This window comes from Electrona antarctica, assembly GCF_951216825.1.
Source record: "Electrona antarctica genome assembly, chromosome: 2".
NCBI lineage: Eukaryota > Metazoa > Chordata > Actinopteri > Myctophiformes > Myctophidae > Electrona > Electrona antarctica.
Window position 1 is genome coordinate 36,886,647 of NC_136807.1, and position 144,179 is coordinate 37,030,825.

Below are 144,179 nucleotides of genomic sequence, written 5' to 3' on the forward strand. Positions count from 1 at the left end.
TGGTCTATTTCATGGAGTCCATGACCTACAGTAGTCAAGTCAATTTGACAGCATTATGGAAAGGTTTTAAAAAACGTGATGTGGAATTTATTTCATGAGCCTGAATAACGCCTGATATAAATAGATCTGAATAATAGAGGATAAATCCTCGTTAAATAATACAAAACACTGATGAGATAATGACACTGGCCCACCAAGTAAGGTAAGGTCCGAGCCGTCCGACCCCCTCGCCAGCGACATAGATCACACATCGATAGGGTTGGCGTACCACCCCCTCCCAAATAGTCGAGTCGAGGGTCCCCAATCTGTCGTTTTCTTTGAAGAGGGCGCCGTTTTCTCCGCAAAATATGGCCATGCTGACGTTCTGTTCTGTGTAATCATGTGATGAAACGCTCTCTCTCTCTCTCGGTCCTTCCCATGAGCGTTGTAGGCTATGCTATGCCCCACCCCGTCTCTTCAACGCTGTCTGTCTCAATATACTATTCCCGGAGAGAAAAAGAAAAGGGGGAAAATAATACCTTGAAGAATTGATGATTCCTATCTTGAACCTTCCACGACCAGCCCGGGAGGAAGCGGCCTTCTTCGCGGTGGAATGTGCTGTTACAACCTGTGTCCTATTTGTGAATGTAAATGCACATGTAGTCACAGCCTGCTGCCATTCGGATTCCAGAGGAATATAAAACTGAGCCTGCTAGCGGGGCTTTACTCGCAAGAAACGTGGGAAAATTCGAAGGATTTTCACATCGCTGTCGTGTTTAGACGGATCGGAACCGACCCAGGAATGAGTGGGGGACTATCGGTGCGCAATTCGGAGCCTTGGTGTTGGTGATGTCAAGAGAGGATACACGTTCGGTAACAAAAAGCGAGGGCAGAGAAGGCCTTTTGGAAGGGGGGAAAGCCAGGAACAGCCATCACAAATAAGGAAGAAAATCGGCAAACGGAATTATTCTGGGAACCATACTAAAAACCACAGGCAAATTAGAGATATTTGGGTTGTTTGATGTATAGAAAGAAGGAGTTGAATGAAGACGGAAGCGACGAAAAATATTACACATGTAGTTGGTTTAAGTGCAAATACTTTTCTTTCTGCTGCCCGTCTTTGCGAGAACAAAAGAGAGACTTCAGGGAAATACGTAGAAAATAGAAGTGTTTATTGTGGAAATGCTTGTTACAAAACGTGCCAAAAAGATACGTGCCATTGTACAGGCGAGTTTTTCTGACATGCCGAGTTTGGGTCCCTGTCACGGGCAACAGTGAGACGCAAGACCCGGGCCGCGCATTGGAGATGCAAAATAGGCTGTTTGTGCTCCCTCCAATTGGAAGCCAAAGAGGTAAAATCCTCTTTTAGCCATTAAATTGTTGATTACAGTTCGTATCGGTATCAAATACTGCATGGGAAGAAGGAAAAAGCCGAACAGAAATTTAGCAAACTGAGAAGGCGGCCTCGGTGTCGTCATCAACAGTATCCTGCCCTTTTTTTCTGACAGCAAGATCTACTGAAAATACGCGTTATGTTCACATAATTTATAACGCGGAGATAGTCTTACGGAACGGACAGTATTTCGATCAAACGACAAACGTAAAACTGTGTAGATGTCGTTGATATTGCTCCCGAATTCGCGGGCCAAACGAGGGATCTAGAATAGTTTTGTTTATTTATTTATTTTTTTCCACGTCCCCCCTCCCCTGGACCCCTTTTTTTCTTGCGGGAAGATGGGTTGTTTGGGCAACAGTAAGACCGAAGACCAGAGAAATGAGGAGAAAGCACAAAGAGAAGCAAACAAAAAGATAGAGAAGCAACTGCAAAAAGACAAACAGATATACAGAGCAACGCACAGGCTACTACTTTTAGGTAAGTTAAGAGTTTTTTTTCTTTTTTTTTTCTTCTTTTCTTTTTTTTACAGGAGGCAAGGCCTCTCACTCTCCACACCACAGCTCCGTTCTCCTGCACTACATTCAGTTGTTACGTGCAACATTTTAACATTGCCAATGCTAAAGGCTACAAGGTGGCACTATCCTGATTTCTGACATGTTGCTGTGAACTGACAGTCAGTCAGCTGCACACCAAAACAAGCTAGAAGACATGGCAAATTCCGGCTAAACAGAAACAACGTTGCGTAATTTTCATTTTGTATAATGTGTTTTCCACATTGCTTTTATTCCACAACACACACACACACACACACACACACACACTCTGATCTCTGTCTTAACCCATTACACATTAAATGTCTATAAGACTCAACGTGTGTGTGTGTGTGTGACACTGTGTGTGTGTGTGTGTGTGTGTGTGTGTGTGTGTGTGTGTGTGTGTGTGTGTGTGTGTGTGTGTGTGTGTGTGTGTGTGTGTAAATGAGACACCGTGGGCCTTAAGAAAGAGTATGATAGTTAAACTTTACCCACTGTCTTCTATTATGGACAATACTGCCCTCGTATTGCCTTGGGTTATCATGCCCAAGAAGTCACAATGTACTTTCTGAAAATCATAATATTTGATTAGAGAAATGCCTGAGACCTGGCCTATTGAATGACAAGCCAGTATTTATGCTTGGCAGGAAGTTGTGATGACTTTAGGAAAGTAGAAGGACAAAACTCGCCTGAAAACAAAAAAGCAAAGATGTCTGCCATAAAGTTAAGCTTTCTGTTATATAATTTGACAGTTTTAACTTTGTCATTCAACTTTGGACCTAGCCATCTGTAATTTGTGATTTTGTATGTTTTGGGGAGATATGTTTGAACAACGAACAATTCCACAACAAGGATGTTCACGAGTAACCTACTAAAATTCCTATACTTTCTAATTCTCAACCGTCTTATCAGTTTAATAACAGTGATGGTCCTCTGTTGACAGTGATGACTGTCAATTGGTGTACTATATAAGTACAATAGTACAATTAATCAAATTTAGACTTTTTTTTAATGGTTAGTAAGTGAGTCCCTTTAGTTAATTGTAGCATTTCACACTTTGGATCCTCTAATATAATTCAGATGTATTGAATATTGAGCTTAGATGATAATGTTTCCAAAATGGATATGTAGAGTTAGGACATAAACAATTTATTAGTGGTTGGTTCCTCACTGAGACAGTGTTGTAGACCCACAGGACTAGAGCACTGCACAAATGTGGGTCACACTAGAGTATGTTCTGATGGGATCACTCACAGACAACTTCAGTAGAAATATAAAGTGTTGTTTAATATACTGGGGCAGTGGGGCCTCACTTCTGTCCCAGTTAAGAACTGGTTAAGAACAACTGGACTAGATGGATGTTCCTTTCAGTTAATTGTTGATAATTTATCTTACGCCTTTTACAAACTATTTATCTCACGACCCATATTGACATAGAAAATTGCCCTTTATTTCTATTTTGTCCATTCTTTGTGTTTCTGGAATTCTCATAATAGATTTCGTGGACAAGCATTAGCCTGGCATGCCCATATGGTCTAAGGCTGCCCATTACATCAACCTGATTCATGGTTTATTAAGTCAAGATCGCTATTTTGCTGTAAACACAGCAAACAAGGCCAATGGCACAGTCATAGCCACTGATGGTAATGGCCAAAAACCAGGAAGTAAGGGTTACAGTTTTCACATTCATGGATTGTACCCCAGTTACATCACTGGGGTAAACATTTAAGACATAAATTTGGCGGCAAGATACACACCTGATATAGGCCTACTATCTGGAGAGCCATTAAAGCTAAAAGCCACACTATGTAGCTAATATTATTAATACATACTGTATGTTATTTATTTATATACCACAATATATATTATTAACTTACAGTGGTTGTATTTGGTCTCCCTGCGCTTCTATTGAGACATTTGTATCGTCTTGTCTGGTGTGACCACTGGTACTGGTGGTACTGCCTGAATGTCAAAATTCAATCTCTCTCCTGAGCAATCTGACATTAGCTCAGTAGTTTAAAAAACAGAAAATCAGCACTTTGCACGGCGACCCAGGTTCGAATCCCGGGGTATGACATTTGACATAATTACGTATGACATTTTTTCCACAATAATCTGAAGACTCACCTCTTCAGACCTCACCCCCTAGCACTTCACTCTCCTGCCACCTCCTGCTCGATTGACGCTAGTGGCTGACCAAGATATGACTACCATGCAGACATACCGTGGTCATTCGTGCTCATGTTTTGTTAGGCTTAGGCTTATTTTTCTAGACTAAGATAAGATAAATTAGATATAACTAGCCCTTACCCGTTGTGAGATATTGCCCCCCCCCCCTTGGCCGCAGGGGGTACTGCGCCCTGGGTGTGTTTTCACACTAATAAATTCATTATTAATCATTAATGTGTAAAATCGAAAAAAGGGCTTCGTTAAGACCTCCATATTATTATGGTCAATGCCTGTGTGAAAAGTGGGAGTGATTGGTGCAGGCAGTGAGGAGATATGGCGGTGTTTCTGACAGACACACACACACACACATTCAGACATTCAGACATTGTCAGAATTATAGTATGATGATGATTATAGTATGATGATGATTAGATATAATTAGATAAATAGACTAAGATAAATTAGATAAGCAACTAATTTAGCATGTTGTTTAATCAGACAATAGGTCAAAATGGTCCTGGTCCTGGTATCCTATAGTTTCTGATTATTATTTTGATAGTATATTGTTTAAACTGATGCTATGGGCTCTTGGTTTACCTGTGTACTATACTGTATCTTTGCATTCTATGCGTATTATTTTATATTTATCTGGATAAGAGCATCTACTAGATTCCTAAATGGTTGACATGAAAGTGTAGCTTTAAAGTGGCTTTATAGTTACTAAACATAGCCTTATAGTCTTTATTATACATTTGTATTTTACCAATGTACTTTTATTGTCTTTTGACAAACACTTTGAACAGTGAAATTGGCTTCAAACAGTAAAAGCGTCAATCATAGCCTTTATAAAAGCTTTGGTATCTCACACTCGTGAACATGTTACTAATTAGATTCCATGACTTTGCTCTTAATATTCTGTGACATATTGTGCCAATTCTATGACCATTCAGGTCAGTGTTTATATCAAAATGGTACGTCTTTCTAGGTGATTAGAGTGTCCTAGTTTTTATTTTTTATTTTATTATCTTTTCTGCATTCTCACAAGATAATCTCTTGTGCAATCAGGAAATATGCTATATATTGGGTTTCATTCAAAGGTGGCCAATACCAGTAGCCAAGCTGGATATGAAACACTGCACTATTTTAAGGACCACTTTTTAACCTATCTTCATATAATTGGTCCTCACTAATGTTCATGATAAAATGGCACAATTCTTTCTACTTGGTCTGTGTCTCATAGGAGGGCTGTGGGCAGTTCAGAAACCTGTCTACCAATGACATCATCAATGGGGAATCCAAGCTACAGTAATATAAATTGCGGGCTTTCTATTCCTGAAAAGTTGCAATGTGATAATGGAAGCCATCGTTATCACGATAAAAAAAATCTAAATATTTCTTTAAACAAAAAAAGAATCTGCCTAACGATGAAGTCACTGGTGGATGGGTTTCTGAAGTGCCCACAGCCCTCCTATGAGACACAGACTGAGTAGGAAAATGTGTGGTATTTTATCATTAACATTAGTGAGGACAAATTATATGAAGATAGGTTGAAAAGTGGTGAAGTGGTCCTTTAAGGACTTACGGTATTTATTTGGCAACTGAAAATCACGTTCTTTCAATGATAGTGGTACTAGTGGATGGAGAGAGAGGAGTTTTGACCAAGCAATGATAATAATTTCGTCCCCAGTCCCCACTCCTTGGGGTGTTTTTTGTCACTGTATATTTCCACATACCGGCATGTGAAATTTGTCCTGCATTTTACTTATCCTAGCGCTTGAGGAACAGTTATATGGGTTAAGTTAGGGCACTTGGAACACATTGCATAGGCCTTGAATCGAACCTGGGACCTTTGGCTTCCTAGGCGGGCTCTAACCATTCAGCTATGGCTGCCCACAAGCAACAGCACCATGGGCGGGATAAAGGGTACGTTGATTTATTATATGTAAAATACCCGAGCGAACCGAGTTAACACTTATGGTGCTGCCTAGGATTTTTTTCAGAATAAAGACGCTATAGTGCCAAGCAGATGAGGGAGATTTTACTCTGAAAACCCCTGCCTTCCATTTCCCCCCCAAAACCGGAAGGTGAAATGTTCCATTACTACATCGCCTGCGTAAAACTGATCTCTCTTTAGAAGCATTACTTAATATTCTAACCGAGATGCATGATGAAGTCAGAAATTAGGACAGAACATCGCCGTTATGATCTATCTGCACGGAGGCAGCGTAGATTCAGAGAAAATAAGTACGTTTGTCGGCCAGTAATCCAGGAAGTGAATGGCTGCACCCACTGGTCTGGGAGTGCTGAGCTGGGAGTGCTGCCTATCACCTATCACCCTTAATGGGGGCACGGTGGCACAGTCGGTAGTGCTGTCGCCTCACAGCTAGAAGGTCAATTTACAATTTAGGCATTTAGCAGACGTTCTTAATCCAGAGCGATTTACAATAAGCAAGAACAAAAAGTATGGCAATACATCACATCCATAAAAGTAGTTATCCTGAAACATGCGTAAGCTAAGAACGTAACAGTGGAATATCTATATAATGAAACTATACATATAAAATATATATACTATAGTAAAGTGCTATGACTACATAAAAAGCAATTCTAGTGCTGTCTACAGTAACATGCTATAAGTCTGTATAAAATGCTATCTAAGTCTACATAAGTTTGCTTGTTTTCCCCGTGTCCCCTAGGGTAGGTACCCTCACAAAAACATGCAGTAATATCTAAATCTCTAAAACTACCTCCCCCTGGACAGCCGGGGCGCCTGATGGAAGGGAAAGGAACTGGTCGGAATAACGTGTTCCTTCCACGCGCTGTGTCCGGCCAGGGAAATTCCCCCCTGTCAGGTAAAAAGAAGCAGCTTGGACTCCTCATGCATAGAAATGAGGTCAGTCCGCTGCCCCCCCCAGGTTGGCAGAGGAAGTGTAGCGCCCAGGATTACATTAGATAATTGGCACTGGGTAAAAAAATTGGGTTGCAAAATCGTGGGATTAAAAAGAAAAAAAGTCCTTAAGACGTGTCCACACGTCCCAGGCACCCCACGGTTTTATTTGATAGGACGTGTGTGGACAATGTAAGTGTTAATCAGTAATACAATAGAGCACCGAAGTCCCGACATCACTCAATAACAAACAAAAGCCCCAAAGTTCTTACCCCCCGCCTGGGTGAGTCACCCAGGCGGATATGTTGATCTAACCCCCCATTCCAAAGCGCCAGCGCTCGCCCACCAGTCTGCTGTCACCCAGGCGGATGCATGTATGCGATGTCGCCCTTTAGTCGCTTCTAGCCCTCAGGCGTCTAAGCTTACTGGTGATATTGAGTTACATTTGAGTTGACAACGTCTATGTTTGGAGAAAGAAAACAAATCTTCACCTATACCATTAGTACTTTTTCACTGTCAGCTGATGCTTCATAAGAATAACATCATCCGGCTGATTTGTTTATTTCTGGAAGGCAGTTCTTCTATAACTATATGATGCAATCTAAGATTGAATACAATAAAATCACACCTGTGTGACATGAGGGGTGCTCTTATCATTAAACATCCATCTCATGAACAACTGAATTTATGTGATTGGTTGGTTCAAATTACGTCATATTTGGCGGACATTTTATGTAATTTCTCCTTTTCATTGTCCATGGCAAATATGAGACGTGTGGGGACAATATTTAGTGGACAGTTGACCTAATTTCTCCTTTCATCGTCAATGGCAAATATTGAGACGTGTGGGGACAAAAGCTGTATATAGGCGCCCCTCAACAATCCAACACAAAAATACGCTGTGAGCCTGTGACCCATGTGGATGGCGCCCTGTCTAACGGCAGTGATGTCGGACTTCTGTGCTCTAGCAGTAACCGATCATTTCTCTATACATCAGAGGCTGAGTTATACTTTTTTATTTTATTATCAAGGGCAAATACAAGGTGCGTTCTGCTGGCTTGGATGGTTTAAAAAGTACATCTGGGCCTCGTGGGCCAGCGAGTCGTTTAAAATGCAGACTTCTGCTGATTATTTAGTGATCTAGGATTGGGTAACTGCAGCGCAACTAGGCAGCAGGCCCTTGGAAATTAAGCCACACTGTGCAATGTGCATGACTGTAGGAAAACCTTCACTGTGCCTTCATTGAATTATTTGTACTGTATATTGTATGAATGAAGCCTTTGCCACAAAACTAAAGAACGGTTTCTATTTACTGTTCAGTGCTCGGATCCAGTCTAAAGCCCGCCTACTATAGGTGATTTCCACACACATACATGCGAACACCGAGACCGATTCCACAGCCGCTCTAGAGGCCAACAGCGTCTACCAGACAACTGGAGATTAGCTTCCCCGCTAGTCGAATCTGGACATCTTTTTCTTTCTTATTTTCAGCTTCAAAGACACGGGTGTAAATATGAAAAACAAAACACACAGATAAACAGATTGAAGAATATTTCATGGTTGGTCAGAGATGTCAGAGATGGAAAATAATCAACGGCGTTAAAACATCATGAGCATAAGTAATACAATAAAAGTCTAGACTCTTGCACACAACAATACATGTCCGACAGTCATGTACATTACATTTTCAAAAAGACAAACAAGATAGCGGATTGGATCTCAGCAGAGGCTATTGTTTCAGTAGGAGCATGAGTGAAGAGGAGACAAAATAATAAATATAATAATATATATGGCAATTGGAGAAAAATGTTTGTTTGAAAGCCTAAAGCCTAAAACAAAGGCCCGCTGTGATTATATTGTATTGTGCTGTGCTTTTTTCTTTGGCAACGTAAACGTATGTTTTCTCATGCCAATAAAGCCGTTTGAATTGAATTGAATTGATTGCTCAGTAGCCTCCCCAATTGTAACATATACATTGGGAGCAAATTAAATGCCCTGTTCAGGTGTCTCAGAATTGTCTAAAAACACACATCAGTCACGTGGAAGTGTTTCAAGACTCGTGGAGGCATTAACCAATAAATCCCCGGCCTCTTTTGTCTGGTACTCAAGACCGTCGGCACATAATTGAAATTATAAAATATTGGGTGGTTGCCACCCCCACTAATAGAATATTAATTTTCCACCACATTCAACGGATATTCGAGATTAGAATATTTATTTCCCAACTCTACTGCACTCCCATGGGTTATTTTCTTGGCGATACATATCCCAAGTCTGAAGTCGATTGGTTGGACGGTTCTCAAGATATGTGGGGGAAGCAGAGACGGACACACACAGATTCTGTACATTTATAGAATAGATTATGGTGGCTTAAGTCGCTCTTGTCTCTTGTCTTCATGCTCTATTCTTGTACTCTGTCTCTGCACTTAACAACTTTGTGGGGGGGGGGGGAGAACATAAGTAATGAGTTGCTTACTGTCTTTTACTTGTCTGTGGACTCATTCAGTAAAAACGAAAACAGACATTGTATCACATCTGAGAGAGGGGGAGAGAGGGACTAAATAACCAGGCAGAAAGTGTAATGGAATAGAAGGATGGAAAAGAGGGACCGACATTTGCTTTGGTGTTGTTTTTGTTTTTACGTTTCAAGCATGATTTATACTGTTTAACGCTGTGAAAATAGCCAAACTAGTGGCCCTTAACTAATGATATACTAAGCGCTACGAGCTTGTAGATCTGCTATTTTTGAAATCTTGAAAATGTGGTGCAAATCTTTCAATATATAACGTTTTTAACTCAAATCTTTGCTTCTGGAGGGTCCCTGGAACAACTTCTTTTCAGATGGTGGTCGGTGGCCAATATTACATATAATTCTGGAAGTCCTTGACACTCATAGTTTGAGTACCACTAACATAGAAACATAGGTTTTTCAGAAAACTGTCATGATTTGTAGAATCTGGTCTCAGTCCTAAATGGGTTAATATCAAAAGTCCCTAAAAAGCCAATCTTAATGATGTATGTACTGTGTGATAACATACGTAGATATTGCTCATTTTTTAAACTTAATCAGCACACTAAAATATGTATTTGAAAACAATTTAGGTTAGAAATAAGCATCGTAGTAATAAACATGCTTCACACTGAGGAGCATGAGTGGCTGGCTACAAACACTAGCCTTCTGCTGCACACACAGCTGCAGTGGACCTGAAGGGATGCAACCCTCTGATTGGTTGAGACGATGTTTCAGACTGAACCTTCATGACAGAAAAAGCCATTTAAGCACAACTTTAAATGGTAAGACCACATTTGTAGAAGTTTGTGTTGTGTAGTTAGTTGCCTTGAAGAAAAAATTAAACGGTATGAGTTTTGGTGATGCTCTACGGTATATTGTCTGAATCAACTTTGTTTGTGTTGGTTTTCGTACTAAAAGAGTGACTTTGAGAGCTGTTTCAGTGTACAATGTAAGGCAATGAAGAGCGTATTTTGAATTATCAATTTCTAATCACTGGAACAATTTATTTTTTCTTGTCCACATTTGGAGTTACATCATGGCAACGTAACTAACAATACACAACCCAAACCTCTACAAAAGTGGTCTTACCCTTTAAGTGCAGTGGTACTTACATGTTGGTGTTTTGAAGAGTTCTCTGCGTATAACTTTTGTGAAAGGTTTTACCAAGACTTCCATCACTGTACCTTAGAGTATATATTAATAGAGACGGCACCCGGAGGAAACCCTGTGGCGAAATGGACATAGTGGCCGAATTTGGTATTGCAGTTTTGACCCAAACACATGAACGCGCTGGTCCATTGACTATCATTGCACACGTTCATGATGACACGTGAACGCTGTTTCATACGTGAACGCGTGCAATGATAGTCAATGGCAGTGCGCTCATGTGTTTGGGTCCAATCCATCCCAGAATGCACTCTGTTCCTACCCGGAAGGAGGAGTGAAATCGCCTCATGCGCTTTTGAGCAAAAGTGGATGGGAGGAGAAATCCGGTGCCGTCTCTATTAATATATATTCTAAGGTGTAGCCCAGTTGGATCTACAGGTATTCTGATTACAGCTTTCTGTGTCCTCTGTCCTCTCTACATGCCAACTATGCCTTTCTGTATCGATCATGTTTCTGTAGTGTTGTATGTAATTGGCATAAATATAGAATGATGGAATACCATCACACAGCATACAGTAAAGTATGTGTACAGACAGCTGGATATATATACACACAGACATGGGTACACTCACCCAGGTGACTTGTCAGAAACAAGGAAAGGTATTGCAGATACCGGCTGTCTTTAGACCGTTGTGTATTATTGAGCTTATCAATGAAGTCGAACTTGGACTATAGTTGTATCGGCAAGTAGGCAACATCTCTGATATTTTTGATGCAGGCATCTTACCTCATCCCAACACACCTTTTGTATGTAGTCTTATTCCCAAGGACTCACTCCTCACATGTGTCTGTTACTGTCCTACAGACACAATCCACGTGAAACGATTTTACATCGCATTGGTGATGTTACAGTAAATTATATGAATGGGGCGGGCAGCATAACCTCAACCAGGAAGTCGAGTAGTTCTGTTCTCATTCTCTCTCTCTCTCTCTCTCTCTCTCTCAGGAGCTGGAGAGTCAGGAAAGAGCACCATAGTCAAACAGATGAGGATTCTGCATGTCAACGGATTCAATGCAGAGTAAGTATGATCAATTTGCAATCAGGTGTGTCTCCCACCGATTAACACCAGTAAGCCTTGCCAAGCCATGTGGCAACCTATGTCTCCTGTTTCTGGTGTGCGTGAGAAACATCCCACAGTCATGATGTACAAGTTCAGTACACCCCTGAACATGATGCCAGTACTGTATGTCGCAGAGATCTACGCCAAATCCCTTCCCCTCCCTGCCTCCCTTGATGCTGAGTGCCAAGCAGGGAGGCATTGGGTCCCATTTTTATAGTCTTTGGTGTGACCCAGAATCAAACCCCAACCTCCCAATCTTAGGGCAGATATTCTAACCACATGGCCACTGAGCAGGTCAATTAATACCAAGAAGGTTGTGTTGAATTTAGGGATTTTGCAATGCTATCTTGGCCTATTTGCACAACCCATACTGGACTGTTACATATAGTCCTGTATCTATCATATCTCCTCTACAGTACTCTTTTGCTCTCTCTCTCTCTCTCTCTCTCTCTCTCTCTCTCTCTCTCTCTCTCTCTCTCTCATCTTCACTCCCTACCTGACACAGTAAAGATGTATTGTATTCAGATTAGAAACTTTTTCATGCTGGTTTGGATGGAATTTGGTAAGAAATTCATGCAGATTTGACTTGGGAGTCGGGACAAGTCAAGTGCTGGGCCAAATAGTATTTGCAAACAGTAACATAAGGTATTAGAAGGTTATTTTAGGTAGGTTTGTCTGCGGCCATTTTCTTCTCTGTTTTAGCCAATACATAGAATTTAAATGTCACCAGACGTATCGATATATAGGCCGAGATCTCATTCAAGGTATTTATCTCCACTTGGTCCAGTGTAACTGCTCAGTGGAAAAAAAGTTTCAACTGGCTCTCAAAATATGTTTGCCATGTTTTAATTTACAGTATCCTTGTGTAGCAAACGACCCCGCCCCAACCAGTGCCACCCATCTCCAGGAAGATTCAAATGTATACCAGGAATTGTACACTCTTACTTAACTGTAGGATGCTACATGCTTTTGTTTAAGCAGGGTTTCCCAACCTGGGGGTCTCTCTGGGCCTGTAGTCCAACATCTTTCCTTAATCTGCAACTGTGCCCATACATAGTTAACTGACATAATTAATAATGGACATATTTTTTATGGCTCGTGGGTGTGGGTATGGGTGGTGTGTCTGTGTCTGTCTGTCTATGCACGTCTTTGTGTCTGCGTCTGTGTGCTTCTTTGTCTGTTTGTGTTTAGTGGATATGATTCAAACGGAAGCATCTTGGTTAGACTAGAACATCGGCACCTAAGGCATACAGCGGCGTGTGACACAGCTCGTGACTTCTGCTTGTGTGTGGAGTGTTTCTTCATTAACCTATTCAGGACGGGGAACCCCTTTTGTTGTTTTTAAGCATTATGTTATACCTTAGCCATTTAAAAATAGCAGATCTACAAGCTCATAGCCCGGCACAGAGTGCCGCACTACAAGCTCGTAGATCTGTTATTTTTGAATAATCGTGAAAATGTGGCGCAAATCTTTGAATAAATATTCTTTCACAGTGAACGTTTTTCACTTAAATATATTAGCTTCTGGAGGGGTCCCTGGAAAACATATTTCTAGATGGGGGGGGGGGGGTCCGCAGCCAAATACAGATAATTCTGGGGGTTCTTGACATGAAAGAAGTTGAGCACCAGCACCACTGACATTTTTTTTTTCAGGAAACTGTTAGGATTTAGAAGCAATTTCTTTTAGAATAGGCCTCAGGTCTAAATGGGTTAACAAGACACACAAATGCATAACTGTATCATCACTTCCAGTTAGATTTGTGTTGTAATTGTTGTTTCTTGTTTACTAAGCTATGCATAATTCCTGCATGTTATACTGTATGTGTAGTAAAATTATTCCTGTGCAATGTATGTTACGATGGGTCCATTGCAAGCGTATGCACGTTTATATGGGAGTGTGTGCTAGTACTGTATGTGTAAGATAGTGTCTGATCCCTTCTTTAGAGGGACAGGTGCTCACAATTCAGAAGGGGCCCAAAAGTTGAACAACATTTTAAAACATCATACACCAAAATAATCTATGCATAACCTGTTGAATTATATATAAAACCTATTCAAAGTCAAGCAGAATGTAATATGGATTTTTGTTAATTATTATGAGTTATTCTAATAATAATAATAATCTGGACTAGTCCTTCCCCATTCGAAGATATGAACACCAAATTAGTAGTGTGGGTGATGCGCTTTAATATATCTCATTATTGATGCATGTATTTTGAGGCAGGTGGTCCGCGGACCCCCAAGTGGTCCGCGAAGCACTGTCTTTGTCTTTCTCTCTCTCGCTAATAAACAGCATTCAATTTGGTGAGGTGAAAAAACGGCTTCTTGAAGCCCTACATAAGCTGTGCAAATTCAGATCAATTTGTTAAGCCAGTAAGGATCAGCAGGGTTATGACAGAAAGACAGACAGACATGTCTTCCTTTTATAGGAAGATGGTAGAGTGTAGTGTCAGGAAATGGGAAGAGTGACATCCAGCAATGGTCATCGTGCTTGGGAATCGAACCCACGACTTGTGTGTGTGCGTGCGTGCGTGAATCAAAAATCAAGGACTTATTTGTCACTAAATTTGAACGTTATAGCTCCCACTGTATGAAACGATACTGAGATGAATCGTGTGTCGATGTTAAGTGCATAAATATTGTGTTGTCATTCTAATGTTTATACGTAAGGGCTCAGACCACACATGGGCATACACACACAGGACTCGGGACCAAGATGCACTGAGAAGGCACACACACAACTTTGTAATGAGTTGACCCATGTGATTTTTAATGACTATCAGGTTGAAAATGTAAACGGGGCCTTCTCGTTCTCCTTCCCAACACAATAAACAAGAGGGTGAATCTGACTGGCCAATGCTGGACCTCTCTCTTTTTCTCTCTCCGTCTCGGTGTCTGGGTCTCTCCTTTTCTCCTTGTCTCTCTCTAGTGGGGGCTATTCTCCGTCCTCCGAGTCACCATGGACCTTTCCTCACCCCCCCCCCCCATATCTTTCTAGAAGGCTCTCTATCTACTGTAGTGTGCTTGCTGTCTCCTTCAGCTTCTCGTAGTTGAAGGTTGTCACACTGAATGTGAATTAGAAAAAGTATTTTAGAGCTGGTGGAGGGGAAAAGAACTGGTCGGAATAACGTGTTCCTTCCACACGCTACGTCCGGCCGGGGAAACTCTCCCCTGTCAGGTGAAAAGAAGCAGCCTGGACTCCTCATGCATAGATGGAAGCATGAGGTCAGTCCGCTGAAAATTGGCAGAGGAAGTGTAGCGCCAAGGATTACATTAGATAATTGACACTGGGTGAAAAATGGGTTGCAAAATCGTGGGATAAAATTTGAGTCAATTTGATCCTAACATTTAAACTGTTAACAGTTGTAGTTCTACAAGCTTGTTTACTAGTAGTGATTGTTTACTAGTAGTGATTGATTGAACATTTTCTTCACAGTTTGGGTACAGTTCAAACGAATACAAAAACTGCTATGAGGATAAAACCAGAAAAAGACTTGTTTACATCGGAGTCCTCCATTTTCCATTCATCAGCCCATTTAAAGACATACAAATATACACTATTATGACATCATCATATATACAGTTAAAGAAAGTAAAAATCACACTTCCGGATTGAAACAGGGCAGCAAGGTGCATGACGAACCCTCTTAACCAGCACACCATTCATGCTGTTGCTGATTCATATTGTAATCTGGGGACTAAACACTTTTCTTGAAACACGTTTTAAACATTCAGACAGTTAATTAGGTGGATTTTGTTTTTAGACTGGTTCTTGTCTAGTCCGACTCCGTAGTTAACCCATTTTGAGCGGGAACCCCTTTTGGTGTTACATACATTATGTTATAATTTAGCTATTGAAAAATAGCAGATCTACAAGCTTGTAGGTCTGCTATTTTTGAATTTTAAAATGTTGACGTCAGGCCTGAATGGGTTAACACGGTAAATATGAAAATCATAGAAATATTATCCATTGTGTTGAAATCTCATATTTGTGCATTTATCAGTACATTATTGTTGGTCTGATTGCTGAGACATAGTATATCTGTGAAAGACCAGCATTGACCAACGTGTGTGTGTGTGTGTGTGTGTGTGTGTGTGTGTGTGTGTGTGTGTGTTCAGCTGTCTAGCTCTATTGTGTGTTAAAAAATCACACCCGTGTGAAGTGAGTGGTGCAACTCCGTGTGGGGGTTCCCGGGGGGGGGGGGGGGGGGGGGGGGGGGACCCAGACCCACAGGAGCCGCCCCGCGTCCGCAACGGTTGAGAAATGACAGAGTTACTGTGTGCCGGTCCCTCTACTGTACCCTCTACTGTACTGTACTGTCACTGTACTGTACTGGCACACCTGTACAGTTAATATGTGCGTTTGTGTGTGTGTGTTAGGTTGCGCACAGGTGGTGAAAAACAACCATGCTGAGTGTTTTCGTGCTCATACCCACCCACCCAGCCAGCCACCCACCCACCCACCCAGCCAGCCAGCCAGCCACCCACCCAGCCAGCCAGCCAGCCACCCACCCACCCACACACATAACTCTGTAAGGGAGTGGTTGCACCACTCAAAAAATAGGACGGGGCATTCTTGTTTTTACATAAATGCTGACCAGCAGTATAGTTTACTGCAGTGTTTCCGAGTCGGTTCTAAAGATTCTAATGCACTTTATATATTAATTAACAATTTAATCACAACAAGACCATAGTTTACTAGAGGAATACTGTTATTTAATACAGTGTGTTCTTTCTTCATCGACATGACAAACTTCAGGTTGACCAGACAGTGGCCTTGTGGTTAGAGTGTCCGCCCTGAAACTGGGAGGTCGGGGTTCGATCCCCGGCCAGGTCATACCAAAGACTGTAAAAAATGGGACCCAATGCCTCCCTGCTTGGCACTCTGCATCAAAGGGTTGGATTGGGGGTCAAATCTACTAATCAAATGATTCCCGAGCGCGGCGCACGCTGCAGCTCACCGCTCCTTGGCTGCGGCTCAACCGCTCCAAGAGATGGGTCAAATGCGGAGAACAAATTTCACTGCGGTAACGGTGTGACAAATCGTATGACTTTGACTTTGACTTTGAAATCACTCAGTCAAAAAAAAAAAACTACTGGTCTAGGGCGGCTGTGGCTCAGGAGGTAGAGCAGGTCGTCCAATGATCCATGGGTCGGCGGTTCGAATCCAGGCTCTTCCTGTCTACATGTCGAAATGTCTTTGGGCAAGACACTGAACCCCACATTGCCTCCAGTGGTTGCCACCATTGGTGTGTGAATGTGGGAACTCCTGGGAAGTGAGGACGATGGCGTCGACTGTTCGCCGCTTCACCTCCCAATGTATGAATGAATGAACCATTGTAAGCGCTTTGAGTAGGCACGTAGTGCATAGAAAAGCGCTATAAAAATGCAATTCGTTATTATTATAGGTGTTGCATAAGAACATTATGAAAATCCCATTTTCATCACTTTTACAAAACCTTTAAACAGTGAGTGATGGCCTATCCTCAGCTCAATGTAAAATGATATATTAACTGCTATTACTTTAGAAATGTTTCTGCCACAAATATACCAAATATGTTGTATAAACACCTATCATTTAGTTGAGAGATCATTTTCTGCACATGGCATGTCGGTGAAGGTCTGCTTATACTTCCCAAATCAAAAGCAAATTCTGTGTAATGTGCTGTATTTGACTCTCACGTGCCATCAATCAACACATGGATGGAACTCACTTCTCGTACAAAAACGGAAACCGTAAAGTCCATTATAAGATGAGGTAAAAGCCAAATGTGTCAATTTGGCCATTTTATTGGACAAAAAGCAGCGAAGAGAAGTAGACTATTACAAAATAAAATAAAACATCTCAGCACTTTAAACATGAGATAAACGACTGTATCTCCTAACTCTATATACGTAGCTCTCCTAAGCAATACTTCTTTAGAATAGGATATGATACAATCTAAAGCTTATCATCCACACGTGGAAATTTGCCTATTTGTGGTTGCTGTAACATTGCAGCTGGCAGTTTAGCAAGAGTGTAAAATATAATAAAGTCTCTGATACACTGTAAAATTGGGAGTGTTAAGTAAAGTTTTAACCCATTTAGACTTGAGGACGATTCCAAAAAATGTCTTCTAAATCATGATTTTCTGAAAAACCTTATGTTTCTATGTCCGTGGTTCTCAAACATTTTCATGTCAAGGACCCCCAAAAATATATGTTATTGGCCGCAGACCCCCATGATGCCCATCTGAAAATACGTTGTTCCAGGGACCCCCCAGAAGCAAAGATTTGAGTTTAAAACTTTTGCTATTCAAAGATTTGCACACATTTTCAGTTTCTTTAAAAAAATAGCAGATTTACAAGCTTGTAGCACGGCACTCGGTGCCACGCTATCAGCTTGTAGATATGCTATTTTTCAATGGCTAAAGTATACCATGAGGCTTAAAACATGCAAAAGGGGTTCCCGTCCTGAATGGGTTAAGCAAATGGAACCATACAAATGTATGGTATGTACTAGAAGGTCCAGTGCTCTGACCACAGAATTTAATCATAGAAAAGTATTGGTACTATTTTTACCAGCTTTGATAACAACTTGGCTGGAATTGTTATCACCTTGTAATAATAATAATAATTATTATTATTATTTATATAGTGCTTTTCTAAGTACTCAAAGTTGCTATTCATTGGGGGGAAGAAGAAAGAAGTTAGAGTTGTGTACCGGTTTTAAGGCCCCCCCTCCCCGTAAACCTTCTGCTGGTTTGTGACTGAGTTGTGAGGGTGCATTTTACCGGTAATTGAACCTAGAGATCGTATGCTAAAAAGAATCAAGCGTCTTTATGGCAGTGGAAGCGGAACCTAATGCAAATGCAAAATCACCTTTATTTAGTATCTTATCTGTGTTAAGCTTCTTATGTTTTGCTCGGTGTGTTCCAAAATACACAGAACTTTGTATGCAATGTGTGCATCTGTACATGTCTTGGCCATTAAAACTGTTTGTGCTTTGGTACTGATTCAATTCAACCCTGGTTCCCAGGAGACCCATTGTTGTACTGATGGTTTTGTATCCTACCGGGAAGTTAATTGCATTCACCTGGCCTACTGGGTCCCTAATTAGACAGCTAAGATGACATGGGTGGTGAATACAATCTTCTCCCTGGTGGGATGTGAAACGATGCGCTTGTTGAATAACCTGATTGTCGGTTTCTAATGATAGTGGCGTAAAGAGAGAGCGGAATCCCAAAATATTTGATCGTCACTTCGCTCAATCATTTCCCAGAAGTCCTCTGGTGGGCTATTTGAATGCATTATACAGAAAGACAGAACTCTGTTCAACTGTGATTTTTGGTGATTAGAAGTCATTAAATGCATTTATGACGGAGCTGTTGTCACCACTCTGGTTCTGCTGTATTAATGCCATATTGTGTGAACGTCTCTGAGCATCTGTTTGTGTCTCTTTGTCAGGGAGAAGAAGCAAAAAATTCACGACATCAAGAATAATATTAAAGAGGCCATAGAGGTGAGTGACTGGCAACTAGATCAAATTCAAAAAGTTGAATTATGTAAATGTTGTTGACTAAGACTAAGGTTTTTGATATTTAGTCGACTAAGACTAAACCATTTCAGTAGACTAAAGGACTAAGACTAAATGGTGTCTTAATCAAAAGACTAAGACTAAATATCTTCTGGCTAAATTAACATTGCATTAAGACTTAACGGCCAAGCTACACCATGCTTTTCGTGCGCGTTTATGCGCACACGCAAGCCCCATGTACGCGCACTTAAAATAGGACTGGACCTAAAAGCACGTGTGTGCGTAAACACGCACAAAATCGCCCGGTGTAGCTTGGCCGTAAGACTAAAAGACTTTTGATGGAGGTGGAGACTAGATGAATTTTTCTGCCCGACGATGTGCTTGTGTGTGTCTCTTATATGAATGTATGTGTGTGTGCGTGTGTGTTCTTGCGCGTGTGCGTGTGTTGATCAGACCATCATTACGGCTATGAGTACACTCACCCCACCAGTGCAGTTGGCCTGCCCTGACAACCAGTATCGGATTGAATATGTCCTCAACCTTGTCAACCAGAAAGACTTTGAGTTCCCATCGGTGAGTACAGTAGCACACACACACACACACACACACACACACACACACACACACACACACACACACACACACAGTGACACACTAGCAGTAGTATTACCAGAAAATATGTGATAACACGCTCAAGTATAATGTAGTAATAACACATAAGTAATAATACTTAATAGCAGCAACAAATCATGGTATTAGCAATAGTAACAGTAGTAGTGATATCAACATTTAGTAGTAACAGTAGTTGAAGTAGTGATAGTAAGATGTAACAATAGTAGTACAATACTGTACAAAAGTACAGTAGCAGTAAAAATAGCAGCATTGTAGTGGTAGTAAAAGTAATACTTTTTTATTGAGACATTTTATTTCATGTCCTTCCCCATCTCATTCTCCCAGTCACCTAAATTATCTAAATGATAGTAGTCGACGTAGCAGGCTGCAGCAGTAGGTTTGTCAGCAGAAAGTCCCATCGTCCCAGGTCTTAACCCCATGACAATGGTAGAGTTGAGGTTTGTCAGCAGAAAGTCCCATCGTCCCAGGTCTTAACCCCATGACAATGGTAGAGGCATACTAATGACCTGCTATACTCTGGCTCTAGGGTTAGGCTGAGGGATTTATTTGGCTCCCTGTGGAGTGTTCTCATTAATCTAATAATTGACTTAATAAACTATGAGGTTGGAGTGCCTCTGTTCATTTACAGTTACCGCTTTGGCTGCTTGAATTCTCACTTTGTTCACTCATTTCCAACACAGAAGTTGTTTATAGTATACAGTGGAAGGTGTTTCTCTCTTAATAAGTAATGTTTTGCTTTTTACTTTTTTTTTTATATAATATTTTGCTGAAAGTGAGCTAAACTCAACCCTGTCCAGTCTTAATTCTAATATTTTATCCATTTGAGAAAAGTCACATTTTGCACATTGTGCTGTTCTAAGAAAGACCAATTCATATATATATATATTTTTTTTACATTAACTCTGGTCCTGGTAAAGAGTGGGACATTTCCAGTCCACTCCTCATATGCATTTTTAGCTAGAGGGACAGTAGCAACGCTGAGAGGCAGCCAGGGTGTCCCACCACCCCCAATTATTATGTGAGAGTGTCTAGAGGGACAGTAGCAACGCTGAGAGGCAGCCAGGGTGTCCCACCCCCAGTAGCAACGCTGAGAGGCAGCCAGGGTGTCCCACCCCCAGTAGCAACGCTGAGAGTCAGCCAGGGTGTCCCACCCCCAGTAGCAACGCTGAGGCAGCCAGGGTGTCCCACCCCCAGTAGCAACGCTGAGAGGTAGCCAGGGTGTCCCACCCCCAGTAGCAACGCTGAGAGGCAGCCAGGGTGTCCCACCCCCAGTAGCAACGCTGAGAGGCAGCCAGGGTGTCCCACCCCCAGTAGCAACGCTGAGAGGTAGCCAGGGTGTCCCACCCCCAGTAGCAACGCTGAGAGGTAGCCAGGGTGTCCCACCCCCAGTAGCAACGCTGAGAGGTAGCCAGGGTGTCCCACCCCCAGTAGCAACGCTGAGAGGTAGCCAGGGTGTCCCACCCCCAGTAGCAACGCTGAGAGGTAGCCAGGGTGTCCCACCCCCAGTAGCAACGCTGAGAGGTAGCCAGGGTGTCCCCCCAGTAGCAACGCTGAGAGGTAGCCAGGGTGTCCCACCCCCAGTAGCAACGCTGAGAGGTAGCCAGGGTGTCCCACCCCCAGTAGCAACGCTGAGAGGCAGCCAGGGTGTCCCACCCCCAGTAGCAACGCTGAGAGGTAGCCAGGGTGTCCCACCCCCAGTAGCAACGCTGAGAGGCAGCCAGGGTGTCCCACCCCCAGTAGCAACGCTGAGAGGTAGCCAGGGTGTCCCACCCCCAGTAGCAACGCTGAGAGGCAGCCAGGGTGTCCCACCACCCCCAATTATTATGTGAGAGTGTCCCGCCAGTTCCGGGCGGCTGGCGTAGTGGTCTGGGCACCTAGGCTGCTAATTCACATATAGCTAAGCCCTGCCCCCTCTCCCACTTAGACACTCCCACTCAGACTCTTTCCAGCAGTATCATGGATTTTACACATTAAATACTGGTTCATTTTTGGAACCAGACCTGTCGACAAGGCCTGCCATATGCACTGGAAAAATATGTGCCTGACATTTATTTTTTTAAAACAATGTTTTATCATATAGGAAAACCATTGGTGGAGAAGTTTGTCTAACCCATGTTATGCTTAGCTGTGATTGGACCATAGCGGTTTGGGGAGGGGCTTAGCTATAGGTCAATTCAGCAGCATGTTTGATTGATTGATTGATTGAAGAATTTATTAACAGTTTGCAGAATTACAGTACATTTCAAGCACAAACTCAATACAAAGGCTGTTAACTGTGAGTGGACGACCCAATTAAGCATTACACTTGTTTCCAACAGGGTCCACCATGTTCAAATCATCAAAACATTTAGAGACGTACAAATAGACACTTCTATAGACAGAACAGGAATTCATCAAAATTCATCAGGAATTCAATCAAAATCAAAATCAAAATGTCACGGTTTCGAGTCCCAATGCTGACAACCTTTGCTGCATGTCTCCCTATTTCCTGTCAGACTACGGTTCATCTATCAATGAATACAGGCAGTCGGTGCCGCCGTGCTATGAGCTTGTAGATCTGCTATTTTTCAATAGCTAAAGTATAACACAATGCTTTAAAACACCAAAAGGGGTTCCCGTCCTGAATGGGCTAGGCAAGCAGAAGATAATGCAAGGGTATGTGATGATATAGAGGCAAGCACGTATGTATGCATTGTCTGTGATCGTGTTTTACACTATAAGCTCAATGAGCATCTTCATTCATTTATTTATATACATCATGACATGCTGCTGACACCGCAGCTTTTTTACAGTACAGCGAGCAAAGCATCCAGCAGTCTTGCTCAAGACACATATCTGTGGTGAGCATCAAACCTGTGTCTTTTCACCAACGCCAAGTCTCCCTGCTGCCCGAGAACATTCCACATATGCCTAGTTGTTGGGAAACCATTTACTGGTTTATTTGGCTGCATTTGTTTGTTTGGTCGACTTGTTTGTCAAATGCAAAGGCCCCCGTTGTAAATCAGCAGGATGGAGAATTGGGTTTTTTGTCCTTTTTGCTAGGAAAAGGAAGCTGTGTGTGTGTGTGTGTGTGTGTGTGTGTGTGTGTGTGTGTGTGTGTGTGTGTGTGTGTGTGTGTGTGTGTGTGTGTGTGTGTGTGTGTGTGTGTGTGTGTGTGTGTGTGTGTGTGTGTGTGTGTGTGTGTGTGTGTGTGTGTGTGTGTGTGTGTGTGTGTGTGTGTGTGTGTGTGTGTGTGTGTGTGTGTGTGTGTGTGTGTGTGTGTGTGTGTCCTCACTTCCAGTCAGATCATCATGTGTAACATTATTGTCAACATTATTGACAATTATGTGGTTTCCTTTTTTTGTTGACCAAGCTATGTATCTCATTCATATTCTACATACTTTGTATGTCATAAATCAGTGTACAGAGAGGGAATGAGAGAGCGGGTGAGAGTGTAACACTGAAATGCAAATAGATATATCCACTCTGAAACCAGGAAGTATCTTGCGTTTAGCCTGGATTAGGTCCTGTGCATGGCCATTAACTACCACAAGTTCCTGTTGCTTAACTGAAACAGGTAATAGACACTCATGGTGAGACAATAGCCTACTACACACTTTTTTTTATTTCAGTAATCCATGAATTGTTACAGGACAACTGACTTGAACCAGAAATGGGAAGAGCAAAAAACAGTCAACACTATGAACTGTTCATAGACTGTATCGCTCTCGGACTCCGTAGAATATAGTAATTTATTATATCAGGACTGATTATTATTATGATTAATAATTCTTATGACACCTACCAGCAAATTCACCAGGGATTACCTTTTAAGCCATTCTGAGCCATACTCATCATCCCCCATCTGCTCGCTTGTTGTATAAATCACCCTAGATGCGATTATGAGCAAAATTAGTCATATTTTGGTGTTAAGCGTACAAATGATGTGCAGCTCAGTTGGTTTAAAGTGAGCTGTTCCAGTGAGTTTCCTCTGCCCTACTGGTATGCGTCTCTGTCTCCCTCCACCACTATTTACCTTCTCAGACATGTACACAGGCCCCGACCAGGCACAACGCACACTGCATGTGGTGTCAACAGAGCTGCAGTACTAGTAGGCCACTAGGCCCTCAGACGCATTTTACGGACGACAGACAAACTCCATATGCTGCTTTCTTATAATCAGAAGGGAATTTGCTATGACAAATTATGTCTGCATACTGTATACACTATTATTTGTATTGTGCACCTTGAAGGCTTCGACGGTGCTGCATAGTCAACGGTTAGAATAAAGGAACTAGAGTGCTAAGCAGATGAGGCAGATTTTCCTCTGAAAAGCCCCGCCTTCCATTTCACCCCAAAACCGGGACGAGAAATCTTCCATTACTACCTTGCGCTAATAAGTCTGATCTCTCTTTAGAAGTGTTAATATTCATCGCCGTTCTGATCAAAACCACGGACAGCGCCGTAGATTCAGAGTAAATATGGAAGGACCGTAAACCAGGAAGTGAATGGCTGCGTGCGCGGAAAAACAGCTCCGGGGCGACGAGCAAGGCGTTGGCCTAGAAACGGCCTGCTGTCAAAAAAAATGACCTAAAGATGTGTCCACACGTCCTGGGCCTCCTACGGGTGTAATTATGAAGACGTGGACACGCCCTGGACATAAGTGTTAATATGTGCACAAAAATATTTTGCAGGCATGCACTGCACTGGTATAGCTCACAGCCTCACACATACACATTCACACATACACATTCCCTGCTTTTTCTTTTTACTCCTTTGATGTGGCTAATGTACTGTAAGTCACTGTCATTGAAGTAAGCAGCAGTCACAAATATTTATACCTAAATGTTATACACCTTCTCGGCCACCTCTCTCTCTCTGTATGCCTCTATTGCTAGCTTACCCACACCCATGCTTTCTTCCCTATGTACCTCTCTTTCACTCATCTCACTACCTCTCTCCGTCCCTCCTTCCCAGGAGTTCTATGACCATGCGAAGACACTGTGGCAGGATGAGGGGGTCAAGGCTTGCTATGAGAGGTCCAATGAGTACCAGCTCATCGACTGTGCGCAGTAGTAAGTAACCCTCATAGCTGCATGACATCTACACCCGCAAGACGTCTTGTGGAAGTTCCTTCCTTTTTAGTCAGGTGGACAGATCTAGCTCATTAGCACGCTGGGCAAGACCTTACGTTGTTGATTGTCTAAACTCTAAACGGAAGTGCTGGAATTTGGCGGAAGGGGAAAAATGACATCTTCCAGGAGAAGTTCAAATGCTGGAAGCCCCGCTTCCCGGGTGCAGTACTTAGTTTAGACAGTTTTTGGTTTAGACTAGTCATTGGTTAGACCAGTCATTAGTCCTACAACTACAACCTATCTCAAACCCTCACCCTAACCCTAACCTCCCACGGAGCAGCACACCTAAACCTAACCTTCCCGCTAGACACTCTCTGCCTTAGGTCGTGACCAGGCTTTTGTCTTCACAGATGAGTAAGGCTGGGGACCAAGGCTAGCTCATTAGGCAGTGAACTCCATTCCCCAGGGAGTCACATATTTTCTAGGGTGTCCTAATGCCAAATGACTAGAACTTATATCTCCCTAGAGAACAACCTGTCTTTGCTCACTATCCTCACTGACTAGAAGTTACAACTACAATTCCGCTAGTGGGTACACTTAACATTGTAACAGTGTGAGCTAATGCACCCACACTTGATGAATGTAAAAGGCCAAAATGAATGTACAAATTAAATATTATTACAGCTACATGTTAAAACAGGTTATCCATTGTATTCTCTATTTTTCAAGGTACTATACTATACCCAACTTAAGAAGCTATCCAGTTGATATTGGTGAAGTTGCATATTGCATTCTTATCAGACCTTAATAATTGAAAGCATCTGTGCTGGCCTGCCTCAAAGTCCAATCACACGTGACACGGTAATATTCAGTAGCCTAATCCCAAAATCCAATTCACTGTAGGGTGATTTACTACTAACTGAACCCGTTTGAGACATAACCTGAGAGTGTGACGTCACACCAGGTATTGTATTGAATAATCGATGTTCCGACGTTTGAGCATCCAAATCACTGTAAATCTTTTCATGACAGAGCTTAGATAATGATATCGGAGGAATCAGCATACCCGCGGCAACATTGTGAGATGTGATATTTGTCCGTAATGTACTATTTGTGTTGTGATGTTGTAATGACGCACTACTGCGATGTTGTAATGACGCACTACTGCGCATGCATGGACAAACAAAATGCTCTATCCAATGGGGCCTGGGAGGCCATTGATGTATGCATGCATACAAGTACCTACTACTGCACAGGTGTACGCCCATGCACACTCCTACTACTGCACAGGTGTACGCCCATGCACACTCCTGCTACTGCACAGGTGTACGCCCATGCACACTCCTGCTACTGCACAGGTGTACGCCCATGCACACTCCTGCTACTGCACAGGTGTACGCCCATGCACACTCCTGCTACTGCACAGGTGTACGCCCATGCACACTCCTACTACTGCACAGGTGTACGCCCATGCACACTCCTACTACTGCACAGGTGTACGCCCATGCACACTCCTGCTACTGCACAGGTGTACGCCCATGCACACTCGCGGCTGTGTTATTTTCTGAGATGCTTGTACCCCTGAATGCGCATATGAGTCGTGGACACAAGCAATCTGGTGCTGTACAAACTGACTTTGGACATCACTTTCAAACACTGTTTATTTTAATTATGCATTATCACTTTGTGAGACGTGTGTGTGCGTGTGTGTGTGTGTTGTGTGTGTGTGTGTGTGTGTGTGTGTGTGTGTGTGTGTGTGTGTGTATTGCACATCACACAGGTTACGTTGTTTTCATGTAATTCTCCATAATCTGTATATTGTTCTCTCGCGTGGGTGTGTGTCTGACCCCTGGTCTGGCAGGTTGCAGCACTTCGTTTTCTGTGTAATCTATCTTGCCGAGAAGACTCTTCTACGGAGACGAGCATAAATTACTGACAGGGATACATCATGTTGTGGGCTGTGGCCACCAGAGTTTGTTTGTTTGGGTGCTTAAAGCTGCTATAAGCAATATGTCAAAATTTGAATGACCTTTTTATTTTTTTGGTATTCAGACAGCCAGCAATGGGTAAACGCTCCCAAAATGTGTTTTGTCTCTATGACACATCTAGGGGCCACAATCTGCATTCAAAGATTTTCCTAGAAGCTTTGTCATTGGTTGATTTCCCTGTCTACTTCCTGATTGGTTAGTCATTTCAACCGGGGTTTTTTCGACCAATGACAAAGCTTTTAGGAACATCTTTGAATGCAGATTGTGGCCCCTAGATGTGTCACAGAGACTACATTTTTTGGGGGAGCGTTTTACTCATTGCTGGCTGTCTGAATACCAATAAATACAATTTTGACATATTATTGCTTATAGCAGCTTTAAAATTGTTTGCTTTTAAATCACTAAACAGCCGTGCACCTGCATCTCTGACATTCTGATCCCTGGTTTATACCCTTCCTGTAATCTCGGATCAGGTGACAATTATTACTCCCAAGCACAAGGCTTGGGCAACCGTGGGTCCGACGACACCGGGCACTGCACTCCCTGTGGGGGTGTGGAACGCGTGTGTCGAATTTGAAGTTGGTGGGACGAACGGTTCACGAGTTACGTGGATTACAGACGTACACACACACACACACACACACACACACACACACACACACACAGTACACACACACACACACACACACACACACACAGCGACTTGGTGAATTTCTAGATATAGATGGCTTTTAACTAGAGGAATTCTACACAACGGGTGCTTTTAGTTAATATACTGTGGTTGCCTATGTTGAGAACAACCTTAATTCATCACTTTTTTACGTACGGCACTATTATGTGTTACGTCCCAGAAGATGCCTGGCTGTGGCATTTGACTGTCCCCTCAGCGTTCATCCAACACCTTTCTATTATTTCATTTTATTTACTTGGCCCCATGATTAGACCCCCCCTCTCTCTCTCTCCCACCTTCCTTGATTCATTGACAACCCTGTCAGAGCATACCTTGTGGGTGGCGAACTTTAAAATCCCATACCACTAGTTGAGCAACTGGTTTAAAAAGCTTAGTGTGAGACTGATGATGAAAGGGAAGCACAGCAGGCTGAAGAAACTTATTTGGATTTTATCCCAGGCCAGCGGATATGTGTGAGCTAGGACTGCAACTATCAGTTGTTTTCTTAGTGATTTTTCTATCGATTAGGTTTTACATTCATTGAATTATCTTTATTATATAGATTTGTAATATAATTGAAATGATTAGCCATTTATTTTATACACATTTCCACAATTTGTGAGCTTGTAGATCAACTATTGTTCAGACCTGTTGTGCTCAGCTCTGACTCATTTTAAAAACCGCTCCAGTCCACGCTCAATTCAAAATAGTCCTGCTCTGCTCCCACTCCACTCCACTCGTATCCTCTGACCCCTTAGTTTGTTCAGTTCGTTCTTGTACCTCCAAATCATGGAAGGGAAACTAGAGAAACTAGAGAAACTAGTCAAATGACCACTTATTGTTTATGGAAACTTACCTGAGGCCACGTGTCCACCAGAGACCTGTCAAAAAAGAAGAAAATATAGAAGTAAGCTAAAATGGAGCAACTTAACACCCTCCGCGCCATTGCCGACGATTAAAGTCAATTGAAGCCTAATTTTGATAGTGACGCTTATCGCCATTGCCGACGGCCTCCGGCAATTGAGCTTTTATAGCGCGTTCGATTGCTCGAGCCAAAATGCTACTCACGTTAGCCGGTTAGCTAGCTGTGTTGTTAGCACAGAACTGGATCGCCCATCTTAGATCGTCGTCGCCATAAGCATCCATTCTATCCATTTCTTTCAATCGCCTGTAACTCCTATTCCTTGTCCCAGATGGCATTTTTGGTCAAAACAGCGTTTCTTTGACGGCACAGAGCTGACAATCTAGAGCTCTCCGGAGCTCCGGCCTGGATTCACTTTGTAAACAAGGCCCATCCAGCTGTGTGAAAACTCCTAACGTAGGACTATCGGTTGTGGACCGGAAATGGCGGATTTTCAAAATAAGAGCTCAAATTTAAAAAATGCTGGCGTGAATTAGATCCTAATTTTTCAATAAATGATAGCGGTCTAAGTGTTAATGCTAATGTCTGAACTTGACAATAGGTTGGCAGGTTTTTATTTGTTTTGTTTTTTAAATGACAAATCTCAAGTGGACACTTGGCCTGAGACAGCTTCTCTTTTTGCTGCCTAGCATCGTGGCTTAAGACAAGCCGCCTGGTAGTCTTGTAGTTGCAGGGTGTCTGAGCACTTGGAGGCACTGCAGTACTGTACCATTACTTGAAGGTCACAACTTCAAAGCTACTCAACAGTTGAATGTCCTGTTGAAGTGTCCTTTTAGCAAGATACTGGACCCCTACCTGCTGCTGCGCAGTTATTGTGACTCACTCACTGTTGATAGGAGTGTCACCCAAATGCCTACGGTAGTCTGTAACATAATGCACTATATGACAAATACTTATGGGTGTGGCTATAATAGTAATTTAAAAAAAGGTTATTAGTAAGTGCTAGCCAGTTTTATGGTAGTATTACTTTTATAGTAACTTTCTTAGAAGTTATTGACAGCATCAGTCAGTCGGCTTCGTTGAAATATATGATACATTAGGCCAGGGATGGTGAGATTAACTGGTTTATTATTAACCATATGGTTAAAATGGTAAGAATTCTATAAGTTATGTAGATCATATATTCAGCCATGCATTCCACCTCTGGTGCATGTGCTGTGCCATGTGACACATTCATGGATTCTAGATTTGTTTCCATAGGCTGTGGCTCGGTTTCAGAACCTAATTTCAGCTCTGCCCAAAAGGTAGCACTAACCTGAGTTCCTAACCTAATTTCAGCTCTGCCCAAAAGGTAGCACTAACCTGAGTTCCTAACCTAATTTCAGCTCTGCCCAAAAGGTAGCACTAACCTGAGTTCCTAACCTAATTTCAGCTCTGCCCAAAAGGTAGCACTAACCTGAGTTCCTAACCTAATTTCAGCTCTGCCCAAAAGGTAGCACTAACCTGAGTTCTGGGAACGCATTGGAGGAACAAGCAGTTCTGTGGTTAACCCATTCAGGCCTGACGTCGAAATTTAAAAAAATAGTTTTCTAAATCATGACAATTTTCGGAAAGATTTGAGGCACATTTTAACGATTTAAAAAAAATAGCAGACCTACAAGTTCATAGCGCGCCACTCGGTGGCGCGCTATGAGCTTGTAGATCTGCTATTTTTCAATAACTAAATTATAACATAATGTTTAAAACACCAAAACGCTAACGTGACATGGATGCGTTCCAGGTCTCAATGGATTAAGCTAAGATAACGACACTGCAACTAGACACTCAAGCAACACACAACCAAAGACAGAGGAAAGCACGCTTACAAATGTACTTTCTCACACCAGAGCCTTTACTTTTTCATAAAATGAACTTCCGAAAGCATTTAAGGCAAGAAATCAACAGGGCAGATTTCCTCAGAAACTAATACCTATTTGGTCAAGACTATTTCAGAGATGGCCACAATGGAAGTTGTTTGACTTTCACAACTGGGCGTTTGGAAATAGCGCACTGTGCAATGCAAACGAGAGCGCTCCGGTGCGATATTTCTGAACGCGACCATATAAAACCGATTGATAGGATTGAAGAACCACTTAATGGACACTTTGTGGCTTTCGCCTTTTATTTTATATATTTTTTTTATGGAGGGACAAGACAGTAGGCTGACAGGTAATGGGGAGAGAGATGGGGGGGAAGATATGCAGTAAAGGCTGTCGGGATCGGGAGTCGAACCCGCGGCACACTGCCAGACTGGATTACAAGCCAAGGTGCCTGGACCACTGAGCCATGGCCCAGGCCAATGGACACAGTGTGTTAAACAGCTGTAATTTGAGCCATTCTGCAATTCAGTAATTGCGATAGTGGATGCACTCGTATGTTCTCGAGATACATGAACCACAGATACACACACAGATACATGAACCACAGATACACACACACAGACTGATACATGAACCACAGATACACACACAGACTGCTGAAAATGAACATGAACCACAGATACACACACAGACTGCTGAAAATGAACATGAACCACAGATACACACACAGACTGCTGAAAATGTGCTCACATGACGTCTTATTCAGTGGTTCTTTTTCATTTCAAAGAAAAAGAGAGTTATAGTAAAGGCCTATTCATAGTCTGGATTTTCGGTGGTGAGGTGACCACCGCTCCGGTGGTGAGCTGACCACCGGAGCTGAAATAACGTTGAGCGGTGGTGAGTAAAAACAGAGAGAAGGGCTCTGGCGGGGGTTTGCTCTTCACCGCGGCTCGTGACGTCATGTTGTAGTTCGGTGGTCACCCCACCAACGGAAATCCAGACTATGTATGAGCCTTAAGGGTCCATTTGGATTGGAACCACCTCAAGGAACCCTGGGACCAGGGACCCCACTTTGAAGTAAAAAAAAAAAAGAAAAGAAAAAAACAGTTGATATACTGTATTTTGTAATTTTAGGCATACATGTTAAATTTGCAGGACCAGTAGTACTTTTCGCCAACGCACCTGCTTGAAACTGAACCAGGTGTGCGGAACTATTCTCTTCATAGGTCCAGAAGTACGAAAAACATTTAACCCAATTTGCGATTGCGAGAAAACAGTTTCTTTAATTGTCTCCACCAGGCCGAAGGCATGTGGAGAGAGTATGTTTTGCACTCCGTCCGTGTGTGTGTCCGTGTGTCCGTCCGTCCTTCCGTCCGTCTGTTACCAGCAAATCTCCAAACTTTGCACACACACTCCCTGGATGCCAACGATGAACCTCTGCCCCACATTTTCCAGAACGGCCTGTTATAGCGCCACCATGAGGCAGCTTTTCACATGTTTTACCTAAAACTGCACCGATCTGCGTGAAACGTTGCATGCACACTCCCTAGAGGCCAAGGACAAACCTTTGACCTGCACTTTCCGCATCTGCCTTTTATAGCGCCACCAGGAGGCCGACTTTTGTAAAACACATTTTTTGATATTACTTCTCCAGATTCTGTCCAAAAATCTCACAAATCGTTACACAGTATCTCTATGGTCATGTGCGCAAGTCGGATCTGTCCGATATTTCATATTCCATCCTAATTGGCTATAATTGGCTTTCACAGTTTGCAAGATTGCCCCGTTTTGAACAAAATCCTCAAATCATGAACGCAGCATGCAATTTTCGTGAAATCTTTCACACATTTTCTTACTAGGCTGAGGAATATATCCCACCTTTTCACATTGGCCTGTTATAGCACCACCAACAGGTTGATTTTTGCAAAACACATTTTTGGAACAAAATGCCTCAAATCATCCAATTGCCATCAAAGGCAAACATGTTTATATTACTCCTAAACGTTTAGCCAAACATCTCACACAGTCCTATCTTCCTGGTGGAGACCTGTGCCCAGAAGGGCACTTTTTCTAGTTTTTAATGTTTTGGAGTGAAGAAAATTCAATTAAACAAATTAAATAAACAACATATTTTCAGATGGGGGGTCGGCGGCCAATTACATTTTTTGTGGGGTCCTTGACATGAAAAACTTTGAGAATCACTGACATAGAAACATAGTTTTTTCTGAAAACTGTCAGGATTTAGAAGACATTAGAATCGTCCTCTGGTCTAAATGGGTTATACCGGTATGTACACTGACAACATGCCACAGCATCTGACTACGTACTGTATGTGTCAACACTGCCACCTGTCTTTTGCACTCTCTCACTTCCTCCGTCTGTCCCCCTTTCTCTGTCCAATGTATTTCTCTTCTTTGCTGGTTCATCTCTGAGCTATTGCTTTCTCTCCTCTCTTTGCATATTGTGGAGCATTTGACTCGATTAAAATAAAAATTATATTGAAATCTCCCAAACGCATATCATATTCTGAAGCCTGCGTGCGATTTTCTGTTCTTTTTTCAAATTACAGAATGTGCGTCTGTACTTTGAAAGGGTTTTGTTGCCTAATGAGTCATGAATCCTCCACACAACCGAGATAACAATCAACGCTGTCATCTTCGATTGTGGAAAAACGGGGACAAAAACACCAGAGTTGGAGTTAACAAAGTTTTCATGATCCAGCAGTGACTTGCACTGTTGCAGGAACCCCAAACATGACATGTCCCCTCTGAGGACGGAGGGACAGATGAAGGATTGATGTCTGTGATGTCTGTCTAAGAATAGGTACATTGCTAAATATTCCAGCTTTTGAGCAGCGTTGAACTACTGTTCTCATGTGCTTCGAATTAGTGCTTTGTGTTGTATTTTGAACAGCGTAGGCAGACAGTAACCCCCCCCCCCCAGGTGATGTACAGTAGTTGGTTCAATCCAGGAGTTTGTTCGCTCCATCTATCTTTAACACACACACACACACACACACACACACACACACGCTCCCAATCAGCCCTCCCTTGCTTTTTCCCCTTCTGACATTTCTCTTCTCTATCTTTCTCTCCCTCCTCTTAACCCAGCCTCAATGTCTTTCGTTCACTTTCAGTTTCTTGCTGAATCTCTTCATTCTTCTCCCCTCTCTCTCTCTCTCTCTCTCTCTCTATCCTTTTTCTGGCTCTAGTCCAGCAGACTACACAGTAGATTGGGAGCTGATCAGACTATTAATAGTAGCTATGGTTGGATCTCCATGGTAACCGTGCTGAGGAGCTATTTTTGAAATCTGCTCTGTAATGTCAGATAGACACCAGTACTCTATCACCCCCCCCTCTCTCTTTCTCTCTCTCACTACTCCTGTTTTTTATCCATGTTCCTGTTTCTGCACACACACACACACACACACACACACACACGCCTTTTGTCTTTCCTGCTCTCTCCTCTGCCTAGTGTCGTCGTTCCTTCTTTTTTGTCCCGCCTCTCTTCTTCCTTCTCAAACTTCTCTTCTCATTAGAATACATAATACAACAAAATAAATGAATACTAATTACGTGTAATAATTTCCATTCTCAAGATTACACTGACTTTGGGGGCAAATGAGCACTGTGACTGACCTTTGTGTGTTTGTGTTCAGCATTCATTTCGTGCATAGTGCGCAACAATGCTAAAACCTGTTGTATGTACTATGTAGTACATTTCACGTTTAGCGGAAGCAACAAGCTAACATGGTATAATCTCCAATGCATTAGCGTAGCCATTCTGGCACACGCCATGTCTGTTGCCATAACAAATAAGTCCACCTTTACATATGCGCACGTGTGTGAGGTTGGCGTGTGTGCCAGCAGTGATGCATGTACGAGAACATAGTGACACACACACACACACCTCTCTCTCTCTCTCTCTATCTTTCATTACGTCCGTACCTCTCCATTCCATCTGTAATTCTCTGTTTCTAATATGCTCCAAAAGCACAGCACAGTCATTGCAGCCCTCCTTCATTGTAGAAAGTAAAATCCTCAGTGTTAATATTTTGTTACTCAGAGAGTGTACAATTGTAACCAAATAGCGAAGATGGCCATTGGCCAATCTGTGTAACAACACAGATGTGACCGGTTGTGAGCTTGTAGGTAGGCGTGTAGGCTATTTTCACTATTTTAAATAGGGCTTAAGTGGTTAGATTAATTTACACTCAGGATTTTAAAGTGTATCTGGAGTTACTCCGTAGAGATCATAATTTTTAAGCACTATGTCTGAGATGGTGTCGTGGTTACATCTGCTTTGCCTCGATTCCCTCACCTACTAGAATAGAAGATAGTAAGTTGCTAAAAGAATTTGTGCTGCACAATGAATAAAAAAAAGATCAAGATCTAGATTCAGACACCTATGCAATCTCACAAGAGAGAGACTTCAGTCAAACACTTTGTTGTCTGTTTAAAGCCACAGTAGTTGGCTCCAGGTGCCACATTTTGAATGTAACTACAGACTACAGACGACAAATATTTTCATGGAAATAATGACAATCGTGATCTCAATTCTTGTGGAGGAAAATCGAGATTCACATTTGAGCAAGAATCTTGCAGCACTAAAAAGAAGAATACTAGAGTAGATATGGTGATAAAATCACTCCCCGTGTGAATTAAGCGGTGCCTTTTATTAGTGTATTTCATTGAGCTATATACAGTATCAACTAGAGAAACAATATTATAGGAATTGAAGTCACACAGGTGTTGCAAATACTACCAATTAAAGATCAAAACGCTGCTTGTGGGTGCGTTCGGAAATAGCGCACTGTGCAATGCAAACTAATGGGCGAGTGCGCTCCACTGCGGTATTTCCGAACGCGCCATAAGTCTCTCTGTGTCTGTGTGTTGTCTGTGCATGTGCATTGGAGCTTTTTTATCCCATGTGTGCGTGGCTGTGTGCACCCCGTGTTGCCATGTGAGCGCGCTTTGGCTTCTTCCCGTTTGTGTGTATTTTGGCGCGTGTGTGCACGTGCCTTCCCGTGTGGTTTAGAAGTGGCCGGCGTGTGTCCATGAACTCATGCCGACCAGTGTGCCTTTTTAAGTGGCTCAGTCTCCGGTCCTGTTTGTGTGGTAATCACTTGCTTAGCAGTTGCAGGTGTTCGTGCTCATCGAGTCAGACATGTTTGGGCACTGCTTAAAAATTACACACAAATTAATTGCATTCATTTTTATGACCGTTAATGAACCTTGCATAGCAGTGAATATGTGTAAGAAAGAATGGAGTTTGTAAGGACTGTTTACTGTATGTCCAGTACTTACCATCCTTTTTCTTTTATCTCTGCAGCTTTCTGGACAAGATTGACATAGTGAAACAGAATGACTATACTCCCACAGATCAAGTGAGTTCTTAATTAAACAATATAATGTAGTAAACCTGATCTACAAAACATTAAATGTGCATATCCTGTGTTTTGCAAATATACTTAGATTCACTTTATCAAATTCACATCATATTATTATCTTGTAACATGAATTGTTTGTCTTCAAAGATATGCAGCCTAAATATGATTGTTAAATGTTCAGTATTTTTTCCCCCACACTGTCTACTTTAAAATGTAACTAAATGTGAAGAAACTGTTAATTGGAAGCCAACCCCATGGATTCATATTACATACTTATTTTCCCTTTTTTTTAACCAGGACCTTTTGAGGTGCAGAGTATTGACTTCAGGGATCTTTGAAACAAGATTCCAAGTGGACAAAGTCAACTTCCAGTGAGTAAATAAAAACTCTCAGAAGAAAGTTTGCCTTTAAAACCCTATTGAATCAATGGTTCTCAACTGAAATACGACACTGGCATCTGAATTTTGTAATAAAATGATCAATAATTCACAATTATTTCACAGTCTTTCTTTGTCTATCTCTTAAGCTTTCATAAGAATGTATGCAAGTAGACACCTGACAATGATTCACATTCAAAGGTAATGATCTGTATATCCAACATTGTGATGTTTTCTCTGTTCTCTTCATAGCATGTTTGATGTTGGCGGTCAAAGGGATGAACGCCGGAAATGGATCCAGTGCTTCAACGGTACATTTGATTGATTGGTTGATTAATTTGGTGACATCCTTTTTACTCACTCCTTCGTCCTCTCATCTTCTTTCTATGACTACATTTTCCACCCTTTTAAACCCAGCGTCTTTCTCTGATTCGAACCTTTTATCCCACTGTTTCCCAAACAGTAGATCTGGTGTTTTCACTAGTTTGGGTACCACTGCTCTATTCTCTCCACCCCTCTCACATTTTTCTTTCTCTCTTAAAGGTATATTCAGTGATTTCACTTAATTCAAATATAATTTATTTATTTTTGGATAATCCTCCCTACTATAAAGTGTGGTGACCATATAAGGAGTTCCTCCCTGTCCCCAGTGAGCCCCTGGGGTCAAAAAACCCTAGTTTCGGTTTGGGCTTTGGGTGGCAAAGCCTTCATCCAATCAGGATGTGAGGGGCCTTCCTCCAATCATTATCGAGTGGTGCAGGCCTTGGTGCACGTGCGGTTGGTCTGTTGTACTTCCCCCACTGTAGAGCGTGTGCATGTACACATCTTGTTACCGGGGCGGACCGGGTTTTTTCCAAATCACCCAAATCACTGAATGCTCCTTTAAGTGTATATATACACTTTTTAGTTTTTATGAAAACAACTAATAATAAAATAACGGAACCACAGAGCTTTTTGTTTTTGCAAAGGCTTTGTTAAAAGCATTGATTTTCGGGCAACAAAAAAAGTGAAAATGTTTTTTTAAATACACTTGGGGGACGTCAAATTTTCGCAAGGTTATGGCAGCCATTATTCATCTGTTTCAATTACTTTCACCAAAGTACTTATTCTTGTAAGTCAGCCATCTTTTTTTTAGGATGTTCCAAGCTACATGATGGAACTATTGTCTGCTTGACGTGCCCAGGGCTCTGCCAAAATCTCTGGCCTCCGAGAGCTCTGAAGCGTGATGCACTGGTGTTGGGAAGAGTATTCATTTACCATTGAAATGCATGGCGGACAGGCGCTGCCAGCTCAAAAAACACTTTCTGTAGACACGGACCCTTTTTTATTTTATTTTTTAGAAGTGACGGAAATAACGAGCCTTATGTAACGGAGGTGTTACAAAATACAACATCTAGTGGTTGAATGTTGCCTAGTAAATAATAGTAATGTAGTAGTATAAGTAGTAATGCTTTAATTTGGTTTTTAACCACTTTAGACTCTTGGTCTACAAGCTCACATTGTGTAGCGTTGTGAGTAGGGCTGTAACGATACATTTTAACAGCGATATGATGCGTATCACGAAGCATGATGGTTTACGATACGATACATGGACGATATTGGTTCATTATGGCGATACGATTCAATGATTTGAAATCGATACAGTAACTATTTAGCAAATATATTAATTATGTGTGAAACTTGTGGATAGTGCAGGTTTTTTAAGGGAAAGATGTATTATTATGGATATAAATAAGTAAACACATTGATTCTCTGGCAAATTGATGGACATTGTATTTAACACATATGAACAAACCCACGCCTTGACATGAACACAGAGAATACACATCATTTATCGATAGACCAATTGTAGCTATGGAATAGAAAAGTAATTAAAACCATATATTTTCTCTTAAAATTGCTAAACTACAATGCACAAGTACTTATATGTATTATATACATTGCAAAACGATTCGATACCGATTATTTCCATTGCAAAACTATACGATACAAAGTCAATCGATACAATACGATATTTGCTGTTTACAATACATATCGATATACTTCAATTTTTTTAATTAAATTCGATATTTCGATACAGTTACTATATCATTACACCCCTAGTTGTGAGCTTGTAGATTGACGATTTTCTGTGAGGTTTCCCTGAAATTCCCTCACAAACAGGACCCCCCCCCCAGAATAGGAATGCTAGGGTTCAAGTGGTTAAATGTCTCTTCACCTGTTTCATTTGTTCTTAATCTTCTTGTGTTGCAAAGGGATATCTATTTGTATATCACTGATTCTCTCTGTCTCTCACCTTCTACTCCTACAGATGTAACAGCCATTATTTTTGTGGTGGCCAGTAGCAGTTACAACATGGTGATCAGAGAGGACAATCAGACCAACCGTCTACAGGAGGCCCTCAACCTCTTCAAGAACATTTGGAATAACAGGTGAACTTAGAGTACAATACACAAATGCATAGAGTATGTATACATTACACACACAGTTTCATATACCAGACTGTCCCAAAGTGCACTACCTGCCTCATCTAAACCCTCTCTCTCACTTTGATCTAACGCTAATTAACATAATCCTCCCTTGCGCTGTCACATCTGATGTCTCTCTAGAAGTGTTTATATTACAAACGAGATGCTTGGTTAAGTTAGAAATGAGGACAGAACATGGAGACCATGGAGAGGGAAACATGTCTAGGATTGCTGAAGAAGGCATGGCCAAGCAAAACAAATTTAAAAAAGAATATATAGAGAGATTTTAGTGATTCCGTTTTTATAGCATTAAAGACTCTTAAGATGTCCCCAGACGCCATGGGCTTCCTACAGGGGTAATTTGTGGGGACGTGTTGGGCACAAAAAGTTCATACAGTGCAGAGAGCATGAATTCATAAAACAATAAAATAAGTAGTGCAGAAAAATACAAATCTCCTGCTTTATCAAGTCTTCCTTCAGTTCACATTAATTTAAATGTATTTCTCTGGTATTTTATTAGTCTTTCTGTAAATGTGTATTTTATGAGGATGGATTCATTTATATTATGTTTCAAATCTTCATATTAATTGTCAAATTTCTAATGGACTAACTTACTACAGGTAATGAAATGAAACTTTTTCGTTGAGGACAGAAACTCAATGTCCCTTTTGTTTTAACTTCTGTATCCTATGGTCTGCAGGTGGCTGAGGACCATTTCTGTCATCTTGTTCCTCAATAAGCAGGACCTGTTAGCAGAGAAGGTGCTGGCCGGAAAGTCCAAAATCGAAGAATACTTTCCAGAGTTCTCTCGCTACACCACACCGGATGATGGTGAGAGACGATGGGAATGGAGAGCAGAAAAGATTGATAGAAAATATAACAGAAGTTTTAAGAGATGGCATAGAATGCCTACCGAGAGTATAGTTTAGCTTCAATTCAATGTGTCAAGTGTTATTTTCTTGGGAGGAGAAGAACATTTCTGGGAAATAAGTAGGGTGGTCAGATGTCCCAGATTGTCCAGGAAAGTCCCAGTTTGTAACTCCAGTCCCGACAAAAGTTTGAACAAATATTAATATGACCCAGTTTTCACCACCTGTTCCAAATATGACCCAGTTTGAAAGAATGTCCTGTTATTACCCCTTAATCTTTATCCCATTGATATATAGAAATGCAGGTTGGTTGGAATCTGCAAATATTTACCTCCATATCTTTTTTTGCCAGTCAGGCCACGTGACATTAAGACTTGCTAAACACACACAAGTACTTAGTATCGATACAATCGATTATTTGCATTATAAACAATTAATTGATACATTACTAGGGATGTGAACGATTTTGTGTGTCGACATGTCGGGGGGGCATTTATCGATGTGTCTCTGTCATTTTTTCTTTCTTTTTTTTTGCACTTTCCTTTAAGCACCACAACTAATCATGTTTAGAATTCGCATCAAAGCGCTAATGATAATAAAAATTAGTCTTTATTTTTTAAACATGTGTTTATTAAACACTTGTTTAATCCGTAGGCTACAGCAGCCTAACAAGGTCGACATTTGACAAATTACAATAATAGTAGAGCGGTGCCAGTTGGGCACTGGCCTACTTGGAAATGCATGCCCCACCACATTTATGTCTGTGTCCCTTTTATGCCCATATATGGAGTTCTTTATCAGGCATTCCCAAATATGGAGTCTATGCAGATGTCAGAACAACATTGTGATGTCAGAACAGGCCAGCTCAGCGGTGCCCATTGGGCACTGAGCTACTTGGAATGATGCAAGTTGGAAATGCATGCCCTACCCAGTTAGTATGTCTGTGTCCCTTTTTATATGGAGTTCTGTGTCAGGCATGCCCAACTATGGAGTGTTGTGATGTCAGAACAGGCCAGCTCCATATACTGGGCAGGGGCCATGTCCAGAGCCCGGGCAGAGTCCTTTTGTGGCGGTTCTGGACAACCGTGGGTCCGACCGACTCGTCCCGGTGCACTGCACTCCCTGCGGGGCTGTGGGACTCGTGTGTCGAATTTGAAGTTGGCGGAGCGAACGGTTCTCGAGTTACGTGCATTACAGACGTACAGACAGACAGACGTACAGAGAGTGCATTTATAGATAGATGTCAGACTCGGCTCTCTTTCCCGATGCCAAATAACAGTAACGACACGTTCAACAATATGTAGATATATAAAATGACCGAGGTGGAAATAGACTTAAACCAATGTCTTGTTCTTGTTCAAAAACAAATGCATGTCCACATGAGAAGGGGTAAGTCAAGTGCAAAGTCTATTCAATATCAATCCTGCTGAAAGGAAAACACTGCTGGCACGGATGTTGCGGGATGCACAGGTAGTTTTCATATAGTTCCCTACCACAGAGCTGCATCTTGTGAAGGGGAGATGGCGTCTTCCCCAAGGTAACGCTCCATTTCTAACTGGACAGATAAAGGCAAAACATTCATCCCCGAAGAAGTCAATTTTTTGGGGGGTTGCACGGCTGACTGAGCGACCTCAGGCTCCACATCCTCGTCCATCTCAGTAGTAGTAGTATCCAAGGCAGAGAGATTTGACATTAGAGCAGTAACCTTTTCGTGGACAGCTTCTATGATCTTGTCAATGGTGAACTCATCCCCCGCTAACGACTTCTTTAATGTGTTTTAAATGATATCCCCAGCCGCCAACGACGCCATTAACATGTTATATAGCGTTCTATTTAATGATAAACATATAATGTTGGCTTACCGCATATCGAATCGATCGGCAGCTCCATGTTCGGCTTTCCCTTCAGCCACAATGCATTGAAAAGGTGGTGGCTGAGGCTTTTCTAGTCATTTTTATGAGAATTCCAGTTAAGATCGAGCTGGATGAATAAAGCGACTGTTCAGTGGCTCAATAGCAACTCCCGGTGACCGTGCGTCTAAAATATGAATGCTTCTAAAGACTCTTATGTAGTTATTAGTCCGGACCGTGCGATCTTGGGGAGACGAGAAGGTGCTCTTATTCTACAAGCAAATAGAATGGTGGTGAACGGTGGCGGTTGCTGAACGCTAACGCTAGCTAGCGCCCCCTGGCGGTGGTTGAGTTAAGATTCTTGTGCCGTGGATCCAAAAACGATGTAACCATAGCCGCTTTCTGTGCTGCCTCCACCTTGTCAAGCACCATGTGAGATTTGAGAGACTGTGACACCTTTCCCTTGAATTCTGACACTTTCACAGATTCACCATCTTCCGGTTGCAGATACCTGGAGAGCAGAGTGACTGTGATTGGATAGATAGACCATTGCGATGGACACCTCTTTTTTTTGAGTGGTGTAAACCACTCCTACAACTGGCTTTGTTAGTTTACGTGTCTGTCTGTCTGTCTGTCTGTTCGTACCAAAAAATGAGCATGGTTGCTATATAAGACCTTACACCACTCAGTTCACACGGGTGTGATTTTTTTCCTGCACAATGTTGTCGTGGCACACTTAAGGGACCGTAGGACAGGCAACAAGTCATCCATAATGTGCCAGTTTGCATCAACAAGCTCCAGAGTAAGAGCATCTGTGAGTTTAGTGAATTCACGGTCCAACGGTACTGCAGCTACGGCCCATCACTGCTCCAGTAAGCGCTTAAACATGTCATATTTCAATCACTGTGTGGATGAGATGATGGTCAGGCAGATTCCTGCTGCTTTGTCTTCGGCGCCTCAGTCGCCACGGTGCTGTGATGAACATGGGAGACAAGACGAGCTGCAGCCACGACAGCCCTAGTGATTGCTCCCACTTCGAGGCCGTAGCCTGGAGTGTGTGTGCAAAGCATTGATGCGACTCCCACTCCAGGTAACGAAAGTTTGCCAACACAATATTAGTAGCGTTGTCGTGGATGCAGACATCCACTTTGTCGGCTATGCCCCAACTGTCAACTGCGGCCTGCAGGGCGTTGGCAATATTTTTTGCAGTATATGTCTCTGCCATTGCTTGTGTCTGTAGGGTGGAACTCTTCACAGTCCTGCCTTCACAATAGTGAGCAGTTATTGTCACATAAGGTCATCAACCCTGTCCCCCAGTGGTAAGAGCCACTTTGTGACAGACTCTTACAGAGCGAGACGGCTGTCTCATGATGGATTCCCTCCAGTCGCTTTGGCATTGTCTTTCGATAAAGCACGGCCTACTCTGGTTCAAGAAATGCTATCAAGTCTTTCCCCTCGACAACGCAAATTGGGCTATCTTCTTAGCTGTCAACTTGGTGCCCACCGGTCATCACAATGAGGTTTCATGGTGAAGTCTACCATGCTGCTTTGCTTCGATGTAGGTGTTTCGCTTTAATGTGATTTGTCATCACAGTTGTAGATGAGTGATACGTATACGTTTTGCTGCACAATTTGCATTTCACTGTTTATCGTCAATCTTGACAAAATGGTCCCACACCGCACTCCTATGTCTCTCTAGGTCGTCCTCAGACGAGCCCTCCATCGTTTCTTCCAGTCATCCCGGTTCTCCATACATCTGTACAGTTCCCTCTCCCATTTGATATTTTTTACATTTTTGAACTGGCTATTTTGGAAAACAGTAACGTTTGTAATGTTCATTACACAAGGAAATATAATTATATTGTAAAAAGCATGAGTCAAGATGAAATTCGCCTTTTATCACATCCCTATTCGATACGATGCAAAGTCAAACGATACGATATGTTTCTGTTTGCATATTGATACAGTTCGATCATTTAAATTTAAATCGTTACACCCCTATTGGATAGAGATTCCGACAGACAGATTGATTAACATAGATCAACATGCAAACCCAATTCCTGAAGTAGCATGCAGTTAGTGCCGCCAGCCACAAGAGGTCACTCTGGCCATTCTCAACCTCAACAACAAGCCTCAAGAGACTTTTGAAGCTGTTTTAACCACTTGAACTACTTTTGTCATATAGGGCGGGTTCGGAAATAGCGCACTGTGCAATGCAAACTAATAGGCGAGTGCGCTCCGGTGCAGTATTTCCGAACGTGCCCATAATAGACCATATTCACACTGCAGTCATCTTGTCATTAAGTAACGGCAGGGTTACTAGCCACAATTTGCAATTGACAGCCCATACAGCCAAACAGAAAAGTCCTATCTGATTGTTTTAACCCATTCAGGCCTGACGTCGAAATAAAAAAAAAACGTTTTCTTAATCATGACAATTTTCTGAAAGATTTGAGGCACATTTTAACGATTTTTCAAAAATAGCAGACCTACAAGTTCATAGCGCGCCACTCGGTGGCGTGCTATGAACTTGTAGATCTGCTATTTTTCAATAGCTACATTATAACATAATGTATGTAACCACCAAAAGGGGTTCCCGCTCAAAATGGGTTAAACAACGTCAAACTCACCAACATTGCAATTGACTGAATTGCAAATGTTGGACTGAATTATCCTCTTTCTAAGTGACATATTATGAGCTACTGTCTGTCAAGCAATTCCAAAGTGTTCGTCGAGTTTGCAAGCGCTCATTGGTAATCACTCAGCGGCTCTGCGTACCCCCTGTTTTGAAGTTTGCACATAATGCAGGAGGCAGCAAGGACGTTGCTTTACTGGAAGAGAGTGCTTCCAAACTCCAAAATAATCTCACCTGCAAGGAATTTTTTGACAGAAAGTAGCTCAACATGTCTACGGTGGATTTTTACATTGTACAGCTGCAATGTTGGCGAGTTTTATGTTCAATACAATCAGATCTGTTTGGATGTCTGGGCTGTCAATTGCAAATTGCGGTTAGTTGCCACCCTGCCATTAAATGAATGTCAAGATGGCCGCCGTGTGATTTGTGATTATAGTCTAGCTAAAATAGATAATATACAAACTCAACACTTCACATCACGCTTGTACATCTGAAAAATTGCTCAAAATATGTATGCTGCCAGGGTTAAAAATGCTTAATGGCCTCCCTTGTTTTGGGGTATTTTTTGCATATGACTTGTTTATTGCTTGCTTTTTATGTCGATAAGTATGATTTCACTAATGTTTTGAATATCAGTTGTGTGTCTCTCTGATCATCATATTAAAAAGCTCTCTGATCATCCTGTCGCTCCTCTCCTGCAGCAACACCAGAGCCAGGGGAAGATCCACGGGTCACACGAGCAAAGTACTTCATTCGAGATGAGTTCCTGGTAGGTTCCGACTAGGAAACCTGTATTGTATCATTTGAGAGCATGTGTGAATTTACTTTGTGTTGTCAAATTTTGCCAAATTGAACACAAGCAGATATGAGTGTTTAGCAATGATGTGGGAGAGTGTACAAGTGAGAGTTTTATCAACAACCAAATCTAAACATTGTAAATAGTCTTTTTGCACACCTACAAAGGACCGGTGCTAGGAGAGGGACAGGCATCGTTGGGGAAAAAGTAGTCAAATTACTTTCATCAAATTATATCTAAAACATTAGACAAATTGAACATTGGCACCTTTTTTCCACATCTTTTTTTTTCAATTACAATATCAGTCTGCTGGTAGTTTAATAAATTGTCTCAATGGTTTTTTTTTGTACAGAGGATCAGCACAGCCAGTGGAGACGGGAGGCATTACTGCTACCCCCACTTCACATGCGCTGTCGACACGGAAAACATTCGTCGCGTCTTCAACGACTGTCGAGACATCATTCAGAGGATGCACCTCCGGCAATATGAACTCTTGTGATGGGGAGAGGATAGGGGTGTGTGGCCAAAAAGAAAACGACAAATGAAACGGATTGAACTTGGAGCCCTAAAACCCTGAATCCTGAACTCCCCTCTTCTGTGGCAGTAACAGTAGAAGCTCTTGTGAAAGAATTTGTTGAGGGGTAGCCGAAATACACACACACACACACACTCTGAACTTTAATCCTGAGGATCCTGGAACCTCCCGTGGCTCTCACCTCAACTCTGATAGCAAGAAGAGATGTGATGGGAGTGTGAATTTGTGTGTCATCTGTCATCTCTACCAATGACCCCTCAGGCCAAACTCCTCTGACTGATGTGTTCTGATTTGACTCCTGCGCGCATCCCTCCTGCAATTCCGGAAGGTTTCTGATCCTCAAGCTATTTCATCTAATCCCTAAATACCGTGATGGTTTAGATTTAAATGGAGGTGAGATGTGTGAAGACTGTTTAGGTCGATTTTAAAAGAGCTACTACTTCTATATTGCAACCTGGAAAGAGATTACTGTTGAAATACTGCATATAGAGAATTATACAACACAGCAGATTAACTAAACTCCACTGTATTTAAAACAAGCACTGTGCTCAGGACTTGAACTGAATTCATGGCGCACGCACACATACACATGCAGTTTGAACACACAGATCCCTACCTATGACACATTCACTTCACTTGCACACACACACACACACACACACACACACACACAGAGTCGTGCACACCCCACCACATCTGCACACATAAAAAATTACAATGCTTTTTACTGGATCCTGGACCGCATGGCCGTTGGCCCCACCATTGCCTGCCTGTGAGTCCTCCTGTAGCAGCCATTGAGAGACTGGTTGTCTGGCTGTCTGCACATAGCACAGTGCATTGAGATTGACTAGACTGCCTGATTCTACAGCCAAGCCCCAGAAAGAAGCAGTGTTAACACAGAGACTGACAAAGGACCATAGAGGAGTGTGTTGTGAACAGTAAGCCAGTGGGGTTTCAGGAAGAGGAACAAGGCCAACGCTGATGTGAATTTATTTTCTTTTTTTCTTTTTTCTGGTTCTTTCTTTTTTTTTCTGGTGGAGTTTGGACATAATTTTCCATGGGGCGATGATAATCGTTGCTCCCCTGACTTCTCCAACGGGATTGTTTTACCACCTGACTTTGCCTTGTTGGTGGTGCAGCAAAAAAAAAAGTGAAGAGGGATTATATTAAATTTAAAAAGAGAAAACGCCAACTTTTACGGAACTCGAGTAACGGAGTGCAAAACGCATCCTTCTACAGTACAGTACCATATAAGTTAAAGAGAACTCTCATCATGTCCTGATTGACCTTGTTTTACTGTCTCCACAGCTGTTTTTGTCTGTGTAGACTTTTGTGCCATTGTGCCCTGTGCGCTTTTTCTTTCTTTAGCCGACTCTTTGTCTCTCAGTCATCTACTCTGACTCCCCCCCCCCCCCCCCCCCTCTCTATTCTTTCATTATTTTCCAAAGCTGATGTTCCTCTCGCGGTCTTTTTTACACTCTGTCCATCAACACAACCCATTCCTTCCCTGCATCCTTGTTTTACCGGAAACGGTCTTTTGTTTTAGAGAAAATCATAATAAACATTAAATTAAAAATAAATTCAACAGCAACACGAAATCGGACACTAATCTTTACTCACTTCCCATCTCTCCTTCCAACAGGCCTGCTTTCCTCCCTTCCTCCCACCACCTCTCCTCCTCCTCCTCACTTCCTTCTTGGCTCCTGTGTATGTCTGTCTTTACTTTACTGCTGATTGATTATTCTTGTACAGACTGTAAAATGTATTATTTTGTACAACTTTATTGAAAAAGAAAAAAAAACTTTTAGAAGATCCCTGTGCCTTGATTACGACTGTATGTGTGTAATGAGCTAAAAGTGGGTGTCATACTGCGCTGTATAGCTTGGCCAATCCCCCACCCCTTACTAAGCCCCCTCAGTTTCCTATTATCTTTCTGCTCTCCTTCGACATAGAGGGAGAGCAACCATTCGTAGCTATTGAAGTCTTAAGCATCATTTATACATCGGTAGTATGACGTCGCTTGCCGGAAAGAACTGTCTCAAGTCAAGGTGTCGCGCTGCTTGAAAATCAGTTATTGGCGGCAAGTGACACCGTCATGCAATGAAGCAAAAATTAAGCTTTAAGCATAGTTTATGCTTTGGTGGAATTGCCGCTCGACAATGTGTCGCTCGATAAAAATGACACTTTTCAGTTGAAAATGTGTTTTTTGTCAAGCGATATGTTGCGTCACATTTCTTCGCCAAAACATAATTAGGCTATATTTCTGCCCTTTCACCCTGCAGCCCCTCCCTCCCTCCCTCTCTTCTCTTTATGATTTAAATGTCTATTTTTGGATCCATATACCCCAAAAAGATAAATATATGAAATGTATATGGGTTTTAAGAAAAGAAAAAAAAGTATTTTATTAGAATCAAATGAATCTTGACAAATTGTACACTTGATAGTGTGCCTATTGCTATAACTTAAATCCTTTCAACTGAAGTTGTGTTCGGGTTTCTTCTGTTCTGATCCCGTGCCATCTGCAAAAGACATTTTGATGGGTTAAATGGGAGATAAGTGTTTATTCACAATTTATTATTTCCTTCTTTATTTTTTATTTTTTAGCTTTAAAGTAAAGGTGATGAGAAATGGTCAAAATGCTAAACATTGCTTGTTTCTACAATCTTTTTTTTTTCTTTTTCTAAAGGAAGACAAAACGACTACAATACGAAAAGACAGAAATACATTTTAATTTATTTTCAATTTGGGGTGGAGGGGGAATCCTCCTTCCTAGCTTTGCACAACTGAGGCGGCCTGTACAGTATTAAGCCTAATTTATACTTTTGTCTTATTACCTTGTCGCTCATGAGTCATGAAAGTACAGATTTTCATTGAACGACGAGGTCGTGTGACACTTAGCAACTCTCTCACTTCAGTGCCCTAGTCTTCATTTACTGTGTACATCAAATATGGGTCTCTACTTTCTGAATGGGAACTCTGAGAAATAAAGGTGTGTTTTTTTTTTTGTGCAGACAGTAACAGGTCTGTCATTAGTATACATGTGCGCACGTGTGCACACACACACACACACACACCTCTGCCAGCAGTATTCTATGACTAGACAGAGGCATATATTCTGCCTTTTCCATCATAATTGTAATTGTGCACTTCTATAGTCTTCATTTTGTAATTTCAATAAGGTGTATTGGTATCTGTAGTGTTCTGTTAAATCTTTTAACTAGCACAATAAAAATATGAGGAATTTGATAAAGCAAAGATATTGGCACCATAAACATTTTCATGGTGTGCACTGACAATGCAACGAAGCAGGACCATGAATGCAAATATATATATATATACACACACACACACACAACACACTATTCATTCAATAGATGTGGGGAAATGTGGATAGTTGAGTGGACATGGAGGAATGAACAAAGCTACTGTAGGTTCATAATTCTGCGTTAACATTGGTTGCATGTGTGCCATAGCTCTCATCCATTCGGCTAAATGAAGAATTCGGTGTCTAAAATATTACAAAGAAGGATCTGATTATAACGATCCACAGCAATTTAACACAAGCAACATAGAAAACCCCTGATATCACCTCAGGGTGAATGATCACAACAAGGCTATACAGTACTACTGCACAAACCTAAAATATTGAGAATAGTTTCCAAATCCTCAACCAATCAGTTAATTTGAATTACATATAGCAATATTTCTTCATGTCTCTGACTCATTAAACAATACCACTTCCCTATTGAGTAATTGTTGGTAATTGTGATGCTGTCGTAGTAGGACATAAACTCTAGCAGTCTACAACAAGTTACATAATAGTGAATCCATACAGGGTTTCTCAAATCACTTACAAATCCTATGATTCGACACAAGATGCAAGAAAGATGCTGGTTCTGTTGCTATGCTGAGAAATCTCAACCCTACTCATGAGTGAACTAATATTCTTGCCGTTTGTTGTTTAATATTGTAACACTAATTCACTGTCAAAACATTTCACTTTAGTGGTGAAGTGGCAGGGGATTTAATAATTAACTGGTTTCATTAATACAACTGCCAGACAAATAATCAGCTGATTGACATCCCAAACGACACCCGCCCCTCATGTGACGTACCCAGGCTCCTTCTCCCGTTCTCTGCTTACTATGCTGGGAATAAAGATACCAAGGTTTGGTCAGTGATGTCATAACTACAAATGACGCAATTTTCTGTCCAGCAATAATTTGGGGTATTGTGTGAGATGGTTCCATAAAGGCGCCGCTAAAGACCGTACAACAAGCAGACCTATTACTTAATGACCTCGCCTCACTAGGCTTTCTGAAGCCTGTACAAATAAAAGCCTGATTGGTTCTACTGCTCAATGCTATGCTGCGCTGACACTGACTGAGACTGACTGATCCGGTCTAGAGCCCGCCTACACTGTATGTATCCCATAAGTTGCAGTTAGCCAGTTAAGTTGCACTATGAATTCTCAAACACGCACGCACACACACGCGCGCGCGCACACACACACACACACACTTTTTGATTGATTGATTGAAGTATTTATTAACATTTTGGAGAATTACAGTACATTTCAAGCACAACTCAATACAAAGTACTACAAATAATAATACACTATAGCCAAAAACAGGACAATTATCATAGGGGAGGTAAAAAGGGGGAAAAACACGGGGGCCAGTTTCGAATTGCAGCCGTCCGTAGGTGCCCTTTGAGAGCGGTTTTGAGGGAGTCAAGGGATTCGCATGTCTTAATGACTGTTGGTAGGGCGTTCACACACACACACACACACACACACACACACACCGTTTCCGTTTCCGCTGTGGCTCTCAGTCACACTCCATACAGTACAAATTGTTACGTCGCTCACCAATCCTTGTTATCTTGATTCTCGACTAAAGTGTTAGCCAACACCCCCCCCCCCCCCCCCCCCCCCCCCCCAGCTGTCGTTGGCAGTCCAGTCATTCAGTGGTGCGTTTGTAATCACCCTCCCCTCCTCCTTCCCCCAGCGAGCAGAGGACGGGTTGTAATCTTCGGGAGCTAAACTTAAACACAGAGGCGGCGGCACCGATTGTTGTTGTTCTTCCCGACAGACCGAACTAAAGCTCTGGGACATGGCCAGAACGGAACAAGTCCTGGTGCTAGAGCCACAACACGAGCTGAAATTCAGAGGTAAGAGCAGAAGACCAGGAGGAGGAGGAGGGCAGGCAGGCAGGGCCCAGTGCTCCCACTGTGTGCCTCTCCAACTGAACTGCCAAGTATAGCTCCAAAAGGCTAGCTTCTACTACAAGATAGTGTCAATGACGGGCATGTGGGTTATTCACATGTTCAACGTTAGTTCTTTCAGGCCCGTGGGTGTGGGTGAGACATGCGATCATGCATGGCCAACTGTGTGCGTGCACTATAGGCGTTGGTTTTGTGGCGATGACAGGTGAAACGACGCTAATGCGTTGGTGCTAACGAGCTACATGTAGCATTGAGCTAAAAAGAGCTAACTCATTAAGCTAGCTGTCATTGCACCGTTCAAGGAAGGCAGGCCCCGCCGCCCCATTTCTTTAATCCAGCCGTTTAACTACAATGATAACATTTAACTGTGCACATTCTCCACATATCTGTGTCAGAAAGAATCTGCACAGACTGCACTTTAACTACTTAGTAAGATGGTGTTTACCTAACGTTATACCCAGCACGTTCTACAACCAAGTGGACACTGTTATCATTTAAATTTCACTTTTAAAAGCTATGTTACTTTGAAGTCTTAACTATTATTATAGCTGTGCTGAAATTCTACGCCAGTTATTTATGTTACACCCAGGCCTAAATGGATACAAAAACAGTGTCTAGTCTACTGTCTAAACACCCGGGTGTGTCAGGAATAATGGAAAACTATTTTTATGGTTGTTAAATAATTGGTTACTTCAATGATGCACAAGACAGCTACATTTTGTCAAACTTTTGTTAGTTTCAGTTGTTAAGCTATCACTGTGCAGTTGTTAAGCTATCACTGTGCAGTTATTTTTCATGTGTAATAAAGAGGTACTGAAGCCACACGTATTATATTCTCTTACTATATACACATGTCTACACATATTCAACCTAATATGCATAATAAGCCCTGCTCCCTGCCTAGGCTCCATCTCTTTCTCTCAAACCAACCAATCCTGTCAGATGGTGCTTTCCAATCACTGCTTTGATCTATATCTTGTAACGGGTGTTGACACTAAGGGTTGCCCACCTGCCCCTGGCAGGTAAAACTTTCGGGCAGGTGACGTTTGCTTTCAGGTTGCCGGACCGGGCAAGTGCTCGTTTAAGAGGGGACGGAACAGTCTATAAACACAACATGAGATATCTGTCTAAACGTGGCCAGAGCTTCTAGTCTGTTGAATGTAAAATTAGAGCACTGTCAGTGTGTACCTATAATGTCACTGTGCTGTTTTCACTGTTGCTGAACTTAAAAATATGAAATAACACAAGTGTGAAACAATTAAACAAATTTAACAGGTGTGAACCCATAGTCATTATTTTAGCTATGTAGGTATTTGGCATAAAAATGTAGGTATAGCGTTTGTTTTTATTGTACACGCACAGCCCCAGACGATGGACGATTTACTTTTCGGGCAAATGGGCATGACCTTTAGGCAAATAGAACATGACCTGTACTTGCCCGACTAGCAAGTGCCTCTAAGACCTTAGCGGCAACCCCTGTTGTAAACTGATCCATGCACTGGATTTACAAATGCAACCACAAGACAAGTGGGGAAGTTTGCAGTCACAAAAAGTTAAACCCACAATTACTAATGATATGAATAAAGGAATGTCCTTTACAAAATTATTTACAACTCTTGTCAAGAAAGTTTTGAGATTGAAATGACAAACACATTTTGCTTGCCAGCAACTAAACAAGGTTCTAACTTTGTCGGTTACCTTAACAACCCCTAATACTATTATTTTGTCTGTGTTCTGTACTCTGCAGGCCCCTTCACAGATGTTGTCACTGCCACCCTGAAGCTCGGTAACCCCACAGATAGAAATGTGTGTTTCAAAGTCAAGACAACTGCACCTCGCAGATACTGTGTGCGCCCCAATAGTGGCATCATTGACGCTGGAACCTCCATCAATGTTTCTGGTTTGTAATAATTAATCTTGTAAGACTTCTGAATAAATAAGTGGTAATTTTAATGTAGCTTGGATTCCCTTAAGTGTTATGGTTGTTGTTACACATTTTTACAGTATAATACAGGGTTGGGCCAAAGTACTAGTGTATAGGTGGAAGTCCAGGTTGACTAATAAGATTCCTCCTTTCCACAATGTTAGTCACCTGGTGTACATTCCAAAACACCCGGGCATAATGTGATTCTAGCACTCTAAAATGCAACTTCGTACTTCGTATTTATTTCTGTCCTTGGTGTAAACAAGTGAATAAATACAAATGGACTGACCTAATTTGTTAAACCTCAGCATTATTGTAATGGAAAACATAAGTTGAATTATAACCAAATCTTCTTAACCATAACCTTTGCACTGGTCCAAAAATAATTGATCTGAATCCCTGCAGATGAAAAAAAATGCAGTTTGGCTAGTTGTGGTGGTTTCTTTTTTCTTTGTATAGTTAGCAGGTTAAGATGTAATCTACAATTGTTATGTATTACCTTTCATATTGGGCAATACAGGAAGTTAACACTGGGGCTTTAATGTCCTGCTTTTCCTGTTCTTCTGTTGTTCACAGTTATGCTACAGCCTTTTGACTATGATCCCAATGAAAAGAGTAAACACAAATTCATGGTGCAGTCCCTGCTGGCCCCATATGACATGACTGACATGGAGGGAGTGGTAAGTAACTGTACATTCGGATATAATTAACATAACTTTTAACACTTTTTAAAGCAGCATTTACAAAGTGGAAGCTGTAATTGACTGATCAGGCTAACATTAACAGCTTAAAATTGGGAAGGGAAAAACAATTGTGGGGGGGTGGGTGGGGCTCTGAACCCAGGTACACCATGCAAATATAAAGAGGAGAGCTGGCACTGCTCTGAGTCACTACCCCTGGCTCCACCCTCAACAGTCTTAATTGAGTAAGAGTTCACAAAAATGCGAATAAACTGAATCATTTTGGGGGAAGTGAATAATTGTCAATTGCCAGTTGTCACCTGTGTGCAAGTTCAGATCGATTGGTGAACCCACCGAGGAGAAAAATGAGGAAGGAATAAAGGACAGAACAGTTTCCTCATTTTATATTCATCGATCCGCACACTGCCACTTGCTGGTTCAAGAGAATGTTTATTCAGAGCGAGCAATGTTTCGGTCGTGAGACCTTCCTCAGGCTTAGAAGGTCTCACGACGAAATGAACAAGCAAGTGGCAGTGTGCAGGTCTGTTGTCTTCTACCTGTACTACCTTATCAACTTTATTCACCTACACACCTGCTTGAAAAGGAACCGGATGTGCGGAAGTCTCCTCTTCCGAAGAATTACCATTACCAGTATTCTAAATTCTATATACTGTTTACAGACTTTTTTTGCAGTCTTTCTGCAAGAATGTTGTATCATCATGAATATCATGAAAGAAAGTAACACGTCTTGTTTTATTTCATGTTTAGCATCTGATATGTGGTGTTGGGTGTGAATGTTCTTGACAACCAAGTCTTCATTCTTGTCCACAGTGGAAGGAGGCTAAACCTGAGGAGCTGATGGACTCAAAGTTGAGATGCGCATTTGAGATGCCGCTAGAAAATGACAAAACTGTAAGTAGATGGACTATCCCTTGGCACATGCATCCGTACATGCTGCATGATGCTTCATTGTCATTTCTTACCCCTTAGGCTATGTTTTATTTTTTTATTTGTTTTGTTTTCTCTTCAGTTTTACCTTCCTAGTGTTTAGTGCAAGCAGGCTTGTCATTCAAAATTCACCAGCAAATCCCCTCAGTAAATGTCCCACTCATATCAGCATTCTTGAGTTACATGGTTTCTTTTGTGCAGTTTTCCCCCTTCATTATGATTTTATCTTCATTGTTTTCTTTGTTTCTCACTCCCATCTCCACTGCCACATGCATGTCTTTGTCTTCTCCCCCCTCCTCCCATATCCCTCCTCTTCCCCTCGCACCTATTCTCCACCTGTCCACTCCACTATCCGTCCTCCCCCCGCTCTCTGCAGCAAGTGAAATCAGAGAGTGAAGGCATCCAACCTGTGTCCTCCTTCCCCATTAAGACTGAGCACTCGCCTTTGCCCAAGTCAGCCAGTGCCTCTCTGGATGACGGAGAGGTAAAGAAGATCATGGAGGAGTGCAAGAGGTTGCAGATGGAGGTGCAGCGGCTACGGGAAGAAAACAAACAGATCAGGGTGAGACACACAGACGGGCTGGTGCAATCAATCCCTTATTCATTCCTTCACTCACTCACCCTCACATGCTTACTCACTCACTCACCCTCACTTCCCTCCCTTATTCATTCCCACTTACAAGTTAGTGCACCGCACTCTATCCTTCAATGGCTCCTTCTCATACCCACACCCAAAGCTGTATATGGCTGAGGCATGCACCAGTCGGAATCCTGAAATTGTGGTGTGTTCAGTTGCACCTCATGAAGTCTGAGATTTTTGTTTTTACCATCTGAAACTTGCACATCTACTGACTATATAATGTGTTTTTTATATAAAGGTCAATGGGAATCTGGTGTGCATACAAAATCCCTTGGCATCCTCTGTATCCATGTATTAAAAACTGAACCAGGCTAACAGAAGAGCACAAATGGATCAGTGTGCTTATCCATGCTTTACCCCATTTCACCTCTTTTTTTTTTTAATAATGTACCATTAAATTGATTGGATGTAACATGTAATAAACATACATGTACATTTTACTGTATCTGGCATGTTAACATCCCTGCCCCCACTTCAGTTAAGAGGGCATTCACAATATTTATTTTCAGATTACAAATGGCCGTTAATTTCAAGGCAGGCTTTGATCAATATTAACTTTTAATTATTCGTAACATAAGCTGTTCAGTGTTCAAGTTGAGTGTTATATATATAACTTTTAAAAGGTTTTCAGATGTTTGTTAGCAACAACTAGATCCTTGAGCAGTATATCCTCCAAGCAACTAATTGATTTTATTATTTGTTAAAAAAAGAAAGCTGCGTCCCCCTGACCTCTGCTCTCGTGCTCTGTTTTTTCTGTGCACGGTAGGAGGACGATGGACTGCGGAAGAGAAAGGTGGCATCAATGTCCTCTCCTCACTCCACCTCCATGGCGACATCCAGCATGAGGGAGGAAGGTCTAAGCACCCGTATTCTGGCTCTCTGCGTGCTCTTCTTTGTCATCGGAGTCATCATCGGCAAGCTAGCCCTGTAAAGTTAGACAGATGGACAGACAGACAGATGGCATGCTCGGGAGGACAAGAGATGATGATGGCGATGGCGGCGATGATGATGTTGTCTTCTCGGTTTATGTTTGTTTATTTTATCTTTGTTTTATTTTTTAGCATCCATATGGCAACATCACAAGGGTTTGTTTGAGTACCGTGGAAAGTATTTAATGTTTAAAAAGAAACAAATGTCAAAACAATACAAAAGGAAATATTCGAGTGAATCGCAAGTAGGAACAGTTTCATTGCAGGATTGTAGGGCTTGGTCATTAAATTATTATTATTTTTTTCTTAAATTATCACCATCTCGGCTTTCATCTTTTCTTCCGTCCATCCATCCTTTCCATCTGTCCCAAGTTCACAGAGACAGAAGATAATGGAGTGAGTAAGGGAAGTGGCTATGCTCCCTCCGGTTGAATGTCTCACTCAGTCTTTCCTTGATTCCTTATCTAAACCTCTTTAAGTCTTCACATTTCCTGTTTCAGAAGACATCAGGAGAGGCGGTCCATTGATCCGCTCCTGAGTTTTTATCTTCCACGTAGTTCTGACGATGCGTAAAGAGACAGGAAATGCAGGGAATCCGCGAAAGACAAACATATTATCTATTACAAAATGTGTTCTATAATGTGTCTGATAAAAACGGTGTGAGCCAGTAAAAGCCATGGTTGTGTTCGTTTTTCTTCATTTGAGCTTCTACACAAGTGTCTCTGTCGCTGTGTGTGTGTGTGTGTGAATATTTTAACCAGAGTGTGTATTTGTACCCAGGTGTAAATTGCTTTCTCAACACAGTGCAGTAATTTGCACCTGAGGCTGAAAGTCTAATAATTGTGAATGGTCAGTTTCAGGTATTTAAGGGTTAAGTGGGTTATGCCTGATTTATACTTGTTTGCAGCGTGTTGTGTTGTGAGCTTGTAAATCTGCTATTTTTGGTGCGTGACACCGGCGTGCAAACTTAGTATAAATCACCCTTTAGGGTTTGCACACATTACTATGTGCGCTGGGATATAAATAGTTTAAGATCTGCACCCAGCTGCATACTGCATGCATTACTAGGAATACCTGGGTGCAAATATACAGTTTTAACTGTCAATTTTTTTTATTTTTGTTTGTTATTGGTTTCTTTCATTTAAGGAGAGGAAACCAGAGAGATGGTGAATTTCAGGCTGCTGTTGCAGATAGAGAAGTAAGGGAATGGTTATACAAATCCTGTTACCCAAACAGATTTCCTGTACACAACAGAAGAACATGGTGTTACCTAAAAAAATAATCTTGAGTGTGTAAAGTTCAGCCCCGATAAGAAAAAGTTGTTTGTTTTAGTTTTTTTTGTTCAATTCAGTCATTGAAATATTTTGACTTGTGTGCTGCACAGTGAACTAGTTTAAATTAGATTAATATTAAGCGGCAGTGGATTTTTCAAGCCATCTGATTTTCTCATTTTAATGTTTGAATTTTCAGACTGTTGATATTTGCTTCCTCAGGTTGACTAAAGAAATGGCACCAGTAAAAAAAGAAAAGAAAAAAACCTATGCCCCTCATCTTAAACCAGTGGACTTTTTATGCAAAACCAACTTGAACATTTAACAGTAATGACATCAGTGTATATAACACTAGTTTTGGCAACCTCGTTTATTTCTGCCCATAGAGTATTATACTGTTTGTGTTCCAGTGCATTATAGCAGTTTTTGTTTTTTTACATATCCACTATATTTTTGTTCATATTATAAATGCACTATATTCTACTGTCCACTGAGCTTACTGCATGACATGATCTGGATTTATTCTGCTCTCATTTGTTGTGTTTTGAAACTTCTATAAGCAAAACAAAGATTACCGTCTTCTGAAAAAGGGACCATCTTGTGTCTGGTTTATCAGTGTGTTCTCCCTCTTTGTTTTATTTTATTAAATTTGATTTCCTTTATTTTTTGGGCTTGGTTATTTTAGAACAAAGACGGTACTGTAGTGTGTTGCTGCCTTGGCTATGAAATGGCCATCTGTGCAACCAACTGTTATGAAGTATATTGTTTTGTTGCCTGAGGGAGCATAGGGGATTGGAGATCGGGTGGCAAGCACAGGTATCAAGGAGGACTGACTTGTGAATATACACTACGTTTAAGAAAAACGGCTTCAGAACACATGCAGGCCACAAAGTCTCACAATGTAACCACAAATTAATTGGATACTGTTTTGTATGTACATAAAAATAAAATGGAATTCAAAACATAAAGAGCAACGTTATTAACAAAATGTAGTTAAAAGAAGATAAAGCAACCATTATGGATCCTGTAGCATAATGAATTAAAAATACATAAACCCCCAACTACTTCTTGTGGAAAGTTTACTTTTTCTTTTAAGTTTGCATGGGAATTCTACCCATGTAAAGGAATGGTTTCTGCAGTCTGATTTAAATTTGTATTCAGTTTGTAGAATGAAGAATGGGTACAGTTCAAACGAAAGTACAGGGAGGTCAATACAAGGGGATAAACCAGAAACAAAGACTTGTTCACATCAGGGTCCTCCATCCTAAAATTGCGATATTATGTCCTTTGGCATATTAAATCTTCTGATGGCACATAACAGGCTTTCATATTATTTCTGAAGTCAGTATCCCCAAAAAAACCTCCAGTGTTCTATGGTTGTTTATCCAGCAGGCGGCGACAGATCAGCGACGAACAACGCCCACCCAACAAACAATATTGCGTCATCAGGCCTTATCCAGGAAGTAGAAAAAACAACAATTCGGGCCAGGGCGAAGTGTCAGAGTAGCTTTAGTAGCTAGATCGATTATTTTTCCACACGTATTTCCTAGGTTTTGTAGGTTTTGTGTTGCCTCCGATATGTCTTTGTTCGCTAAGATGTTTGGTGGAGGCGGAAAAGGAGGAAAGGGACCCAGTCCACAAGAAGCGATCCAGAAACTCCGAGAAACAGAGGAGATGCTAACGAAGAAACAGGAATTTCTAGAAAAAAAGATAGACGCTGAACTGCTCTGTGCAAAGAAGAACGGCACAAAAAACAAACGAGGTGAGACATTTTCCCCCACACCTGCAATATTTCGCCAACGAAAGGTTATTAAAGCACCCAGTGTAGCATACGAGTGCGCTACTTGACAACTCTAAACTCGATCTGTCATTTAGCATCAGCATGCTAGCTATAGCTGCTAACTTTCACGTCGAGCGACCGTGAGACTGTATCCCGTCCGAGGCTCGATGTTTACAGACTGTTGAACCACTCGAGACCGGTGGTCGTCGTTGTTAAGCTCAAATTACACTACAAAATATAACTTGTGTGTAAGTGAGGATTTCGTGTTTGATAACTTTGCGATCCAAATTAATCCAGAGGTGTGATAACATGTTATGTAGACAGATCTAACCACACAGGTTGAGGTTATTATTGTAACGTTAAAATAAGGCTTGTTCGACTGTTTTACAGTCAGCTGTTGACGTTAATTGAGAAGTTGTTGTCACGGGGTGATGACTACAATAACGAGACCAGTGTAACGTTCTGGAAAGTTTCAATATAAAACTATAGCATGTTAATTGACCCACTGATTTACAAACAACAATGTTAGTCACGTTAGTCAGCAATAAGCCTTATTTATCGACAATAACTTTTATTGCAAGAAGTAAAGTACAGAGAAAAGACAATCAATTAGGAATTAAAATACTGTACCACCCTTTTATCTTTATACAACATAATAAAAAATGATAGTGTGTGTGTATATCGGCCTAACCTATCTTGTGTACATTATGGGTATTTCCCTCCCCAGCCTCACAAAGTTCAACAGACTGACTCATAGTATCTCACTGGCGGCATACAACCACACATTTTCCATGACAGCCCTTTAACTATGTGATGGTCACCTGATCATGGCCTGGCAAGTTTCTATTTCCTGATGCTGTTATCTGTGAATCAATTATCTATATCATATGTTCATGTTATGACATGGAATAATTGCTCATTTTTATTCGGAACTCTTTGAGCCGTTAAAAACTCCACCTACAGACTCTAATATATAGCCATTCATCAAATCCACCTGGTTGCTCTGAATTGTCTCTGAACGAACAAACAAATGTAAAAGCAGCCCACCTTCCTGTTATAACGGTGACATGGAATTTGGAAGCTCTCTTTTAAAAAAATAGGCCAGAATCTTTATCACTCTGCTCTCAAATTAAATGATTTTGTAACACACAGAATGTTCGACCAGCTCAGGTTGTCATGACAACACACTGGCCTTTCCTGTCTCAGAAAATGTCTTACTCTTAGCTCTGACTTGTCCTTTGCTACCAGTTATTTGACCCACACTGAAGGCTAAATCGCTGTCACTCCATCTTTATTAACTTACTAGTTTGCCTGCTGTTATGTGCATCTCCCCTCAACATTCCATCAAATATTAAATCTATATATATCTGTTTAGATTCTTGTATGTCTGTCTCCCCTTAACCATATACAAATCTACATTATCTGGCTGGCTCTCTCCATGCGTCTATTCTAGGCCTAAGCAACATGACCTCAAAGCAATAGCTCGATTATTTCAAACTTTTTCCTAGATTATGATGTTTTTCTTTTCCGCTATTTCGTTATTTTTGTATGCCACCATTGTATAATTAAGTATACCACAAGGTGGTTAATCAGACTAATCGATTTAGACAAATTTAAACTATATTAGAATTTGTCATGTTTATTATTCGGTTATAATTTGGTTATTGGTTCTCTATATATCGGTTTGATATATGTTTTGGTTAATTGCCCAGCCCTCTTATTCACCCATCCATCCGTTCATCTTGTTTGTGTGTCTGGTGTTGTTCCCCTGCAGCGGCTCTGCAGGCCTTGAAAAGAAAGAAGCGGTATGAGAAGCAGCTGAGCCAGATCGATGGAACACTGTCCACCATCGAGTTCCAGAGGGAGGCACTGGAGAATGCCAACACCAATACTGAAGTGCTCAAGAACATGGGCTTTGCTGCCAAGGCCATGAAGTCTGCCCATGAAAACATGTAAGAAGGGTAGAAGGCCCATCTTTATCATGGATGAGTTTGCTTGCTTAGGTGCTAATTAATAGTATAATTCCATTAGAGATTAAGGTTCATGGTTTTACAACAGAAATCATATGTATATGTCCCTTCTCTAAGGCATTTTTACAGGATATATCAAACAAAAACTAGGCCTGAAAGTATTTTTGACCCATAGGCAGCAATACCACACTAATAGACAGCCTTCAGGTAATTAGAATCGGTGACATGATTGCGTGAGTGTTAAATAGACTTTTTTTTCGCAAATTTGTCAAAGACTATATTATAATAATATGATTGCATGTAAAATGCATCTAATTTATTTTTTACCATGTAACGATGTTGTCGTTATCGTGATACCACAACAAAAATGTTGCGATATCATCGTGGGCCTTTTTGCTTATGCTGTCGCCTTTGGTAATTTCTCATAGGATTTAATGTAAAAAGTCTGTGCTCTATAATAATTTTTTGAGGAAAGTGTAATCGTTCCCTTATAACTCAACCTGTTTGTACACATACCGCAAGTTCCTGTCTCAGGACCTGTGTTGCATGCATAGAGTATTAATACATTTACCGCCAGCATTAATTAATCCCTCGCTAGCGTATTGTGGATTGTGCAGTCCGGGTAGGGAATGAGGCATTACCCCAGGTGAAGGAGTTCAAGTATCTCGGGGTCTTGTTCACGAGTGAGGGGAGGACGGAGAAGGAGATCAGCCGGAGAATCGGAGCGGCAGGGGCGGTATTGCAGTCGCTGTATCGCACTGTTGTGACGAAAAGAGAGTTGAGCCAGAAGGCAAAGCTCTCTGTCTACCGAGCAATCTTCGTTCCTACTCTCACCTATGGTCATGAAGTGTGGGTCATGACCGAAAGAATAAGGTCGCGAATACAAGCGGCCGAAATGAGTTTTCTTCGACGGGTGGCTGGCATCTCCCTTAGAGATAGGGTGAGAAGTTCAGTCACACGAGAGAGACTCGGAGTAGAACCGCTGCTCCTTCGCCTGGAAAGGAGTCAGCTGAGGTGGTTCGGGCATCTGGTTAGGATGCCTCGCGGGCGCCTCCCTAGGGAGGTCCTCGACGCACGTCCCACTGGGAGGAGACCCCGGGGCAGACCAAGGCGCAGTTGGAGGAAATACATCGACTCACTGGCCTTGGAACGTCTCGGAATCCCCCAGGAGGAAGTCACTAATGTTGCTGTGGAGAGGGAAGTCTGGAGCACTCTGGTGGAGCTGTTGCCCCCGCGACCCGACTACGGATAAGCGGCTGAAGATGGATGGATGGATGGATAGCGTATTGCAGACGTTTTATCGCGCGTAACACTTACTTTGAAGATCCAAATATCTGTAATCGCATGTTACAATGACAAACTGCTATGTGTGGTCTCCCAGATGATGTTGTGTCGGTAGGTGGTGGAAAAAGGCAACCGCGAGTGTCAGCCCGCCTGCTACAGCCCGTTGAAAACCCTTGTATTCACCAGAAACGGCCCCTCAATGTCGTTTCTGAGATACAGAGCTGTGAATGGTGGGCTTAGACTGGAAGTGGATGCGCGATTGCGCGCGCATGTTCAAAATGGCTGCGGCCACAGTGTCCCACTGTGTTGATGCGGGTAGCAACATCAGCTAGCATTACGATCGGATAAAAAAATTGATTAAACAATACAAACCCGAGAATCTCGGGTTTGGCGGACTAGGGTACTAATTTACACCCTCGTGTTCCTCGTTTGCGGCGGGCAGACGGTTAAAAGGATAGAGACTGAACCGGAGTGGCAGTTTTGAAGCACCCGGAAGAACCTGTCTACTTCCGCGTTTTTTTCGATTTGGACACCAAATTTGGTGTCAAATGCGGAAGTGCAAACGGGCGCTCAATGTTAAACCCCAGCTGCACAGGGTTTCCTTGTAATAACTCCATGGGTCCGCCTGCAGTCCCCGCTCTTACCACTAGGGCCGAGCGCCTCAACGTTGGAGAGCCTCACTGGGGGCTTGGTTGCATGTCTACCACTCTATCCTAGATTGCGCCACCATAGAAAGTGTTGGTACAAAGATTTATTTATACCCACAAGAACAATATGTCACATCACGACTTGGCTTCAAAATCTGTTCTTCTTGGTTTGTTCGGTTTTGGTTTTGTTATACATTTGTTTTTAACCTCCCATGCTGGTGTTCATTTCAGGGACATTGACAAGGTCGATGACCTCATGCAGGACATAACCGAGCAACAGGAGCTGGCTCAGGAAATCTCCGATGCCATCTCAAAACCCGTGGGCTTTGGAGAGGAATTCGACGAGGTAGGAACATTTTTTTATTTTTTAAGGCTGTGTTTTTGTTTTTATAGTCATAACTTCCAAAGTTATTATTACAACGAAAGTTGAAGGTGCCACTTGAAATTGTTTAGAAAGCTAAGAGGGTGAAACAAATCTCACTTCAGTGGAATTAGCATAATCCCACACCTCATTCCTACTCCCACTTTGAATATCTGTCTAAATATTGTCCTTGGATGAGGTGATGTCCACAGCGTCAGCATCAACCTCAGTTTTGAATGTGCTGATATGTATTGCAATAACAGATAAAGGGATATGTTGACAGTCAAAGTAGGTAGAATTAATTAAATGTAGTAGTAGTCCTAACCGGGTACTTCCCAATGAGTTCTGCTGCAATAGATGGACCAGATTAAACCTAGTGAGGCTATATATAACTTCGCCCTCAAGTGTCATGTAATCAGTGAATGCAATACAAAAGCGGGTATGAGGAATCACCTGTTTAGCAGGTGAGTCAGGAGTTGGGAGAGGCTTACCAGGCCCATTATGTTTACGGAGTCCATGGTTACTCACAGTTCAACCTCTGTTCCAGAATGTACGTCCTTATATAAATTATGTTGTGGTATACTATTAACACCATAGATGGGTTTCTTACCTCACCTTTACATACACACACAAGGATGTGGATGAAGGAGTCATAACTATGTCCATACATCCATCACATTTCATCCTGTCTTTGTTTTTGTTTAGTTTGTCTTATTTTTATCCCTCTACCATAGTGTTAAACAGTATAAATGCATACTAAAGGTTACTAGTAATGGTGAATGATTCCTAAGTGGTGTGCTGTGTGGTCCTCAGGATGAGCTGCTGGCTGAGTTGGATGAGTTGGAACAGGAAGAGCTGGACAAGAACCTGCTGGAGATTGGTGGGACGGAGAATGTCCCGCTGCCTAACGTGCCTTCCACCTCCTTACCCGCCAGACCTGGTGAGAAACATTATTATTATTTAACATTTTATTAAAATCATACTGTGAAACCTTTTTAATTAAATAAAGTTTTTTTTATATGATGACTTTCACTGGAAAGAAATGTATCTAAACACAATTTTTATTCTGGAGTATCTGCCCCTGACATACATGCCAAAATGACCACCAGAAATCTATTTATGTATTTTATTTCTGGGTTGCTCAGTCAGTACAGCACTCGCCTTTGGGACACAAGGTTCCATCAACTCAGCGTATGAGAAGCATGGCTCTAAACAGGGCTCCCTCGTAAAAAAATATCTTGTATCTCAATGGGAAGATATTGAATAAATTAATTATATAAGTACTGGGAGCTGATAGTAGGTGTTGCGCTCCACCTCAGCAATCCATCTCCCAGGGGTCTAGTGCATTGAAAAGGGGATAGACACCATCGCTCTCTGCTGATACCAATTATAAGCCCTGCTACTTACTGTACGTACTTGTGTTGAAGCTCAAAATGAAGGGGCTTTGGCTGATTGACTTGATGCTGTCACTCACTATCCGTCACATTTTTATGTTTTTATTAGATTTATGTTTGTATTTTGTAATTTAACTATGGTAATTAGTACAAAGTACAGCCACATGTACTTGCTATTTATCCACAAGATGGATGTGTCATGATGAACACTCCCTGTATTGTTCACACCCTGACCCTGCCTCATGTTATTCTCCCCAACTAATAAGCACTTGTTTTTGTATAAATAGAGAAATGTTGAAATGCTTCCTTTTATTATCACTTATGTGTTTATAGATCAAACAAGCTAGTCCAGACTCCAGACTGAACTATGGATATTGACTCGAGACTAGTCAACATGTCAAAAACATTACGAATGGAATTAATATGCAATCCGACAACAATGTACTGAAATCGCTCGCGTTATACATTTGGCTCAATTCATACTCGATTGCACGAAGGTTAAGAATAAGACATATCTTCAAGCTAATGATGTGTACAGTGTGAGCTTGAAGATGTCTTTGTGGCAAGTGACATGACGGAGTAGATATTAGGCATATCATGCAATCTGATCTCGCTCTAATCGAAATCTAATCTCTCGCATTGTGCATTTTGTTGCCCCACAGCCAAGAAAGAGAAAGACGAGGAAGAGGACGACATGGAGGATCTACAGCGCTGGGCAATGGAGGCCATGTAGACGCGTACATCACATACAGAGAGAGAAGAAGACATTGTGGGAATGAATGGACTTATGGGATATTGAGTGTGGTTGTTTTGTGTGTCTGAGGAGAGCTGATCATCTTGTAACACTACAAAACGTGGCAAAATTGCTGTAGAGTTATACCTTTCCCTCCCCTTGGCAACCCAAATCCAGAGAACAGACACACCCAGTGCTCATGAGAGTATGTCATGGTTATTTTTCAAAGCTATAAATGTAGCTTGATAAAATCACTTAAAGTTTGTACCCTTGATTACGATACAACAGTAACACTCCAAGGCCCAGGCGTCAGACATCGGCTATCATGCTAGCCACAGAAATCATATTTATATATGATTGATGAACATAATATTGTGGTTTCCATGGTTTGACAATTGAATTATGGCTAGACTATTGTCTAGGTTGCCTATAGACATGTTGGCTCACATCACCGAATGCCAGAAGAATTTCATTGTGGGAATTGAAGCCCTGAAGGGCCTGTATCTGACATATACGGTATATTTACTTGTCTTTGTTGGCACTGAACTAGCTGGATGTTTCAATAATAATAATATTAACAATGATAATACTCTTCACTCTCTGTTTTGTTAATTGATCCTGAGAATGGGATGCCAACTGAGCATGCACAAGGTGGATAAGAAGCTATAAACACTTATATTACAATACAGAGTTTCCAGAATTTATCAAACAGTTTTTGTTACAGGTTTCATCCTCGTTTTCCTGCCTCCTGTGCTACTTTTGTCACTTACAATCCCCAAACCCCAACAAACATCCTCACCAGTGGTTCTTGTTACTTATTTGGTGTAAATATACCCCAAATGTCCTTTTTAGTTTCTATTTTTGCTGACATTGAAGGGTTTTGTTCATGTTGTGTGACGCATGCAACAACAGGACATTCATAACAGTTCTCACACACCGCACGGCTAGTAAAAGAGAGACTATATTAACCCAACCCCTGCATCCTGTTGTCTGTCTGGGTCTTTTGTTTTGTTTCATATGGATTTTTATTTTTCAATTTAAATTGTAAAAAAAAAACATGTGTCACACATTAATTTCATAAAAGTTGGCGGTGGTTTATATAAGATGAAGATAGTCTACAATATCAGAGTTTTGGATTTGAGGAATTGACTTACTTTTTCAGAAACATGTTGTACATTTTTTACATAGAAAAACATGTAACAAGGATGGGCAAGCATGTTTGCATTTCTATGTTTTATTTATCCAGATGAGAATATTATTTGGAAAAATCATTAAAGCTCTCAATTCTTTTACTGTGGTGGAAGCGATGTTCTTATGTATTATATCAATGTGTATGGATTAAAATGCCAAAATTGCATTGCATACAATATCTCCTCCCAGGCCCCATGTTGGAAATTGTTTTGGATCTTTGTTACTTGCCCATAGCCCTTAGTGTGAGACAGTGATTATTATATTTTTTCCATATAGCCTTATCACCCAGTACCCTGGCTCATATGAATATCTATCATGTCATGTGGATATATACCCATAAAAAGCTTTGTGTCCACTGGCACTGTGTAACCAGGATGGGAGACATGGGTCCATATCTGATATTTTGGCAGCTGTACAGCGATCATTGTCACTGTGCCTCTTCCTCTCTGCCATTACTCACCTGTGACAGTTTCCATGTTTTCATATTCAAAGCAACACAGTCGGTCACTCACTGGCAAAGAGATCAATATCTGTTGAAAATGTTGCAGGAACATTATATTATGCAACACCTATGTGCAACACTGATTTTCTTGGTCTTGAATGCGGCCCAGCGTCGCGTAGTACTGACGTAACGAGTTGGCATGTTCACGCGTGCGCACTGCGAGTCCAACGCTGATGCAAGACATTTTTCGGCGCAGTGAGTGAGACCGTTCGAAGGATCAAACCCAACAGATTCCAGGCTATTTCTAGTTCGCAAACATGTCAGGAGACGAGGTGAGCCATCGGATCACATCTACTAATTTCTGCCTATAGATCTCTACCGTAGTTTCTGGCGAAAAGATGAAATATAAGACGTGATCGTTGATAGAATGACTTTGGGCCTCCTGTTCAGCGTTTGTCCACTCCCTGGTGCCGTTCTCCACATGGCTACAATGAACCATCTACCTCGAACGGCAGCCGAAAGCTGTAGACTGTAGAAAACTTACACATATTTCACTTGCACGCTTCACTGCTAAATCGTTTTGTTAATTTTTATTCAGTGTGACACATCAATCTTCCGTGTCACTAACCATACAATGGTTATTGAAAAAAACATCTGGCTAATTTAAGCTAACGTTAGCTGCCCGGCCTTTTGACGTGCTCCACTGGCAACGGTCAATGTGTTCAGAAGTGTTGTCTCGTAGTGTTTCATTGTTCATGGTGTTTGTAAAGAACGTTGACGGGTCATCTGTCAACGTTCTAGTAAATTGCAGCCAAGATATGAACCACATCAAACTGACATGTGACATACTGAGGTTCCCTATTAACATGTCAACCTCACATAAAACTGCCCTGAAGCATGTGACATACTGAGGTCCCCTATTAACATGTCAACCTCACATAAAACTGCCCTGAAGCATGTGACATACTGAGGTCCCCTATTAACATGTCAACCTCAATATTAAACAGTTGCATTCCTCTTCTCCTTTACTTTTAGATGATTTTCGACCCCAACATGACCAAGAAAAAGAAGAAGAAGAAGAAGCCCTTCATGCTGGATGAGGAAGGAGGAGAGGGGGGAGGAGAGGAGTCCAAGGAGATAGAGGCGAAGGAGGTGGAACCAGAGGGAGGAGAGCTGGAGCTGGATCTAGATGAGGATGAAGGAAAGAAGAAAGGTAAAGGGATGACTTCTGGGTATTTGTCAATGGAGAGAAGCACGAAGAGGGCAATTAATCAAGGAACTTAATTAAGAAGGAATGGAAGCTGGGCATGCGCCATCGAGCCAGCTGGACCAGCTATTGCTAATGAATAAACACTATTTCTGAAGGATTGTGAGTTTTGCGACCTTTGTCATATAATCGTTTCAGAAACCGTCCCGGCTGAGATCAATTTAAGTCCCAAATAGATATTGTATAGTCCCTGGGACGTAGGGACCTCCTTAGTCTGGAGCCCTGATGGGGAGGCAGTAGTCCAGGAAGGAAGTGACACCAACACTTTTAAATACTAAAAAAAAAACATATTACCCACATAACTCCAGGAAAGTGTTGTCTCCCAAACATCATTAAAATAAGATCTGGTTGCAAAAGGCGTGAAGTGGCCCTTTAATTTTATTGAGGCATCTAAACAGGGGCAGGTATCGTTTATGGCTCAGTAGTATTGCAAGATTTGGTTGTCAGGCATTTTCGTCATAACAGCACATACTTTGGTCAGAAACTTGCTCTGCTCTTTAGATACCTCAATAAAATTATACTGTGTGCACATAGAAAACCAACACAGCAGAGTGAGTTAGTTAGTTTAATTTATTGTCCACGTGTGGAAATTTGTCTTCGGTCTCAAACAACAGTAAAAACAAACAACGACAACAACACTTACACAATTATGTTCATGGTAAAAAAGCACAACAGTGGCAAATACATAACAAAAAACAAATCTAGCAAGACATGGTATCATTTAGTGCCCTGTTAAGCCCCAGCGGGGTCCAGGGGAAAATCCCCAGAATCAACATTGCTGCAATTGCAGATTGATTAGGTCTGAATAGATTTATTGAGTGCTGTTCAGAGGTAAACAGTCATCGCCCCCGACGGCGGGGGCATTGGGGCTCAAGTGGTTAATGGCATTAGGAATGAAGGAATTTTTAAAGATGTTACGGTTAGCTTTTGGTACTTTGTACTGTCTACCAGAGGAAAGTAGTTCGAACTCCCTGCAGAGTGGATGAGAGGGCTCATTTGCTATCTTGACATCTTTTTTTTCGAAGTACTTCCTTGTAGATACAACTTAATTGTTTCTGTCACTTCCAGAGAGCAACATGTGATTTGTTTTTCATTTATTTTCCTGGAACAAGGTTGCAGTCGTTCAGTTTGTTCATAAGCTGGTCCACCTAGCTCCCATTATGAATCTGATTACCGGTACAATGCATTCCATCAAACTTCTGTGTGCAGTTTGCCACCCAGTGCAACACATCTGCCACCTGGAATTGCTGGACAGAGAAAATTATGTAGATTAATTTAGCTTTTGTATATACAATATACCCTGCCCTGTGTGAGGACATGACATCATGTAATACAGGTCATGGGAGAGATTTGAACTACAGCCCGACCAATATTGGTTTGGCCGTCTGGCCAATTTAGAGTAATATGCCATTGTTTTTAGCCATCAACCTGGTGTCCCTATGTTGGGCATGCCATTATTGCCCAAAGTTTTCAAAAATACGTTAATAGAAAATCGGCCCGGGCAGCTGGTGTAGCCGTCTGTACACCTAGGCTGGTAAATTTGGTAATACAGCGTGTCGTGGGTTCGACTCCCATTGCTGCGTGTCACGGGTGCAGTACTTAGTTTAGACAGTTTTTGGTTTAGACTAGTCATTGGTTAGACCAGTCATTAGTCCTACAACTACAACCTATCTCAAACCCTCACCCTAAACCTAACCTCCCACGGGGCAGCACACCTAAACCTAACCTTAACCCATGTCTAACCAATGACTAGTCTAAACTAAGTATGCATCCCGCGTGTCACCCCCCATCTCTTGTCAGCCTACTGTCAATCTATCAATAAAGGCAGAAAAGCCCCCCAAAAATATAATTAAAGAATATATAATAACTACAAGCTCACCGTACAACACTTTGTGAGCTTTAAAGTTTGAGCTTTGACTCTTTCTAGATGTGGTATTATTAACATGATGGAAAAGTTTTACATGGTCTGAAACTGGGGCAGGGCACTCCAGATGTCAATGCTTAATTGGTTTATCTCTTCGTAGAACAATCTGACGATCTGGATGACCTGAACTTCTTCAACCAGAAGAAAAAAAAGAAGAAACCGAAGAAAGTGTTTGATAATGAAGTTGAGGAGGGAATTAAGGTTAGTTCAGTTGTGGTCTCTTTTCTGCTTCACCAGCCAAATTGGTACACTGTAAAGTCACATTTGAAAATGATAGTGTACAAATGTACATGTTTGACAGTGTCTGGAAGCTCACCTCTTTCATCTTCTTCAAATCCATAATTTGGGATGTTGGCGTAGTTTCCATTTTCTTTGAGCAAGTTTAGTTGTATAGCTTGTATATTTCAACAAGAAGGAAATTAAATGTGCTTTGCAGAAGCAAAATACACAAATTATAAAAGGACATTTGAATTCAGTAAAGGAAGAAAAAGTTAGGAAAGATTAGTGAATTCTGTAACCAACATGCTGTTAAGTATTTCTATGTCACCACTTTTGACTACTGCAGTCTGTGTTCCATGTTATTGACAAGAGACAAGCTTGTTCATTTATCATTTTAGTCTAGCTGGGATGAACAGGCTAATGACACTTCAGATAAACATTGCCGATGAAAGCAGCAGCTTTTGGATATGTCATGCTTTGTAAACACGTTCATATTGGTGTCAGTCGAAATCTGATCTCCTTTTTGTTACTGGATCGGCTCAGGATTCTTATCCCACACTGAACATGTCTTTTGTTTCATATGACACCAGGAGCTGAAGATTGAAAGTGAGCCGATAGAGGCTATAGAGGAGGACGATCTTGATCTCATGCTTCCAGCCAAGAAGAAGAAGCCCAAAAAAGTGGACTTTGAGGAGGGAGAGTTGCTGTTGGAAAAAGATGACGGTGAGGATCAATGACTGAAAAGAAAAAATAGGACTGTAAAACACTATGTTAAGTCCAGTCTTGTAATATGTTTTATAAATACGAACCATGATATAGACAGAAGGCTCTGTGAATGCCGTACTTCTGTCTTTTTCCATTTAGTTGTATTCTGTATTCTTCCTACTGTACTTTTATGTGGTTATGTAATATGCATGTATCTTAGTTATTTTATTTAGTAAAACACTTCAAAGTGCAATATACATAAAGTTTATTCTTAGTAGTGGCCAGTACATGTTCTAGTGTACTACATGTATAATGATGTGTTGTACAATGTGTTGGCAGCATTTGAGGAAGACGAATTTGGGAAAAACGATGGAATCTCATTTAGCTCCTCCATGGGACCATCCTGGGCTGGTACAGAGAGAGACTACTCCTATGACGAGGTAGGAGAGATAACATAAATGTACACCTGCACAAGCTCTCACCTTCTTTCCTCAACTAACTAACTGATAACTGTGTAATGTCCTCTCCTGTTTTCATTGTGAGTACACTGAGGCACTACCAAGGAGTTGTGAATCTTGTGATTCTATATTTATGATGACGATGACTCTCTGCTATTCCATTCAGCTGCTCAACCGAGTTTTCAACATCATGAGGGAGAAGAACCCAGACATGGTGGCTGGAGAGAAGAGGAAGTTTGTGATGAAGCCTCCTCAGGTGGTGCGAGTGGGTACCAAGAAAACGTCCTTTGTAAACTTCACAGACATCTGCAAACTGTAAGTCACCTCCCTTCTCCATTGAGCTTCGGCTTCCATTACACTGCCTGTATCTGCATAGCACAATTAATCAAAAATAGATCTAGATTCAGACTCATTTGTGAAGAATCGTGCAGCACTAGTTGGCTGTCCAATTCATTTTAGGTACTCTTGTGGTTTTTATTTATTTATTTATATATATATATATATATATATATATATATATATATATATATATATATATATATATATATATGATTAATATTGTATATCTTTTTTCCTACTATTGCTTAAAGCTACCTGATTTATGGCAAAACTTAACTTCAATTATAATCACTATTATGGGTCCCTAAAACATTTATTCATCTCTTTTGAATGCATTAATTGCATACACTATTCGGTGATATATTTTCTGCCCATTCGGGCCGAAACCGAATAGGCCGAAAATGCATTTTAGCCATTTTCTGCCTATTCGGGCCGAAACCGAATAGGCCGAAAATGCATTTTTAGCCATTTTCTGCCGAATATCTTCTGCCGAATATCTTCTGCCGAATATTTTCTGCGAACGAATATTCGGTGCATCACTAATTTTCATCGTGATCTCAATTCTTGTGGAGGAAAATCGAGATTCACATTTGAGCTAGAATTGTGCAGCACTTGGTGTGTGTGTGTGTGTGTGCGTGTGCGTGTGCGTGTGCGTGTGTGTGTGTGTGTGTGTGTGTGTGTGTGTGTGTGTGTGTGTGTGTGTGTGTGTGTGTGTGTGTGTGTGTGCGTGTGCGTGTGCGTGTGCGTGTGCGTGTGCGTGTGCGTGTGCGTGTGCGTGTGTGTGTGTCTGTGTGTCTGTCTGTCTGTCTTTTCATCAATGTCATTTTTTCCTTTAGCATTTGTACTGTTGGTTGACTTAAATATTGCCCAGATAGAAGCAAGATTACTTATTGAAAGTCAAGTAAAAGTACAAAAGTAGCTCAAAAGAGATTCAAAGAAAACAAATGAAATATCCTCCTGATTGTCTTTTTTTTTTTAAATGGCATTTTGTGTGGCTTATTACAGGTTGCATCGTCAGCCAAAGCATCTCCTGGCTTTCCTCTTGGCTGAGTTGGGTACAAGGTAATACATGTTATTTACTATAAATCCATAATTTTATAGGATAATTTATCCATTTAACTCAAAATCAATTCATATTTACAGTGGGGTTTTGTTTTTCTTTACCATCTTTTTGTAACAATATGGACCAGATAAAATTAATTTCTACTCATTGTTTCTGCCACATGTTTCTGTGTGTGTGGAACTTAATCATTCATTTATTCTACCAATAAAACCTCAAATTGACATCTGATTATGTAGACAATTTTCTTTTTTTTACGTGTTGATGTTAAGTTTGTTTAACATTTTTTCCCAACAGTGGCTCCATAGATGGAAATAACCAGCTTGTGATTAAAGGCAGATTTCAGCAGAAACAGATAGAAAACGTATTGAGAAGATATATCAGTAAGTGAGACCCATTTTCCACCATTATTCAAATACGTTCGCTGTCAAAAGTGAATTGCGTTTCTCAGTTCTATTTTTTTACATTTTGTATAATTCTTTGTAATATTTTAGTAATATTGTCTTACTATTGTTTATGTTGCCATGGATGATGGCCAGGACTTTTGCTTATATATATATATATATATATATATATATATATATATATATATATATATATATATCTTGCAGTGTTTGTTCACAAATGTATTGTGTACAGTCTCATTCTTAAAACTGCTGTGAAATAAAAGACAAAGTTTCCACATGTGGATAAGAAAGAAGATTTCCATTGATCTTATTCTGACATTAATTCCATTTTCCCATCACGCCCCCAACAGAGGAATATGTGACGTGTCACACTTGCCGCTCTCCAGACACCATCCTCCAAAAGGACACTCGTCTCTACTTCCTACAATGTGAGACCTGCCACTCCCGCTGCTCGGTCGCTAGCATCAAGACCGGATTCCAGGCTGTCACGGGCAAGAGGGCACAGCTCCGCGCCAAAGCCAACTAAGAGGTCACCTACCCGGGGCTGCCCTCCCTCTCTGGCTCCCCCCCTCTCTACTTGGGGAGGATGACTTGGGGCGAGGTGGCTAGACGCCCCGTTGTGATTTAAAACTGGACTTTCTGTATTGGGCAGGTGGAGTTTGGGCTGTTTGATAGGCTTTGATTCAGCCCAACCATGCAACGGTGTGTGAGAGAGAGGCTAAAGTTGAGTGGTTTGAAGAATATATGAAGGGGTTAGGGGTGTTCACAGGCAGGGCCACAAACAGAAGATGTGTTATGTACAATTCACATTGGTGCATTTTGCAGTCTCTGTTATAAACCCAACTCTCTCCCAGTCGCTAGGTTTTTTCATTTGCTTTTTATCCTTGATTCCCCCTCCTGGGAATTCCGAATTAACATTACTTGATTCCTTCATCTCCCTTCCTCTCTGATGTACAAGCACCACATATCGAACCAGTTGGATGTGTTTTGAGTAATTTAAAGCTGCAATCTGTAAGTTTGATGTCATCCCAAGTTCCCAACAGTTAATTGCAATTCTAACACCCGGGATTTTAATTGGTTAAAATAACAACTACTGCAGATGTGCTATTTATACTATATACCATATATATATAACAAGTTTGAACCTCTTGCTCACTGACATCAAAAAGCACATTTTGTTGACAACCCAGATAAAATAAACTTTGGAGAAAGCCATCGATGTCCTGAAAGAAGTCTTGACTCACATTGATATATTTTGTTCATCAAAATAATTTGAAGATTGTAGCTTTAAATGGAGATTGCTCTGAAAACAAAAGTGTCTTCTTGCTAGGTGATCTACAACCAGAGCGCCTTTATTTGCTCCATAACATCTTGGCCTTAACGCCTGCATTGTGAGCTTGTAGATGTGCTGTTTTTGGGGCGAGACACAATAGGCAACCCATTATACCGTAGGCTGTAATGACTGGAATGTCATTTATCACTGTTTTCTCCTGATAATGAATCCACAATGGGTAGCATGCTGCCTGTTCTCTGGTAGGTTAATGACCCTAGGTCCCATAAAACAGTCCTCTACCCTAGCTCATAACGAGATATATCAGAAAGACAAGGTTACAGTATACAGTACACTGGGGAGAGTTGTCAACTGTTGCTAGTTGCCCAAGAGACTCTTTACAAGGGTTTATTTTCAGCTAACTGATTAAGAAGAATAAGAGCTATCCCAACATGGACTATGACGGTGGCATTGATGAGCAATTGCTCTTTTTCTTTGGTTCCTGCAGTTTAGTTCAACACGTTCTACCTAGGTGGAGAGATGCGGATGTGAGACTGAAAATCAAGTGCCCAATACAAGGTTTTGTCATGTGAAACTGGTTGCCTAGCTAACGTTGACTGGGAATTCTCTCACTGAAATACACAGCATAAGCGACAGCATTTTCCTTTTTCTCAGCACTGCTGCCCTTCGATATCAACATATAGTCAGTGAACTGGCACCTCAAAGCAGATGTCCATATTGGGTCATTTATTTCAACTAAGATCCAGAAAATATACAACCCAAGCAAGGCAGCAAGTGAAGAGTTACATTTTGAAATTAAACATCCATAATTTGAATAAATTGAATACTTTGCCAAAAATCTTTACTGTCGTGAAAATAACACTGTTGTGTACTATTGAAAATATCCTAAGACCTTTTCTAATCTGAAATGGATGCATTTTTGTTTGAGTGAAACTAAATTAAACTGTCTTGTTGAATTGGCGATGGATGAAAAGACCTTGATAGAAATCATTTTAAATCTGGTTTTTACACAAATAAAATATTCAACTTGCTCCCTATCACTGTTCTCTTTCATTCAAATTGATGGCTGTACAACTGAATTGGTTATAATTTAACTACACAATGTGGCTCTTGTGAGAATGTCTACCTTGTCTTCCTTGTTTCAGATGTATTACCTCATGTAATGGAAAAACAAAGCACCTAATTGAGTTGTGCAGTCGTATTTTGTCATTAATTCATGTCTAAGGAAGGAGCAGTGTGCAGACTTCATTCTCAGTTATTGACAGTCATCCATTTTGTGTGCGGCGATTTGCAATTTCATGCATACGTGATACATAACCCTATGCGTCAGGTGGCTAAGAAAGATACAAAAATGAATAGGCCTACAGAATTGCTGGATTCAACTAACTGATAATGATGCTTTTATATTCTAAATGTAATTCAAATATATTGACTCACTGACTTGTCATAATTAGACTACAAACTATGGTTAGCCTGGCGTATTCCACCCTGTTCTCTGTTCTACCATTAAAGGCAGTGTAAGTGATATTCTTTGGATTAAAACGAAAAGTTTTTTGGTAAGGCAGTTACAAGGTAACAGGCAGGTAGTTTACCAATTTCAGCCAACCAGAAGAGAGTAGAGTACCCATTTATCAACCTCTATTTGAGTTCTCATTCCAATTTTGTCTACTCTATTATTATTATTATTCTACTTTTTTGTATTAATCCTGTATGAGTTCTCTCTCCTGATTGGATGAAATTAGTATCCTGACCTGAAAATGTGTTTTCTAAAGAGCTAGACAATTTTAGTAGACTAGAGACGAGGAGACCCCTGTTATTGTTATTGCAATGATTACTATCAGAAATTAATCGAGTTACTGAACACTTATTTTAACAAAACATTAAACTACCTTTAAAGATACTGTAGTGTCAGTAGTAGGCTACTCTATTCCAATGGTTCCCAAACAGTGGGTCGGTACTCTAAGGTCGGTACCAATGGCTCTTTTGGATCACGGGCTGAAAAGTTTTGGAACCACAGCTGTAAATATAGAATAATGAATTATAGAAGTGAAACATTTTCATTATAGCCGGTTGAATCGTTTTGAAAATAAATGATTAAATGTAAATTATATTATACATTTGTTTATACATTTACTTATACAACAAATCCATTAACCTCGCGTCAGTAGGCTACAGTGCACCGTGGGCCAATGAGTGAGTGGCAGTGTTGCCATGTGACAACATGTCTACTTACCGTATTATTATTTATAAGCGACAAGTAAAGTTGCTTGAAAATATTGGTAGTTTCGGGTTGTGGTTTTTGGCTTGAACATTCTATAAGTGTTTCTTATTTTGGGCTTCCTTTAATGCTGTTTAAAACCGTGGTTCTCAAACATTTTCATGTCTGGAGAGTGGAGACGCAGGCCCCGCTCTTTTAAAATTAATTGTGGATTTGATTTATTTGATTGTGGTATTTATTATTTCATTTTTGACTGTGCTGCCACTGGCTTCAGATTGGTTTAATAGTGTATTTAATTTACTAGCCCTTACCCGTTGTGAGATATTGCCCCCACCCCCTTGTGGCCGCGGGAGGTACTGCGCCCTGGGTGCGTTTTCACTAATAAATTCATTATTAATTTATAATTTGTTAAATTGGAAAAAGGGCTGAGTCACACACACACACACACACACACACACACGTGCGTTGCGAAAGTACACGATACACACACGCACACACGTGCGTCGCGAAAGTAGCTACACACACACACACACACACACACGTGCGTCGGGAAAGTAGCTACACGCACACGCACACACACGTGCGTTGCGAAAGTACACGGTACACACACGCACACGTTCGTTGCAAAAGTAGTTGCGACGGGTGAAAGAAAGTGTGTTGTCCTGTGTACTGTGTGCCACTGTTTGTTGTGTTGCAGCGGTAGCTGTGTGTGCGCGTGTGTGTGTGTGCGCGTGTGCGTGTGTGTGCGCGCGCGCGCCGGCAGTGTGGAGCTATGTGAGTGTTTCTGACTCACATTCAGACAGACACACCACCCGTTGTGAGATATCGCAGGGGGTACTGCGCCCTTAGCGCATTTTTAATTCACTAATAAATTCATTATTAATCTATAATTTGTTAAATTGGAAAAAGGGCTTCGTTAAGACCTCCATATTATTATGGTCAATTATGTGTGAAAAGTGTGAGTGATTTGGTGCAGGCAGTGTGGAGCTATGTGAGTGTTTCTGACACACAGACATTCAGATGAAGTATGATGATGATGTTGCATACATTTATTGCATCCTTTTATGTTTTCTTATCTGGTCTGTATCTGTTTATGATAACTCCCTCTTGTGGCTGTGAGTGGGGGTGTTGACTTCCTTTACACAGCCAGTGTTGCCATGTCTGCTTATTATAAGCCACTTTGGGCTTCTTTTTCTGTAAAGTTGCTTGTAAATAATATTGGTAGTATAGTACTAGTTGGTAGTAATATTGCTTTTTGGGGGCTTGTTTCCTAAATCCTAATGTCGTTTATACTAGTGATTCTCACATTTGTGGGCTTGTAGATCGGCTATTTTCTAGTGCTTCTTTTGGGCTTGTCTTCATAGACCCTGTTGCTTATTTCTCTCACAAACTCTTACTCTGGCAACACTGGTAACTTCCTCTTCTTCGTTTACACCAGCACAGCAGAGCAGCAGGTCGTCGCTCGTGGTGGACATTACATTGGACAAGTTGTGTTTGTTGGAGCGAACCACCACAACTAAAATAACCATGCCTCGTATCTATATCGGACGACTAAGCTATCATGTTCGTGAAAAGGACATCCAGAGATTTTTCGGCGGATATGGAAAGGTCGCGGAAATTGATTTAAAAAATGGGTGAGTTTTTCGTTTCGTTGTGCATTTTGGAAAACGCGGGTTAGCTGCTCGACGTTACCCCCGGGCCGTGCTAGCTGCTAGTGCTAACGGTGCTAACTCCCCGGAAGAGTATCTACGATGTGTTAAAAAACAATTAATTAATCAGAACCTCGAAATATATTGAGTGGGCTTTTACACAGTCATTGTCGAAAACGACTATAGCGATATATTTCGCGATATAAACTTTGCCGTGCCAGTGATAATGTGAGTGTGGGACAATGTGCATGCCAATATGGCGCCTTGCATGGTGTCGTCGTGTTGAGGCGAGCCAGCGTGCACAACATTACTGCGTTATTGTTCCAAAAACTCACGACGGTGGTTTTATTTAACCACTTTTCAACCAGTTGTATGTCTCCCTGGTAGTTAAAACGAACGCTAGTTTGAATTGAAACCGTAATCGTTAAGCATTTCCCCCCGAATTGTATTCGTCTGTAGGTACGGGTTCGTGGAGTTCGAGGATAACCGAGATGCCGACGATGCCGTATATGAATTGAACGGCAAGGAGCTGTGCGGGGAGCGGGTGATCGTGGAGCATGCCCGTGGACCGCGACGAGACCGGGATAGCTACGGTGGAGGAGGAGGAGGAGGAGGAGGAGGAGGAGGTGGTGGTGGGGGCTACGGTGGCGATCGCGGCGGCGGCGGCGGTGGCGGTGGTGGTGGTGGTGGTCGCAGTAAGTGCAGTCTATTCCAACACACACTCTCTCCCTTCCCATTGGAGACACACTACACACCACAACTCGCCATTATTCAGAGACACAGTGGATTAACCATTTTGTTGACTCTTTGATTTTCAGGTGTGGCATCAAATGTTTATCTTATGCCAGTAGTGGATTAGCTTTTAAACGTGCCAGGTTTTTTTTATCTGCATGCAAATAGCAGTAGTTATGCAAGCCTATTACGTAATAACCTTCAGTACAGGCAGTACTCTATATTCTATGTCAGTGGTTCCCAAAGTGAGGTCCGGGGACCCACAGGGGTCCTTGAGGCAGTTCCATGGAATCCCCAGCTAAATGATAGTTTCAAACCGAATGGACCCTTATGGGTCTGTAACTCTGAGTGTACAAATTGACCCGTTAAGGTCCATTTGGTTCCATTTGTACACTCAGAGTTAAATTAACATTGATTTCACAATATAAATTGGTGTCTCAGAGATAGAAATACCATTAAATGGGGGTCTGTAGATGAATGCAGGTCAAACTGGGAGGTCCTTGAAATTAAACATTTTGAGACCCATTGTGGGGGTCCTTGTGTGAAAGTTTGGGAACCACTGTTGTATGTTATGTAATGATTCTAATGGAACCAAGTTCACCTGTGGTTTAACAAAGTCAAGACTGACTTTACATTTTTAGATTATTATTTTTTAGATTTGGCCTAACAAAAGCCCCTTTCTGAGGTCATACAAAGTGAATTGTAGTAGACTAGTAGTTGTATGTCCTGGACTACAAAGCCTTATGTAATATTCGATACTTGGTCAATGCTGTGTCCATTTCCTTTTTTGTTTTTCCTTTTTTGGGCAAGGTTAAGTTTTCATGGCCTCATCTCTTTGCGTGTTTGCCCTTGAGTATGTTTATTGCAAACACTCATCTGTCATCTCATGTAGCTTGCAGTGTCTAGTCTAGAATATTTTTTTTGTCAAATGTACATGTTTTACTTAAGTTTTTTAAATATTTATATATTCAACATTAACAAAACCTTGATGTTTCAATTTGAAAGAGTCCAGTTGCGGCTGAGAGTCCATTGAGGCTAAAGATGACTGGCTAAAGATGACTGCCTGTCCCGTTTGGCCTTGGCTTTCACCTTACAATGTGTGTGTCACCTACCTTTGCCCCCTCTTGATCCTTGGCTGACCTAACCGGAAGCCATGATGACAGCAGCCTTTTGCCAATAGACCAGGGGTGATGGTGAGGATTGCCATTGGTTTTTATGTTGACAGCAAAAAAGTGCCGCAACAATAGTAAAGAACTTTTCTCACGCAAGAAATGTTAGTGGATTTTGTAAGTAAGTGAACACAGGGGAAAAGAAATAGAAAATGAATGACATCTGGTCAGATGGTACAAAAGATTTTATCTATTGCGGTTGACTCGTTTTTTCTTTAATTTGACTGAACGTTGTTGTTGACAGCAACATATGTGGATGCACCACCCTTTTCATCTGTTTTTCAGGGTTCAAAGGTCTTGCAAGAACATCACTGTCCATTTGTTAATGCAGCTAAAAGAATCACCTGTGTGTTATGCTCGGGCCAGACAAGGCTTGGTGTTGCTCGAAACAGATGCAGTGGTGTTCTTTGCAGCAGTGAACAACTTCCAAATGCTGACCTGTACAAACTTTTAAGAGCCCAAGCAGCAGCTTTGGTAGATCACTTAATGAAGGTTTGTCTTATTGTTGAAAATGGAAACGGAAGGTCTTGTATTATTTTTCTCTCTCGCAAGATCCAATCTTTTTGGTCAGCTTGGACTATCTGCCTAGTCACTGGCTCACGATTAATCAATCAGGCTGATCTTTTTGTGTCAGTTTGAGAGAAACAGACTTTTTGTCTTTGTTTCCCGTCTGACAGTCTCCATTTCCTGTTGTTTAAAGGTAGCGGTGGTTACAGAAGCCAAAGCCGCACTGGCAGGGATAAGTATGGACCTCCGGTTCGTACTGAGTACCGACTCATTGTGGAGAACCTATCAAGCCGCTGCAGCTGGCAGGACCTGAAGGTGAGCATGTTGGACAAGTCATTTGATTTACCATGTACAGTAGCTAATACAGCAGTGCCACCACTGCTGTCTTGGAAGAGTGTATGGTTTCATTCAGCCATCAACTCTACAGTTGGCCTCACTAATTGGCATAACTTCAACCAGAGAGAGGGGGGGTGGGGGTGTAATGTGTTTGGCTGGAATCCTGCCTACACTTTGCACCATTGCACATATATCTATGGATGGTGTCAGATATGCATGGGGTAGCAAACTCTCCAACTGCAGTGGCGAATGAGGCATCTAGATTTTTATATCATGTATAAAACAACCAAATCTTGTGCCATTCCAGGACTTCATGCGCCAGGCAGGAGAGGTGACCTACGCAGATGCCCATAAGGAGCGCACCAACGAGGGCGTAATCGAGTTCCGCTCCCAATCAGACCTGAAGCGGGCCATTGACAAGCTGGACGGCACAGACATCAATGGTAGAAAGATACGTCTGGTGGAGGACAAGTCTCGCCGACGGAGGTCATATTCTGGCAGCCGATCCAGGTCAGGGTGAGTTTAAGGGCTCCGGGAAGATTCCCCTTTAGAAACATAGTTTCTGTGTGCTGGTCATCTAGAGCTAAATATGCTAACACATGCAACAACAATAGTAATATAACAGTAAGAGTAGTATAAAAATCAGTAGGTGGCTGATAAATTATGTAAAATTGTGATTATAACAGACATTATAAAGAGCATGTGGAGCTGTTAAAATGGCTTAGGGCCTCCAAAATTAATATACTGTTTCCTGCAAATTAAGCACCTGAAAATAAATCCTCCTCAGGTCTCGAAGCCGCCGTCGCTCCCGCAGCAGGAGCCGTCGGAGCAGGAGCTCCAGGAGCCGTTCCAGATCCCGCTCCAGGTAAGATCAAGATTGAATTGTATACGACTATGTAGTAAATTTGAAAGAAGTCATTTTAGTTGGAGAACATGATTCCAATATGGCCAGGTATATTACAGTAAAAGAAATTGGTAAGTTACTGCATTTTAGAGGCTAAAAGTACATTTTAACATTTTAATTTAACTATTCCTTGCAGATCTCGTTCCCGTAGTAACAAGAGGGGTCGTCGTTCCCGTTCCAGGTCAGGAAGGAAGTCCGAAAGCAAGTCTCGCTCCCGTAACCGCAAGTCTCGTTCCCGCAGCCACAAATCCCGATCGCGCAGCCACAAATCCCGTTCCCGCTCTGGAGATCGCAAGTCAAAGTCTCGTTCAAAGAGCCGCTCTAAGGTGAAGTCTGAACGTGATTCTCGCAGCCGTTCCAAGGAGAAGGCTGCTGACAAGAAGTCACGTAGCCGCTCGCCAAAGAAGTCACGTAGCCGCTCGCCAAAGAAGTCACGTAGCCGCTCGCCAAAGAAGTCACGTAGCCGCTCTCCAAAGAAGTTGCGTAGTCGCTCACCGTCTCCGGTGGAGAATGGCAAGGAAGAGCGCGAAGCTTCCCATTCCCCTTCCCCTCAGAAAGCTGAGGACCAACACGCCACGTCTGAGAAACGTTCCGCCTCACGCTCCAAGTCCAAGTCCCGCTCAAGGTCTCGCTCGCGGTCTAGATCAGCCTCTCGGGATTAGGTTGTTTCAGCTGCTGATAATTGTTTAGTTTTTCCTTATTACTATGCTTATTTGTAACAGTTTTGATGAATTGCTCATGCTTCCTGAGTTGTCTTATCTGTTCCTCCCACAAGTGTGCACTTGTTTCATGTTAAGATTTGCATTTGCTAGATTATAAATATATACTAGAATCTCGGCATATGCTAGTGGGTAGGAATAGGTTAGTTATCATTTCTTCATTCTCCTGTCCATTAGTATTTCCTAGGATTTGTAGTCGTCGTGTTTTTGATTCAGTCTCAAGTGCATGCTTGTAGGGAAAAAATAGATTTGGTTTTGTTAACTCCCCCATCCCCCCCCCCTTTTCTCCATGCCTTAATGGTTGCATTTCAGTTGTAACATTTGTAATCATTTCACTCTAAATTGCATAACCAGAATGCTAAATAACGTACAAAACTGCATACTAGAAGGCACAACGAAGTTTGGAATTTTATTTTCGTTGGAAAACAAGTGGTGCAAAGATCCCAATGTCTTGAATTTTCTTTTTTTAAATCTTGTACATAGAGCTAATGATTTTCTCCTCTGCTCCGTTCCTTCAGTCTTATATTTTGTCAGGGGCCTGCAGTGAGTGGTCTATTTAAAAAATGTCCCCACTATTTCATAATTACTTGGCAGGATAAATGTCTAGAGATGCCTCATTTGCAATTTACAACTATCTTCAGTGTCTGATTTGTCAGTGATGTGTATTATCTTCTGAGTAAGGAATTTGACAATCCATAGTCCCCCCCCGCCCCCCATTTTTGATGTACAGCTAATCATTTCAATTAGAAATATGTCCAAATCAATGGGCATAATGTGCAAAGAATTCTGTTCTAAGAGTGGCAGTGGCTCAGGATATAAAGTGTCCGCTTGGGAAGCCAAAGGTTCCCAAATCAATCCTCCGGTCTTCCTGGCTTTGTGTCCTAGTGTCCTGAGCAACACCCTAAACCCCAGATGCTGTTCAATATTTCCCATCCATCATCATCCAATTTTTGGGTCACCAAGCTAACCGTTAAAGCAGAGAATACCAGGCCACATTACCTAACTGGCTGGGGATGCTGAGGTGTTCAAAGGCCAGCATGCAGATATAACCCACACACACCCATCTGTTCCTTGGTCTGCCCCGTGGCCTCCCAGCTGGATGATAGTTGCCCACCTATGTCTGTGGCCATGTTAAGGGTATTGGAAGAAAAAAAACCTTTGTGGTCAAAGATACATGTCCATTTTTATTGTACATTTAATTAAAGTTCTTAATGAAAACATTGACTTTGTTGTGTTGCCTTCCTTGCTAAACGATTGGCACTTGTATAGACTGCAGTACCACCGCCACATATATTTCTAATTATATAATAAATGCTTTAACATTAAGGGCTGGGCATTTCTGGATAAATGAACAGCAGCAATATTGTGTTTAGGGGGGGTCTCCAAACGAAAACAATACTTTATCTCTAGAATATCTAGACTCCCTCCAACCCCCCCCCCCCCCACCCGACTGCCGAATACATCGACATATATTTTTATGGTGTAAAATCTACCATTGTGGAGCGAATTCAATGCAAGTCTTTGACTGTTGTATTTGAGCATCGGCAGTAGTGTAGACGCATGCGCTGTCAGAGCTCCGGAGCCGCAGGAGATAGAGCTGGTAAGCCAAAATTTCAGTTCCTGAATTGATCAGTATAGACATGCATTTATTTATTTAGTATAATTATTATCCGCTAATCTGTACAGACATCCGTCAAGTGTAGGAATTTCCGACGATATGGTGTCACCGTCTTGCTCTTGGTTCGCAAATGAGGCTATAGCGCCGCATGGCATGCACTTGTGAATATAACAGCACCCTACGTTGTTTAATACATGTCAAATGTTGGCTTTTAATTGACGTGGTTTAAGAAATGGTTTGCAATAATGACTAAAATCGTCAGATTATGATAGCCTAAAGGTCTGCGATGTTTTAGGACTCATTCATTCGTGATCTTGCCAGAATGGATTTCTCTCTCTCTCTCCCTTCCCCTTTTTTGTATTGTAGACTAAATGGGATTTACACAGGAATTGAGACCCTGTGTGTTTTTTTTTAACTCATTTTGCTTAAAGGATTTCTGATCCTCCGCCATTTTAACGGAATTGGTGGCTTTTGGTGGCACGATACGAGTAAACATTGCAAAGGCTGTGTCACTATAGGCTACTAGCCATTTATTAAAATAAAAAAAACAGCATCTAAGATTTTCGAAAAGTCACCCAGGGTCAGTAGGTTTCTGTTTCCCCTTTAGGTTACTTGGTTGAATAACCCTTTGTAGTGTGTAGCATATTTGACTTATATTTTTAGTTTGATAAAAATACAAGTCATATAACTAACAAATAACAAATATTTCCAACTTGAAAAAGACTACTCTCCTGTAACAATAATGTTTGTTTTAGAACCATGTTAGGGCAGATTTAAGTAGTACATGAATGATCATGACAGTATAGCATGAGGGGTCTTTGAGACGTCAAATATGTCTGGTTCAATATTGTAAAGGTGATATATGATATGTTGAACTATAGCCTACTGTCAGTACGTGTTGGAAGGATTGACCAGCTGTAAATGTCTCCCCAGAATCGGACGCATTTGCTTCCCTAACTTGCATAGGCATAGAATGCAGTGACCACAGTTGGCCTGGACGATATTGACCTATAAAGAAGATTACTTGGAGCTTCATGAAATTAAATATGTTTAATGTTTCTCCCTTTCCTACTGTACATTGCAAAAGGGTTGGTTAGTTTAGTTCTGGATTAAGAGCGTCTGCTAAATGCCTAAATTGTAATTGTAAATTGTTTAGTTAGTTAGTTAGTTAGTTAGTTAGTTAGTTTCATAGTTGTGTCCGACTGTCCGGCAGCCTATATTGTTAAATCTCTTTCAGCGCTCCTGAGGGAGGGACAGGGACACCAGTATGAGTGCCAAAGGAGACATGGAGGCCCCAGCCAAAGAACCAGAGCGCACTCCCTCGGACCCTTCGTCGTCCTCCACCTCTTCGTCCCCCAGTGAAGCTGTCCTGGTGTGCACTACTGATAGTATAGCCAAGAAGGTGTGCCCTCAGCCTCAGGCTACCACAGCTCTCATTATACCAGGTGAGGAACTGGGGTGTGTGTGTGTGTGTGTGTGTGTGTGTGTGTGTGTGTGTGTGTGTGTGTGTGTGTGTGTGTGTGTGTGTGTGTGTGTGTGTGTGCGTGTGCGTGTTTCATTAGAGGTAAGCTAAGCACAATAAAATCATCAGTGTTCATTTCTCTGGGAGATCACTGAATCATTTTTACTCTCTCGAAGTTCAATTCATGCTACCTGTCCATTTGGGTAGCCTAAATCTTTACACTATCACAGTTAAATTAGCACTTCACTGTGAGGAAATGCAGTGCACTCTAGGAACGTGGGTCCCCCTTGAAAATGAGATGCTGCATCTCAAGGGGCTATCCCTTCAATAAAGATCTGAAATCTACTGCTGATACAGGTATATTATCCTACTACGTCTTAATCCCTCCACCATTAATTATGTGTCTGTGCTTCTCAAACCTTTTCATGTCAAGGACCCCCAAATAAATATGATTTGGCCTCGGACACCCATCCGAAAAAAAATTGTGCCAGGGACCTCATACAAGATTTGATTGAATAACACTGTAATATATTGTGTTTTCAAGATGCTTTAAAAAATAGCAGATCTACAAGCTCATGCGATGCAACTGCCATAGTTGGTCTCTGTGTCAGATTTCTGTCTTGTACTTGTACAACTAAATATGATAAGGACAATTGAAGGAGAGTTTCTCCCTCTTCAGCTCCACTCCCCAGCCAGCATAAGGTGGAGGTGACTGCAGGGGCTGCAGTGGCAGAGCCCTGTAAAGGAGGTGGGACTAATGAGACCGCCACACCCACCCTAACAGCACAGGTGGGTGGAGCTTGTAGCATCGTCCATGTGCTGGAGTGGAAGGAGGGGATGGCCATATTACCCAGCAGCAACCTCAAGGTAAGTGACTGTCATGAAAGCTGTGGAATAGAGTTTAACAAGGCATTTGAAAATTGGATCAATCGATCTATCAATCCATTGATTGTTTAATTCAATCATATTGCATAGGGTTGCATAAAACATGGTTTGAAATGTAATTGGAATTTTCCCAACAGACTCTGAAATAACTCTGAAATGGAAGACAGCACGTCCATTGCAATAATCTTCCCATTTCGTATTCCCTTGTAACCTTTAGTGTACTACTGAGCTCACTGTAGTACTGATACGAAATTAATAGGTTCTTGCACTGCCTTTGTGTGTGTGTGTGTGTGCGTGCGTGCGTGCGTGCGTGCGTGCGTGCGTGCGTGCGTGCGTGCAGTTTTGTGTGAGTGAGGTAGGGACTCTGAGCACACTGATCACACCGGGAAGCACCAGCAGCACAGCTGAACCTGCTGCAGGGACTTCTGGTAAATCTGCTGAGTCAGAAACCCCACTCCCAGATGAGTCAGGTAGAGCAAATAGAAAATAGGTTCAATATACAGTATTTTGCACATGACTTTATTTTACTCACAATTGCTCGATGAAAAGGCCACAAATTAATACAAAATCAAACTAGCACAAAAATGGTGGCCTGCTAGGGGGCACGGTGGCACAGTTGGTAGTGCTGTCGCCTCACAGCTAGAAGGTCCTGGGTTCGATTCCCGCTCGGGAAGCTGTGGGCGCTGGCGGCGTGTCTCCTCCTCCGTGTCATCGGTGCCCATACCCGAGGTGGGGTAAGGAGCAACTTGGACACTCAGGCATGAAGGAAGCATGAGTTCAAGTCCGTTGCTCTCCCCATGTCCCCCATATATGGGGACTAGGTTGGCGGAGGGTGTGTAGAGCCCAGGATCACATTAGATAATTGACACAGGGGTGAAAAATGGGTTACAAAATCGTGGGATAAAAAATATATAATAAAAACTAAAATGGTGGCCTGCTGGAGCGGTGTGCACAAGAAATATAACGCAGATCTGCCTAATAGATAGGTGTTGTTCCTTGTTCTCGTGCAGCACTTTATGAACTCTTATGTATGCTGTGTAACTTCAATCACTTTATTCCAGATGTGCCAGCACCCGCAGTCCCTGTGAAGGGCTCGAACTTGGAGCGAGAGAGGCCGGCTCAAACCAAGCCAGAGGTCCAGGTGGGATTGGGACTACAGAACCATGAACCCAGAGCCCAAAGGACCTACATGGAGGAGCTCCGCAGAGAGCCTTTTACTGAAAAGTATGCGCACAAAAGAGTTGGTCACAACATACACTGATTATGCAAAAGTGATTCTAGTGCTAATTAGAATCAGTTGACCGTCATTTCAAACACATATTGTAAATGGGATATTCTATGCTTAAGTAATAAGTAAGTTGGATTGGCTTATTGTCTGTATCGTCCGCAAATGAGTGTGTATCCTATTTTTTGCTACACCTGTGGGAGATTGAGTGCTGAGGGTGTGCAACTGACACCTACCATTCTGCTCCCAATACTTACCACACAACTTGGTTACCCAAGCCGTACTACTCTTGCTGAGTTGGTGAACCTTGTGGTCTAAAGGCGAGCGCTCAGTTGGGGAGCGGTTTTCCTTTTATTCAGACACACTTCTGAGGCAGAGAGCATAATGAGAAACTTAAACAAACTTGTCCGCCCACACACTGAAGGAGAGGTGCAGCATTAGGCTCATGCATTAATCAACCCAATTTAACTTAATTCTGTGTTACAAATAGGCCAAAAGGAGCGAGCATGTAATACACGGCCACTTGTCTTACCCTGTCTTCACCTCAGGAGGAGTGTTGGGGTAGAGAAGATTCCAGCAGGTGGTAGGGTGTCGACCCTCAACCCTGATCACCTAAAACCCATGAGGAAGAGGAAGAGGAAGGAGTACCTCAGTCCCTCGGAGGAAGACTCAGACATGGTGAGGACAGTATAAAGAGTTAAAAATAATAAAGAAGGCACCGTAAATCCCCTCCCATTCACTTGTATGGAGTTGCTCACCCAGCACATACTCCCCTTTCACCCCTTCTTCCGTGTTGGAAAAGTGTGATGGGCAGGTCCTATTTGGGGCCTCTGTGATGCATTTTGTTTAGTTTAGTTTAGTTTATTTGATCATCCTTCAGTTTCAAATACAATATTTAAAGACAATGATCATCTTCAATCATCTTCATGTTTTGCTTTGTTTTTGTAACAGCTTCCATCTGTTACAAAAACAAAGCAAAACATGAAGATGATCAAAAGGAATAGGCAGAAGCTAAAAGCTTATAAATGCCTATCGTACTTACAACAGAACATGATTCGTAATACTCATTACATTAACATTAACAGATTCACAAAACAAAAGTCAGATACGAGAATTCCACCCTACACCAAACCCACCCCAGTGTCACCGTAGAGATCCACAAGGATGAGTTACATAGCACTATATAACCATTAGATTACACATTATTATTGTTGTTATTATCCTTATTCACATTACCCTCATTACCAATGATCATTATCATTTATGTTGTTGCTGAGTAATGTCATTTTTGTTCACATTTTTTATGTTAACATAATTACAATAATATAAAATGCATGTTGTGCACACCCCCATGCACAAGCTTGTGAGTCGAGCCCATTGGACAAAACAAATTTCGCTGTCTGGCCCCAGCCGTAATACTCTGCAGTAACTATGATCGGCCAGAAGGAAGGGATTTATCCCAGTAGTACATGCAAATAATAGTGAGATAATCAAATGTTCTGACAAGTGTGATGTAATTGGATGTGTCAGCAGTTGACATAGAGGTGTCGTTGGTTTTTATTTGATGGTTTCAGGATGAGAAAATTGATGACTGTAAGACAGACAGTAGACATATCAGGGGAGGTAAGAACATTTCTTTAATACTTTTCATCTCCCTTCATTCTTTTACCACTTATTATGCCCAGGACGTGTGCACCCGTCTTCATAATTACACCCATAGGAGACCCAGGACGTGTGGACACGTCTTTAGGGGCGATATCCCCTTCCTATGTCCAGCTTTTAGTGTATGTGCTAACACAAACTTTGTCCTACACAAACATTAAATCCCATTGACAACTAGAAATGCACTCTGTCAAGGTGCCAACTTGCGCCTTGCACACAAGTAGGCCATACATGGCGTTTTTTTGCCTTCATTGATAGGGTACAGTAAGTAGAGAGGAAAGGGGGAGAGAGATTGGGAGTGATACACAGCAAAGGTTGTCGGGCTCGGGAGTCGAACCTGCCGCACGCCGTCCGGCTGGTTTGGCATACGACATACGACCAACATGCGCAGCCGATTACAGTACTTGCACGCTCTGCTTGTGCAAGTAATGAATGGACAATTTTGAGTGTTCATGTAAACACAAACATTGCGTAACACAAACATTGAAGACGAAGGTGAGGACACAAATTCTGATTGGCTGGAATGAGATGATGTATGATGATGTACGATGATAAGATCGCCCCTCACTTCACACGGGTGTGATTTTTGAGGTGCGCTAGCTTTCCCCCACACGTCTCAATATTTGCCATTGACAATGAAAGGAGAAATTAGGTCAAATGTCCGCCAAATATGACATAAAGTTTGTCCCCGCACATCTCATATTTGCCATTGACAATGAAAGGAAATTAGGTCAGATGTCTGTCAAATATGACATAAATTTGTGGCAACACAAACATTAAATGCCTTTGACAATGAAGGGAAAATATACATCATATGTAGACGAGCAAATCGGCTAACCAATCACATAAATTCAGTTGTTCATGCGATGATGTATGATGATGTATAATGATAAGAGCGCCTCTCACTTCACACGGGTGTGATTTTTGTATTGTTTTTGTCACATTAATTGTGTTTTAGGAGTTGCACATAATATGGAACTAAATGTAAGAATAATAATAAAAATCTGTATTCCTTTTAGGTTTCGTAAGCACACATTTCACAAGGCAACCATGACAACTTCTAAATAATTTACTAAGATATTACTGACAAGTGACATATTCAATATCTTTATACCTTTTAAAAAAAGAAATTGCAGCATTAGCTGTACTACAAGATCCCAATATAATGATATTTGAACTGATCGTCTATTTTCACCATTTGTGCCTCTTTTTTAATTACTTTAGATGTAGCTAATACCGTCCTAAAGTATAAAAGAAAGGTTAAAGTGGTTAAAACAATTGTGATGCTAAACTGCTTTTTAACTAAAATGACACAAATGTTTTCCTGGTCTTAATGGGTTAATTGACACATGTTTTCCTGGTCTTAATGGGTCAAGGAAGTGTTTGAGTATTTTTATAGTTTTTTATCACACAACAAAATGTCACTTCTTCTCTTCAGGGAGTATGTGGGTGTTAATAGAGTTCCATGGCTGCCAGTTCCCACCTGATGTTGTGTCGGAGTTCAGACTGATCCAGACTGTACTGAAGAACTGCTATCTTACTCAGAATAGCCAAATGGCATTGATCACGCCTCCAGGTCTTAAGTTAAGTCATAAGACCTGGTACTTAAGACACGCATAATACTGCCCTAGGAATCTTAAGACCGGGACTCAAGTTTATGATGTACAGGTCATCAGAGGGTGTGGAGGCTCCACGTTTGTATCCTCCAAAGAGGAAGACACGATCTCCCACAATGCAACAGCACATGCTACGCATTGGACCTGGGCCATCCCCCTTGGGTTCAACCTCCTCCCAGGAGAGGGTCGCTGGATTCAATTTCCACAGATCATCGAAGGTCTCGCTCCAGTTGCAGCCGTCAAATATGTACAGCTCTCCATTGTAGGTAAAGGCTGAATGATCCTCAGATCCTACTGGATCAAGCCTTGTAGAAGGTGTGCGCAGCCAGAGGTTGGTCTCTGTGTCAAACACATTGACACTCCATCGCAGTTCCTGTTTACACTGCACATGTGCAAACCTCCCGCAGGAGACCGTGCCACGCCCCGTGAGTGTTCCTTCTTTATTACTTGCGCAAGCAGAGCACGCAAGTACTGTAATACGTATGTATTACTTATGCGTATGTCGGCGGTGTCGCTCGGCCAATCAGGGACCAAGTATGTATGTATGCCGGTGGCGTTGCTTGGCCAATCAGGGACCAAGAACAGCGATGGTCCCTGGGTATGTATGTCGGTACATTCCACCAGCCGATGAGAAACCACTGTTCTCGATGACGTAACTACTGTAAAGTACGTTACAAAATTGGTATAAGGGGTATAATAGGGGGTATGTACCGTATCGGCTGGGTATGTGTGTATGTCGCTGTACTCCACCGGGCAATGAGGGACCACTGACCACTGCTGTATTTCAAACCTAGACAGCAGCAGAGAGCTTTAGGACTCAAAGCAGCAGTCGTACCAGCAGTGGTGAGCACACCTCATGGCGCGCTCTGCAAGTTGGCAGCTCGACAGAGTGCATTTCTAGTTGTTCCTAGGTTGTTCCTAGGCCCACACATCTTGCTATTATCTCTGAATCTACGGCGCTGTCCGTGGTTTTGATCAGAACAGCGATGTTCTGTCCTAATTTCTGACTTTATCATGCATCTCATTTGGAATATTAACGCTTCTAAAGAGAGATCAGACTTATTAGCACAAGGTAGTAATTAAATGGAAGAATTCACCTTCCAGTTTTGGGGGGAAATGGAAGGCAGGGCTTTTCAGAGTAAAATCTGCCTCATCTGCTTGGCACTCTAGGCAAAACAAAGTGTTAATATTCTATCCATCCCTCCATCGTTTTCATGCTTCCATGCTTCTTTGTATTTGGCTATCTTTCATTTCCTTCATCCCTTCCTTTTCTCCTCCCCCCTTCCTGTTTTCATTGTTAAGTCGTTAAGCATGCAATGCCTTGTAAGCCTGAAGATCTCCCATTTTCAGCGTACGACAACGTATAAATCAGGCTTTACTCTGTGTCATTGTGCAGACAGTAAGACAGAGCAGTGGACATGGGCCCAGTATCTGGACCAACAGAAAGCTGTAGCTGCTCCCACTAAGCTCTTCCAAGAGGTTTGTGTACTGTTTCATAACATGACTGATCATCTACAAGTTGGCACCAAGTCATTCAGGCTGTGTACTGAGGTGTTGGGGCTTTAAAATTAAGCATGTGTAATTGTAAATTGTATTTTTTTATTTTATTTCTTATGTGTTCAGTCCCAGAGAGTGCCCATGGTGAAGAGTAACTTCAAACAGGGGATGAAGCTGGAAGGCATTGACCCCCAGCATCCTTCCATGTACTTTGTCCTCACCGTGGCTGAGGTAAGACAGGCCTCGCTTGTAGACTGGATAAAGAATAGAAGCACGCACGGCTCCCAATCACTACCACACATTATTATTATTGCAATAATATGCAGTAGGCTCCAGCCTGCTCAGGGGACATGCAAGTTGGGAACGATGCATGTCGGGAATACAAACCCCATCCATAGAGCACCGAAGTCTGACGTCAATATCGGTAGAGGGCGCTAAGTCCACTGGTTCATGTACTTTTTTATTTGCATTGTAATCCCCATAGGGGGCCCCTCCTATGTCCAGCTTTTAGTGTGTGTCCACAAACTTTGTCCTACACAAACATTAATTTCCCATTGACAATGAATGGACAATTGTACGTCATAATGTAAATTATTGATGACGAAGCAACATCGAAGGCAAAAGTGAGGACGCAAATTGTGATTGGCCGGAATGAGATGATGTATGGTGGATGTACAATGATAAGAGCGCCCCTCACGTCACGCAAATGTGATTTTCTACACGGTGAAACCAAAGGCAAAATTCCATGTATGCATAATGTGTACCACCTTGAAACAGCTTGACAAGGTCTATCACTCGGCACTTTGTTTTATTACAGTGGGGATGAACGCATCATTATACTCTGTATCGCAGTGGGCTGGCCGTCTCTGGACACTAGGAGAACGGAACACTGGATCTTTATAAAGCAATCATAAATATGCTAACTAATTACCTGACCTGATCTCTAATTACATGGTTAGGTTCATTCTTGACGTACCGAGTCAACACCAAACTGTGAAAAACTGCTTTTTAGTTATTGTACTCCTAGTTTCTAAAAGACTTGAAATTGGATGATAAATTCTAAACTGAGATAAAGGACTTTGAAAGTCAGGCCTTTCTTTAGCCCCAGTATGTTCCCTCAGCACTACGCTCATTCTGTAGCTCCGAGATGAGGTCACACCCTGGGCCCCTCCCACCGCGGTTCAGAAACGGCAAGGAACGCTTCTTACCCTTTTCTGCACAATGAATCCAAAAGTGAAGGGCCAAAAAGGTTTTACACTAATTCAAACTTAGGATCGGCCAAGAAAAGCCAAGTTTAAACGGTTACACGAGCGTTTACAGCGGTTGTTATCATAATCATTGTTAGTTGTACATATATATGATGGTTTTATAGTTTATATTGGTAATGATTATGTTTTTATGTGTGATATGATTTGATGACCAATGCGTTTCCCTGTTTAAATAAAGGTACAATACAAATAAATAACCCTAACCCTCATTTACTGTAGGTGTGTGGCTACCGACTGCGGCTCCATTTTGATGGCTACTCTGACTGCCACGACTTCTGGGTGAACGCCAACTCTTCTGACATTCATCCTGCAGGCTGGTGTGAGAGCACAGGACACAAGCTCTACACTCCTAAAGGTCAGAGGTCACACTACTTCACTGGTTCTCAAAGTGGGGCTGGGTTCTTGAGGGGTTGAGGCTGGGTTTCCACTCTACATGATTATGATGTGAGCTTGGAGATCGGTTAGATTTTTCTTACAAGAAAAACCTGTGGAATACTTCCAAGCTATAGTCTGAAATCTCTAAATGGTCAACAGACATTGATGAGACAATCAGCTAGCTTTGAAATATTTTAGACAATATGTAGTAGGGTCCCTGCTTAGTGTCTATCTCAGCTAAGGGGTCCTTGACATAAAAAATAAATGAGTGCTAACAAGAGAAGTGGATGAACATTGTATTGACTTGACTATCATTGGCTTGCCTCAACACGTTGTCTCTCTGTATGTATTTCTGTTCTCCAGGCTGTAAAGAAGACGAGTTTACCTGGACCAACTATCTGAAAATGACTAAAGCACAAGTGGCTCCTAGAGAGATGTTTGCCAGCCCCGGAAGAGTAAGTCTCATCAATAAACACAGCAAAATCTCACCATACAACTACAGTACTGATTGGCACTTTAGACCAGGAAGTAACGCCCACGTCATTCTCTTTGATGGTACACATTACATCACCTGATCTTATAAATATATCTTATCGTTTACCACATACTTTATACATAAGCCCAGCATCCTCAATATATACAACTGACCAAGGTAAATTGCCACATCTTTATTCACTAATTGTAGCACTGCAACTTCAACTTCAATTGTATTGTCACGACTCATGTCACAGGTTTACATGTGTAAATAAGTGGGTGAAATTATTTTGAGTAAGTTCCGATAATTTTGATACACTTGATTTTAATAGTCTACAATACATTATACATTTTCTTTGGCCTATGGTATATTATTTTCAAGATGATACAATGCATTTTATTTGGCAAACGAGGTCATACAGTTTGAACCAGTAGGTTAGATGATTTCAGATTGCATCTTTGCATGCGTGTGTACTACTGTATGTGTGTTTCTGTGAGTTTATTTAAGAAGTGCATTTTCAAATCTGTGTGTTTCCTTAGATAGACATGCAGTGTGGCTTTGAGGTTGGGATGAAGCTGGAGGCTGTCGATCGAATGAACCCCTCCCTCATCTGTGTAGCAACTGTTACCGACGTGGTGGATGATCGCTTCCTGGTTCACTTTGACAACTGGGATGACACATATGACTACTGGTGAGAGCCGTGACACTGGGTGGTTGTTTGTTACTATATGGTGGTCATCACAAAATACTAATAATTAATAATTATAACTAAAAATCTATTTTACAATTATATCTAATAATAATTTGAGTAGTGTCCTCAAGGGAAGAGAGCGAGAAGGGGAGAGAGAAATGGGTGGAGAGGATCATTTTAGTAATTTGAGTATGGTATGTATGGTACAGAAATTTGAGGACGGAATTGCAGAACAATTACCATGTATGGTGCCGAAATTGCCGTGTGATTGTCTGTGATTGGCTGGAAGGTGTGCCATTCTGCGCTGTGATTGGCTGAGCATTGAATAACGGGTGTGCTACAGGGGTCACCGTTATGTGGTAGATATTTTGTGGGTACATCATATCCCCCAAACGGCTATGGATCCCCAAACGGGTACGGACTAGTAATATTGAATTGTGATCATATTGGGTCAGGTGTCACATAAAGTGATGTTTGGTTTGGTTTAGTTTCTAAGAATACCATCTATACCTGACGCAAAATGAATTGTCCATTCTATTCAGGTGTGATGCAACCAGTCCATACATTCACCCCATTGGCTGGTGCCAGGAGAGGAACCTCCCCCTTACACCACCCCAAGGTGATGGGTTTGATCAAAGGGGCGGGGTTGAGGTGAAACTGTAGTAAAGAAAATGGAAAAGGAAGGTACAAAAACAATGCAGATTGTATTTATGTTATGTAAAAAATAAAAAATAAAAGTAAATTTCTATAGTGCCTTTATCCAAAGTGCTTTACAATGTGCATCACATTCATTCACCCATTCACACACAGATGGCGGAGGAAACCATGCAAGGCACCCGCTTATTTATCAGGAGCAGTTAGGGGTTCAGTGTCTTGCTCAAGGACACTTGGACACTTAGCCAGGGGGAACCAGGGATCAAAAGCGAGAACATATTCTCATATTATTCTCTAGGCTGTCTCTCTCTGTCTGAAAAAGCAGAAATTTAAGCAGAAATGTAAGTGTATGAATACTGATTCATGTGTACATATGTTATGTTCTGCTAGATTACCCAGAGGCAGGTCTATTCTCCTGGTCTCGGTACCTGGATGAGACCGGTTCCACTGCTGTGGCTGCTGAAGCCTTCAAAGTGGTAAGAGTAGAGAATTAGAGTAGCGTTTTTGAGGGGCTACGCCCAGCTTTGTGTGTCCGTGTGTACCCCGTATAGTGATGATTTGATTGACTGAGCACGGAATGTGATGTATGATGATGTATGATGATAAGAGCGCGGCTCACTTCACACAAGTGTGATTTTTTTTTCTTCACTAAAGGGCCGTGTCCACAGTACAAAACGTTTTTTCTTTTATTTTTTTGAGCTGCCAGCACCTGATCAGCTAAACTGATAGGGCTTATCACCCTCTATGTCCTTTTGTCACCCCCTCACCCAGGGTAAACAAAGTGGAAATTCCCTTAGTGAAGTGGAAATGCTCTTAACCCATACCTTTGTGTTTTCTACCACCCCCTATTACTTGTGCTCCAGCGTGCACCACACGGGTTTCAGCCCCGGATGAAGCTGGAGGCGGTGGATAAGAGGAGTCCTGGTCTGATCAGAGTTGCTACAGTGGAAGAGGTGGAGACTCATCGAATTAAGGCAAGGATGTGTGTCTGTATATTAATTATATTATATGCATGTGCATGTGTGTAGGTAGAGCTGCAACTATCAATTATTTTCTTATTTTTTGAGGGGCCCTAGCCCCTCCTATATTCAGCTATTTGTGTAGATTTTTGTACTACACAAACATTAAATTCCTATTGACAATGAATGGAGAATTTTGCATCATAGTGTCTGAGCAAATCGGCTTAGTGTCTATTTTTGTCCTACGCAAACATTAAATTCCCATTGACAATGAATAGAGAATTTTACGTCATAGTTTCTGAGCAAATAGGTGTAGTGTCTATTTTACGTCATGGTGATGTACGATGATAAGAGCGCCCCTCACTTCACACGGGTGTGATTTTTGAGGGGCGCCAGCCCCTCCTATATACATATTTTGTCCCCACATGTCTCATATTTGCCATTGACAACGAAAGGAGAAATTGGGTCAAATGTCTGCCAAATATGACGTAAAACTTGTCCCCACACGTCTCATATTTTCACACGGGGGTGATTTTTTTATATTTTGAACCTGTGCAAGTGCTGACATTTTTACCATTGAGCTAATAGAGCCTGCCTGCTTGCTCAGGGGATAAATTGACTATTGACCATCAGGTCAAAATTCGTGTCAGATCCTGTGTCTTGGTTGACCTTTGACATGATTTAAATGTCTCAATAGAAGAGCAGGGAGACAAAATACAACCACCCCAGTTGTATAAGTTATATTGTACTACTCTACTCTACATACTCTACTCTACATACTCTACTCTACATACTCTACTCTACATACTCTACCATACAGATACTCTACTCTACATACTCTACCATACAGTTATATTGTACTACTCTACTCTACATACTCTACCATACAGTTATATTGTACTACTCTACTCTACATACTCTACCATACAGTTATATTGTACTACTCTACTCTACATACTCTACCATACAGTTATATTGTACTACTCTACATACTCTACCATACAGTTATATTGTACTACTCTACTCTACATACTCTACCATACAGTTATATTGTTCTACTCTACATACTCTACCATACAGTTATATTGTACTACTCTACTCTACATACTCTACCATACAGTTATATTGTACTACTCTACTCTACATACTCTACCATACAGTTATATTGTACTACTCTACTCTACATACTCTACCATACAGATTGTATAAGTTATATTGTACTACTCTACTCTACATACTCTACCATACAGTTATATTGTACTACTCTACTCTACATACTCTACCATACAGTTATATTGTACTACTCTACTCTACATACTCTACCATACAGTTATATTGTACTACTCTACTCTACATACTCTACCATACAGTTATATTGTTCTACTCTACATACTCTACCATACAGTTATATTGTACTACTCTACTCTACATACTCTACCATACAGTTATATTGTACTACTCTACTCTACATACTCTACCATACAGTTATATTGTACTACTCTACTCTACATACTCTACCATACAGATTGTATAAGTTATATTGTACTACTCTACTCTACATACTCTACCATACAGTTATATTGTACTACTCTACTCTACATACTCTACCATACAGTTATATTGTACTACTCTACTCTACATACTCTACCATACAGTTATATTGTACTACTCTACTCTACATACTCTACCATACAGTTATATTGTACTACTCTACATACTCTACCATACAGTTATATTGTACTACTCTACTCTACATACTCTACCATACAGTTATATTGTACTACTCTACTCTACATACTCTACCATACAGTTATATTGTACTACTCTACTCTACATACTCTACCATACAGTTATATTGTACTACTCTACTCTACATACTCTACCATACAGTTATATTGTACTACTCTACTCTACATACTCTACCATACAGTTATATTGTACTACTCTACTCTACATACTCTACCATACAGTTATATTGTACTACTCTACTCTACATACTCTACCATACAGTTATATTGTACTACTCTACTCTACATACTCTACCATACAGTTATATTGTACTACTCTACTCTACATACTCTACCATACAGATTGGACCAAATTACCTGAATTACACTGCCTTTTTTTGCTATAATTTTAATGTTTTACGTTTCTGCTATTATTTTAATGTTGTTTTATGTTTTTGCTTTTATTTGTTCTTCATTGCCCTGTAAAGCACGTTGAGCTGCATTCATGCTATTTGCATATTTTCTTTGTATACAATTTACAATTTAGGCATTTAGCAGACTCTCTTAAACCAGAGTGACTTACAGTAAGCAAGAACAACACAGGGTAATACATCAAATACATATACAAACCGGTATATGTATAAATATCAATTAATCAAGAAAAACCTTTAAAAGGAAAAAGTATATATAAAATATATATATGTATATATGCCTCCTCCAGGTGCATTACGATGGTTGGAGCCATGTCTATGATGAGTGGATGGATTCGGACCACCCTGACATCCACCCAGTAGAGTGGTGTGAGTCTACCGGACACCCCCTCAAAGTTCCTCCTCAAGACTGCAAAATACTGCAACCACATGGTAACAATCAACGTACACTCATACTAATTAGACAGTCGTCTAATTAATAATTTAAAGCATCCGTTATGCTTGGTGTAGTTGTTAGTGGAGCAGATTAAGTCAATATATCATAAGAATCGTTCACTTGATCATACAAGCACCAAAATTGGCACACAAGTGCTTCGGAACCTACTCTCTCAGAAAAGTACGTTGTCCACTTGAAAAAACAAAATGGACACCATTTTTCAAGATGGCCGCCATTCGAGGTGGTTTTAAACAGTGTTTGAGTTATATTGAGCTATAAAATCCTATTGTGATGGCCTATACATCAAAATATATGTTTCTGAGTATGAGAAATCCAATTCTGCATTTAGAACATCAAAATTATTTAATATTATGATGATACAATGGGAATTAAACGATAAAGTGGGGCAGATTAAGTCCATATTCCATAATAATCCTTCATGTGGTGGTACAAGCACCAGATTTGGCACAATTGATGTCCAGGATGTACTTTCTAGGAAAAGTATGTTTTCCATCTGAAAATCCAAGATGGCCGACCAGTTTTCAAGATGGCCACCTCGTCAAATTAATAAGTAGAACTTTAGTGAACAGAAATGTGTGATCCACACATTGATCCAAACATCAAAATGAATGTATTCTGATGGTGTCAATTTAATTCCAATATGGCCGCCAGTTTTCAAGATGGGGGCTATTACGCAACTCCAAATTTGCATTTTCGGAAGCTGTCTGATCACAGATATTGTTGAAGGGCAACATCACCATTCATTGAAATTCTGTGATCAAGCTCTATTGGTTTGTAATTTTGTATATAAGAGTGATGTCAAAGCACAACCAGGACACACTGGTGACATCACTGCTGTGAGACTCCGCATGGGGTTCAGTGTCGGCTTGTAACGTAGCTGTAGTTGTGGTTTACTAACTGTTGTAGTCGTATACTCACTGTAGTTTGTAGTATACTTTAGTGTCCTAAATGCTATCTAATAAGCCCCTGTATACTGTATATCTCAAATAGATGTTTAGTTAGTTGTAGCATTGTAGTTGATAGCCGCACCTGAATTGACAGGATGTGTCAGCGTGGGAGAGCTGAGACAAGGGTAACAGGGATTCAGTTACCTGGATGGTGTACAGATCGCACAGGACTTGCACTGGATGAATGGTCGGGCTAGGTGTAGGGCACCAGATGCTTGAACCTAGATGCATCCCATATTTCAATGTGCTTTGATGTTTTGTACGGTTGGGTGGTAAAAGGATATATCCCTCGGCCTTTAACACAAGATGTTCCGCTACTAAAACTGATTGGAGGAAGTGTCAAACAGATACGAAAGAGGAGTTGAAGTCTCCCCGTATTTCAGGCAATACACCTGTTGCCCATCATGTTAGACTCATCCAGATTGGATGATGGAGGTGGCAGTGAGGATACATTGAGGCAAAACAGTACAAAGTATCACCAAAATTGTCGGGCAAATGTTTAGCAACTGAAACTCCAGTGTTCCACTAAGAGAGCAGCTGAAATTCAGAATGATCCTGGTGAAGGACACGCAAAAATGCAAAGAGTGCAGTGCAGCGGATGTGATCCCCCCCCCCCCCCCCATCGAAGCCCTGTATGACGATCGTTGTGTCAGCAAAGCTCGTCGTGGAATTATGAGGGACCCAAGCCATCCCAACCGCAGACTGTTTGAGATGCTACCACATGGAAAACGTTTTCGCAGTCTCGAAGCCACTGGAAATAGACTGCAAATAAGCTTCTTTCCCCAAACAATCAGATACATGAACGAACTGATAAGAACCAGGGGCGAGTTTACCTAACTTTGCTACTACAGGGAAACATGTACATATGTTACTATTTTTATAGCACTCTATTTTTCTAGCACTCTTCCCTTTGTTTTGCTGTGCTTGCTGTGTTTTTTGTTGTTTGAATATTATGCTATCTATGCCGCTGCATTGTCATTGTAAGGAAGCCAAAGAAAAATAAGTTTTACTCTTATATACCTGTACATAAGATGTAACAATAAAGTCCAACCTTGAACCTTGATCTACGTTCAAGCATCTGGTGACCTACACCTAGCCCGACCGTTCATCCAGTGCCATTTAAGTCCTGTGCGATCTGTACACCATCCAGGTAACTGAAGCCCCCTTACCCTTGTCTCAGCTCTCCCACACTGGCACATCTTGTCAATTCAGGTGCGGCTATCTAACTACAATACTACAACTAACTAAACTTCTAGTGGAGATATATACAGGGGCTAATTAGCATTTAGGACACTAAAGTATACAACAAACTACAGTGAGTACACTACAACAGTTATTAAACCACAACTACAGCTACGCTACAAGCCGACACTGAACCCCATGCAGAGTCTCACAGCAGTGATGTCACCAGTGTGTCCTGGTTGTGCTTTGACATCACTCTTATATACAAAATTACAAACCAATAGAGCTTGATCACAGCATTTCAATGCATGATCAACGAATGATGTTGCCCTTCAACAATATCTATGATCATACAGCTTCCGAAAACGCTAATTTTGAGTCACGTAATAACTGCATCTTGCAAACTTGCGGCCATATTGGAATTCAATTCCAACACCATTAAGTTCTTACAGTCAGAATACTTTCATTTTGATTGGATCATTAACACATTTCTTGCATTTGACGAGGCGGCCATCTTGAATACTGGCAGCCATCTTGGATTTTCAGCTGGATAAGGTGCTTTTCATAGAAATACATCCTGGACATCATGTGTGCCAAATTTGGTGCTTGTACCACCAAGTGAAAGATTCTTATGGAATATTGACTTATCATCATAATATTCAATAATTTTGATTTGCTAAATGCAGAATTGGATTTCTCATACTCAGAAACATACATTTTGATGTATAGGCCATCACAATAAGATTATTCAATCAAACTATAGTTCAAACACTGTTTAAAACCATTTTGAAAGGCGGCCATCTTGAGAAATGGTGGCCATTTTGTTTTTTCAAGTGGACAACGTACTTTTCTGAGAGAGTAGGTTCTGAAGCACTTGTGTGCCAAATTTGGTGCTTGTATGATCAAGTGAACGATCGTTTCAGTAATCTGCTCCACTATGTAGACTATAGACGATTTTGTCATTTTTACCCATTTAAAAAATGTGGGAGACCACAATTTTAACAGATTTCTTAAATATTTTTTAATCGTAAGAATGCACACATCAGACGATTCACTCAACCAGGAACACACACACACTTGGCATTTATACAAAACATTAACAATTTCAGAGTAGCGATTCCAGGGACTTGATATCTTGAAGAAACTCATGTTTTCAATGACGTCAGAGCAAAACAGTATGTCTCCCCACAGAAATCACAAGGCTATAATGAAAAACAATGAGTCATATTTCACTCAGGCTGAATGTGTTTGGATGGTGAACGTAATGTAAAGGGGTGCTTTGGAGAAATGCGCAATATAAATGTATCACTTATTAATTTACCATTGTTGATGTGTAGGTCCCAGAGAGCCTCTCACCATAGGCCAGTCCAACTACTCCTCATCTATTCCCTGTAAACCAATCAGCCACTCCAGGAGCAACAAATACAGCTTCCATCACAGGTCAGCACTGGAGCCCTTAGTGACAATTTATACTTAATATAATTGTACAAAGTCGGTTGGACAAAGAAAATGCCTTTTATTCTTATTCTTTTTCATCCATTATGTATAATGTTTCATGACAGTTGTGCGAAAAAGTATGAACTGAGCCAAAGCTCATTTCATAGCATGAGGTTCATAGCCATGTACTGTACATACCATGGTAGATCAATCAATCTGCCATAATCAATCAGTGCAGACTTTCTTGATTTCTCTGGTTATTTTAGCTGACCTCTTTCATTCTAACAGGAAATGTCCAACCCCAGGATGTGACGGTTCTGGCCACGTAACTGGTCGGTTCACTGCCCATCATTGCCTATCAGGCTGCCCATTGGCTGAGCGTAACCAGGGAAGGTTGAAAGCTGACCTATCAGACACAGAGTCCAAAAGAAACCTCTTCTTTGGCCAGAGGACCAAAAAGACTCATTACCGTGGCAGGTACAGATGTGCTTTTGGTATGTGTGTGTGTGTGGGGGGGGGGGGGGGGGGGGGCAGACGCTCCTCCTGAGTCTCTCAGGAGTGTACATGCTAAGTTTAATGCTAATTGGTACAACGGTGTCAGAAATTAGCTGCTATGCTCACACACAAACACATGAACGGCCACACGGACAAACGGACAGGAGCAAAAACTGAGCCTCCGTCCTGGTGGAGACAAAAATATATAAATTAATTAATAAATAACATACATACAATATATGTGACCAAATTTGAATGAGAGCCTGCAAATTCCAGCTTTTCACCAGAGAAAATAAGTTACAGGCAGACTCTTCACATACTAGAGCATGTCTGAAATACGTGTCAGCGCTGAAATCGACATGTAAATATGAAATAAATGCTTAAACATGTAGCTAGGTGTAATGTTAGAGACCACAGAAGTGAACATTTCAAGCCTGTTCAAGCTTTCTCAACTCGCTGTTTTCTGCAAGACATTACTCTAAGCCATATCTCCAAAACTGGTGGGTCAAACTGAACAACCAATATGTCAATTTGAAGCTTCCCTATGATTCCCTGCTTTCATATGACATGAAAAAAAATCCAATGCCAGTCCCTCAGTCAAATTTGGTCACATATGCAGAATACCAATGTTCCCATCTATAAACAATATACAAATGCTGCCAGTAACGGTGATTCCACAAGTAACTGAGAGGAATCATTTTCTACACACTTCCTATTCCTATTGATAAGTATATGGATAATCAGCAAGATAATCAATCTTTAGCGGTTCTACAGTATGTGTGGGAAATGATACTTTGATTCATTGCTCAGCCTCATTCACCCATTTCTCATGTCCTCTGCTTTCTCATTTTCCCTTCTTCCTTGCTTTCCAGTCATTTCTTATCCCTTTTTCTTCAGGATCGGCCGTCCTCCCAAACACAGGAAGAACCAGCAGAGAAGCTATCAGAGTAAGAGTCTCCTGAGTACTTCTCTGCACTATCATTGTAACAACATAATGCAGTGGTCACATAGTAAAAGCCTTAATTAAACTGTTCATAAACTCTGAGCATGTACAACAGTTATTGAGGGGCTCTAGCCCCAGCTATGCCCAGCTTTCCGGGTTTGTGTAAATACATTTTATTGTTACATGTTGTTACATTTCTACGCTCTCTGAGTTATAAATGGCCATACTGCTATGCATATAACATACACAATATAATGACTGTGTATGTTCCCTTCACTGACCCGTGTGTGTGTGTGTGTGTGTGTGTGTGTGTGTGTGTGTGTGTGTGTGTGTGTGTGTGTGTGTGTGTGTGTGTGTGTGTGTGTGTGTGTGTGTGTGTGTGTGTGTGTGTGTGTGTGTGTGTGTGTGTGTGTGTCTCCCCCTACAGGTATTTCTTCTGAGGGTGTGTATCTGCCATTGAGGATCATTTCAGCCATTCTTATACTTGCGGCAGAAGCACTAACACGTGTGTACGTGTTTGTGTCTGTCTGTCTGTCTGTCTGTCTGTCTGTCTGTGCGTGCGTGCGTGTATGTGTGCGTGTGCTTACGTGCGAGCGTGTGTATGTGTACATATGTATGCATGCATGTGTATATGCGTGTTTGTACGTCTTTCCCTACAGATATGTCATCTGAAGGAGTGTATCCATCACTGTTTATGTCTGCCCTGAGCAGTGGGTCGGAAAGGACTCTGTCCCTATGTTGGGAACAGCACTGTAAGCTCCTGCCCGGGGTGCAGGGCCTTCATGCCAGCCAGGTGGCAGCGTGGAGCGTTGAGGAGGTGAGACAATCTTTTGGATGGATCTTTAGCTCTCCGTTTTTAACGCATTAAGACCTGAGGCCAATCCTACGAATCAATGCATTTTAAATCGGTAGTTCTTAAGGTTTTTCGTAATTCGCGATTTTTCTAAAATGTTCAGCAGATGTACAAGATCGCAGCATGACACGAAGTGTATTGTGTATTGTTTAATAGTCAACGCTAAAATCTAAAATGACACAGTTAATATCGCATATATGTAATGTTTAATTTGGAGATGGTAGTGGTGGTAATAATAATAATACATTTTATTTATAACGCACTTATTTGAAACAAATCTCAAAGTGCTACATCAAGAGAAGAAGAATAAAATAAAATAATGCATAAGTATATAAAAGGACTAAAATAAGGACAATTCATGCATTTCGTGGTCAAGTATACTGCTAAAAGGTTAAAAGCACACCGGGCATCTAAAAAAGAGTGTGTGCGGAGGGAGCGGGTGGAGGTTGGGGGTTCAATGAGTTCCTTCAGATAGGAAGGGGCGTTGCTGTGGATGCACTGAGGAAGGTGTGTGTGTGTGTGTGTGTGTGTGTGTGTGTGTGTGTGTGTGTGTGTGTGTGTGTGTGTTTTCCAGGTCTTTGGGTTTGTCCAGAATCTAACAGGTTGTGAAGATCAGGCACGTCTCTTCAAAGAAGAAGTGAGATTACAATTCACACTATAATCCAAGTAAAAATTACAATTACTTTCACATCAGTGTCTAAACTGACAAAAACATATAAGCTATATGTCTAAGGCTAAGTATAGGCTATGTCTAAGGCTAAGTATAGGCTATGTCCTATCTGAACAAACAGACACGCGTCTGCTACCTGATATTGGTACCCTGTGTGTTTGGCAATTAAGTCAATGCAGTGTTTGGGGTTCTGATTTCTCTCCAGATGATTGACGGGGAGGCCTTCCTATTGCTAACCCAGACAGACATTGTAAAGATCATGAGCATCAAACTGGGTCCTGCCCTCAAGATCTCCAATGCCATTCTGATGTTCAAGAGCACCGACGACGAGGGGCTCAAGTGACGTCACCTACTCACCTGGCCCTCTGGCCAATCATCACGTGCCAAATTACATTCTGTTCGGGAACCTCGCCAACCCTTTTCATGTGTTTTGATGTCCTGTAATCATCAGAGATCGAGGGGAGGAGGGAGGTGGAGGGTTGTGGATAGGTTACACGGGAGAGATGGGGGAAGGACTAGAGAGGTGAAGGCAAAGGGGAACAGTTGGTGAACAGGCAGTTTTGGAAAATGCAGATTAAGGACAGAAAGGTGGGGGGAATTTAGGGTATGATCAGTTTTATGAAGGAGGGACGATGACAGAGATAGGGATATAGGAGCTAAGTGTTAGGAGGACCAGGTAAATATTGGACAGAGTAGATAGGTAAGGAATTTGGTAGACAGCAAGACAGCCTGGCATTCCTACTTTTGAAAATAGCCAGCATACAAGCTCACAACGTATCCTATTTTTGAGGGGCGCTAGCCCCTCCCCAACTTTGTGGGTCTGAACACAAACATTGGCTCATCACCCCATAGCGATGATTTTATTGGCTCGGCAAAGTACATATTGAAGATAAAAGTAAGGGCAGAAAAGTCAAGACGCCGAAAGTGATCGGCTGGAATGACATTTGTGATGATTTGATTGGCTGAGCACGGAATGTGATGCATGATGATAAGAGCGCCCCTCACTTCACAGAGGTGTGATCTTTTGCATGTAGGGTAGCTATGGAAAGGAATATCTGGAGAGATGTGAGCATAGTGGGGGTGGGGGTGAGGTGTTTCATATTAGTGGAGAGCTGGAGAAAATGTAGGGAAAGATGTGACTGAGGACAGGGGGGGAAAGTGTTTCAAAAAAGACTAGGAGGAGATTAGGTCTAATTTATACTTTGTTGTACGACTGTGTGGCTCACTAATATCTGCTATTTGCCAAGCGATACGATCGTGCAATCAAGTATAAATTGGCTGGTGGAGCTCAGTACAGCTTCACAGTTTGTGCAATAAGAAATGTCGAGAAAGAGGTTCTGTTTAACACTTTACGTTACAGCTCCTATTTTTCTTATCAAAGTACTGTAAGTTGTTACCCAGCAACACAATACAATGTATCAGATTCGTTGATACAGCTGGCTCTGTTGATACCAACAGGCCTAACAGTCACCTTTGACTGGTGAGATTGTTGGAAGTGGCTACACCTCGAAAACTAATATGAACACTGGTTCATTTATTTATTTTTTATCCGCTGGTTGAAAACCACTGAAGTGGAGAGAAAGCCAATACCCAGTCTCTATTGCTCAGTGCAGAATTATTTGTTGGAAATTTGGTGGAACTAACAGCCCATAGTTTTCCAGATATTATATTTTGTTACTGTGTAATTAAACTACAAGTGCAGAGATGGACGAGCTGAAATGGTAAGGCTTATCCTGTGTTTAAGTCTTAAGTGACAGACTAGCATTAAAGTGACACAATCTTTTGAGTTGATATGTCTCTAAATGCAAACGTTCTTAAATTATTACTATTTTGTAATTCGTTATTCGTAATAGGAGAAAAGAACATGTTACATTAATGTTTCAGCACAATTGTGTGATCCAGGTGGATTTTACACACTAAAGTTCCCCATGGTCGCTAGACAGTGCAAATGGCCACATCTTAGCACTATAAACATTGGCTTAGCTCTAAGTTAAACATGACATAGTCAGAAATACTGTTTCAAAACTATATTTAAAGTTTCAGAAAGTTTACAAAGTTCAGAAAAATTGTACGTGTTTGATATAAAGATGAAAGATGTTTTTAATGGAGTGTTTTAAGGGCTCTTGGAATATTGATTATCACTTTCTTTTGTGTCTCTGGTGGGATTTGTGTGTAAGAATGTGTCCGGAAAAATTTTGGTCATGAACTTCATTCATCCATATTAATAAATGTCCAAAGATTGTTTTGTGTGTTTTAGAGCCTCTTTTGTGTGTTTGTGTGTGTGTGTGTGTGTGTGTGTGTGTGTGTGTGTGTGTGTGTGTGTGTGTGTGACAGTGTGAGACAGTGTGTGTGTGTGTGACAGTGTGTGTGAGACAGTGTGTGTGTTTGTTTTGGGGTCTGCGTGGCGTGTTCAAGCACGTGCTGCATCAGTGATAACCATGATGTATTGTAGGCCTAATATTGACTATAAACCACTCTGGTTTACTCTGCTTATATCACATCCCCCTATCGCCTATTATTGTCGTCAACAGTTGACTGTAGTGGTGACAACTTTTGCACGCCCTTCTCCATTGACTGCTTATCTTGTTATTCTACTTCACACGCTGTAGCAATACACTCCACTGATAACCTATAAGACCCAACCAAGCCCATCCAAGAATGAAAGTGTCCTCTTGGTTGTTTGGTAAATGTTTGACACAACAAGTAACAGTCCTGAGGCAGTAGCTTTAGTGGTTCTGCCTTTTCATCCCTTGATATGAGGGCCACACTTCAGATTTAAATTAAATATATAGATTCTTGTTTTAAATTAAATGTACTACCACTTTTATTGTGAAGGCAAGCAGTATTATGATTGGCAAATGTTGGATTAATTTGGTTCCCAAACCTTTCTGATCAAGACCCAAAAAGAGAGATTTGACAATTGCTCGGGACGGGACCCAAACAGTGAAAATATAGCTCAATGCAACGGCAGCAAGAGCAGTAAGGCTATGGACCAGAGCTAGTGAAAATAGAAGATCTACAAAACTACAAAGAGCACTATAATATATATATATATATATATATATATATATATATATTATTATTTCTTTAGAATTATTTAGATTAGTTTGTTTGTTGTTTTACAATTTATGAAATTATTTAAAAAAAAAATGTTTTAGTTGACCCATACGGACCCATAAAAGTTTGTCCGTGACCCACAAATCGGTCCCGACCCACTGTTTGGGAAACAGTGAATTTACCTGCTTCACCGCCCCTTTTGGTGTTCCCTGTTATCCTTGGTTATCAATGATTCACCGCTCCTGACGTAGGCTAACCTCCTACCAATAGAGTCCTCCAAGACAAGTGGCCAGAGTCCGCTTTCTCTAAGTTTTCTCTTCAGTCTTCACACTTTTCTCACTAAAGTTATTCGTGCCGTGGTGTCATTGTAATTGTCCACAAATCAGCGACGTCCACTCACTACGATACAGGAGAAGAAAGTGAATATTCTCATTGAGACTGAATGAACTCTGAGCTGCTGTGAACTGTTTAATACCGCTCATTTAACTTGCGACAGGTGAGATTACTTTTTTGTTTTGCTTTGTTGAGCGAAATATAGAAAAACGGTTGTTGATACAGAACATGCTATAGTCACTCACTGGACACATTTGCAGGCTCTGACAGAACCCTGTTGATTGATTGATTGAATACTATTGAATACAGTTCTCAGAAGAAAATCAAATGTAGTCGGGCAATGTCTGATGCTGAGACACATTTTAATTTAATTGATAGGCCTATTGTTATTATCCATTGTATACAACTTATTTTTGTTGTGAATCAGAGCAAGTGCCTGTCGTCTTATATTTCTAAGAAGTAGTGTTGGAAGTGAGTTCACAACTTCACAGGAGCTAAACATTGTGTTGTAAATGCCAGAGTGTGTGTGTGTGTGTGTGTGTGTGTGTGTGTGTGTGTGTGTGTGTGTGTGTGCGCGCGCGCGCGCGCGTGCGTGCGTGTGTGCTATTATAGGTCTACTGCTGTACCTGTATGGTGTATGTACTACATGTACTGTACTGTACCCTTATACTCTACCAGAAGTCATTAAGACAAGGCATATCTCCTTATATAATCTATAAGCCGTGACAGATATAGCACACCATACATTTTGGGGCGTGTAGCTTACTTCTGAAAACACATTGACAGCGTTCGAGCTGGTATATGAAAAGGGGTTTGTCATTGTGGTAAAACCTGTTAACTTTTTTTTTTAATCCATTTTTATTTTACTTTACTCAACTTTGCCCCAACCATGACAAATTCATTAACTTTGTGATATCAATCAATAAATAAAGGATAAAATAGATAAAATCTATCTATCTATCTATCTATTCTATCTATCTATCTTGAAGGGGCATTATTATTCCACGGTTTGGTACACTGTTCATAGCATAGTATGCTGCTTTGACCCCCATGTGTCGCTCTCTCTCTACCGATCGTAACCCTCATGTCATGTGTCACCCTCTTTCTGCTGTAATCATCATTGAAATTAATTTATTAGGAATTACCCCTTGAGATACAGTATCTCGTTTTTGAGAGGGCCCTAAAACCCTCATGTCATGTATCACTCTCTAGTACTGTAATTAACCCTCATGTGTCACTCTGCTGCAAAGGCGAATACTTCTTATAACTGTCTTCTTATAACTGCTATAACTGTGATAGATAGATAGATAGATAGATAGATAGATAGATAGATAGATAGATAGATAGATAGATAGATAGATAGATAGATAGATAGATAGATAGATAGTCTTATAACTAGTGCTGTTAGTTGTAACCCTCTTGTCATGTGTCATTCTCTAGTAGGTTGTAACCCTCATGTCATGTCAGCCTCTTCTGCTGTAACCTTCATTGCATTTTTTTTAGGAATAGTACTATAACCCTTGAGATACCGTATCTTGTTGTCGAGAGGGTCCTAAAACCCTCATGTCATTGTGTCACTATCTCTAGTGCTGTAACCCTCATGTCATGTGTTAGTGTTATGCTGCGTTCACACGGCAGATGCAAAGATACAGTCTACCATTCATTTTCAGTGGAAGCCAGCAATATGTAGATACAAAGATACGTCCGACGTTTGTTTGCTGCAAAAGCTTCAAAGCTACAAAGTTATTAAAACCTTGTACTGGTTTCAACTTCAGCTACAAAGATACAAAGCTACAAATACGCTGTGTAGCTTTGCATCTTTGTATCTTTTTCATTTGCCTGTGTGAATGTGAACGCACCATCACTCTTTTCTGTCACTTTCTTCTGCTGTAATCCTCATATCATGTGTCAGTCTGGGGCGGCAGTGGCTCAGGAGGTAGAGACGCTTGAGAACCAGAAGGTTCCCAGTTTGATCCCGGGCTCCAGTGTCCTTGAGCAAGACGCTGAACCCCTAATTGCTCCCGATGAGCAGGTTGGTGCCTTGCATGGTTTCCTCCGCCATCGGTGTATGAATGTGTGTGTGTGTGTGTGTGCGTGTGTGTGTGTGTGTGTGTGTGTGTGTGTGTGTGTGTGTGTGTGTGTGTGTGTGTGTGTGTGTGTGTGTGTGTGTGAATGGGTGAACAATCTAGAATCAGAATCAATCTTTATTGTCACATCATATTACAAGTAACATGGGTGAAATTCTTGGTGGTGCAGGCTCATCATTGCAATTAAAAGATAGAGAGAAAAACATAACGTGCTTAGTACATAAACTAATCTACATGATACAATATGTATACAAAAAATAAATAATAGTTGATGTAGCCTACGTGTATATATAAAGGAGTCTCTACTAAAACAAGAGACAAATTCAGTTCAGTCTGTGCAGTGCCACGGTGCCACCAGACCTAGTTCTTGTTCAGCAGTCTAATTGTCGACAAATAGAAACTGTTCAAGAGTCTGGTGGTGCTGCTCTTGATGCTTGTGTAACGTTGGATGAAGGCGCCATATGCACCATTTACTCTCTTCTGCTGTGATCCTCATGTGTCATATAGAATAGAATAGAATTTTGATGTTTTGATGATCACACCCACATTGGTTCTGATTGGTTTTCTGTAACTTTGGTGATGTTGTCAGCCTGTGTGAATCACACAGGAAAGTCTACACGACCTAAACGTGGTTGTAAAACTTATCTTGAACCAGATTCATTTCACCTACTGTTTTGATGCCTAGCTGGATGTGCAGACCTACTATAGAATTAAAATGAAAGGATCTAGCATAAAGCATAAAGATTTATAATAATGCATATACATTTATAACACACTTTATACCTAACTTACTTATATTGTTATAAGTTGTCACATGATTATAAACATTCATAGCTAGTGCCTTATTAGTGCATTATGAAGCATTATAAATGTGATTGTAATGCAATATAGACCCGACCTTTAAGTAAAGTGTTAACGGATCTTCGTGTGTGTGTGTGTGTGTGTGTGTGTGTGTGTGTGTGTGTGTGTGTGTGTGTGTGTGTGTGTGTGTGTGTGTGTGTGTGTGTGTGTGTGTGTGTGTTTTGTGACTACTTCCCGGCCGCACATGTTGATGGATGCTAGAATGGCAAAAGAATATTTTCAATGTAAACACTGATACAGGACTCTCACCCTAAAACACGTGCACACACACACACACACACACACACACACACACACGCACACGCACACGCACACACACGCACACACACACACACACACACACACACACACACACAATGTCCTTCACTGCACCTAATGTTCCTGCTAAAGTGTTCCAAACCAGAACTACCAGTTCCTCTAGTCTACATCATGTTGGCATAGGGGGACCAGCAGCATATTTTGAACAGGGTTGCCAAGTCCACTTATTTACCGCGACTTTGGGCTTGGGTTTTTTTCAGACTTGCGTGTTGCAGTTTGCGTTTTTTCTTTGATGCGTTTATTGAGAATGATCTACTATCATTCTTTGTAGGTTTGGCAGAGTTTGAATCACATTGAGTGACAGACAGTCTGCTGGCTTGTCAGTGACATTCAGCCCTCCCATGAATCTCTGTGTGTGCGCGCGCGCACACACACACACACACACACACACACACACACACACACACACACACACACGCACACATACACACACACACCTCCCTCATTATGCTACCAATGAAGCGTGTTGTTAAAACATAACTCCCTCCCCCACACATACATGTGAAATATGTTATGTTATGATGCCGCGGTGAACACAGACGGAGATATATATGTGTGTGGGTGTGAGCATATATTTGGGCTTGTTTTGGCTTGTTTTTCGAGATGAAATTTGGCTTATTTCTCTCGCGAGATTTGATTTGTTTTTGGAGGTGGGTTGGCTTATTTCTCTCACAAGAGTTTTCTTTACAGTTTGGATGAATATCTCTTCTCTTCTCTGACAGATCTATGAGACACTGATGTAGTGTTGGTAGTGGGCACGGTATGGACCATAACCATGGCACACAGTAATGTGAGTGGCATCTCTTACAATGTTCATTTTGACAATTTAGTCATAGTCTTTTGATTAAAATTTAATTTAGTTTTAGTCACATTTATGTCATCTGAAATGTTTAACTTTTAGTCGACTAATTATCATAAGATTTTAGTTGAAATCTACAGTTGATTTTGTAGACTAAAAAGTATTTTGGCGGACCTTGATGGCGTTATAATGCCTGATTTTACACTAGGTTGCATGCTGAAAGTCGTAGCAGGACGCAACAAAAAAAAAGATATGTCTTTTAGTTCTACTGGATTTCTTCTCCACTACTCCCAATAACATTTTAGTCTAGTTTTTAATTTAGTTTTCCTCAGTGAAAAAAGTGTAGTCGAGCAACATTTCTATTTGGTAAATGATGCATTTATATTTTGTGTTTGTCGATTAATTAAAGGTTCATGCTTACCCTGCTTACTCTGATCTCGCTCCTGTAATTCATTTGGGATAAGAACATAATTCCAGCCTGTAATTCCTGGTCTATGTGCCATGATAAGAGACCTACCTGGTACCAGAAATGTTCAACTAACTCTAACTCTCAACTAAAACTAACTCTAAAAACAAAACAAAAGAAAAACAAATGCAAACGGACTCAACCTGTCAATTTCATGACATTTGTCACTGGTTACAAAAGGGTACATTTTACTGAGAGTATTTTACTGTGTAGGGCTGTAGGCCATCATACATGACATTAATGGCATTGTTTAAATCAACTGGGGATGCTAAATGTGACAAGTATAAAAGTAATATAGAATATATTATTATTATTCTATATTTCATATAGAATAAAGTATGCATTTATACAATGTAAAATATTCTGTCGTAATTTAACTCTGGTACGTACCTCTTACATTAGCACTGAGGATTCTACTGTGTACAGTTATATGTATACAGAATAAATCATTACAAAAATATTAGAGATGTCCCGATACTGTATCGGTATCGGAAAAGTATCGGTATTGGCCCTTATTTGGTCATATCGGTATCGGCGAATATGCCAGTCTAACCACCGATCCGACACAGGGACACTATGGCAGGTAAATACAATGTTGGCATGTGGAGTTTGCTTTGGAGTTGCCCAAACTGCAAGTGCACATTTGAGTTAGTCTGCTATTAACAACATCAGATAAAATAAGTAATTTTCTTTTTTATTATTATAAATATTATTCTCTGGTATCGGAATTCGGTATCGGTATCGGTAACCACAGAAATTGTGGTATCGGGATCGGATCGGGAACGAAAAAAGTGTATCGGGACATCCCTAAAAAATATATATCTATTGTTTATGTCATTGTTATAATGTCCCTATAGTCAGTTTCACTTAATGAATGAATGCTTCCCCGTTTGACGTGTATCTGATGTGTATCCTCAGCTTCGTTCATCATCCTCCACCTCTGGTGATGAGGTCAACCTGGGACCTTCAGCCAATCCACAGTCAGTAACTCTGCTTTTTATTCAACAAATACTGTACATACTGTGTCTCATGTCACTTTAGTATCCAATCGTAACCAGAGGTTGATTTGTCCATACTTAACGGGGAATGGTCCCACGGCGAGGGATTATTGTCGATGATGACTAATGCATTGTTAAGGAACTTTACCACCAATGCATTTTTAAAACTGGGGCATCTACTGGTGTGGGGATTTCATTTATTTTCAACTATGCATTTAAGCACTTAATTTGTAACGACAAAATACACATGTATGCATACATGTACACTATGTACGACTGTACGTACATATGTATGTGTAATAATGTGTAATGCATATTTATAATTTCAGTGCCAAGCCCACTGACTTTGACTTCTTGGCTGTCATTGGAAAAGGAACATTTGGGAAGGTAAGGAGAGAGACATACAGTACAAATAACAGCTATAGACATACAGTACATTGTAGGAACATTTCGAACGAGAACAAGACAAAATGTGAGAGAAAGAAGAAGGCATAATGAGCTGCTCTAGAAGTGAAGGGCTAGACAGGTCAGAGAGAGACAGACAGAGAATGGCAGGCACGCCACAGACAAACTGAGAAAGAGAGAAGAGAGAGACCAAACTATCGTACAACAGACCATATTTTCACCCTCAACAGCCTAATTGACATAGCCTGACACTCAGTCTGAATTTTCATTTTGTTTCACTGAATCGCCAGAACATATGTTTTAATGGGTGTGGCTAGCGATTCAGGGCTGGGGCCAGGCTATAATTGACAACCAAATAAACAAATACGATACGATACGACGATACCCACTAATTATCAAAACCCAAAAGAGAGCAAGGAAAGTCAACCAGACACGCTCCACAAAAAGGTGAGAGAAAAAAAAAGATGTCCCCTGAGCCAGCTAGTTCTGGGACTAACACAAGCACTGAAGCACAACCACCAGACAGAAAACAAACGGGACTACACCAAATCATAAGAAAACACACACTGGAAAATATCTACCCAAAACCAGAACAAAATGGAATGCTATTTAGCTCTAAACAGAGAATACACAGTAGCAGAATACTTGAGCACTGTAACTGATCCAAAACTATGGAAAACATTAACTTAAAGGACCACTTCACCACTTTTCAACATCTCTTCATATAATTGGTCCTCACTAATGTTCATGATAAAACACCACCATTTTTTCCTACTCAGTCTGTGTCTCATAGGAGGGCTTTGGGCAGTTCGGACACCCGTCCACCAGTGACATCATCATTAGGCAGATTTATTTTTAAACAAGATTTGTTTTAAAATATATTTAGATTTGTATTATCGTGAGAACGATGGCTTCAACTTTTGCATTGCAACTTTTCAGGAAAAGAAATCCTGCCGTTTCTATTAGCTTGGATTCACCATCGATGATGTCACGTACGTTTTCTCATGCCAATAAAGCTCCTTTGAATTGAATTGGACAGACAGACGAACAGATAGTAGACACTGTAGACCGGGTCAGAGGGAGAGAGCATCTGCTGACGACTGTCTGGTCCAAATGAGCCATGCTACTTCATAAATCATTAACTTTAGAGTCTGCTCAGATCTGCTTGGGTTACCTTGACGTCAGAGGATGGAATGGCAAAATATTAGGAAATGACATGGCAGCGGGCCACACGAAGAGACAATCCTGACAACTCATGTTGTACTTCCCATAACATCCCTTGGTCCACTCTGCAGATTTGTATCTCTAAATAAGAAGTATCTTTTATCATCAAGATATACCTGTTTTCATGTTTTATTTCTATCAACAAAGATCTCAGATTTCTCAGTATCATCCTTTTCCACAGATCACATAGACCTGTGTGTGTGTGTGTGTGTGTGTGTGTGTGTGTGTGTGTGTGTGTGTGTGTGTGTGTGTGTGTGTGTGTGTGTGTGTGTGTGTGTGTGTGTGTGTGACGTGTGTGTGTGCGTGTGTGTGCGCGTGCGCGTGTGCGTGTGCGCGTGCGTGTGTGTGTGTGTGTGTGTGTGTGTGTGTGTTTTCACATAGGGATTCGATGTAACATCTAGATAATGGTGTGACAAAGTGGTGGTTCTGAGTGTGTACTAAACAAACTGGTAACATGCTTCCATGCAGGTCCTGCTTGCCAAACATAAAGTCGACAAAACATTCTATGCCGTGAAAGTCCTGCAGAAGAAAGTCATCCTGAAGAAAAAAGAGGTGGGTTATGCTTCTCTTCTCTTCTCTTCTCTTCTCTTCTCTTCTCTTCTCTTCTCTTCTCTTCTCTTCTCTTCTCTTCTCTTCTCTTCTCTTCTCTTCTCTTTGCCTCCAATCTTCATTTCTTTCAGAAGCAAAGTTTACTAATCATACTTGCAGACGGAGCTTTCAATAATAAATCCCACCTATTATAACCATAACCCCAAGGAATCGTTTTTATGCAAGTTACTGACTCTGTGTGAACTGTTTATCTCTGTCTATCTACTGTAGGACCTACTGTAGATAAACCCTAACCATAACAGTTCATACAGAGTCAGTAACTGTTTATCTCTGTCTATCTAGGACCTACTGTAGATAAACCCTAACCATAACAGTTCATACAGAGTCAGTAACTTGATATAGTGCATTCAAAATACAAATGTATTTTCAGATCCTCAAGACCTCATGGAAAGAATTGTTGATAATAATTCAAATGTATAGTATAGAATAGTTATGTGGATATGAAAAATGGCAAGGATGTGACAAGTCTGGGAACTGCGAATTTGCACAAAGATTAATTCAGCATAATACAATGCACTGAAATTAATAACTCATTGGTGTGTGTATTATATTCCTGTGCCAATGCTGCAGTAAAGCAATAGCGCTGCCTGTAGAAAGTGACAGATATTATGGTTATGATCACAATCTTATCTAATCTACAACTTGTTCTGATCTTTGTACTCAAACTGTACATAAGCTGTACAAATACGCTGCAACAATACATTTAACACCTTCCATTGTGGAGTACCTGACTGAACCACAAACACTTGTATCCAAATCCTCTAATCTGCTGTCAAATCAGGCCTTTAATTGGAAGTGCTTTCTCCTGTTTGAGAGGCAGTATGCCAACAGTGTAGAGAGAGTGGTATTGGATCATGGGTCAACTCAAGTTGAAGTGTTATTTGACTATCATCCTCTCTGTGCTTTTACTCTTGACAGATACGTGTGTCATTTTGCACATTTCTGTCTCCAGTTTGTTAGATGTAAATGTTAGAACAGTCGACTACTATAATGCCCTGAATAATGCTTTCTGGTCAAAATGCTGCTTTTCATGAACTAGAATTGTCTACGCCTGTAAATTCCCAATAATAATAATAATAATAATAATAATAATAATAATAATAATAATAATAATAATAATAATAATAATAATAATAATGATGATAATTAAATAAATTAATAAAAATGGAAGTGGAACGCAAACAACCCTAAATTGATTAAGAAAAAGAGAGAGAGAATTGATGTAAGTGTAAATTCATAACATAAAAAGGCAAAACACAATGAAGTGGAACAGTTCCATATACAGCTGTATGCAACATACAATGAAACACCATTCATATCCCTGAAGTCTTTCTGTCAGGTTTCTGACTACCTGCTGCCAGGTCAAAATGTAATTGTTCCTTGTCTGCTCGTCCTAAGCTGATGGTGGTAATCATGTGATGACACAGGGAGAAACAGATGTGGTTTATTTTTGTTCACCGTACATCAACTGATTTAATGCTTTGTCTCCTCCTTTCTTCTTCATCCCACCATCAATCGTACTCCCTACTCTTGTGATTCCCATAAATCTCCCTTCTTCTCATCAGCTCCCTTATGATCCTTATTCTCTTAAATGTTCTATACTTGTTGGTCTTGTCTTTCCACTGTTCTTGCAGCACCTTCGTCAGTAGCTCTCCATCCAACCTATCTCCTTGTCTACTTCTCTTAGACGACTCTTTCTCCCTGTAACACCCTCCCTCTCACTCCATATTTATCTGCCTTTTCTTTCTTCCGTTCTGCATCGTCTGTGATTAGTTCTCTAAAGGTCAAAGAGTATTATACTCTATGATAACGGTGGACTTTGGGATCTGGTGCCTGGCCAAGCCATTACCGCTGCCTCTCTTCTACTTTGGCATTCAAAGTGAAAAGAGAGGAATTGAGGACAAGCTCCTGCAGTCAATGACCTGTTTAGGAGGATTCAATTGTGTATCTATACAGCTTGATTCTGTAAAAAGTAAATATGGGTCATCTCATTATGCCCCCCCCCCCCCCACACACACACACACACACATAAACACACACACACACACACCCACTTTGGGTAGTAGGACTTACTAACATTATGTAATTATAGGAGAACGTTTCAAGGTTTTCAGGAATGTTAAATATATATAAATACAGTATAATATATATATAAATATATATATAAATATAATGTAATTACAGAAACAATAACGCGATTTAAAAAATAAAACGTCTGGTGACATAGACAAAATAACATCCATTCCATTTTTGGAATATAGGTCTTACAGTGATTAGATCTAAATGATCACTCCGAATATGACTTTGTGCTGATCAACCACTCCTTCTCCCCCTGTAGCAAAAGAACATAATGGCAGAGAGGAACGTGCTGTTGAAGAGTCTGCAGCACCCATTCCTGGTGGGACTCCATTACTCATTCCAGACCCCAGAGAAGCTTTACTTTGTCCTCGACTACGTTAACGGAGGAGAGGTACAGCAGTGCACACACATCATCTGTGCCTGAATCTGACAGAATTGGAAGTTAATATAGATGACAGTAGAGTTCAATAGACGTGCACGCACACACACACACACGCACGCACGCACGCACACACACTTGGATTTTGTCAAATAAAATAGGATATCTAAATTATTAACTTTTATATTACCATGGAGGTAATTAAGTTGTTGCTGAGTGGAACAATAAGTCCTTCCAAAACTAACACGTCTGAGATAATCTCTAAGCAATAAATGAGATCTTAATCCCAAAACACATTCACTCACCCCATTTCATTCCTCAATTCAATTTAAACGAATGCTTAGCAGTAGGGACAGAAAATATACTGCTAGAGAAGGAAGTAGTTGATTAGTTGAAGCCAGGTCTGATAGTTTTTTTTGTTAAAATACATGTATATTGATCCTTTTAGTTGTCATTGATTATATAACCTCCCCACCTGAGTTAATATATTTATCAGACCTGATAATCGTAATAGTACTGGAGAGAGGCCTTCATTTCAGATGTCTTGCCAGTGTGTCTCTCGAAGTGTGTGCCAGTGTACTTTAATGATGATTTGAATAAAGCATGTTCAAATGTACTTTCATCCTGTTCTGGATTGAAGTGAACTATGGCTGAGACTCCTGATTTGGCTCTCTGAGTTGCTTTCTGTTATGTATTCAGCCTATTCACATGCAATGTGCTTTCCTGTAGTTCAGCTGTGGTAGGACACAGCAGGCTGGACTGTAACAATGTTCCTAATAAGTAATCCTTTATGTTCAATCAGCCAAGCTGCATTGGCTTGTTACCAATATTACCCCACTAGTGGCTTGTTTCCAACCATAGAGGCCCTGTTGTACTACTGTGTGCTGACAATCTGTTACTGCACCACCATATCCAAGGCTTTGAATTGTTACATTTATTTTAATATTCTGTATAAATATTGGAACTATTCTTCCTAGTGTGAAAAGGGAGTAATAGACATTGGTCATTGCACGCAGCATCACGCCGTCCACCCTAAGATTGTTTAGGAGCATGCGCACACACACACACACACACACACACACACACACACACACACACACACACACACACACACACACACACACACACACACACAGTCATACACACACACATGCACATGCGCGCGCGCGCACACACACACACACACACACACACACACACACACACACACACACACACACACACACACACAGTCACACACACACACACACACATGCACACACACGCACACGCACATGCACTGATTAAAACCAACCTTAATTTGATAATTTCACACCAACAAACAAAGTTTACAAAGGCTTAACATAGGAATAAGCCTGAATAAGCCCATCGGGTGACCTGATAACTCCTGTAGGGTCGGGGTTAAGCGACGTGCTGATTAACATAGTGTCCAATGCAACACTGGTAATAGAGTACTACAGTGTGTAGTGAGTTTGTAATAGGTTCTCCTGCCCACTCTATGGCTCCGAGACATGGACACTTTCAAAGAAACAAGAGAATTGGTTGGATGGCACTTACACCCGCCTTCTAATGAGAGCGCAAAATTGGAAGAGCCACCCATCGACTAATCTAATATACGGCAACCTTCCCCGTGTTTCTTAACTGGTCCGATCCAGAAGAGCGCAGTTTGCCGGCCACTGCTACAGAGCTGACAATGAGGTTATATCTTCCCTTCTTCTCTGGAGTCCTGCCTCAGGGCGGACCAGAGGTAGAAAGCTGTCGTTCCCTGATGTCATCGCTAGGGACACATGCTTCAGTAGGCAGGAACTGGGTGGCAATGAAGGACTGGTGCTTCAGTAGGCAGGAACTGGGGGTGGCAATGAAGGACCGGGAAGTCTGGCGTAGCATTGTGGAATCCATGATCTCGACCGCGGTCGAAAAATGATGATGATGATGATGTGTTGTTCAGAAATCATGAAAAGTGTGTTGGTTTGTGGAGATGATCTTGTTGAACTTAATGTGTGGATATCATATAAGCCTATAATAAGTTTGCTACAGGGTATATTTATCTAAAATCCAATCCAATGCATAAAATCTGTGGTAGAAACCCATGATGGAGGTAACTTCTGGGTTGGCCTTAAAAACAATGTTGTCATTGTGCTATAACTATTTTAATTAGCTTCCCTCTTGCTCTTCTTTCCTTCTCATGGTCTCTTTGGTCATCGTCATGCTGTCACTTTGCCCTGTCTCTCCATCACTGGCTTCTTTTCCACACCTTCATGTCTATTCTCTTTGTCTCTGTCACTCCTTATATCTTCCAGTTGTTCTTCCACCTCCAAAGAGAGAGGTGTTTCTCAGAGCCCAGAGCGAGGTTCTACGCTGCTGAGGTAGCCAGCGCCATCGGCTACCTCCATTCGCTTAACATCGTTTACAGGTCAAACATGCACACACATTTTGAGTCAATATACAACCAAACAGAACAACTGTTATTGTCAAACTAAAATGTACTTTTATGGCTTGATAACCCTGTTATTTTGTCTATTGCAGAGATCTGAAACCAGAGAATATTCTCTTAGACTCAAAAGTAAGTTTGCCATAGCTGAGGCGAGATTAAATATTTTGCTAAAACATATTTGGACAAATCTGTTTATCTGGAACATGTTATGTGAAAATTATGTGAAAGCACTTATATTTATATATTTTGCAGGGCCATATTGTTTTGACAGACTTTGGACTGTGCAAAGAAGGTGTGGAGCCAGAGACCACAACCTCGACTTTCTGTGGGACCCCAGAGGTGAGGAAATGACACCGTACATAACACAAACATATCATAATTTCTTTGGCTTCACCAAACATCTCATACGTAAGAGCAACACAAATCGGTACACAGTATCTCTGTAGTCATCTGATCAACACAGATCTGTCCCATTTTCTATATGTTCCATCCCAATTGGCTTCCAAAGTTTGCAGGATTGGTCCGTTTTGAACAAAATTCCTCAAATCATGCCACTGTCTCCATTATGAAAAACTGTGTGTACTGAAATACACATTGTTGAGTAATCAGGATCTTTCCCTAGAAGGTCAATAATTAACACGTTTACCTATTCCTTCATTTGATTTCTTCTTTTTCTCTCATGTTCTCCTTTACCACCTTCTTCATAGTACCTGGCTCCAGAGGTTCTGCGTAAGGAACCGTATGACAGGACAGTAGATTGGTGGTGTCTGGGAGCTGTGCTCTACGAAATGATATGCAGTCTGGTATGTTATATTTAAATGATATGCAGTCTGGTATGTTATATTTAAATGATATGCAGTCTGGTATGTTATATTTTAAATGATATGCAGTATGGTATGTTATATTTTGTAGAAAATACATTTGATTCAATATTGTTGCATATTGTTGCTCTTTTACGCATTGCACCTTCCTCAGGGTGTTAAATAGCGGTAATAATATGTTTTCACCTCCCTCTCCAGCCTCCATTCTACAGCCGTGATGTTGGTGAAATGTATGATGGCATCCTCCACAAGCCTCTGCCGATTCCTCCAGGGAAGTCTGATGCTGTGTGTTCTCTCCTCGTGGGCCTCCTTCAGAAGGACCAGCACAGACGCCTCGGGGCCATCGCTGACTTTGTGAGTGTCTCATATGCGGCGTAGTTGCCTATATTCCTTTGCAGGAAATGGATAAAAGAACTTGTTTCAATGGATCAAATCTAGTTATTATTTTGTCACAAGCTCTTGTTATTGCTTTTCATTGTTTGAACCCTTACGTCCCTATTTTAGGCAAAGATCTTCAAAAATCCCCCTCTCCCCAAAAAGGATCCACAATTCAATTCAATCTTTATTTCAGACTTAAGGTCCATATCACATACCAGAAGACAAATACACAATCAATAAATAAGAAAAAGGAAAAACATAAAAATCAGTTCAACCTAAAGCCAGCCCACATAATCTCACAGTCTGTAGAAGCTATTGCGCCAGTTTCGCCAAATCATGGAAGAGAACCGATTAGAACTCTTCACAGGGTTGATTAAAATCACAATAACACAGTTGTCAGACTCTTCTAAACGACACTTGAAATTGTATATTAAGTTTCAAAGCGCTTGACAGGTGCCATCTTGCTACTACCCGGCCTCAACAGCAACCGCAAAGCATCATTGTATGCAACCTTTAGTTTTTGCATGATGTAGGCTCTATAGTTAGGTGAGCATGCAGTATACAACAGTGTACAAAATGCATTGAAAAGTGAGACCTTGACATCTGAAGAGCAAATTTCCGCATTATTATGTTTGCCTGGGAATACAGTTTGCAATGTTGTCTACAAGCTCGTTATTTTTGCACAGTACTGTCATGTGCTTAAATAGGGCATTCATTTAAGACAAAACCAAAAAGATGAAATATGGAGATGGAAAGTTTCTGTCCAACAGCGACAACTACACACACAATGTCTATTTGTTATATTCTGACTGACATTGTTTATAGTCATAGTATTGGAAGCTGGAACTAGATAAGATAGAAAGTGGATGTGGTATAGGACATGATTATATTTTGCTCTTTTGTTTTCAGTTAGAAATAAAGAACCACGTCTTTTTCTCTCCAATCAACTGGGATGATCTTTATAACAAAAGAATCACTCCTCCTTACAACCCGAATGTGGTAAGTTGGATTTTTCTCGTGTCTCAGAGTGTCCACTGTCTACCAGTTTGTTGTATCACTGCTGATAAATGAATCCACACTCACAAAATAAACAAGGCTGAATCTTTGTGTGTGTGTGTGTGTGTGTGTGTGTGTGTGTGTGTGTGTGTGTGTGTGTGTGTGTGTGTGTGTGTGTGTGTGTGTGTGTGTGTGTGCGTGTGTGTGTGCGCGTGTGCGTGTCTCTCTCTCTTTCCTGTCTTTCAGAAAGGTCCAGCAGACACTCAGCACATCGATCCAGAGTTCACCAGAGAGATGGTTCCAAACTCTGTGAGCCGGACGCCCGATTTCTACGCCAGCACCAGCTCTAACAATGCTTTCAATGGTTTCTCCTATGTCTCCACTGAGGACAGCTTCCTGTGAAGCAGGAAGTTACTGTCAACAATGTAAATATATATAAGAAAATAAATCTAACTGGACCAGTCGCAAGGCACAGGGTTTTTTAAATCTTTTCACCTGGGAACACTACACACATGAATCTTGACCCAGGTTTAAACCTGGGTCAAGACCCAGAATGAAAGAAACACAGCTTAAATATATCTGCCCTACAAAGCCAAAGACCAGTATTATTCATACTGGTATAATTTAAGAGCAACATGGACGGTGAGACGATATGCTCAATAGCATTTGTAGTCAAGCCAAGCATAATTAGATTGAATATGAAACCCTAATAACTTTAACTGTGCCATTTACTGTAAAGCTGCAACTGAACTCATATGTTTTATTATGTCCTCTTTTTGTGCGACTCTAACACCTGTGATTTGAGCCAAGATCTCAAAATATTTACGGCACATCCAAGTGGGAACCAGCCATGGCCTGGGGAGATGTGGTGTTCAGGCAGCGATACTTTTCATTGGTATAGTAAAGCACCGCAAACTACCTACTGTACTGTGTACTGCAAATCGGTACACACAGTATCTTTATAGTCATGTGATCAAGATGGATCTGTCCAATCTTTCATTCCATCCTGATTGGCTAACATTGGCTTCCAAAGTTTGCAGGATTGGTCCATTTTGAACAAAATCGCATGAGTGTGCGATTGCTATGAAACTCTGCACGCACATTCCCAGTACTAGGCCGTGGAAGAAATGCCAGCCTTTTCACATTGGCCTGTTATAGCACCACCAGGAGGCAACAATAACCTACCTAACCTGGCAAAATACCTGTGCTCACTTTGTCTAGACAAAGATCACTTTGTCTAGTTTAAAATAAGTTATAAACTAGCTTTTTAAGCTTTAAAGTTAGGGGGTAAGTGATATTTTTTTGGTTTTGTTTTTTGGTTAAAAAGTTGAGTTGGGCAGATTGTGTGGTTCTTGTCTTTAGTACAGTAGGGGTGGAACAGATGACAGAGGATTCTAATGCAGGATTCTTCCATTTAAATCACTTTATTCTCACAATATTTATCATCACACAGAAATAAGATGGTAGAGAGAAAAGCACATTGTAATGGTGTGTTGACACATTCTGTCCATAGTTTAATTAGTTTGACTCAGACCAGGTGTGGATCCATCATCACTCATTGCATACAGTTATCCTTTTCTTTGTATCTATCTTCTTTCTTTGTTATTGGGAGTAGAATTGACCTAATTCCACATTTCGGTCAGTGTCCATAATCAGTAATCTAGTAATGTTCTCTCCTTAGCTTGACATTTCTTTAGTGGCCTGTAGATATCAGTAAATAGGCTAAAAGTAATTTTGTTTATTGAACTATAATATTATAAAGCCAACGTCTAAAGTTGTAAAGTAAACGTGTATGTTCTGTAAATACTTGCAACTTGAGATGATGTAGTGATGTAACAATAAAGTGCATTTCTGTGTTTGATACCTTTCCTTGCTGTAATGTAGTTTTGGGTAATTTTTTATGATTACTGAGTAGTATGTTTAGGAGCTGATCATTGTAGGGTCCATACAGAGAATGAAATGCAACATGCAAAATGGGGCGTGTGCATGGAACTTAATTGTCCATGTTATGTTTAGGTTGTTATGTTAAAACCGTGTTAAGTCTACAGTATGCATTATACTTAGAAAATATGCCATGGGTTACATGTCAGTTTCTCTTATCAGTGGAAAAAGGATCTATTACAATAGGATCCCACACCATGTTAAAGTGTGGTCATTGCAAAAGTGCATGTCACAACATCTAAACTACTGCAAATGAAAAGAAATGCACCATAGACTTAGTGAATCACATCTACAAATAATGATGCAACAATAAAAAATAACACTTCATTCTATGACTAAATGTTATCTATGCCTACTTCTGCTCCACAGAAGTGGATTGTGCATCGTGTAGTAGTATTTATAGATATAACTTTTGGTGAAATATCCCACCATTGTAAACGCCTATTAAGCATAACCCTTCAGGTTCAACCACTATAATAGCCCTGTAAGCATGCCTGCCTTGCTGTAATTTCCCCCATGCTTGCCTTGCATAAACTCAGCAGTGTGTTCACTAGTTGGAATGAACACACATTGTGGAAGGTTTAAAGATTTTATTGAATGAAAGAATGGAATGATGAGGAGGAGAGTGGGGGGAGCGGGGCGTGGGTTCCGGGGGGGTCGCCGACCCTGGAGTCTTTGGGGAGGGGGTCGTGTGGCGGTCAGCCCGTGGCACACATGAAGGCGTGATCCCCCCGTGGGAACTCTGAGGAAGGGAGGAGGTGAGGAGAGAGGGAGGAGGAGATGGAGCAGTGGAGGTGCTGCTGGTCCTGAGGTGGTGATGGGGATGGAGGTGGGATACGAAAAGCATAGAGGATGCTGGGTTGTATTGGGCGGGTATAAGTAGGCTCAGGTAGATTGGCGTGGAGGGCGGAGATTGGCGTGAAGGTGTGGTCAAGGTGTGTTCCTCCGCCTCCTGAACATCTGTTGTTCCAACTCCATTTATATTCAAAAGAACAGCATTAGCCACAATAATAAGAATTACTTTTATGTAGCCTTTAAAAAAATAACACTCATGAGATGTGGATAATCATATATATACGGTGTATATATATTGTGTGAATATGGACAATAACAATGTAAGAACGCAGAAGAAAGATTAAAGTGAAAATAAAAGAGGAACTGTAAAAGATTCCAACAGGATAAAGAAATACATTAAAGTAAATACAAATACACCACTATAAAACAGTTCCAGGTAAAGGAAGTAAAGGAAGAGAGGGTGACATTAAATACAGTCACGCAGCCAGCACAGTGGCACAGCTCACTGACATCCACTGAAGCAACAAATTAAGGTTGTGTGTGTACATAGGAAACTTGTCAATAGATCAAACAGTTCTCAAAACATTTACATGTTCTTTTTGACGAAAGGTTAATTATGTGTAAAATAGAAACAACAAATCACCAGAGCTTCCTGATGTCTCAGCCGGTGACCATTATGCTCTGAGTCACAAAGTCATTGTGAATCCAAAATGTCAACGTGTGTGTGTGTGTGTGTGTGTGTGTGTGTGTGTGTGTGTGTGTGTGTGTGTGTGTGTGTGTGTGTGTGTGTGTGTGTGTGTGTGTGTGTGTGTGTGCGTGTGTGTGTGAGCGTGTGCGTGCGTGCATGCGTGCGTGCGTGCGTACGTGCGTGCGTGCGTGCGTGCGTGCATGTATGCGTGTGTTTAATGTGTCAACAAACTGGGCTGTACTCATCCAACAACAGTGTAACAAGAAAATGCTACAGTAATGGAATTTCTGTACCTAATAACAAACAGTAAAATACTTAAGTGTCAAGTCTTGTGCTTTTATATAAACTAGGAATATGATACTATAATGCTACGTCCAGCTATGTACAAAACATAGCTGTAGTTTTTATTATGTGTGTAAGAGAAAAGCTATGTTAACCTTATGTAGGATCTCGAGGCGAAGTCGCGGGGAAGAGGATATACGGCTCGGTGATCTATAAGGGTTGCTTCACTGCTTTTTGCAGAAGATGTGGTCCTGATGGCACCATCGGTCCAAGACCTTCAGCTCTCACTGGACCGGTTCGCAGTTGAGCGTACAGCGGCTGGGATGAGGATCAGAATCTCCAAATCTGAGGCCATGGTTCTCAGCAGGAAACCAATGGAGTGTGCAGTCCAGGTAGGGAATGAGACATCACCCCGGGTGAAGGAATTTAAGTATCTCGTGGTGGTCTTGTACGAGTGAGCGTAGGACGGAGAAGGAGATCAGCCGGAGAATCTGAGCAGCAGTATTGCAGTCGCTGTACCGCACGGTTGTGACGAAAAGAGAACTGAGCCAGAAGGCAAAGCTCTCTGTCTACCGAGCAATCTTTGTTCCTACTCTCACCTATGGTCATGAAGTGTGGGTCATGACCGAAAGAATAAGGTCGCGAATACAAGTGGCCGAAATGAGTTTTCTTCGACAGGTGGCTGGCATCTCTCTTAGAGATAGGGTGAGAAGTTCAGTCACACGAGAGAGAGTCACTGCTTCTTCGGCTGGAAGGCGCAGATGGAGGGATCACATCGACTCACTGGCCTTAGAACGCCTCGGGATCCCCCACGAGGAAGTTATAATGTTGCTCTGGAGAGGGACGTCTGGAGCTCTCGGGTAGAGCTGTTGCCCCGGCGACCTGACTACGGATAAGCGGTTGAAGATGGATGAATGGATGGAGGCCTACATCATCCCTTGGTGTTCTGTTCAGTATGTGAGTTTAAATGCAATTTACATTTTAATAGTTTACTTAGGCAACTTTTACGTCATGTTCCCTAGAAAAATAACAATAAACATTACAATGCAGACCAGGAATATTCTCACGGCTGTCCTCACACTAGTACTTATATTGACACTCAATATAGGTCAGAGATAGCTCAAGCTCAGATGGGATGGTACACAATGTATTGTAAGATTAATAGATAACTGAATGAATAATTTCATCTCAGTTGGTATTGTTTGTTGTTTTTAGGCCAAGGAGTGTTTTTTTGCAAAAATAATGCTTGGAATGGATTCAGCATCATGAATACCCCCTAGTTTGACATGTCACGTGCTACTTAAAAGCATGATGAAATGTTGATGTTTTTGCCTTATACAGGATGTTAATAGTAGGCTACTGTTACATATTATGCTAATTACTCAAATTGCTCAACTGCAGCTTTTAGCAACCAAGCTTAAAGGGGCATTCCACTCATTTTCAACATTTTACTATGTCATTAATATACCTTAGAGCTGTTGTGTGGAAATAATAAAAAAGTCCCCCCATTCTATGTTTCTTAGAACTGGAGGTCTGAAAAAAATCATTAACATGGTGAAACACATCTTGATGATGTCATCAAGATGTGTTTCACCATGTTAATGATTCTTTTCATACTTTTCATACTTTTTTATTATTTCCACACAAAAGCTCTAAGGTATGTTAATGACATGGTAAAATGTTGAAAATGTTGAAAACTATTTCTGCCCTCTCCTGGTCAACAATAAGATCATCCCAGTGGTTTATTCATTCATACATTGGGAGGTGAAGCGGTGAACAGTCAATGCCAGCGTCCTCACTTCCCACATTCACACACCAATGGTGGCAAGCTCACACCGACCGACTCATTGGAGGCAATGTAGGGTTCAGTGTCTTGCCCAAGGACACTTCGACATATGTGGACAGGAGGAGCCGGGATTCGAACCGCCGACCCGGCCAGGGATCATTGGACGACCTGCTCTGCCTCCTGAGCCACAGCCGCCCTCTGGGCACTTAAAAAAAAAACCAAACACACACATTCAACCTGACATTCTAACAGAGGTGGAGGGTCTCACCGTCTCAGTGCCGCCAGGACAGAGTCGTTAATTGTTTTTATTTGCCGATGGGTTTTCAAATTGATCCTGACTGGACCAATCTGAGAACACATGGTCAAAAAATAAAGGAAGAACAGCGCCCTCTTTTCCTTGCAACAGCTGACCTAACCATTAATACCTCACCGCTAGGGGCACTGTAACTGTAACAAGTCAACAGTCAGTCAGTTAGTCAGTCAGTTGGAAAAACGTTTCACTTGTGAGCATCCTATGGTGAGCATGTAACCGTCAGTCAGTGCAGCTGACTAGTTAGCTTAACGTTCTAAGTGAAAATAATGTATAGCCGCACACTCATAGCTGCCGTACGTGCCATACGTTTTAATGAGGATTGAGGACACAGAGACACCAACGTTTCGGACAGATAATACTGCCTTCTTCAGGGTGAACTTTCCCGTTGGCTGGCAGCCTGGCACCGGGAAGGACCGGTGTGCTGTGCATGTGCATCCTTTTGCTTATAGCTTAACTTTCTAGCCACACTGATGTGTAAGACAAAGTCATATTTGTCTGCTTTTATTAGATAAACATGGCTTAATCACAATTAAGTTAGCGTTGGTTTTGATGTCTTAAATGTTTTTGTTTTGTTTGATACTCTGTTGTGCAGTTAGTTAGCTAGCATACTCTGCAAACTAGTAGGGACCCCGCCCCCCTACACACACACACACACACACACACACACACACACACACACACACACACACACACGTGGTAATAACTTAGTAAAACACCTTTACCTGTGCAATTGTTTTGTGGAGACAAATCTATTTTAATGTTAATGATACAGTTGCTTATACATCTAAAATCTTAAAATCATAATTTGTATGGCTTTTGAAGTTTTATTCTGTTCTTTGTGCTAATGTGCTCTGTCTTTGTTTAATTGGTCAATATGTTTTCTCTGTTTTGCAGTATGGAATTGGATGGAGATGACCTAGCTGCACATTGACACAGATTCCAATTATTCAGCAGACATGAAAGTTAAATGGACACCAATGGTGAGGCCTCTTATAATCATTATAACCGACACATGGATTACATTTTAAAGGTAGTGTAAGTCCTTGTTTCCCAAATGTTTTCATGTCAAGGACCCTCAAATTGACACTCATTAAGCCCGCGGACCCCCATTTGAAAATATATGCCAAGGACCCCCATATAAGAGAAGATTTTTAAGTGGTGCACACCACTTCCTTAAGTGTGTGTGTGGGTAGCTGGCTGGCTGGCTGGCTGGCTTGAAAACAGCATGAAAACAGCATGGTTGTTTTTCACCACCTGTGCGCAACCTAACACAAACACACACGCACATATTAACTGTATATATGGTGATTTCAGGTGTGCCAGTACAGTACAGTACAGTACAGTAGACTAGAGGGACCCCCACACGGTAACTCTGTCATTTCTCAACCGTTTCGGACGTGGGGACCCCCACACGGAGTTGCACCACTTACTTCACATGGGTGTGATTTTTTTATTTTCAAGGGCCCCCGGTTTCACCTGAATTAGGCTACGGACGCCTATTTAATGGCATTTCTATCTCTGGGACCGCAATGTATATTTAACTCTGAGAGTGTACAAATGGAACCAAATGGAGAAGCCAGGTTGAAAGCAGTTAAACATCAGCTGTATAAATGCAGATACAAAAAAAGTGGGCAAAGTGCACTGTTTCATTCAAATGTAGTGGGAAATAAAGTAGCAAATATCTGATCTTGAGCAGAATATACCAATTAAAAATGGACAAACAATAATGTTGCAATGACTGTAACACTGTAATACTGTAATAATTGTTCCTAACACTGCCAAAATGTTTTGTGCTGTGTTTTTGCTGCTACAGGGGAGAACAGACATGCAGTGTATACGCCGATGGAAGAAGCGACTGGACTCTGACGTGAAGGGGACGTGGACGAAGGAGGAAGATGATGAGGTGAAGCATGAAACAAACTGATTCAGAGAAAAAAGGTCAAATACTATTTACAAATATATCCTAGTGATTGTCTTAATCGTAATCCGAATTAGCAACAAAATTAGCCAGGTAGGTTTAATATTTTTTCGTGAGGTCGGGTGTATTACATTGAATAATGATAGACTTGTGTTGTGAAATATCTACCCAGTAATTCTCAAAAATATAGATGAAGGTGAAGCTAGAAAGTAGCAAATGTATGGAGAAGGAGGAGAGACCTGCACACCGCCACTTGCTGGTTCAAGAGTTTTATTTAAATAAGAGTCATAGCAACGTTTTGACCTTTCGGCCTTCTTCAGGCATAGTTTGAGAATAGGCTGACATTTTCATTAAATATTCAACAGCCAACCAATTTGCATATAGTAATCATTCATCAGATAGCAGCTGTGAAAAACCCAGTCATGTGACTTAAGGTGCAGTACTTCTGTAGAACATTCCTAGTATATTATTGAAAGTCACCAATTACAACAATACAGGGAATAATATTAAAGTCATGCCATAAAACACAAGAAAATCAATATACAATTTTATATCAAAATAAGGTCCATTCTCAAACAAGAGTGGACATAAAATATAAAAAAAAACTACACATAGTGCTTGTAGCACCCCCTTGGTCAAGACGTTCAAATCAATAATTAAATGACAATATATTTTATATGGATTACAGCATAACATTTAATAATAGTTCATCATTCAGCCCTTTCGGGTGGAGTGTTTGTAATGTGTGTATCCAGTAAGCCTCGGGTTGTTTGAGAAGGACATCATGGTTACCACCTCTTGCTGGTATAGTTTGACTTGTTCAATACCAATAAAGCAAAAAGTGGAGATGTCATGTTTAAGATCATTAAAATGAATGGCAACAGGATATTCACGGTAATTTCTTGGAATAGAACTCTTATGTTCACTCATTCTCTGTTTTAACTGTCTAGTAGTTTTGCCGATATATGCTAAGCCACAGGGACATCTGATCATATATACCACATCATTTGAAACACAAGTTATAATGCTGTTAATCCTGAACTATTTGCCAGTATGGGGGTGATTAAAAGAGGACGTCTTGTGTGTATTGCCACACTGGGAACAATGGCCACATGGATAATTGCCCTGTGGCAGAGGACTCAATAAGGTCTGTCTGAGTGAAACCTTAGGGGACTGAACGTTTTTTCCTCGTTTAAAAGAAAACAGGGGAGGGTACTTAAACAATGATGATAATTCAGGGTCAGAGGTTGAAAAACAGAATAGTTGCAATACTCCTGTGCGTGCGTGCGAGTGAGCGAGCGAGCAAGAGAGTGACTGACTGACTGACTGACTGACTGTTCATGTGAGTAGGTAGGAGTTGGCAGTGAGGGGCAGTGACGACGGCAGAGGTATCATTGTGAGCCTCACTGCCTTGGGGGGGAAAGTTCTTAGTGGTGCATGGTTGTGGTCCTCATTGACCAGTACCTCTTGCTGTTTTGTGGAAGGGGTGGTGTTCTTCTGTGCTCACCTGGTGTCAATTGCAGATTAAAACTCATCTAACATAATATGTGTTTGTGTTTCCTACACTCAGTTGATTGAACTGGTTCGAAAATACGGCCCAAAAAAATGGGCTATTATCGGTGCTCACCTCAAGGGCAGGTTGGGGAAACAATGCCGTGAACGCTGGCATAACCAGCTAGATCCGTTGATCAGAAGAGAAACCTGGACCGAGGAAGAAGATTTGATCATCTACCAGGCAAATGCCACCCTGGGCAACCGGTGGGTTGAGATCTCCAAGCTGCTTCCTGGAAGGTGGGTTGGCCTGCACAGGTTTTGCACAGGGAAACAATAAACACCAGAGATGTTGATGCAATATGTAAAATGACAACATATTTTAAATGTCCTGGAAAATAAGCAGTTATCCTGGAAGATATTTTATATATAAAACACACGTTATTAGGTTTTTCGCCAGGCAAGAATCAGGAGGGGTATGTGTGTGCAATATCTTTTTTTTGCTCCTGGGGACAGGACCTCCCGGGTCTTGACTTGATCATGTGATTATATAGATAATGTATTTGCGTGATGTTTGGACAAAATCCGTAGGAGTAAAAAAATAACAGTGCTAGAGATTAGTTGTACACTGACAGACGGAGGGAGGGACGGATGGATACAGATACACACACGGACGGACAGACGGGGCAAAACATAAAAAAACATCACAAAGCAATGTGAGGGTGTTTAAAGGGCAGGGTTGATCGGAGGAGGAACAAGTGATTAAGGATGATGCTTGAATATATGAAGAAGACATTTGCTAATAATGGTCATTCTCAATCCCCTATGCATGCAGGCCAAGTAATTCTATAAAGAACCACTGGAACTCTACCATCAGACGTAAGGCTGAGTTGGGAGCCTACAAGGACGTGGCAATTTCTCTGGATAATGATCAGTCTGGGCAGGAAGAGGTATGCTATCCAGAGACAACCAAGATTAGCTTTAACTGGACAAATTGCATTTTATGGTTTATTTTCACTAGTCGGAAGAAACACACCATTGGGAAGGTTTAAGGGATTTATTGACAGTAAAGAAATGAAGGAATGAATGAATTAAATTGGTGTGTAGGTTCCAGGGGGGGTCGCCGACCCTGAGGTCTTTGGGGAGGAGGTCGTATGGCGTTCGTCTTACGGCGCGCATGGACAGTCACCTCCCAGCAGGAACCTGAGAAATGGGAGAGGGGGAGAAAGTAGGGTAGAAGAGAGTTTTTTTTAATAGTTTGTTCCACTTTGGCAAAGTGAATGTAGTATTTCTAGTGCCGATAAGCTCCTTTGAGGGGAGCAGGGAAAGGAGCTACTATGGAGGTGAAATGGAGGGGGTGGGATGTGAGAAGCCTGTAGGAAGGTGGCTAGTGTGCGACGCAGCGAGGCGGGCGAAACATGGAGGATTCTGGGTGGTACTGGGCAGGTACAGTATAAATAGGGACAGGTAGATTGGCGTGGAGGGCGGAGAGTGGCGTGAAGGGCAGGGTCAATGTGTGTTTCTCCGCCTCCTGAACATCTGTTGTTCCATCTCCATTTAATCTACAGTAGTGAGATGCATGCATATGATATGTGACAAACATTACATTCCCATTGACAATGAATGGAGAATTTTACGTCATAGTGTCTGAGCAAATCGGCTCTGTGTCTATTTTACGTCATGATGATGTACGATGATAAGAGCGCCCCTCACTTGACAAGGGTGTGTTTTTTGAGGGGCACCAGCCCCTCCTATATACAGCTTTTGTCCACACACGTCTCATATTTACCATTAGCAATGAAAGGAGAAATTAGGTCAAATGTTAGGAGGCAACAGGCATTCTGATTGGTCAGTATGAGATGATGCATGATGATGTACGATGATAAGAGCGCCCCTCACTTCACATGGGTGTGATTTTTATCTTTGACAGTGTGTTACAACACGGATTTGACACAACCATAATGTCTCATTGTGCTGGTCTGTTTTTACAGGTGGATGTCAGATGTGATATTGTTGTTGACAATAAGCCAGAAGCTCCAGTAGTGGTAAGATAACATAATGTTTTGAGCTATAGTGTAGATTTTTGTCCTAACACAAACATTAAATGTCATTGACAATGAATGGAGAATTTACATCATACTGTATGTGGACGAGCAAATTGGCTATATCGGTCCTTGATATTTATATTCATATTTTTGATATTCATGATGTACGATGATAAGAGTGCCCCTCACTTCACACGGGTGTGATTTTTCATTTAATTAAATGAAAATCGGCATATGCCTCTATCCCTCAGTCTCTCTGTCTCTCTCTCTCATACACATTTTTCTGTCTCCATCATCCCACAGGCAAAAACAAACATGATGTTACTACTTTGCCTTTATTTTTTCACCATAGATCAAGAAGAAGAGCAAAAAGAAGCCACAGAAAAAAATCAAACAGAAGATCAAGAAGGAGAAGAGCAAAAAGGAGCCACAGAAAAGAATCAAACAGAAGATCAAGATCAAGAAGGAGAAGAGCAAAAAGGAGCCACAGAAAAGAATCAAACAGAAGGCGATGATCACTCCTCCTCAGACCTTAGAGATCACCTATCACAGTCCTGCCTCCAGCACCAGCCCTGGCGTTGCACTGCAGGGAACTCAGCCAGAGCTCCAGATGAAGCTGACTGATGCAGCCCTGAGAATGATAGCCGAGGACATGATGCCCCTCAGGTGACTGTTCAGGTCTGAGTTATACTTGGGTGCACATGGTGTCGTGCACTTAAAATGGTGCATGATATGGCACTAAACTAAAACTCAAGTTCGCAGTATAACTCTCACGCTCAGTTATGAGCTAACTGGAGCTACACAGTGATTGAACCAACAAAAGCACGTCGGAAACGAACGTGCCGCGAGGTTGTCACAGAGAAACATACACGTTAACAAAAATAATACGAAAAAATAATAGAGAAAAACAAAAAGATGCACAACGGAGAGCGCTTGTTTCACCTGGCAGTTAATGATACGCGTGTCATTCTTGTTTAATCAGAGTTATTTGTTTTCACAAAATACAAGTAGAAATGGGACAGTACAATAGAAGACCAGAAAAACAAGAACCGAGGAGAAAAAAGAAAAGAAAGACAAAGAGCACACATCTGATTTGATTATATGTATGTTTAAATTACACACACACACACACACACACCAAACCCAGCGACCAGGGGGCAAAGTTCAATTAAAATAAATATATCTATTTTTTTTCACTTATTTCTTAAAACAGAGCACAATGCCAAACTGAATGTGATTACAGAATTATCAAATATGTTTGATGTTGTGTAACAAAAACTCCTATATATTAGGCTCGGCTTTCATCAGCATTGCACACAGAGAGTGGAGACTTGATGAACTACATCTGACTATGCTAATCTGACTAACAGCACTTTTCTTTCATTGTTCACAGCATTGTGGAAGGTGTGGGCTTCAGGTCCTTCATGTCCACCATCTGCCCCCAGTATAACAAGCTGTCCCAGCACACTGTGGGCCTACGTCTCTATGATGATGTGGAGAAGAACGTCAAGCCCCAGCTCATCCGAGACCTCAAAGCCTGTCTGGCAGTCACAGACGGGCAGGCTTTCATCCACGTCACCTATGAATTTTGGGCAGGGGGCAGAGCAGGTGTTCTATCCCGTACGATGGAAGACCCCATTGTCTCCGTGCAGCTCCACTTTGTGGATGACAAGTGGCAAATCCGCCAGCCCATTGTGGCTTACCGCCACGTCACCCACAAGACCCTGAGCAAAGGAGTAGCTCAGGAACTGGAGGGTGCACTGTTGAGCTACGGCCTCTTTCCACACAACGTCGGCTACATTCTTACAAGCCGGGCTAAGGAGGCCGTGCTGGCCAACGACATATTCTGCAACTATAAGATCATGTGCTCCTCGTCTCAGAGGGGGGATCCCGGCGGAGAGGAGATGGAGGTGTTCTTGGAGGATCAGATGCAGGCCTCCGGCGATGAGGAGACAGAGCTGTCGCCATTCTCAGAGCTGCAGATCGGTACCAGTGCCCACTGCGTGGCGAACATGCTACAGCTGGTCATCAAGGAGGCACTGAAGAACTCTCCGGTGGTGGACAACTTGCTCTTTCAGGTCCACAATGTTGTGGCTTTCTTCAGGAATAGCACCTACTGGAGTGAGGTGAGAAAGGACATGCAGTCCAAAAAGTGTATAGAGACATATTGTAGCATTGAACAAAATTGAATCTGGTTGACAGATTCATATAGAATTTCATATGAAAAGAAGATGCAAGAGAGTTGATCATCTTTTATGAGGTCATTTTGGTGTTGAAGACAAAACATTTTGTCTGCAAGTATAAATGCCTCAAGTCTTTGCACTCACAAGCTTGTATCTGTTTTATGTCATCCAGATACTGCTGCAGCAGTGCGGCTTGGCGCTGTGCCCACCTACCCAAAACCATCGTTGGAACTCCATGATGTTGTCCATGAAGCGGATGGTGCAGGAGTCAGTCTGGAAAGCCATCATAGCCCTGCTGGCAGTGGCACGTGCTGAGGCCAGGGACTCAACCTCCGCCCCGCCTCTGGTGAAGGTCAAGCGCGAACAGGTGGTCGACATTCTGGGTCTCCTAATTCCATTTGAGGAAGCAATCCAGGTAAACATTTTGTATCAGTGCTGTTGCTATAATATGTACACTGTGGAAACATTGTTTACAATGTTTACTCTTTGTCGATTGTCGTCCTGACCCAGGTCCTCCAAGGAAATGAAGTCACCTTCTCCTTAATCATTCCCTGTCTTATTGGCCTGGATAAGATCCTGGAGAAGCGTACCACTACCTACACCCACTTCTCCAAGGCCATGCGCACAGGCCTCCACACCAACTTCCAGTCCATGATCACCCAGAGGGATATAATTCTGGCCACTCTGCTCGATCCCAGGATCAAATTCCAGGTACTCCCCACTGTTGGTTAAAGCCACTTGAATGTTAATCCGTGAATACCTTTTCTGTGGTGTTAAAGTGAGGTGGCTTAAATACAATCATTTTTTGTAATTTATTCTCTGAGGTCTTTTAAACTGGGTATTATATTTAAAACCTCTTATAACACTAATTTGACACTAATGACATGGGCTTCCATTTCCTTTCAGCCATTCTCTGACACCAAAGAGGAAGGAGAGACATTGTTTCTAAAAGCGCCATCCAAGTTCCAGGCCCGCTCGATGGTGGAGGCCGCACTGGGAAGCCAGGGAACCTCAGCTTCTACTGTGGAGACCATCAAGGAGCACACAGTTGTAATTGTAACGACAATGGGGGAGCAGGCAGTTGTGGAGACCATCGAAGAGCAGGCAGTTGTGGAGGCAATGGGGGAGCAGGCAGTTGTGGAGACCATCGAAGAGCAGGCAGTTGTGGAGACAATGGAGGAGCAGGCAGTTGTTGAGACCATCGAAGAGCAGGCAGTTGTGGAGACAATGGAGGAGCAGGCAGTTGTTGAGACCATCGAAGAGCAGGCAGTTGCGGAGGCAATGGGGGAGCAGGCAGTTGCGGAGGCAATGGGGGAGCAGGCAGTTGCGGAGGCAATGGGGGAGCAGGCAGTTGTGCAGACAATGGAGGAGCAGGCAGTTGTTGAGACCATCGAAGAGCAGGCAGTTGCGGAGGCAATGGGGGAGCAGGCAGTTGCGGAGGCAATGGGGGAGCAGGCAGTTGTGCAGACAATGGAGGAGCAGGCAGTTGTGCAGACAATGGAGGAGCAGGCAGTTGTGCAGACAATGGAGGAGCAGGCAGTTGTGCAGACAATGGGGGAGCAGGCAGTTGTGCAGACAATGGGGGAGCAGGCAGTTGTGCAGACAATGGGGGAAAAGGCAGTTGTGCAGACAATGGGGGAGCAGGCAGTTGTGCAGACAATGGGGGAAAAGGCAGTTGTGCAGACAATGGGGGAAAAGGCAGTTGTGCAGACAATGGGGGAGCAGGCAGTTGCGGAGGCCATCGAGGAGCAGGTGGTTATGGGTGTGAACAACGAGCAGGAGAACAAAAAAGAGGGCAAGGTCGATTTGCAGTCAGAGATCGCGGGCAATGGCAATGAATCCTGCGACAGCAATGACCTCAAGCGCAAGACCATTTTTTTGCTACGAATTGGCCTCCAGCCACCTGCCAAGATGATGAAGACCTTGACTGAACTGGAGCAGTATCTGGCCGAGCCAGAGTTGGCCAGTGATAGCTCCAGCTTGTTGTATTGGAGTAGCGCTCGTCGTTTCCCCAAGCTTCAGGACATGGCCAGGAGGTTGCTAGCCATACCGGCGACCTCGGGGGGTTTTGAGCGGCTCTACCCGATGGCCGCATGCATCGTCAAGGCCAAGAAGAGCCATCTGCTCCCTCACACCACCGAGAGGCTTTTGCTCTACAGGGATGTGGGGAAGACAGGAAAGAAGCCCAACAGTGTCATCAAAATGTGAATGGTGATGTCACAGCATAAGCTGTCTTCCAGTTAAAGAACTTGAGTAAAACGTATGGAGATACTTTTTGATGTCCTCATAAGTATGTGTGATGCTTTAAGGTTCCTCTTGAAAAAATGCTATTTGCAGTATAATACTTTTATATTGATCAATTATAAATGTTTTTTAGAGTTTCCAGAGGAACATTTTACAAGTTGTCAAAAACCTTTACAAAAAAATTACAAAATTGCAAAAGGACACGTAAAGCAATGAAGCAAAGTATTTGGAATGAAAGACATAAATAAAGCATGTCAACAATGCCGAACTGTGTTTTACTTTACCTAAAGAAAGTAGTTTAAACATTATCCATGTTCTGTCTTGTTTGTTCTCTTACAAAGCTGCTAGAGTTCTTGGCACTAAGATATCCTGTTGGATGTCTCTGTTTATTTTATTTTTTTACTCATTGGCTGGATGTATTGGGGGTATTCTTCCTGGTTACTCTGTGGGAGTAACCAGTGCTGTAACTTCCATGTGCACCTTGAATTTACAGTATAATGTTATAGGGTTTATGCTATTGTATTTCTTGCTCACCTGCGGTGTACCTCATGGCTGCTACGCTGTAGCCTTATGACCTGCTGATAAACACACCAACATTCCCAGCATTCTTATTCATTCATTATAAACAGTCAATTCTAGCTAAGCTAGGAACTGGCATAATGTTCAGGCATGTACCTGTAATGGCTGGAGATAAAACTGTATGGTTTTTTTCCCCATCGATCCACACTTTTGTGTTATGGATATATAATATTCACTACTTTTACTGTACTGTGTAATTTACTCCATGAGCGAGTAATGCTTTGGGACCTTTAAAAATAAGAGATGACTTTTAATGAGGCAAATATTGAGCCTTGGAATGTATTCAAAAACAGTTACCTCTGATTAATGGTGTTTATTGTCAACCTGATGTTTATCAGTTTTCTGTGGTAGATGCATACCATAACAGTTATGTATAGTTTAACCTAAATATAAAACGTGGTAAGCATAAAATGTAAGCACCTTCACAAAACAGTTTTGTAATTTGTTTTTTTCTATGTCCAAAAATCCTGAATATGAAAATGGTGCAATAAAGCTACGTTTTTTTCCCTATATTGTTTTGTTGTCCTCTTTGTTCTGTGACTGTGTGGTCTCTACTAAAAAGCAATTATCACCCTCAAATTGCACCTTTCTAAACTCATTTTATTGTATATATGGAACATAGCCTAAAATTGCACCTTCTTAAACTAAACTGTGTTGTATGGAACATAATTACTGTGAAGCTGTTCACAAAAATGTTTACCTAACTTTGCTACTACAGGGAAAACATGCACAAATTGCACATAGGCTATGTTACTATTTTTCTAGCACTCTTTATTCTATCCCTTTGCTGTTTTTTGTTGTTTGAATATTATGCTATCTATGCCACTGCATGGTCTGTAAGGAAGCCAAACAAATAAGTTTTACTCTTATGTACCTGTACTCAAGATGTAACAATAAAGTCCAAACTTGAACCCTCGAACCTTATATGCATGGTAAGATATGTCTGATTAATTATATACGTTCACACACACACACACACACACACACACACACACGCACGCACACACACACACACACACACACACACACACACACACCAACTTGCAATGGGTCTGGTCCACAAGATTCGATACACCACCAAGATACCCATGTACCTGTCTAGATACTTCCTTAATGTTAACGAAGTCCACACCCACAACACCAGAGGGAGTGCAACGAACCATGTACAACCCAGATTCGGCACAAACAAGGGACTAAATTCTTTTCGCTCCTATGCCACCAAAATGTGGAACGCCCTACCAACTATCATTAAGACATGCGAATCCCTTGACTCCTTCAAAACCGCTCTCAAAGGGCACCTACGGATGGCTGCAATTCGAAACTGGCCCCCGTAATATCTGAATCCCCCCCCGCCCCCCCCTTTTTCCCCCTCACTGTATATATTTCTTTTCCCTTTTTACCTCCTTTTTGATGAATTCCTGTTCTGTCTATAGAAGTGTCTATTTGTACGTCTCTAAATGTTTTGATGATTTGAACATGGTGGACCCTGTTGGAAACAAGTGTAATGCTTAATTGGGTCGTCCACTCACAGTTAACAGCCTTTGTATTGAGTTTGTGCTTGAAATGTACTGTAATTCTGCAAACTGTTAATAAATTCTTCAATCAATCAATCAATCAACACACACACACACACACACACACACACACACACACACACACACACACACACACACACACACACACCATTGGTTGCTAAGATTTACGTCATACTAGAAACGCCTCTATTTGTAATTTTCTTCCGGTGTCATGAGTTGACCCGAAACGTTTCTTCCCGTGCCATGTGTTGTGCATGCATGCACGAGCCATCCTCTTTACACATAATCAAATGTGATTTCATTGTAGTTATGAGAAGATCTATAAAGGGAAAAGGATAACGTTTTCCACAGTCGGGAATGGATATGCATGGAAGAAGCATAGTAAGTTTAATAAGTTATTAAGGCAGGCATTTAAAAAAGTGGCACCCAGAAAAGTAACGTTAGCTGGTAAGCTATCTGTTTCGTTTCCAGACATTACTTCCAGTGGTGTAACGTTTTTACCCATGTTTTTACCAATCAGCTGTTAACTTTAGAGACGAACACGTTAGAGAACCATGGCACTTTACTTGAAAGCTGCCGATGTCCTAGAGAAAGTGGAGGGGAAACGGGGCGCAGTGAAAACCTTAGTTTACGAAAGCAAGTTTGAGAACGTCAAGCAGCTCTTCGCCTTGGTATCCGAGACTCACAAATATTCATCCATTCTGGAAGAGATCATCGAGTCCACCAAGCTGCTCAAACAAACCAAACTAAGAATACATCTGGCCAAGGTGCTGGTGCATGACCTGCTGATCGGCAAGGGGCTGAAGTGCGGCGGGTCCTTTAAAGTTGTGATGATGAAGCATCGGTGCCGACTCGAGGCAGAACTGGCCCGCATGAAGATAAAACGGAAGGTCAGCAGGAACCAAGACCTGCTCCCCGCCGGCGTCCAGCAATCTCCAGGCGACCAGCTGCCGAGATACGTGCGTGTAAACACTCTGAAGACGACGGTCGACGATGCCATTGACTACCTGAAGAGGGAAGGTTTCAACTACTTGGGACAGGCCAACAGGATAGGTGATTTGATCCTCAAAGATAAACATTTTGTGATGGACATGCACCTCTCGGATGTGCTGGTCTTCTCACCCAAGACACACTTCCACGACCACTTCCTGTACAAGGCTGGTCACTTCATTCTGCAGGACAAAGCCAGCTGCCTCCCTGCCTATCTCCTCAACCCTCGTCCAGGTTGCCATGTTATCGACGCGTGTGCTGCTCCTGGCAACAAAACCAGCCACCTGGCAGCCATCATGCATAACAAGGGGAAGGTGTTTGCCTTTGATTTGGACGCCAAGCGTATGTCGACCATGTCCACTCTCCTGCTACGTGCTGGCGTCACATGTCAACAACTGGCCAATCAAGACTTCTTGAAGGTAGACCCCGATGGCCCTCTGTATAAAGACGTGGAGTGTATTCTACTGGACCCCTCATGCAGTGGATCAGGTAACACAACGTGTTTAGATCTGTATATTATTTACCCCCATTATTTGCAAAAAACGAAGTAGGAACATCATAACGTGAATGTGATTACAATTATTGACTTTGTTTTCCCTCCAGGCATGGTGTGTCTACCAGGCAATGACTCCTCTGACCAGAAGAAGAGTCGGAGTCGTCTGGCTTCTCTGGCGTTGTTCCAGAAGCACTGCCTCAATCACGCCATGAGATTTCCCAGTGTGCAGCGCCTGGTCTATTCCACCTGCTCCATCCACACCCAGGAGAATGAGGAGGTTGTTGCTGAATGTCTGCAAAAGAATCCAGGCTTCAGGTAGAGGACAGACACACACATTGACATTGACACCACATACCATGACAGACACTTTCTCAAGAGGCAGTGATCTGCGGACAGTCGGTAGTGCTGTCGCCTCACAGCTAGAAGGTCCTGGGTTTGATTCCCGCTGGGGACGCTGTGGGCGCTGGGGGCATGTTCCCTCCTCCACGTCATCAGTGCCCATACCCGAGGCGGGGTTGGCGAAAGGGCCTTTCTGTGTGGAGTTTGCATGTTCTCCCCGTGTCCCCTAGGTTAGGTACCCTCACAAAAACA

At 41.5% G+C, this 144,179-nt stretch overlaps 9 protein-coding genes across 12 annotated transcripts in view; all 9 read left to right on the forward strand.

Annotated features, from left to right (window-relative positions):
* Window positions 1-345: 345 nt before the first annotated feature.
* Window positions 346-48,464, forward strand: LOC306915138 (guanine nucleotide-binding protein G(s) subunit alpha). The gene is made up of 12 exons (XM_079492387.1): window positions 346-1,852; window positions 11,590-11,662; window positions 19,151-19,205; window positions 19,674-19,793; window positions 24,810-24,907; window positions 35,618-35,672; window positions 35,973-36,046; window positions 36,305-36,363; window positions 38,364-38,484; window positions 39,221-39,351; window positions 44,576-44,643; window positions 45,023-48,464. The coding sequence occupies exons 1-12, from the start codon at window positions 1,714-1,716 to the stop codon at window positions 45,167-45,169; spliced, it is 1,140 nt and encodes a 379-aa protein (XP_079348513.1). The 5' UTR covers window positions 346-1,713; the 3' UTR covers window positions 45,170-48,464.
* A 1,686-nt stretch (window positions 48,465-50,150) lies between these two features.
* Window positions 50,151-57,485, forward strand: LOC306915186 (vesicle-associated membrane protein-associated protein B-like). Of its 2 annotated transcripts, none has more exons than XM_079492452.1 (6): window positions 50,151-50,377; window positions 52,179-52,331; window positions 52,932-53,035; window positions 53,867-53,947; window positions 54,414-54,545; window positions 55,390-57,485. In XM_079492452.1, the coding sequence occupies exons 1-6, from the start codon at window positions 50,320-50,322 to the stop codon at window positions 55,552-55,554; spliced, it is 693 nt and encodes a 230-aa protein (XP_079348578.1). In that variant the 5' UTR covers window positions 50,151-50,319; the 3' UTR covers window positions 55,555-57,485. The 2 variants fall into 2 exon arrangements, with proteins under 2 accessions (XP_079348578.1, XP_079348577.1); XM_079492451.1 differs by having other exon boundaries at window positions 50,153-50,377; window positions 54,360-54,545.
* A 777-nt stretch (window positions 57,486-58,262) lies between these two features.
* On the forward strand, window positions 58,263-66,289 carry LOC306915202 (charged multivesicular body protein 4b). 2 transcript variants are annotated; one of them, XM_079492473.1, is made up of 5 exons: window positions 58,263-58,585; window positions 60,378-60,555; window positions 62,736-62,850; window positions 63,679-63,805; window positions 64,919-66,289. In XM_079492473.1, the coding sequence occupies exons 1-5, from the start codon at window positions 58,402-58,404 to the stop codon at window positions 64,990-64,992; spliced, it is 678 nt and encodes a 225-aa protein (XP_079348599.1). In that variant the 5' UTR covers window positions 58,263-58,401; the 3' UTR covers window positions 64,993-66,289. The 2 variants fall into 2 exon arrangements, with proteins under 2 accessions (XP_079348599.1, XP_079348600.1); XM_079492474.1 differs by having other exon boundaries at window positions 58,264-58,585; window positions 64,922-66,289.
* Window positions 66,290-66,797: 508 nt separating this feature from the next.
* On the forward strand, window positions 66,798-75,332 carry eif2s2 (eukaryotic translation initiation factor 2, subunit 2 beta). The gene is made up of 9 exons (XM_079492427.1): window positions 66,798-66,957; window positions 67,661-67,838; window positions 69,917-70,017; window positions 70,626-70,758; window positions 71,080-71,180; window positions 71,365-71,513; window positions 72,543-72,599; window positions 72,895-72,980; window positions 73,355-75,332. The coding sequence occupies exons 1-9, from the start codon at window positions 66,943-66,945 to the stop codon at window positions 73,528-73,530; spliced, it is 996 nt and encodes a 331-aa protein (XP_079348553.1). The 5' UTR covers window positions 66,798-66,942; the 3' UTR covers window positions 73,531-75,332.
* Window positions 75,333-77,919: 2,587 nt separating this feature from the next.
* Window positions 77,920-83,749, forward strand: srsf6a (serine and arginine rich splicing factor 6a). 2 transcript variants are annotated; one of them, XM_079492368.1, is made up of 6 exons: window positions 77,920-78,147; window positions 78,622-78,857; window positions 80,764-80,885; window positions 81,214-81,422; window positions 81,694-81,771; window positions 81,947-83,749. In XM_079492368.1, the coding sequence occupies exons 1-6, from the start codon at window positions 78,041-78,043 to the stop codon at window positions 82,470-82,472; spliced, it is 1,278 nt and encodes a 425-aa protein (XP_079348494.1). In that variant the 5' UTR covers window positions 77,920-78,040; the 3' UTR covers window positions 82,473-83,749. The 2 variants fall into 2 exon arrangements, with proteins under 2 accessions (XP_079348494.1, XP_079348495.1); XM_079492369.1 differs by having other exon boundaries at window positions 81,214-81,416.
* A 1,665-nt stretch (window positions 83,750-85,414) lies between these two features.
* On the forward strand, window positions 85,415-106,464 carry l3mbtl1 (L3MBTL histone methyl-lysine binding protein 1; the record flags this gene model as incomplete). Its single annotated transcript, XM_079515276.1, has 21 exons — window positions 85,415-85,592; window positions 86,289-86,476; window positions 86,835-86,964; window positions 87,556-87,718; window positions 88,268-88,397; window positions 89,294-89,342; window positions 92,394-92,476; window positions 92,621-92,725; window positions 93,982-94,117; window positions 94,501-94,592; window positions 95,152-95,303; window positions 95,846-95,922; window positions 96,348-96,433; window positions 96,821-96,931; window positions 99,365-99,506; window positions 102,998-103,100; window positions 103,386-103,574; window positions 104,490-104,554; window positions 105,195-105,352; window positions 105,963-106,025; window positions 106,264-106,464. The coding sequence occupies 21 exons, from the start codon at window positions 85,415-85,417 to the stop codon at window positions 106,399-106,401; spliced, it is 2,538 nt and encodes an 845-aa protein (XP_079371402.1). The 3' UTR covers window positions 106,402-106,464.
* Window positions 106,465-109,392: 2,928 nt separating this feature from the next.
* Window positions 109,393-125,678, forward strand: sgk2a (serum/glucocorticoid regulated kinase 2a). Its single transcript, XM_079492398.1, has 13 exons — window positions 109,393-109,611; window positions 113,437-113,504; window positions 114,898-114,959; window positions 115,307-115,364; window positions 117,075-117,158; window positions 119,554-119,685; window positions 121,974-122,086; window positions 122,200-122,236; window positions 122,360-122,446; window positions 122,815-122,910; window positions 123,127-123,282; window positions 124,216-124,305; window positions 124,549-125,678. Exons 2-13 carry the CDS (start codon window positions 113,490-113,492, stop codon window positions 124,702-124,704), a joined length of 1,086 nt encoding a protein of 361 aa, XP_079348524.1. The 5' UTR covers window positions 109,393-109,611; window positions 113,437-113,489; the 3' UTR covers window positions 124,705-125,678.
* A 4,759-nt stretch (window positions 125,679-130,437) lies between these two features.
* Window positions 130,438-140,411, forward strand: mybl2a (v-myb avian myeloblastosis viral oncogene homolog-like 2a). Its single transcript, XM_079492214.1, has 11 exons — window positions 130,438-130,581; window positions 131,002-131,087; window positions 131,921-132,010; window positions 133,596-133,816; window positions 134,352-134,466; window positions 135,508-135,561; window positions 135,914-136,227; window positions 136,955-137,687; window positions 137,917-138,159; window positions 138,255-138,455; window positions 138,651-140,411. Exons 2-11 carry the CDS (start codon window positions 131,064-131,066, stop codon window positions 139,950-139,952), a joined length of 3,297 nt encoding a protein of 1,098 aa, XP_079348340.1. The 5' UTR covers window positions 130,438-130,581; window positions 131,002-131,063; the 3' UTR covers window positions 139,953-140,411.
* Window positions 140,412-142,305: 1,894 nt separating this feature from the next.
* Window positions 142,306-144,179, forward strand: part of nsun5 (NOP2/Sun RNA methyltransferase 5) — a 6,247-nt gene continuing 4,373 nt past the window's right edge. The window contains exons 1-2 of the mRNA XM_079492313.1: window positions 142,306-143,581; window positions 143,696-143,903. Of these exons, the coding sequence (XP_079348439.1) occupies window positions 142,657-143,581; window positions 143,696-143,903 (1,133 nt within the window). The 5' untranslated portion in view covers window positions 142,306-142,656. The remainder of the gene's footprint in view (window positions 143,582-143,695; window positions 143,904-144,179) is intronic.

Bases quoted from the DNA above. Each gene is read 5' to 3' on its own strand.
- LOC306915138 (XM_079492387.1), top strand. From the start codon at position 1,714: ATGGGTTGTTTGGGCAACAGTAAGACCGAAGACCAGAGAAATGAGGAG. The intron at 11,663-19,150 runs GTAAGTATGATC...TCTCTTTGTCAG, and splicing joins GTCAACGGATTCAATGCAGA to GGAGAAGAAGCAAAAAATTC. The intron at 24,908-35,617 runs GTAAGTAACCCT...TTATCTCTGCAG, and splicing joins CTCATCGACTGTGCGCAGTA to CTTTCTGGACAAGATTGACA.
- LOC306915186 (XM_079492451.1), top strand. From the start codon at position 50,320: ATGGCCAGAACGGAACAAGTCCTGGTGCTAGAGCCACAACACGAGCTG. The intron at 52,332-52,931 runs GTTTGTAATAAT...TGTTGTTCACAG, and splicing joins AACCTCCATCAATGTTTCTG to TTATGCTACAGCCTTTTGAC. The intron at 53,948-54,359 runs GTAAGTAGATGG...CGCTCTCTGCAG, and splicing joins CGCTAGAAAATGACAAAACT to CAAGTGAAATCAGAGAGTGA.
- LOC306915202 (XM_079492473.1), top strand. From the start codon at position 58,402: ATGTCTTTGTTCGCTAAGATGTTTGGTGGAGGCGGAAAAGGAGGAAAG. The intron at 58,586-60,377 runs GTGAGACATTTT...GTTCCCCTGCAG, and splicing joins CGGCACAAAAAACAAACGAG to CGGCTCTGCAGGCCTTGAAA. The intron at 63,806-64,918 runs GTGAGAAACATT...TTTGTTGCCCCA, and splicing joins CTCCTTACCCGCCAGACCTG to CAGCCAAGAAAGAGAAAGAC.
- eif2s2 (XM_079492427.1), top strand. The intron at 70,018-70,625 runs GTTAGTTCAGTT...ATATGACACCAG, and splicing joins AAGTTGAGGAGGGAATTAAG to GAGCTGAAGATTGAAAGTGA. The intron at 71,181-71,364 runs GTAGGAGAGATA...TATTCCATTCAG, and splicing joins GAGACTACTCCTATGACGAG to CTGCTCAACCGAGTTTTCAA.
- srsf6a (XM_079492368.1), top strand. From the start codon at position 78,041: ATGCCTCGTATCTATATCGGACGACTAAGCTATCATGTTCGTGAAAAG. The intron at 78,858-80,763 runs GTAAGTGCAGTC...TGTTGTTTAAAG, and splicing joins TGGTGGTGGTGGTGGTCGCA to GTAGCGGTGGTTACAGAAGC. The intron at 81,772-81,946 runs GTAAGATCAAGA...TATTCCTTGCAG, and splicing joins CGTTCCAGATCCCGCTCCAG to ATCTCGTTCCCGTAGTAACA.
- sgk2a (XM_079492398.1), top strand. The intron at 122,237-122,359 runs GTAAGTTTGCCA...TATATTTTGCAG, and splicing joins ATATTCTCTTAGACTCAAAA to GGCCATATTGTTTTGACAGA. The intron at 122,447-122,814 runs GTGAGGAAATGA...CCTTCTTCATAG, and splicing joins CTTTCTGTGGGACCCCAGAG to TACCTGGCTCCAGAGGTTCT.
- mybl2a (XM_079492214.1), top strand. From the start codon at position 131,064: ATGAAAGTTAAATGGACACCAATG. The intron at 131,088-131,920 runs GTGAGGCCTCTT...TTGCTGCTACAG, and splicing joins AAGTTAAATGGACACCAATG to GGGAGAACAGACATGCAGTG. The intron at 136,228-136,954 runs GTGACTGTTCAG...CATTGTTCACAG, and splicing joins GAGGACATGATGCCCCTCAG to CATTGTGGAAGGTGTGGGCT.